This window comes from Microchirus variegatus (assembly GCF_963457635.1).
Source record: "Microchirus variegatus genome assembly, chromosome: 14".
In the NCBI taxonomy this organism is placed as follows: domain Eukaryota; kingdom Metazoa; phylum Chordata; class Actinopteri; order Pleuronectiformes; family Soleidae; genus Microchirus; species Microchirus variegatus.
Window position 1 is genome coordinate 337,214 of NC_139815.1, and position 144,179 is coordinate 481,392.

At 41.2% G+C, this 144,179-nt stretch overlaps 11 protein-coding genes across 12 annotated transcripts in view; 7 read left to right on the plus strand and 4 right to left on the minus strand.

The window, feature by feature from the left end:
* Positions 1-2,100: 2,100 nt before the first annotated feature.
* On the plus strand, positions 2,101-10,811 carry ildr1a (immunoglobulin-like domain containing receptor 1a; the record flags this gene model as incomplete). Its single annotated transcript, XM_083900991.1, has 9 exons — positions 2,101-2,146; positions 2,801-2,971; positions 5,092-5,241; positions 7,174-7,293; positions 7,466-7,612; positions 8,889-9,011; positions 9,099-9,280; positions 10,011-10,628; positions 10,773-10,811. 9 exons carry the CDS (start codon positions 2,101-2,103, stop codon positions 10,809-10,811), a joined length of 1,596 nt encoding a protein of 531 aa, XP_083757117.1.
* Positions 10,812-13,103: 2,292 nt separating this feature from the next.
* Positions 13,104-29,944, plus strand: tmem39a (transmembrane protein 39A). Its single transcript, XM_083900754.1, has 9 exons — positions 13,104-13,350; positions 22,323-22,536; positions 23,879-24,101; positions 24,956-25,039; positions 25,157-25,311; positions 26,585-26,942; positions 27,174-27,361; positions 27,449-27,569; positions 29,476-29,944. Exons 2-9 carry the CDS (start codon positions 22,424-22,426, stop codon positions 29,713-29,715), a joined length of 1,482 nt encoding a protein of 493 aa, XP_083756880.1. The 5' UTR covers positions 13,104-13,350; positions 22,323-22,423; the 3' UTR covers positions 29,716-29,944.
* Positions 29,945-30,072: 128 nt separating this feature from the next.
* Positions 30,073-36,959, minus strand: LOC310936648 (serine protease 23-like). 2 transcript variants are annotated; one of them, XR_014593006.1, is made up of 3 exons: positions 36,783-36,959; positions 34,154-35,411; positions 30,073-32,095 (listed from the first exon to the last, which is right to left on the minus strand). XR_014593006.1 is itself a non-coding variant. In XM_083900755.1 (2 exons), exons 1-2 carry the CDS (start codon positions 36,788-36,790, stop codon positions 34,244-34,246), a joined length of 1,176 nt encoding a protein of 391 aa, XP_083756881.1. In that variant the 5' UTR covers positions 36,791-36,959; the 3' UTR covers positions 32,198-34,243. The 2 variants fall into 2 exon arrangements, 1 of the variants encoding a protein (XP_083756881.1); XM_083900755.1 differs by lacking the exon at positions 30,073-32,095 and having other exon boundaries at positions 32,198-35,411.
* A 29,602-nt stretch (positions 36,960-66,561) lies between these two features.
* Positions 66,562-81,099, minus strand: LOC310936836 (coiled-coil domain-containing protein 81-like; the record flags this gene model as incomplete). Its single annotated transcript, XM_083900992.1, has 16 exons — positions 66,562-66,688; positions 67,638-67,763; positions 67,885-67,994; positions 68,655-68,765; positions 72,442-72,520; positions 72,628-72,797; positions 73,608-73,700; positions 74,006-74,152; positions 75,031-75,124; positions 77,042-77,162; positions 77,425-77,599; positions 78,968-79,042; positions 79,132-79,316; positions 80,661-80,814; positions 80,885-80,946; positions 81,024-81,099. The coding sequence occupies 16 exons, from the start codon at positions 81,097-81,099 to the stop codon at positions 66,562-66,564; spliced, it is 1,905 nt and encodes a 634-aa protein (XP_083757118.1).
* Positions 81,100-98,663: 17,564 nt separating this feature from the next.
* LOC310936837 (interleukin-18 receptor accessory protein-like) lies at positions 98,664-107,181 on the plus strand (the record flags this gene model as incomplete). The annotated part of the gene is made up of 11 exons (XM_083900993.1): positions 98,664-98,748; positions 100,392-100,611; positions 102,085-102,244; positions 102,912-103,083; positions 103,722-103,851; positions 104,325-104,473; positions 104,682-104,816; positions 104,900-105,007; positions 105,088-105,231; positions 106,105-106,220; positions 106,951-107,181. 11 exons carry the CDS (start codon positions 98,664-98,666, stop codon positions 107,179-107,181), a joined length of 1,650 nt encoding a protein of 549 aa, XP_083757119.1.
* A 4,714-nt stretch (positions 107,182-111,895) lies between these two features.
* On the minus strand, positions 111,896-115,142 carry galr1b (galanin receptor 1b; the record flags this gene model as incomplete). The annotated part of the gene is made up of 3 exons (XM_083900994.1): positions 111,896-112,213; positions 113,427-113,492; positions 114,429-115,142. 3 exons carry the CDS (start codon positions 115,140-115,142, stop codon positions 111,896-111,898), a joined length of 1,098 nt encoding a protein of 365 aa, XP_083757120.1.
* Positions 115,143-117,556: 2,414 nt separating this feature from the next.
* Positions 117,557-118,917, plus strand: LOC310936967 (chymotrypsin B-like; the record flags this gene model as incomplete). The annotated part of the gene is made up of 7 exons (XM_083901141.1): positions 117,557-117,608; positions 117,719-117,822; positions 117,942-118,021; positions 118,108-118,189; positions 118,276-118,456; positions 118,542-118,675; positions 118,756-118,917. 7 exons carry the CDS (start codon positions 117,557-117,559, stop codon positions 118,915-118,917), a joined length of 795 nt encoding a protein of 264 aa, XP_083757267.1.
* A 2,122-nt stretch (positions 118,918-121,039) lies between these two features.
* On the plus strand, positions 121,040-122,390 carry LOC310936418 (chymotrypsin B-like; the record flags this gene model as incomplete). The annotated part of the gene is made up of 7 exons (XM_083900479.1): positions 121,040-121,091; positions 121,192-121,295; positions 121,415-121,494; positions 121,581-121,662; positions 121,749-121,929; positions 122,015-122,148; positions 122,229-122,390. The coding sequence occupies 7 exons, from the start codon at positions 121,040-121,042 to the stop codon at positions 122,388-122,390; spliced, it is 795 nt and encodes a 264-aa protein (XP_083756605.1).
* A 2,059-nt stretch (positions 122,391-124,449) lies between these two features.
* LOC310936417 (chymotrypsin A-like) lies at positions 124,450-126,366 on the plus strand (the record flags this gene model as incomplete). Its single annotated transcript, XM_083900478.1, has 7 exons — positions 124,450-124,501; positions 125,101-125,204; positions 125,310-125,389; positions 125,524-125,602; positions 125,694-125,874; positions 125,992-126,128; positions 126,205-126,366. 7 exons carry the CDS (start codon positions 124,450-124,452, stop codon positions 126,364-126,366), a joined length of 795 nt encoding a protein of 264 aa, XP_083756604.1.
* Positions 126,367-126,739: 373 nt separating this feature from the next.
* agrp (agouti related neuropeptide) lies at positions 126,740-127,681 on the minus strand (the record flags this gene model as incomplete). Its single annotated transcript, XM_083900996.1, has 3 exons — positions 126,740-126,928; positions 127,011-127,081; positions 127,549-127,681. 3 exons carry the CDS (start codon positions 127,679-127,681, stop codon positions 126,740-126,742), a joined length of 393 nt encoding a protein of 130 aa, XP_083757122.1.
* A 4,144-nt stretch (positions 127,682-131,825) lies between these two features.
* Positions 131,826-144,179, plus strand: part of vps13c (vacuolar protein sorting 13 homolog C) — a 35,443-nt gene continuing 23,089 nt past the window's right edge. Inside the window, exons 1-29 of the mRNA XM_083901149.1 lie at positions 131,826-131,949; positions 133,234-133,277; positions 133,591-133,633; positions 133,732-133,827; positions 134,856-134,945; positions 137,451-137,560; positions 137,677-137,736; positions 137,820-137,879; positions 138,034-138,114; positions 138,438-138,495; positions 138,626-138,753; positions 139,023-139,129; positions 139,811-139,985; positions 140,070-140,132; positions 140,214-140,361; positions 140,439-140,539; positions 140,622-140,764; positions 140,852-141,044; positions 141,144-141,258; positions 141,585-141,721; positions 141,878-142,010; positions 142,116-142,233; positions 142,339-142,471; positions 142,624-142,696; positions 142,772-142,872; positions 142,964-143,111; positions 143,489-143,568; positions 143,664-143,723; positions 144,042-144,179. The exon at positions 144,042-144,179 is cut by the window's right edge and continues 13 nt beyond it. Coding sequence (XP_083757275.1) covers positions 131,850-131,949; positions 133,234-133,277; positions 133,591-133,633; positions 133,732-133,827; positions 134,856-134,945; positions 137,451-137,560; positions 137,677-137,736; positions 137,820-137,879; positions 138,034-138,114; positions 138,438-138,495; positions 138,626-138,753; positions 139,023-139,129; positions 139,811-139,985; positions 140,070-140,132; positions 140,214-140,361; positions 140,439-140,539; positions 140,622-140,764; positions 140,852-141,044; positions 141,144-141,258; positions 141,585-141,721; positions 141,878-142,010; positions 142,116-142,233; positions 142,339-142,471; positions 142,624-142,696; positions 142,772-142,872; positions 142,964-143,111; positions 143,489-143,568; positions 143,664-143,723; positions 144,042-144,179 — 3,036 coding nt within the window. The 5' untranslated portion in view covers positions 131,826-131,849. The remainder of the gene's footprint in view (positions 131,950-133,233; positions 133,278-133,590; positions 133,634-133,731; positions 133,828-134,855; positions 134,946-137,450; positions 137,561-137,676; positions 137,737-137,819; positions 137,880-138,033; positions 138,115-138,437; positions 138,496-138,625; positions 138,754-139,022; positions 139,130-139,810; positions 139,986-140,069; positions 140,133-140,213; positions 140,362-140,438; positions 140,540-140,621; positions 140,765-140,851; positions 141,045-141,143; positions 141,259-141,584; positions 141,722-141,877; positions 142,011-142,115; positions 142,234-142,338; positions 142,472-142,623; positions 142,697-142,771; positions 142,873-142,963; positions 143,112-143,488; positions 143,569-143,663; positions 143,724-144,041) is intronic.

Here is a 144,179-nt window from a genome sequence, read left to right on the forward strand (position 1 = left end):
TAGGAGTGATTTTCCCTCACACTAATAATAACCGTGAATATGAGTGTGTTTGTGTTTTTATGCCTCAGCAGAAGAACAGGATACAGAGGAGAATAAGTAGGAAACACACACAGAGTGGATCTTGGCAGTAGTTTCCAGGATTAAGAAAATAAAAAATAAAGCCATGATGTGAGTGTCTGTAGGTGCACAGTGTCTCTGAGGGAAAGACAATCATAGAGAATTTGAAGGACTCTTACTCAGAAAACACTTCAGCAGGCTGCACTAATAATCATAGTTCTATTCATATGCAGACATGTGCAGTGGACTGTTTTAAAATAAATGACTTTGAAGAGAACTCATATGATATGAACGAGTTTAGGCTGACCTCTAGTGGATTTAACAGAGTTACACCCTTAACAAGACTTGCATTGTACAATTTTGTCCAATATTTACTTTTGATTTGTCCCTTTCTATGGGACTAGGGTTAGTTTACTTTATAGAGTGCAATTAACCCAGTCAGTGAGGAGGATTTGGGATTGGGCACCAAGCTCAGAGGTTCACCAACCTGTCAGGATATCAGGATATGAACCTGTCTACAAACTCCCTTAGTCCACTGTGACTCATTATGTACAATATTAACATATGAAAATGATTCAATATGTCATTGTTTATATCCATGATCACAAGGCCGTTTGGTGTAGTATTTTATCACCTGATGCAAATGATGGTGTATCTGTATATACGTGTGTGTGTGTGTGTGTGTGTGTGTGTGTGTGTGTGTGTGTGTGTGTGTGTGTGTGTGTGTGTGTGTGTGTGTGTGTGTGTGTACTAGGACCAGTGAGGGTTTTAACCAACAAAGTGAGGTCATTTTTACGAAGTGAGGACATTTTGTCCGGTCCTCACTTTGTTTTCAGTGAAATCACTTCCTGAGGTTGTAAACATGTTATACTTTGTGTTTAACAAATGTCCTCAATTTGGTACAAAAACCTGTTTTCCAGCCCTGGTGTTTCACACACATTTTGCTCTGGGGCTCCACCTGCAGACATTGTATGGTACTGCACCCAGTAGTTCTTTATAGATGTCATTCCTGAAGTAGATATTTTGTAATTGTGTTGATTTATAAAGTGGAAATGCTGGTCCTCACTTTATCAGCACTTTTACCTGTTCCTCAGTATGCAGCAAGTACAAGGATGTGTGTGTGTGTGTGTGTGTGTGTGTGTGTGTGTGTGTGTTCTTGTACGTGCGGCATACTGAGGACCAGTGAGGGTTTTTAACCAACAAAGTGAGGTCATTTTTTCGGAGTGAGGACATTTTGTCCGGTCCTCACTTTGTTTTCACTGAAATCACTTCCTTAGGTTGCTATAACATGCTATACTTAATTTGTCAAAAAAAACAACTCACTTTTTGGACAATATAGTATAGTATGATTTTTTTGTCAAATTTTGGATCAAACATTTTGGGTCAAAATTTTTGTCAAATTTTGGATGACAGTATAGTATGACGTTTTTGTCAAATTTTGGACCAAAAATTTTGGGTCACATTTTTTTTTTCAAATTTTGGACGACATGGTATAGAATGACGTTTTTGTCAAATTTTGGACCAAAAATTTTGGGTCACATTTTTTTTTTCAAATTTTGGACGACATGGTATAGAATGACGTTTTTGTCAAATTTTGGACCAAAAATTACAAATAAATAAATAAATAAAAGTTTTCCTACAAAACTAAATGATAAACGTCACATTGTTGAGTAAATAAACTGAATTCAGAACTCTTTCTGAATTCTTTTTGTGTTTGTTCTTCCCTTCACAAAAGTGAGGAGGAGGAAATGAGTACTCATATTTCCCACGTTCGGGGGGTTTCTCTGAACGTACCTGATGACGTCACAGACTGGGACTGATTTACCTGTTTCGGGGGCGTGGCTACAGACTGAGAAACGAAGAAGAAGACACAACAATGAAGGCTTGTGTTGAGCTACAGCTCTAAGTGCGGGACACACTTTGTTTTAGTTCAGTTAATTTTTATTATTTTATTTCATTTCTTTGACTTTGTGACTTTGTGACTTTGTGACTGTGTGAATCTTCACACTTTGTGCTCGTGTTCGCCGCAGCTGTGTCGTCATCATGCGGAGTGTCGTCGCCGCGCTGCTCCTGTCGTCGATACTCAAAGGTAAAACCACGTCCATTTTACCTTCAACATGTTATAAAACAATTATTTTGACTGTTTTCACTGAAGTCGCTGTTTCATTTTCCAATTTGAGACTTTAAAAAAACCAAACCCTGCAGGTATCGGTCACGTGACTGTGTTTGGATGATTATCTTGTCTCAGTCTCACCTTCATTCATTACTTACATGTTTGTTTAAGGTTAAGTCTGCTAAGAGGAGAGAAATGTTTTTAGTGTATTTCATCATTTAACATTATACTATATTACTTGTTTGTATTTGGATGATTTAGCAACTAATTGTGTATTATTGTGGCTATATAGTGTTTCAATTATGTGCTTTACTGACTTTTAGTCTTACATTTTGTTGTTAAAGTCACTGACCTGGACAGTTCAAGTCAACAGGTTTCATTCCATCTCTGTGAATAGTTGTTGATGGTTTCAGAGTAAAGCATTTCCTGTGTCTGTAGTCTGTGTCTCCTGTTTTTCTGGTTCTTCCACTTTGAAATAATAAACTCCTGCTCAGAGAAACCACCACACACATTGTTTCAGTCTGACGTCACTGCTCTTCTTTCTGCCCGGCAGCTCATGCTACAGGCAAATACACAGAGTAGTAGTTGTAGTTGTAGTAGTAATCCGTCTGCCTGTCTGTCCCTCCACAGTGTCTGTCTGTATTCAGGTGAATGTTCCCCAGCAGGAGCGAACCACAGCCCTGTTCGCCTCAGTGATCCTCCGCTGTGATTACAGCACGTCTGCAAACCCTCAAGATGTCCTGGTCACCTGGAGGTTCAAGTCCTTCTGCAAGGACCCTGTGCTGGAATACTACTCCACATGTAAGACTTGGAGTACACACACACACACACACACACACACACGATACAAGAGAATATACACATATATGGAGGCATGGTTCTCGGTAGAGCTGAAACAATTACAATTATTACTGAATTAATCGTCCACTATTTCGATTATCGATTTGAAGCTTTTTTTCAAGATTTAAAACAAGATTTCTGATCGTTTCAGCTTCTGAAATGGGAATATTTTCTTAGTTTCTTTGCTCCGTAAAACTAAGAAATCATTAGCAAAAACAAGACATTCGAGAACATCATCATCATTTCCAGGTTTGACAAACACCGATCAAAGTTTTTTAACGTTTTCTGACATTTTATGGACCAAACGATTATGCGATTGATCATGAATATAATCTACAGATTAGTTGATTATGAGCTCTAACTCTCACACAACCTAGAAAACATGGAAAATGATTGTCCAGTTTTCCAGTCATGGAGTAAAATGTCCTGGAAAAGCTTAGTTCCTTGAATGTAATTTCTTCTCGCTCTTGTTTTTTTCTGCCTTGTGAGTGAATCTATTTTCTTAGAAACAAAACAATCTGACAACAATTTAAATACAAGCAATAAATTATAGATGCAGCAGAGTAAACAAAGGTAAAGACGAATATGTATAAACCATACATACGTTTAAAATAGTAAGACGCTACATAAAAGCCAGACTGAAAATATAGCCAACAGACACTTATTAACCTCAATAAGTGACCTTATTGTAAATAAAGTTGATTATGCTAGTGAAGTGCTTGCTGCACTGCAATCTGTGGCTGAGTTTGTCTTATCCTATAATACATTTGTTGTATTTTCTGAGCATGTGAGAGATAATTTCAGGGATCATTTATAGCTGTAGCTGTATTCGCTTTGGTCAGATAAACAGGTTTGAACTCACAAAGTCCGTCATCATATACAAAATACACATGCAAGAAAAAAAACAATCATTTCCCCTCCGGGAGCCTTCAAATGGTCACTTTCACCCCCTGATATACTGTGTATTACAAGATATACAAATCATAGAAACCCGAATCGGAAAGAACCAAACCAGGGCCACGAAGGAAACTAAATTAAAAGTTAAGTTGCAAATTGGCTGTACACAAGGGTTGGAGTTTTGAGATTTCTTTCCCTAAATGGATTTTTCTCGATCACATCAGACACGGATTAACCTTCAAAACCATTAAAATCAGTTTACTCTCACAGACGCAGACATGAAGTCGGCGTGTGTGTGAATAAAGAGCAGAGATGTTAGAGCCCATTTCATGTGAGGAGACGCATCCAGGACACATTGTTGATTCCAGGTGTGAACAGTCACACTTGTGATAGGATCACCGAGACTGGATGTCCTGGCCCTGTTCAGACCAGGGATTAGCAACCGTCCTGAGTGATCCAATCTTGCAAAGTGTTTTGCAATATTGAATGTGTCCTGAATGTGTCCTGAATGACACCCAGCTACTCAAACCCCTCTCAGAGGTGCTGTGAGACAAATGTAGCCACGTTCTTTTTTACCTGTGTGAATGCAGACGTGTCCCCATGTCCTGACCCTGTTCAGACCACGGAGTAGCAACCGTCCTGAGTGATCCAATCAAAGCTCGCAAAGTGTTTCGCAAGCGTCCTGAATGTGACCTAAATGTGTCCTGAATGTGTCCTGAATGACACCCACTCTTACTTAGTGCTGTGCAAAAGTTTAACGCGTGTTAACGCATGACACGTTTCCATGACGACTGACCGGAAAAAGACACACGTGCCGCATGTTATGGAAACGTATCGTGCGTTAACGTACGTTACCGTTGACGTGTTAACGTTTGACACCTTTTGGTGCTCATTTGTGCAATGTATGAATGATTATCATGAGTGGAAATTTTAGCAGCTTTGCACCACCGCTGCTAAATGAATTTTGGGAAAACGCATTGTGCATTTACATTCACTGTGTGAAAAATACTGTAGAATTGTGTGCTTGATCCACGCACGATTTTTAGTCAGTATCATTGTCAAAATTTCGACATTGGGGTCAAACATAACCAGTGGTAGTGAAATCTGAGCTTTTTGTCGAAAATGACTGTGATTAATTGTGTGAATAATAAATTCCCGGTGTCTTTGTGTCTTTGTTTTCGCAGCGTATCAGTCCTCTCTACAGTTAGGACAGGACCCGGCCAACGATTGTCCAGATCGACAGCGAACTGTGCGCACTGTGATCCAGAAGAGAGGGAGCAATGAGCCCATTCTGGGAGCAGAATATCGCCAACGCAAAATCACCATCCAAAACAGTGAGTGCATGCAAACACACATGCAGCCAATCTTTATATTCTCTGCTGCACAATTTAGAGAAATGCGATGGTGACGCGTGTCTGCTGCAACGCTCCAAAAACAAAACTAGAGTATTCATTTAAAGCTCACATAGAATGGTCCTGTTGCACATATATGTGAGTTATAGAGGTCTACTTACATACATTAACTTGTTTTTATGCTCAAAAACCTCCTAGTACTAACTCACTGAAGCTCTCGTCAGCCACGCTTTCAGACTGAAATCTCACACCCAGAAGACAGACTGTGTTGTGATTGGTCAGCCAGCGTAGATATTTCCCAACCGTCAGTACCCGGAAGTGACATATTCAGCACACCAGCTCTCAGAAGCACAGCTCCCCCCTCTTGAACGGTGGATGCACTGCTCCTCATTATCAAAACATTGTTTTAACAGTGTTTAAAAATAGCTTCTTCACGACTCCCCGCCTCAGTCCCTTTGACGACCTTTGACCCAGAGTCAGACCCAGAGTCAGAAGACACTGTTGCTCGTGAAACACCTCCACAACGGACGTTATTCTTCTTCTGTGGTTCAATGTATGTAACCGGATGTGCCCGAACTAGTGCCCGGAGCAGGAGGATCTGCTGTTCAGGAGAACCGGTGTTTATGTAACCGGACCGGGTTTTTTCAGAGATCTCACTGAGCCTGAGATTAAGATACAACACAGCGTTCTCAGCAGTGGCTTAACTGTTTGTTTAGAACCTTCAGGGCTTCGTAAACGAAGTAATGTCGCAGATACACACCAAAAAAAGGCGTTAATTGGGAGCTTTAATTCCTATCTCGCACGGCTTGTTCAGCACAGGGATCATTGTTCCACATGGACCGTTTTAGCAGATGCACACAGCACATTGCAGCTGATGGGATAGACGGAGAGTGAAACAGGCTGTATAAGGCAGAAAATGTCCAAAGTGTGGGACCCTTTCACACTTAAACAAGAAGCCAATATGGTGCAGTGTAACCACTGTAAACAACAACTGGCGTATCACAACAGCACGTCCTCAATGATTCAGCATCTGAGCCCAAAGCATCCAGTTGCTAACACTGCCGGCACATGCTAACGTAAACATTATGTTAGCTGAATTAATGTAGCTTACTCGGGCTGCAGCTGTCGAATATTTTTGCAATCAAGTATTCTACCGATTATTCCTCTATGAATCGAGTAATCGGTTTAAAAAAATATATATATATATATATATTATAATAATAATTGTGTGTCCTAGTTTAATCGAAAAATAATTGGTCGAATACACGATTACAAAAATATTCAGTAGCTGCAGCTATACTGCCTTTAAAAGTTAATGTTCCTCCAACAGTATTTTGTGATATTTGTATTTATCTTAAACTGTATTGAGTATGTTTTTGTAGTTGTTGTTGCATTTGACTCCTCAGTAAGTTATTTAACCTTCTTATGTAAGTGCCAATACACTGAGAGCAGTAAGACTCTTACTATCACTATGTTTGTGTTAGCACTGGCAGGAGGACGGATTGCAAAGAAACTAATCCCCAGAATAGCTGTTATTGAGATAATTATTAGTTATAAAGGGAAATTCTCAATGTTTACTTCAAAAATCGACACTGTATGTGTCTAAATGGGTAAAACACTGGTATAGCTACAGCATTTCAGCCGGCAACTGTTACTGTATTAATATTTTAAATTGTAGAGAGCTTAGCACATGTCATTTGTACTCTTTGTAAATCTGCCTTTTTACACCAACTACCATTAGACGAAGCCCTTTTTCAAAAGTCTTTGATCAGAGAAGCCACTTACAAAGAATTCAGTCAACTCGAACGAGGAATTGGCCACAGCTCAAACGTGGGGCCAGGTTTCATACAGTCACAGTTTCTATTCATAATATGACTCATTCTTATTGTTCCTTGTGTGTGTGTGTGTGTACAGATGCTGACCTGGTGATCAATGAGGTGATGTGGTGGGACAACGGCGTCTACTTCTGCGCCGTGGACGCCGCTGGAGACACCAGCGGAGACTCTGACAAAGAAATCAAACTCATCGTCTACCGTAAGGAAATGAAAAGAACGATCAAACCAAAGTAATGCCAAAGTTTCACGGTGTCTTCTGTACTGAATGTCCTCCTCCTCCTCCTCCTCCTCCTCCTCCTCCTCCTCCTCCTCCTCCTCCTCCTCCTCCTCCTCCTCCTCCTCCTCCTCCTCCTCCTCCTCCTCTCTCGCAGACTGGTTGACGGTGTTGTTCATCGTCATTGGCGCCCTGCTCCTCATCCTCCTCTTCTGTATCTGCTGCTGCCAGTGTTGCCCTCAGGCGTGCTGCTGCTATGTGCGCTGTCCCTGCTGCCCACAGCAGTGCTGCTGTCCTGAAAAAGGTAGGAAATATTGACAGTTTAAGGCATTTTAATAATAAGTTGTATTGATTGCGGTGGGGAAAACTGATAATGTATGTACTCAACTTAACGGCAACATGTTGGAGTCTACTGTGTCTGGACAGGTTGAAATCAAACAATCTTTTTCCTTTGCGGTTTTCAAAGAATTTCCTGTAAACACGCCATTGTTTCAGGAAATATCTCCGTCCACAAAGAACCCAAAGAAATAAAAGAGAGTAAGATGAGTTGCACTGTAACGTTACACCAAAAAAACAGAGAAGAAGATGTTGTACACGTTAGATTTAGTTTTGTCCTCTCTTTGTTTTACGATTCAAAGTATGCATATTCACTTAAACCGATTTCCGTTTGGACGGCCCCTTAGTCTGGTCCTCTTTTTTTAACCATTTACAGAGTAAATAGTGTGTGAAGTTTGCATGTTATTTGCATGTGTTTGTCTTTTTTTCCCTTTCCTTCCATAGTCCAAATACTGACAAAGGCAGATTGGGGTTAGGTACAAACAGGGACTCTAAGAACCTGTTTGTACCTGGTACAGTACAATTATCTCATGTTCAGAGCTGTGTTCATCATGTTGTCCTGAATGTATCTCAGATTTGACCACAGATCCCACATTTGAAGGATGTTTGAGGATGTGTCCACATTCCTGAGCTGCATGAATGCTTTTCTCTGGATAGGTTATAGAGACTCTAGAGTTGGTAAATGACGGCTTTTCCAAATGCTAACTGCTGTTAGCTGCCGAAGCCTCAGTGACGCTGACGTAGTTTCCTGTGTCTCGTTTGCATTTAAAGAGATGCGCGCTCAAAAGCGAGCGTTCTGAACAGGGTTGTTTTGGCAGAGGAATGGGCTACGTGCACAATGGAACTTCTGCCTAGCAACCGGTGAGCTGGGCTGCTTCCAGTAGGACAAATTTGTGCAAAGGGGTACACAACAATGTAGGGCTGACGTTCTGACTTTTTGATACGATAACCGTCTCTCTTCCGCCTATTTTTTTACAAACAAAATTGACTCTACGACTCACTAGCGTCTCCGGGAAATCACAACGACAACACGACCTACCGGAAGCAGCCCGGCAGAAGTTCCATTGTGCATGTTGCCTATTGAACTGCTGTGGTGCTTCATCCTTAAGGTATTTTGACCAACGCATGTCACAGACATGTTCATTAGGACACCAGGGAACTCGCTTAACTTGGAGAAATAGGGGATAATATGAGTCCTTAAAGAGATCAGTCTAAATCATACATTTGCTCTGCTAATATTTCAGCTGTGATGCAGCATCGTATGATGAAGGATGCTCAGAGAGCCATGACGCCCTGGTTAGGAGGGCAACCTGTGTACGGACCCATGAGCCACGTTTCCTCCCAGATGAACCCACTTCTCTACCCAGGTACATGTTGTCACTGTGAACACTGTCTGTAGATATTCATCCACACACGCGCTCATTTGTGTCTGTGAATTGTCTTTGCTTGTGTAGGATCAGTTTCAGGGAAGAGCATCCCTCTGAAGCCGATGCCTCTTCCTCCTCCTCAGTCCTCAGCGTACAGCATGCCTCCTCCTCCCAGTATGGGCACCCACACGCCCTCCAACACCAATCACATGCTTGATTACCTGGAGAGCCAGGTGAGGGGGATGGACATGAACAGCCCTTTGTTACAGGTACGCAACTTTATTCCACTATAATTGTATCCATTGTTTCTCAGGGCTGCATTATTAATCTATTTAAATACAGGCTGTAAATGAGACCAGACTTCGTTAGTTACAATTGGTTTTGCTACTGAAACCTTTTTAAAAAGTCTGCAGATTTCCAAATTCATGTTAATGTTTTATTCCAAGAATGTGAATTAGGTTAAAGGGGGAAAAAAGACACTCATCTCAAGTGAGGTGGTATGAATACAGTGTTGAAATAAACAATAGTTATAAACATTAAGAAGAATAAAAGTGTATTTGTAGGTTAGAAGAAAGCTGTGGAGGAAATGACCAGAAGAATAAAAAGAATTGTCTTAAAAATCTAAAAGAACATTAAAAAAAATACGATAGGTAAAAAAAACAAAACAAATGGTTAGAGTTGTTGAATCGTTTGGTTCATAAAATGTTACAAAACGTTGTTGAGTGTTTGGCAAACCTGGAAATTGTTTTTGTTCACAAATGCGAAAAAATATTCGCATTTAAGAAGCTAAAACAATCAGAAATCTTGTTTAAATCATGAAAAAAAGCTTCAAATCGATGAGCAAAATAGTTGACAATTAATTTAGTAACAGATTAATAATCAATGAATTGTTTCAGCTCTATAAATAATGGAATACAATACAGTTAAATGTATATAAAATATGTTTTAAAATGACCTCAAGGAGTAGTATTTATGCATTCTTTCCCCCCCCCCCCCCAGCCTCAGCCACCTGCCCCCCCACACATGCAGCAGATGCCACCTCCCATGCAGCACATGCCTGGCCCAATACCGTTCTCCCCTGGGCCCCCCAGCATGATCTCTGCCCTCGACGACGGCCCGGTCGACCGTCGCATCATCACACTTCAGCCAATCCGTGAGCAAAAGCCCCCCCACAGCAGAATGCCACCCTCCGCACCCAAGACACGCCCGCCGAGCTCGAGCGAGAGCAGCCGCAGCGGCTTCGGTCGCCGTGACGATCGAGGAGTGCCGGGTCGCCGTTACCCATCGCCCCCGAGATCGAGAGGAATGCCCCGCAGCCACAGCCAAGATTCACTGGATGGGCGGAGTTACAACGGCGCGCGAGGAGGCATGGACCGCCCCCGCTCACGCTCCAGGGACGACCTGTTCGACAACAGGTCCAGAGGAAACTACTCCCCTCCTGCGTCGCGGCGCCCGAGACAAGAGTCGTGGAGCTCGGATGACGAGGATAGCAGCAGGAGAGGAGGAGCAGGAGGGAGGAGGAGAGGCGGAGGAGGAGGCTACGGAGACAAACCTCCCAGCTACACCGAGTACGAGCCCGGGCAGAAGCCGGGAGCGCGGAGGAACGAGCGCTACACTGTAAGACAGTCGCTGCTTTAATCACTGCACTTCAAGCACAAACGCACGCACACACACACACACACTGTAAACACACAGTTCTATTTAAGGTGATGCTATATTGTTGCCAGTAAAGTGAATCTAAAGCTAGTGTGTCTCTCTCAGGACAAGAGCTCTCGCAGTGGCACCAGTGTCGTCATCTGAAACCGTCCACCTGTGAAACGCCCTGTGACCTCAGGTTCAGAGAACACGCTCACACCCTTGTCTAGAACTGGGAGAACTTTGTCGTCTGGCCACCGCTTTAGATTTTAAATAAGTGAATGAATGAATCAAATTGTTTTATTACATTTTGATAAGTGGAAAATGTGGTTTGATTCCCACCAAGTGTGAAGGCAGTAAGTAAAAAGTCTAATGTTATGAAGGAACCCTTTAGTTTGTTAATGAGAAAACCAAGTCCTGACTACTGAACATATGTGTTTTTTGGGACAATGTCGCCCTCTGCTGGTTCATCAGAGTAATGAAAGAAAATCTATGGCAAAGCCTCAGATTAAACTTCATAATCCAGGAACTTTGTAACCATAAGAACCCAAAATTGTTCACTGCAGAATAAGTGACTCAGGGACGGTGAACAAATGGAGAGCGCTTGTTACAACAGAGCTGTTAAAACCCCTCATCAATATGAGCAGAATCATGTCAATGCTGATGTTAGTTTTTACCATTTCTGTATATATTTTATAAATTTTTGATGAAAAAACTGTTTGTTTTACTATTATTTTAAATCTGTACATAAGAGTAAAGAATTTAATGTAAAACGCTGTATGTAAATAAGTATGGAGGATGGGGGTTGTGGATTTTTCTTACTCTTTTATTGCAGTTGTTGGAAACTTAAGTGTCCACCTCAGAAGGAAACAAGTTGTTGTTACTCTTGTGTTTTTAAGTTGTTTTTTTTTTGTTTTTTTTTACACTGTACAGTTTATTATTGAAAATAAACAAATGACCTTTTGGGTATGACATAAGTGCATGTGTTTTATTTCTGTTTGAACTTTCACGGTAAAACCACTGTCCACTAAAGCACCAAGTCTTTTTTAAAGCCACTTTTACATCTTTGTTACATTATAAGAATGTGCTTTAAAATAAGATCACTGATCAATGTCATCAATATCAGTGTTTTTTTATTTTATACTTGCATATTTAATTTAATATTTAAACATAACTGATATAATTGTGAAGAAATGTCACTCTATTATCATGAATAAAGGCCAATAAATAGGTAATAAACAAAGTAAAGGACACAACATGGTGGCCACTCTGGGTACTGCAAGAAAACATACTCATGGGGCCCAAAAAGCAATCGTGTTGGTGATTTGCACTTCAGGGCCACCGTAGTTATGTACAGCCGAAAGCATTTTCTTTCTTCTCTGTTGCTTTTCTTGAAAACATCTGTAAGAAATGTCCAATAATTTTATTTCAATATAAATATATTTTATTTTACATTTTAGCTAAACTATTTAGATTTAACATTTAGATTTAGATTTAAAGGTGCCATATGTAAGAATGTGGCCAAAAACGGTTACTACATTGAAATTCAAAATACCGAGGTCTTTTAGGTTTTGTTTTCTGACATAACTGGCAACCCGTGGTTGCTCGGGAGCTGAGACTCTACTGACTGCAATGATTGGTAGACGGCAGTAGGTGGCGCCACATGCCAAAACATAAACATGATTTGCAGTCTGCAAAATATATTTTTTAATGCAAATATTTTGTCTGTACTGTTGTTGTTGGTGAGTTCAGTTTGTTATATGAACATTATTCCTGAGTCTCTGTGACATATTAGGAGGATTTTATGGCCAGTTGCTTTAGATTTATTACATAATGCACCTTTAACATTTATATTTAGATGTAACATTTAGATTTAGATTCAACATTTAGATTTATATTAGCATTTAGATTTAACATTTATATTTAACATTTATATTTAATATTTATATTTTTTATTCAGATTAAACATTGAAATTATATTTTCACAAGAGAAGTAAATATCACAAAATTCACAAATATTGCTGTAAATCTGGTCAAAACTAACATAAAAAAAAAACTCACACCTTTTTTATACATGTTTTTTTTTGCTAAATGTGGCAAAAAGTTGCTGTTTATTTTAGCATGCGCAACTTTACAAACGGCGCCTCATACATATCATATCATATTCATGGTTAATATTCAATGATTTTTTAAACATTATTATTATTATTATTATTATTATTTTCAAAATAGATTTTATTGAATTGAAATTTTTTTTTTGATTGATTTTTTTTTTAACCTAAAAATACTGATCAGCTTCACATCAATGAACAGAGCCAAAGGGGGCGGGGCTAAAGGGGGCGGGGCTCTGCCCAGATTTCAGAATACATCCGTGATGCTGCGCGGTGTCGCGCGCTGATGACGTATGAGGGAGAGGAGGTGCGGGTTTGCCACGTCGGTCTCCGTGTAAGCAGCGTATTGACACTGTTGCTCCTCCAGCCCGGGCGGGGGGGCTAACTTTCGAAGCCGTTTTTACGCCTCTCAGCTCTGGACTCCGCCAGCACCAGCGTCGCCAGGCTCGTCGTAGCTCGTCCCCGCAGCGGTGCCGCCGAGGAAAGCGAAGCTGTGAGGCGGAGAAATGCTCAGCGCCGCGCGGACTCGGACTGCTTACAAGTGACTGATGCATCCTCGTCCAGGTCGCTCCTCCGTCTGTGATCGACGTCGTGTAAGTAGCTTTAATTAACGCCGCTTTAACCCCCCCACACGCCCCCCTCTCTGTGTGTGTTTATGGGGGAACCGCGAGCTCCACACGGACGCAAACCTCCGCCTTTTGTGTTCAAGTGTTTTCAAGTTTCCTCCGTGTTCCAAAATGACAGCGCTGCCTGATGTCATGAGCTTCACTGCGTGTCCTAGCAAGTCTGCGTGAGAGGGAAACACCGCGGAATAAAGGAGGAGAAAACACGCCATAATCACCGCAAAATGAGCGTTTTTCTCCACGGCGTCACGTCAGGATGCTGCTGTGTAGTAAAAGTTAGGATTTTTATTATTTATTTTTTACGCCGGAAGTACTTACTTATACTCTTCCACAAACTTACAAACTACCAGCCTGCGAATCCCCCTCTAGTTAAATTCACATGCTCACACTTCCTGTTTTCACTTTTGAGCCTTCACTCACTCACTCACACACACACTCACTCACTCACTCACTCAAAGTGAGAAAGCTGAAGTGAGCCCTCACTCATTCACTCACTCATTCACTCACTCACTCACATTCACTCACTCACTCACTCACTCACACATTCACACATTCACTCACTCACTCACTCACACACTCATTCACACACTCACTCACACACTCACTCACACACTCACTCACTCACTCACTCACTCATTCACTCACTCACTCAAAGTGAGAAGTCGTTGCTTTTTACACAATATGAATTAAATTAAAAAGTATCCCATTTAAATGTATAGCATATAGCACACAAACACCAACAAAACTCTAACATTCAAAAGAAGATGGTGCTCATCAACAATTCATTGAATGACTAATGAGTTCATTATTATAATTTTGTGTGTTATTTCCAATACTCAAAATAAAATAATAAATAATGTGAATACTTCCCGGTATAACACATGAATTATTGAAACTGCATTTGCGAGTTTGTGGACAAAAGCAAAAACATTCATCGTACGTCATCATTTACAGGTTTGCTGATATTTTACAGAGAAAAACAAGTTCTCGATGAAACCATGAAAGAATTGTCCAATTGATTGGTTAATAATCAAAGCAGCCCTGTAACATATGATGTTGTTTGGAGTAGTAAAATACATTTTCACATGTACTGACATTTAAAAAAAATATATATATATATATATATATATATATCCTGATTATTTCATGTTTCACCGTCGGACCCAAAGGTTTCTTGTGCGTCTGAAAATATTTAGAGTTTCCACTGTTGAGATAGTAATTGACAGCAATGTGACCTTTTTTTAATTATTGATCAAATGTACCCTCAAATGTCAATTGTTAATTATTTATATTTATTCTGGATGGAAATAGTGAATGATGTGGAAACAAAACCCCAAACATGAGTAGTTGAAGGTCTGAGCAGTGTGGTTTATCTGTACTGAGAGAAGATGTGGTCTCAGATTTTGGATTTCGTAATCGTTTTCTGGTTTTAAAGGCTGTTGTGTTGATCACGTATCATGACTACATTTCTGTAACACACCCAATATTGTAAATTTTATATATATATATATATATATATATATATAAAATATGTCGATTCATGGTTTATTTTCTTGATAAATCGAGTACTTGTTTGTCGAAAAATGTTGATCTGTGTTCCCCAAACCTCAACAACATGCTGTTCTCCATTTCCTGTCTTGTCCATAAACCTAAATTATTTACTTTTAATTATATATTTGTTCTATGGAACAAAGAGTTATAATATTTATCTTCATTTGAACCTAATTATTTGTGTTTTTAACAAAATATGACAGTATTTCTAATTAATAACTACATTTTAAGCATGGAATACAGATCTGTCGATCGATCTAAATGGTAGATGTTTTATGTCGTAGTGTATTTACAGCGTATTATCTCTCTCAGTCTTTGAGAAGCGCAAACATCTCTAAAGAAAACTTTTGATGAGCTCAGAGAAACAACCCATGTGCAGCGTTTATATCCCTGTATATCTCAGATGTTATTTATAAGCCATATATACGTACATAATACTGTATATTGATATCAAACTCTACACAAACCTATATTGTGATGAGATGTTTGCCCAGCCCTAGTTGAGTGTTCATCCTCGTTCACTGCGTGTGCTTTCTGACTGACAGTTGTTGCCATTGTTCGGTGGAACACGCTTATTTTTAGACATGTAGGAATTGTTTTGATGATGTGAGTGAGTGAGTGAGTTTTGTGGCTGAGACTAATTGTTTGGAGATAATGCATATTTCTAATGCAGATTGGTTTAAAGACCTTGGAAACAGTGGTTTCAGTACTGCTAATGCTGCCGTACACTGACCGATTTCTGCTTATCTTCTCTCTCCATCGTGTTTGGTCAGAAGCCGTATGAGGATGTGATCTGGCTCTGATGTGTTTGGGTTTTTGTTTTTTTTGTCACTGATCGATAAAGTCTTATTTTTTTTTAACCCAATGAGGAATTGTTTTTACGAAAAATCTACAGTAAATGATATGTTTTAATGATATATCTTCTCGGGCTGTAACTTGCAGTTGTCATTTTCATGATTTGTTAATTGAATCAAATCAAGTGAATTTGTTGACATGATAATCATTATCTGACTCTCTATTAGAAGTCTATTTTTTAACTGATGTTTAACTGATGAGGTTAGCATAAAAACAATCATTTGACATTTCAGTCCACCAGATGGTGCCAAGTGTTCGCTCCCACTCGAGCTGTTGGGAGAGTATATGAAACATATGATTTTGCATAATGCTCTCACAGTATTATCTAGAGCTGCAACTCACCAATATTTTCAACATCTATTAATCCGTCTGTTATTTTCTCAATTAATCGTTTGGGTCAGAAAATGTCAGAAAACGTTAAACTATGTTGTATCAGTGTCTTGTTTTTGTCCACAAACCAAAACCATTCACTTTTAATGATTTCTTTGTTATATTGAGCAAAGTAATGGAGAACATTTTCACATTTAAGAAGCTAAAACAATCAGAAATCTTGTTTAAATAATCTTGTCATTGTTTCAGCTCTACTGTTATCGTTTAATTATATATCATGATAATAATGATCATTGTATTGTGGTGTTTCTTAATCAGCAAAACTTTTGTTAAATAATTGAAATGGTAAAATACGCAAAATATGGAGATTTGCTTTAAAAACTAATATCTTAAGGTTTTCAACTTATTTTTGCACAAAACAAAACATTTTAAATATGTGACCATTTGTGAGCGTTTTTTCCATCAAGGATCAGTCTTTGCTTTGTCATTTAATCAGACAGCGATTGATTGTAAAGTGTAAATAAACTTTAAAAAAATTAAACGGTCACGTCCAATTAGTCAGAACACCAGCAGTTGGACCATCTCTTTCTGTATTAGCATAGTCTGACATGGTGACAGCTAACTGGCCTTTGTTACAACAGTGATTTAGCATGTGTTAGCAGGAAGACCAGAGCCTCGGCGGTGATCAATAACAACATCATTAAAGGCTGCATTCCATTCATTTGTGTCAGAGTATTGTTCCTACACTCTTCCTGGCATTGCTAAAATGGAGAGGTGCCATTCTTATCTTCGCCAAGTAGGTCGTGTTTGTTTGTAAACGGCCTAACTTAAAAAGTATAGATGTAGGTTATGGCTTAAAGAAGAAAATATTCAGTATTTTATAAAAAAAAAAAAGAAAAACTATTTATCTCGTGAGATGTCTGAGTGCTTTTTCTAGTTGTTAGTTACATATGCTTTCCCTGTCGGGCATGTTGACTGTGCGCTTATAAAACACTCAGCATTTATAAGTCATACAGGTACTGTTGTGGGGTTAAGAGGACGCCTCGGTATGTCTCCATGAAAGTGATAAATATGTTCTACAAATTGTCTGCTGATGACACACACATCCATCTAAATGAGTCACTGTCTCTTCTGTAGATGCCTCCAGGAGATTATTACTGCGTATAAATTAGAGCTGCAACTAACGATTATTTTCGTAATCGATTAGTCCGTCAATTATGTTTTCGATCAATCGTTTGGTCCATAAATGTCCCAAAAAAAAAAAAAACCTTGATCAGTGTTTGTCAAACCTGGAAATTACATTGTTCTTGAATTGTCTTGTTTTGTCCACAAACCAAAATGATTCAGTTTTAATGATTTCTTTGTTTATGTGGAGCAAAGAAATTAAGACAATATTCACATTTAAGAAGGTAAAACAATCAGAAATCTTGTTTTAATCATGAAACAGCTTCAAATCTAAATGATTGAAAAGCTTGTTTCGATGCTAGTATTTATGGTTGTGTGTACAGGTGACAACTCTGTTTGCTCTGTGACACAGCTTTGACAATAGCTTGCAGCGCTGCTGAATATTACTGTTGAAACTCTTAGCAGATGCTGTTGATACATTTTTGTGATATTTTAATTTTATATCATGGATGGAAATGTGTCACTATAATGCATAGGTGTAAAGGGGGTCTGAAGAGGATCAGATTAAAGAAAGCCAGCCACTACGCAAGTAATAAATACATTTAAGCCGGCGTAGGCAATTTGTTTGTATGTTTTGTAATGTTTTATATGTTAGTTAACATGGATCTCCACTTTGGTCTAATTGAATTCCATGGCGTCATTGTTATACATGCTAATGAACAAAGAAAACATAAGCAGAAGATTCAAACGGGCAAACAAACAACAAAACAAAATATAATCAACAACAAAAGAGGAAAGCACATGTAAATATGTTAGCGCTGGGCACGCTAATGGCATCACCGTTAACGCATGGCGCGTTTCCATGACGACTGACTGGAAAAAGACGCGCGTGCCGCGGCACCAGAGTCCAAGCACTGTTTACCAGTTAGCTCCGTTAGCTGCGTTAGCTCCCTTAGTGCAGTTAGCCTACGCCTACAGTGGAACTGGATTATTAAAGGAAAAGAGCAGCGCTCCAAATAACCAGCGTACCTGTGTACTGCGTATGTGTGCCTCTGTTTTTAAAGTTTAGCGTTACTTTAGAGTCGCATTTTAACAATCACGTAAAACATGACGTCACAGGCGTCTTTTTCCGATCAGTCGTCATGGAAATGTGTCATGCGCTAACGTTGACACCATTAACGCTGTTGGCGTGCCCAGCACTAAAATATGTACATGCAACAATAGGGCTATGTTGCAACTAACAAATATTTTCATAATCGATTAATCTATCAATTTATATTCTCAATCAATCACATGTCTCCTCCTGCCCTTGTGGGTAAGGACAGAAAGCCACTATCTAGACTTGGTAAACAACTGTTTGGGTGTTGTTTCTATCCTTCCTACTCCAGCTTTAACATTCAAGGAGGAAAATGGAGGGAATATTACTCATCAGATCAAATGTCATATTTATTTATTGCTTGTCTATAGTTGCCATACGTCATGAGTGTGTCACTCCACATGCAAAGTCATTTCCAGAAGGGGAAACCAGAGACGTGGCACTGACACAGTTGTCATGTCATGACAACATGTCATGTCTTTAACCTGGAGCAGGTTAAAAAACATCATCATAGCCAAACAAACACATGGTTTGTGTTGTTTTTATTGAAACTCTGTCAATGACTAAACAAACACATGCATTTGTGTGCATGTGTTGACCAAACCAATCAGATGTGGTCACATTATGTGATGGTACAACATGTTTGTACAAATGTCAAACCTCAAGTCCAGAATGTTGAGGTTGTTGTGCATTGTGGGGATGATATTTTCCTGAAAATGTGTACTATGGCGTTGTATAGAATTGTGTCCTCTTCTATTACACCAACTGTCCTCATGTCCTCCTTCACAACATCCATGATCCTCCTCTGTGGTCCTCCACCCTTTTCCTCCATCTTCAACATCCTTTGTCCAATATAATCACTATCTCCATCAGAATAGTACATTTACTGCCCCTTAAACCAGTGTTTCTCAATCCTGGTTCTTTGGACCCACTACTCTGGGTAGATGTTTGAAGATGTTTCCCTGCTCCTCCACACCCCATTCAAATGGTTAGCTTGTCGTAGATCTCTGGCAACCTGATGAATGGCCCATTCATTTCAATTAGTTGTGTTCCTTTGGTGCTTCCCGACACTCGGTTTGCTCAGAATAACTTCCAGAACCTCAGTTCCACTCGTCGTCTGTCTCAGTATCTGAGATATCTTTTGTCGACTAAAGCTCTGAAATTTCGACTAAAAATCGACTAATCGGGGGATGGTTTGCGGCTGCGGCTCTTTTCATATTAAAAGCGGCTGGAGTTCAACAGAGTCTGATGCTCCGACAGAGTTTTGTATTAAGTGCATCTTCGCAATACTATTATTAGACTAAAACATTGAAATATGCCAATTCTGATATTTCCATTTAGTCAAAACGGACGGAGCAACCTGAGCTTACCCTTTTTAAATGACATGCCATGTTTGTAGTAGAGCTGTTTACTGTCATCATGCTTTTGAAAAATGCTGCCACACTGCAGAAGTCATGACATGGATGCAACAGGTGGACTGACTGTAGGCTAAAATGAAAAGCTCAAAATTCACATCTAATTAATGGCAACGCTAATCTGTCTTTCTCTCATTAGCCACGGAGCACCCCCATTAGCACTTGGTACTTTCCTCCTAATGAAATCCACCATAAAAAAATAATAATAACAAAAAAAATTTAGTTGAGCAATCACAATTTTGGTTGTTAAGAGATAAATAGTGTTAATTTTGGTCTAAAGAGAAGTTTTATAGTAATGTTCATGCTCTTGATATTGCAATGCAACATCGTTTAATAAAATCATCGTTTAATAAAATCCAGACATTTTTTCTGTAAGTTTTCTAAAAGGTTTTTCAGTATGTTTTTAAAAACCGAGGTTTAAATCGAACTGTGAGTCAAAAACCGAAGTTGAACCCCTAATCAGTATGGTACAGTTTGGAATGGTAAAACTCCAGTTGTACAGGGGCAACAACAATAGCTCGCAGCTGTTTGCTGCTTTTTTGACGTTTTTCTATTGCCCTGTTAGTTGACTGTCTGCAGTGGAGCCGCTCTAGGTGTGGTTACTCTGATACCCCAAGGGAAGGGTGCCCAAAATTAGGGGCTGGATATTTTGGTACGATTCCTAATTGAAATGCAAACAAATTCACACCATACTGTGATGGAAACTTACACTTAAAACATGCAAGGCAGTGTGTCCCCAGGACCACGATTAGAAAAACACTGCTTTGGAGTATTTGCTATACCACGGTGGTGGAAATCTGGAAAATAAGGATTATTTAATCAATGACAAGATTGTCTTTTTATATTTTCTTTATTTTCAGTCTGGAATGCTTATGACAAACAAAGTCGCTACAACACGTCTTCTAAGTAGAAAATCTCAATGACCCAGGGTCACATGCAGGTGCTGTTTCCACTTTCTCTGATAAGGAGACGAGCTCTGCTGGTGGGAAAAGCAGCCTCTGGGTCAAACATGAGATAATAACACTCACAAACAAGGAGTTGTAGAAAATGCTGAAAATGGCCTAAAGATCAATGTTCAGCTTACTTAATGGGAGCAGTTGACAGCATGTACATGTGCAGTGATTGGTCAAACTCTGGATTTGCCGTTGGCGTGAGTTAAAACTTTGGACTCTGCAAAAATAAGCAGCCCCATCTCTCTTATTTAAGATTAAAGGGTAAAATAATGAGAACAATCATTAGCTGGCCCTCTGCTTCACTACACTTTAATTACATACAATGTAAACCAAGTGCTTTGGGAGAGGTCTCTTCATTTGTATTGTAAATGTTTATTAGGCTTTAGTTTTTTAGGCTTTTTTAATTGTTTCTCACCTTTTTTTTGTTGTTTTTTTTACTAGGGATGGGGCCGATCCGGTATTGGTATCGGGTTCCGATACAGACGTAATTGATGGATCGGAAATTTCCGATATACAACTGTAGAGATCTCTGATCCGATATGTCTTGTGCTTTAATGTTGTCTGCTGAAATGAAAAGTGATTCCCTGGCTGCAAAAAGTGGAATGGATTTCAAGCATGATTGACCAAGAGTTAACCAGGATGATCAGCTCCACAACCCGCTCTCTGCAGTCGACGTAACCCTAGCAGTCACTGTTAAACGCCTGCTCGCTGAGGAGAATGAAAATCACACTCCTCCAAACCAGGGTTCACGTTAGCCATAATATGCCGTTTTTTGGCCGTTGTCACGTGAATTTAGCCGGCAAAAAATTTTTTAACGGCCAAATAATTAAATCATTGATTCAACGGCCATCCACACGAAGACGGTGTTTTAGGACATGAAACTGTATTTTTTATTTTTTTTTTAAAGATTGAAGATCGAACATTCACAGCTCATTTGTGACTCCGGTTGTGTGTGCGCTGCTCTTCGCTCACAGTGAGTGTGTGTGTGTGTGTGAGAGAGAGAGAGAGAGAGACTCTCCGTCCGCATTAAATCAAATTAGCTGGATCTCAATCTGTGCCGCTGTGCAAAATTGTTTAAGACATTTTTAAAAATCGCCAGGGGTCTGTAAAGTCGATATAAACGTCGTAAAAGTCGTACATATCATACTTGCCTGTATAAAGGAGTTTAGTAAAGCCTTATATAAAATCAACAATGATGATGATAATAATATTAAAGCAAACGGAGCATCCATATTGGAATAGTATTGGTACAGGCAGATATCCAAATTCAGGTATCGCATCGGAAGTGAAAAAAAGTGGATCGGTGCATCCCTAGTTTTTACCACGCAAAGCAAATTTATTGAATGATGAATGCTGACGGGGCAACTTTTCAGGGCAACTTTACTATATCAGCATCTGCTTTTTCTCAGCCATTGCAGTCCTACATGGAACATCGTCTGGCATTGCCGACCCATCATAATCCAGAATAATCTTGTTTATGGTTCCTTTAGCAGGGCTGCGTCTTCAAAAAACCTCTAAAAAACCTCTGAACACCTTCAACATGTCTAAATAGCACTTATTGTGTACTTTCAGTGCACAAGAAACTATTAAATGCGTGTTTAAATGTTCCTTCCACAGTGGCCTGTCTGTACATGGTGGCTCTTTGAGGAGAAGCGGAGGAGTCGCAGCGGCTGTTGGTTGGTGGGCGGTGTCTCTGGTTGCCACGGTAACTGGCGACCATGCCAGGAGGTCGCAGGGGCCCCAGCAGACAGCAGCTAAGTCGCTCTGCCCTGCCTTCCCTGCAGACTCTGGTCGGAGGCAACTTCGGCAATGGTACGGGTATCAGGAACAGGTACGTTCACGCACACATCTGCAATGGTCCGTGTCATGGACGTATTAGTGTTTAGTTATTATGGACTGTACTACTTTATTTATATAGTGTTTATGTCCACATGCCATTATTAATAATACCCCTCCCCTTTGGCAGCTGAGTCTGGCTTCTACTACCATGACAGTGATCCAAACAGACCCCAGAAGCCACCAAGACTTTTAAAGCTTAACTTTGAAAGTCTGCTTGCTTCCCACTATAGTTTTGGAAATACATATTTTACATAAACATCCATCCATCCAACATTCTACCCAACAGTCCCGGCACCGTTTACCCGTTAGCTGCTGTCTCTGCAGCGTCCATGTCAGTGTCTCCAAAAGACCAGAAGAAGTCGCTAAATTTGTCGGTAGTTGCTTTTTTTGAAAAAGAGGGATCTGAATACTCGAGTTGTCAACACTGTTTGCCAGATGGCGAGCGGGACAGGAAGTCGAACGCATTATTTTCGGAATAAAAGCCCTGTTTTGTAATAATGTATTTGTTTTGATGTGTTTTTGTAATTGTAAAAGTTTTACAATTAGTTAGTTATTATTATTATTATTATTATTATTAGTTGCACAGCCCTACAACAGACTGTAGAGGGAGTGGAGACAACCTGCCATTTAACCTTCACCATGACTCCAAAGCTGTTAAATTAGGGTAATAATCCTGCATACTTTTGCTTTAAGACTCACAACCTGACTTGAACATTCCCGACACAGTGTAGGTAGACCTAAAACATGCTGTTTCTGCGAGACAGCCTAAAAATATCAGCTAAAAGTAATGAGCTCCTGAATAGTTTAGGATTAGAAAGACTCTTGACTGCCAGCGAAAAGGATTTTTAAGCTGCAAAATCTGCAAAAGTTACTTTCGTGGTAACTTTTGCGAATTGAAGTAGCAGTAAATTTAGTTAAATGCCTTGTGACTGAAATGATCACTAACCTGGCTCTGCTATCTGGTGTCATTGTTGCATTTCCTGCTTCTATATGCAATAATTGCACAGTCATGCTTCCTGTCTTTTTATGGTCAAAACTGAGGATACAGCCATTTAATATGAACATGCTTCCCTGTCCTTATGTTCAGTTTTAACTCCACAGTGACCGCAGGTGATGTGAACATTGTTGACTTGTTAATAAGTGCTGAGCCCCACAGGTTCTTCTCCAGTGTTACAGAAATTGTGTGTGTGTGTGTGTGTAAAGGAAACCCATTCAAATTTGGCACAAACATTCAATTGGACACAGTAATTAACTTATTATCTTGTAAAAGAACATTTTTGGCCTGATACATTTTCCTATGCTAATTCTAGTTGTGTATGTGTCTTTTCTGGTAGGAGCAGTAACACGGTGGGTCTGTCTGCTCCGCCTCTCTCAGCCCTCATTACCCCAGAGCCGGTCCGACACTCAAAGATCCCAGAGCTGCCTTTGGACAGCAGCCTGCTCTTTGAGTTCCTGCTCTTCCTCTATTTGCTGGTGGCCTTGTTTGTCCAGTACATCAACATCTACAGGACGGTGTGGTGGTATCCATACAGCCACCCTGCTGCCTCTACTTCGCTTGTAAGAACCACGACTTCAGCCACTTTTCCTACGACTGATGAATAGTTATTTTTTGTCATCATTTAATCTGTTGAACTTTTTTTTGATTAATCGATTACTTGTTTGGTCTATAAAGTGTCAGGAAAGGGTCAAAAATATCGATCATAGTCGCATGTTTTACTGTCCTAAAAGAGCAGAGATACAAGAACATATTCACATTAAAGCTAGAGCTGAAACAAGTAATATGTTAAAGCTCACATAGAGTGGTCCTGTTGCACATATATGTTAGTTATGGAGGTCTACTTACATATATTAACTTGTTTTTATGCTCAAAAACCTCCTAGTTGATGTAAACGAGCCGATATAGATCCTCTTTTCTGACGTTGTTTCCCAGCCACGAGATTTGAGACTCAACTCTCTCACCCAGAAGACAGAGTCTTGTCATTGGCCATTTTATGGACCAAGCGATTAATCGAGAAAATTATTGACGGATCAATCAATTAGTTGCAGCTCTAATTAAAGTGTGTTTCAGTTAAAATTGGAAACAGATGAGTGCACACCTGTACTGATTTTCTTTTTACAGTAATGTAACGTTTCCTGTCCAGTTACTTAATATTTTGTTATAATAACAAACTGACATAACTGATTTTTACACTGATGACAATTGTGGTTAATTTTAATAGCCAAACAAATCAAATTTGACTTTGACTTAGAATTTACTTATGAATTATATATATTTCATTTTGTAATCTAAGACTGTGTAAGAGTAGAACAGTCTTTCTTGTTCGTTTATTATGCTGTTGTAGAGGAATCAAAAAAGAAAAGCATTTGCCTCACCGATGGTACATTTCTTCTTTTGTCTGTTGCGCCCACAGAACTTCCATTTGATGGACTACCACCTGGCTATCTTCATCACAGTCATGTTGGCCAGGAGGCTTGTTTGGACTATAGTTTCAGAGGTAAACACAGACGGTATATGGTTATACAGAATAATTCACTGTCCCCATAGGGAGTGAACTGCTGATGTTGTCGCTGCTGCTGGTCTTAGACGTTTTTTGTCCGCTTGTCTCGCGCAGGTGTCTCAGAGCAGCAGCAGATCACTGCTGCGCTACGTGTGTCTTATCGCAGCTCGGCTCTGCCTGTTGACCATGTGTGGTTGGGTGCTCTGTTGGACGCTGGTCAACCTCTGCAAGAATCACTCTGTGCTCAACCTCCTCTTCCTGGGATACCCGTGAGTCTCATCTATACTATACCAGTTTTTGGCACCATTCTGCTGGTGTCACAGTACATTGTCTTAAGGTGCAGTCTATTGATCGGTCAATGTAATGTAATGGTAAAAACGCAGAACATGCTATCATGCTATCATGCTAGTCTGTTCTTTTGGTGGTTTCTTGACAAATAATGTCAGCTTGCAGCACTGTTTACTGTGTCGCATTCATCAATGACTTTATTGCTGATTGCATGGACCATGTCTACATGTTGAAATGCATTGACTTGCTGCCATTAGAGTCGCTGATTTAGATATTATAATAACCATATAAATCATTTGATTTATTATAATTATCCTATTGTGAACTCTACAGGTTATATAGGTTTATAGTAATACCATCAATTTAAATTGGATTATTTTCAGTATGTATTTATATAACCAGAGCTCTTAGTTGCTGAACTATCTTGAAATTAGACCTTTAAAGCAGTGGTGGCAAACTCCAATCGATTACATGCGTCCTGCCTACAAATGTGCTGAGGCACAGCTGCCAGGGAGGTGATGGAATATAGACACACTAAATATATTTGCTAGCAATATTCCTTGTCATTATTGACAAAATGTTCTATTTATTTCTCTGTTTTTGTGCATCATAAATGTGTTTTTATTAGTGCTGGGCACGTAAAACGCGGTAACGGCAGTTAACGGCGTCGATGTTAACGCACACCGCATTTCCATCACACGTGACCTCATGTTTACGTGACTCCCGATTGTTAAAATGAGTTTCGAAAGTAACGCTAAACTTTAAAAACGGAGGCAAACGACACATACGCAGTAACACAGGTACGCTGGTTATTTGTAGCGCTGCTCTTTCAGTTTAATAAACAGACCGCTCCAGATCGACTGTAGGCACGCTAACGGCGCTAAAGGAGCTAACTGGTAAACGGTGTCTGGACTCCGATTTCACGCCACGCGTCTCTTTTTCCGGTTAGTTGTCATGGAAACGCGTCATGTGTTAATGTGCTTTAACGCCGTTAACCGTCACATCATTTCATATCAAAACAAGCACTTTTACTTTGAAATTCTGTCTAATATCATCATGAGTATCTTATATTGCCCACCCGCTGCTGAATAGATGTTTTTGTTTCCACTTTTTCTTTTGCTCATTGGCCCCCAGGTCATTTGAGTTTGACACCCCTGCTTTAGTGTGTGAAAAATGTGTATGATTGGTCCATATAAAACTAAAAGTGTCTGTTTTTATGTCCTCATTCACTCACCGCCCTCCCCTCCATGTCAGATTTGGTGTGTACGTCCCACTCTGCTGTTTCCATCAGGACGGAGGGAAAAGTCAAACGGCGTCGGCAGACTGCGATTACCCGTCTGACCACCCGCAGACCGAGCTAGCAGAGGCTCCGTTCTTCCGCCCGCGTGACTTCCTGTTCCTGCTGCGGGAAAACCTCCGAGAGCAGTTTTCCAGCCCGCCGCACATGCCCACACACACCTGCCCACCACACACACACTCGCACACGCCGGAGCTGATTCGAGCCGAGGTGGAGGAGCTGAAGAGCGACTTCAACCGGCGAATCAAAGAAGTGCTCTTCAACTCGCTGTTCACTGCTTACTATGTAGCTTTCCTCCCTCTCTGCTTTGTCAAGGTTGGTGTCTGTTGTTTTATTGTTGAATTTCACACCACTCCGTCTCCTACGGTGGCCCTGAGGTGCAAAAACGCAAAACAAAAATCACAAATGCAAATCAAAAACACAAAAGCAGAAAACAACTAAGTTTGCGTTTTGGTGACTTGGGTTTGCGTTTGCGTTTTGCACCTCAGGGCCACCGTAGTCTCCTTCTGTAATGACCTCTTGCCTCTTACTGCGTCATCTCCACAGAGCACCCAGTACTACGACATGCGTTGGTCATGTGAGCATCTGATCATGGTGTGGATCAATGCGTTTGTGATGCTCATGAGTCAGCTGTTGCCTCCCAGCTACTGCGACCTGCTGCATCGCTCGGCAGCTCATCTGGGTCGCTGGCAGAAACTGGAGCACGGCTCGTACAGCAACGCTCCGCAGCATGTGTGAGTGCGCACACGCATTTCTGCTTTGACATTTTATATTTAAAGCCTGACACAGTTTGTAATTGTGTGGTTTCTCTTTTTTCACAGGTGGTCAGAAAGCACCATTTGGCCTCAGGGGGTGCTGGTACGACACAATCGATCTCTATATAAGGCCGTCGGACCCTATAATGTCGCTTTGCCATCTGATGTTTCCCACGCAAGGTTTTATGTGAGTATTTAACCTTTAACATTTCCCTGTCTTTTTACATGGAGACACACTTTTGATCACTATCGCCACCCAATTACAGCAAATTTGTATTATGCATGTGTTATCTAATATATCAAAATGAAAAAATATGAACCTCAACCCATTTGTGCATCACAACCCTGATGTAAAATATTAAAATAATGCCACTTTTTTTTACAATATAATACAAATATTGCAGTTGGAAACACAGGGAAGTTGCAGTTAGACTTTTGTGAGACTTGATCTTTAGACAGGAAACACAGAAGGTGAGAGACATGCATCAGAGGTTTGACCAAACACCAAAGGCAGGTGCTGTGGTTTAGGGTTGGCGTCTTAATCCCTGAACCAGCAGCTTTCCCTTTGAAAAGCCTGTTCTATGTAAATCAGCTGGTGAATGTTAACCATTTGGATTTACTTTTCTCATGCTCTAAAAAAAACAAACTGTTTAGTTTCAGTTCATTCAACATACAAATGGTCTGTATTCCAGAATGAAGTTGTGGAAAAACAAAGATGAAGCTGAATTTATCTACAATTCAGTGTAGTTTTGCTTTGTTCATTTTAGTTTTTTTGTTGTTGTTGTTTTTTAAAATTGTCGTTTTTATTTCAGTTATCCAAATAATTTTTTCACTGCTAGTTTTAGTTTTCGTTTTCCTTAGCTATAATAACCCTGGTACGTATATGCATATATGCAAATATCTGCAGGGTTTTGTTATTATTATTATTATTATTATTATTATTATCATTATAATAATACAGGTGTTGTCACAGATTCCTGCAGAATGAGTTGAGCAAGCACAAACTGGGAGGGAGAGAAAACGTTTAGCATCACAGCAAAGGGATCACATTCACCTGACTAAAGGGTTAAAGATGACCTTTAAATACAGAGTGTGCACCTGGTTCCACCGGCTCTTTGTATGTGAGGAGCAGCAGCGTTCTAAACAATAACGTGTCTCTCTTTCTAGTTGCAGTCAGTACTCAGACTTCAGTATTTTAATGTGAACTTCATGCAACTTTTATATAGTATATCTGCTTCTGGTCTCTCTCTACTGTCTCTACTTAGCCTCCATTTCCTCTCCCCCTTCTTTCTTTCCGCACCATTTTTCCTTTCAAACCAACCACACATCTTTGTACCGTTACAGTGTCCCCAAAACCGTGATGCATACCAAACCATGGGAAAACTGTACCATTGCATCCCTAATAAATATATATATGTACACATGTATATGTGTGTGTATATATACATTATCTCTTAATACTTTTGTCCATTTATGCTGTAAACTCAAAATGACCTGGCGGCCAGTGAGCTTTAGTCAATAGAATCTAACCTATCTTTATTTATAAAGCACTTTAAAACAAACAACAGCTGAAACAAGGTATAAAATGTCGAAAAAGAAGAAAATAGACCTAAGAACAAGTGACAAAAGTCCAAAAGTTTGGGAAAAATTTACTTCTAGTTTAGTAAAAATTATTCAAAATAAAAATGGTATCTTCATAAACTAATCACGGTCATATTATGGATGATATTGCAAACCATTTCAAAGTAAAACCATAATTGTGATCAAAGTGAATCTGTAAATAACAAAGACGGACAGAAATGTAATTAAATCAAAATAACATGGAGACGATTGTAATTAAAACGCTAGACAAACTCTTCTATATAATGAAATGTTGTTGAGCCAGATTTCATTGTCATTTTAAAACAAGTGAAGGACGACAGGACATTGACTTTGAGTTTATTTATGAGGTCAAATACTGGACGAGAAGGCCTGGCTCTCAATCTCTGTTCCAGTTCATCCCACAGGTGTTTGATAGAATCCAGAATTCAACAATGAGCAGGTGTTGTTCTCTGTGTTTTGTCTGATTTGTCTCCTTCCTGTTGGTTTTCCAGTTTCTGTTTCACAAGCCCTTGCGGATCTTGAACCTGCTGATCTGGATCGAGTCCAGTGTGGTTTTGTACCAGTTATACTCTCTGCTGCGCTCTGAGCGCTGGAACCACACGCTGTCTCTGGGCCTTATTCTCTTCTGCAACTACTATGTCCTTTTCAAACTGCTGCGAGATCGCATCGTGCTGGGCAAAGCCTACTCCTACCCAGTGTCCTCCACCAGTCTGGGCCTCAAATCACCGTAAACGCCATCCCGTCAGAGCGAGACCTCATCCAAGAACTCTGGATTTGGAGGGTTGAGGTCTGGTAAATGAGCGTGGAAGACTGGAGGATTGTGAATCACTTGCGCTTGGAAGTGAAGGGACAGACTGTGAAGTCGCACCTGTTTTGATACGGTTCTATTTTTAATGCAATGTTTATATATATAAACCTATTTAAAAGAATATTTTTATTTTGTATACTATTTCGAGTTACGCCGGGCATTACCACACTGACGCCATCAGCATGTCTTGTTACGTTGTTGCTGAGTGACCGGGAAGTGGTCGGGGGGGGGAGGGGTTAATGCCAGGTGACTTTCACCAAAGATATTTTAAGTGCAGGCGACCAACGACAGAAACTAGATGTGAGGTTCAGAGCAGTTGGATAAAGTCGTTCCTAAGAATCCAGATTCTCTTTCGTTCTCCTCGAGGCTCCCAAACGTGACGTTTGGAAACATTGTTTGTTTTTGTTTATTTCAGTATTGCTGCAGCTATTGTTGCCGGTCCCTTGTTTTATAAAGCACTCTTATTTGCTTCCAGACAGGGAGAGTAAAAACCAAACGAGCTAAATTGATAAAGAGAGGAAAGGGGCAGCCTGGCTCTGTCAAGCTAATGAACTTTGTTTAACTTGAACAGAAGCCAAATTCAACATGTTACAGGGTTTTGTATCATCTTTGTGTTGGCAACATGAAATCCTTCTCATCCTTACATCTTGGTCTCTGTTGAAATTAAACAAAAATAAAGCTTTGTTCTAAAGGTGTCAGCCAGTTTCCAGTTTGCAGGAATGAAAATTAAGTTCTTAAATCGGAGCCTCTTTTTGGGTTTATATGTCAAATAAAAGTTGTTTTTTTGGTTTTCAACATCTTAGGTGTGTCTGTCCACTGCTAAAGCCACGACTGCTGCCTTCACTTACCATTCTTACCTTCTCATTATCAGCCTCTGTTTGATTGACAGCTCCAGCTCCAGGCTTCTCAAAAGTCTTTTTTGAAAGTCAAAGGTCTCGTGTGGACGTCCGTCTCTGTGCTGCGTCACAGCGTAGACATTCATTTGTGTCCTCAAAGGACAGACACTTTTATTTGACTTAGTTTTTGGTGCCTGAATTCTCTCTCAAACCAGGTTCATCTCAACATCGTCACGTCTTCTATGGACTCAACAGCACAGGGATGTTTAACAGTTTTCGTGATTGTGGCAGGAGCGACTGCCAGTGTCGCCTCAATACCAGTTGATGTATTTCCAGTTACCAGAGTGGTGTTACAAACAGGTGGCATTGCTTTTTGTTGCCTTTTCTCTTTTGTCACTCTCATGATCTTCACCTTTTTTGCTTTCGAGTTGTGATTTCCGCTCTTTCACTGACTCTGTTTAGCTCCAGAGAGTGTGGGACCCATTAGCTGCGTATTATTCAGATAAAAATCAATATTTTTAATGATCAAGTCTTCGGTTGAGTGCAAATGAGGCGAAGAAAGCTTGCGTATATCGTACATCACAACACTACGGAAGAGAGTTAGGGCCACACGGGGAAAAATTACTTTGAACACAGAATTCTGACTTAAATTTAAAAACTCTGAATTCAGACTTTAATTTAAAACTTTAAATTCTGACTTTGAACACATAATTCTGACTTACATTTAAAACTCCGAATTCAGACTTTAATTCAAAACTTTAAATTCTGACTTTGAACACATAATTCTGACTTACATTTAAAACTCAGAATTCAGACTTTAATTCAAAACTTTAAATTCTGACTTTGAACACATAATTCTGACTTTCTTTCTGCTCAGAATTCTGGGCACCCGTAGTTCTTGTTTTAAAGTCAGGACTCCCGTGAGCCCGTATCCTCTTCCGTACGCCACCGATGAAGAAGTGTGCAGAATATTAGCGCTCTAACGTCGTGGTGCTCTAATGTCCCTGTTTCTCTGCTTCTTCTCCACACTCAGCCTCCTGGTGCTAAATGTTCTCTGCAATCAGCTTCCACTGAACTGTCACTCATTCTGTGGCTGAATGGTGCTGTTAACTTGAATTTACATGGTGTTTTTTTTTCTTTTTTTTTTTAGTAATTGGTACCAAGTCTTCAATTGGGCAGCAAAACTCACTTGTGTGTGGGTGTAGTAGCTGCATCATCAAAAATCCTGCTTCCTACTTAAGTTCTAGGTCTCACAGAATTCATTCTTTCTGCTTTTGTCCCGTTTGGTTTGAAGATCACAGAGAGAGTTCTGTGACCGGTGCTCGATCACCGAGGTTTCTTTTTTTGTCTATGTGCCATATATCCCAGGATTCAGACTCCTGGTTGAAGGTGTTAGTGCTGGAGAAGTCACAGGAGCTGGTCCTCATAGTTCGGCTTTTTACAGTGTTCCGTCGCCCCACAGCATTTCTGAAAACATTGGAAATAAAACAAATGGTGTTTAAACCAACAATGTGTGTGTGTTTCTGTTTCTATAACTGAAAAAGAAATGTGTGCGACGCTGTTTCATGTTTGAAAGCATATATTTCATTAAATTTGTTGCCAGTTTTTCAGAAACACAAACTGTCACATAAGTGATGAGGGGTGGAAAGAAGACGGTGCTCCTGTAATGCTTGGTCTTCGCCACCAGGGGGAGCTCAGTGCTCACGTTGAGTGTTGGTCGTTAGCTGGCAGCCTTGGCAGGAGGTGTTTACAGTCATGAAACATCAGTCTGTGACAAATCCAATGTTCTTCACAAAACTCTTCATTTCAGTAACTGAATAATAACTTGTGCGTCCACTGAGACGACAGAGACGTGAGAGTTTGGCGTCTTTGGTTGGTGACTTGTACATTCATCAACATTCATCAACATTCATCAGTAGAACCAAAATCTGAACAGTGCAATCTTTAGTATTAGCTCGAGACAAAAAAGAAAAACAACCTTCTCTCCAAAAACAAACAGAAATCCCAATCTGTTCAGATAAATAAAAATGATACGACCTGACCTTCATGTTTGTCCACTTACACGTCGAGTGTGTAGCGAATATATGCAGTTAGTGGAGCTGCTGTGATCCAGTTCTGATTCATTTGCTGTGTCTTTTCTAGCAGTCAGCATGTTTGTGTTGGTGTATAATTGACATAATATGCGATTTATTTGGTTTTCCTCAATGAATCGTCAACTATTTTGGGATTTTTTTTTGGGGTTTCTGATCGTTTCAGCTTCTTAAGTGTGAATATTTTCTGGTGACAAAGAAACCATTAAAAGTGAATCGTTTTGGTTTGAGAACACTGATCAATATTTTGTAACGTTTTCCTTCATTTTATGGACCAAACGATTAATCGATGATTAATCAAGAAAAATACTTGTACTTGTACTGTTGGCAAGGACCATGCTTTACGTAGGCCGCCATCTTGTGCCACCGTGTGCCACCGTGTTTCTACAGCAGTGGTGAAGACCAGTTCAGTGTCGGACGGAAGTACTGAACCATTCTGTGAACGAATCTTTTTAATCCACTGATTCTAATGATTCAGTTACACCGGAAAACAACTCGTTTGCGTGTTTATCGCGTATTGAGCGATGCAGCTGTGCTTCAAAGACCACGTCCACTAACCCTAACCTTAACCCTAACAAGTTTCTAAAATGATAAAGCCACTGCTGGAGCTGGAGAGTCCTCTGTTTGTTGCAATCTGCAGTCTCACCACTAGATGTCACGCTTACACACTCGATCTTTAAAATACAATCTTGAGCCAGGAGGCTTCTACAGCAGCTGCCTCACCTGCATCACGTCAGTGTATAAACCAATGAAGAAGAAGAACTGTTTACAAGTGAAGTGTTTCTATTCTCTCTGGCGTTTGAAGGCCACCGTAGTTTTTCCGTTAGATGTCGCTAATGCTCTCTAAATCGTACACACTGGACCTTTAACAACAATATAACAACATTTTCGTGCCTTATGCTGCGTTCCATTTAAAGTGGAATTCAGAACTGTGCGTTCACCACATTCCAGTTGAGAAGTCAGAGACACGTGTCTCAGGTTAGCCACTGTTAGCCGATGTTGATAACGACGCTCTACGTGGTATTTTGCGCACACAAATAGAGTGGTTGTGTGGTGGCAGCCATCTTGGAATCCCTTGTCAGGGTTGGTGAGCTGGCAGGCTAAGTTCAAGGAACCGCTGTTAGCCGATGCTAGCTGTACGTGGTATTTTGTGCACACAAACAGTGTAGCAACATGTCTACGGATAAAAATGGAACAGTACTACGTGTACCACTGGTTTACTGCGACGCAAACACGACAGAAGAGATATTAATAATAAAAAGTAGCAGTGGTTGTGTGGTGGCAGCCATCTTGGAATCCCTTATCAGGGTTGGTGAGCTGGAGACGCAAAACAACTGGAATGATGTGAACAATGTCCCGATTAAATAACGCCATGAAGTGTGTGGATTTTGTCTTTCTTTGCAAACAGGGAAACAAACAATAATTAGATATTTACATTATGTCAGTGCTATAAGTGGTGAGGACAGATGAGTCCTCGCTCTGGACCTCCTCATCCTCATCCTCGTCCTCGTCCTCATCCTCGTCCTCATCCTTCTCTGCAGTCCACAAAGTTCCCTTTAATCCAGTAGCAAATCTGCGCGTATTTGAGGGGCGTGATTCTCACGGCGACATTAAATTCCTGCGACGCCCCTTGTCGCTCCACCCACTGGTGCCCGGAGAAGACACCGATCACCTTCCTCTCCCAACGCCGGCGCCTCCTGTCCCACATGCGGGCGTAGACTCCTGATCCGCTGGCTCCAGGTTGAGCGTCGCAGTGCTGGTAGAGCAGGTCTGACGTCTCCTCGCCGGCCTGACAGAAGCGATAGACCAGCTGACCCGGACGGTCGTTATCGAACCCTGAGAAGTGAACCCGGTGACCGGGCAGCCTCTGAGCCGGGGGGCTGACTCCTAACTTCATGTGGCGGCGTTTGTGCCGCTTCTTGAGTTCGAGCAAAGCATAGTCGTAGTCCATTCCGATGTCATTGGCGTTCCCTTTTATCCACCCTTTGGGAACGTGAGTGCGCTTGGCTCTGATCCACTGGAACTTCATTCTGTCGTTGGTCGGCGGCTCGTAAAGAGTGGAGCGACCTTCGAAGTGACCGGTGAAGTTGGACGGTTTGAAGTAAATCGAGGACGACGTTGAGTCTCGCTGCTTCGGTTTTAAAAATCCAACCCGGAGTTTCTGGGCTCCTTTCACGTAGTTTTTGCCGTCGTGAACACAGTGAGCCGCCGTGAGGACGTGTTGGTCACCCACCAGTGTACCGGAACACCCGGTGGACAGTTTCACAGCCACAGAGAAGGGATATTTAAGCAGGTGGTTCTGTCCGGCGATGCTAAAACGCCCGTCGTGCCCAAATATCTGTCGCTTTCTCCGAACGGGTGACCGCACGGGCGACCCCGAGGAGTGCGCCGGACTGGTGTTGGGCTTGTAGCCGTAGATCTCAATGGCGGTCTCGGTCAGCTGACCGTTAGAGTGGAGCGTCTCGTAGGCCAGAAGACTGCGCAGGTCCCAGTAGCTGGGCTGCGGCGCCCTCCGGTGACAGTCCGGGTCACATGGCGAGGTGACGTCCAGGCGGGCCGCAGACAGGAAGTGAGGCGCGGGCCGGGCCTCTGTGCTCTGTGGGAGGACCACAGGGAGGCGCTGGAGTGTCCACTGGGGACGAGAGGAGGAGAAAATGGAGGGAAGGAAGAGGAGGAAGAGGAGGGAGGTGAACCTGTGGATGAACAGGAGCAGACTTCAGGTCAGCAGATGTGTTTAAGAGATATGAAAGTGCAGATTTGTGCAGATCCTGAGTGGACGTCACAAAGAAAACTTCCTCATTCCTTAAAGAACCATTAGAGGTTTTATAATTATAAGTATGGGAGTCGAGAGGAAAGTATTTCAGCTGCTGGGCTTTCTTTCTTTTTTGTATCTGCACAGGAATTTGGCCACTGTTACACATCCACTGTTTTTAATGCTGCTAATACGACAGACAGGGCAAAGATCAGGCTTCCTTTATAGGCTCTGATGGAAAATTCCTAAAGTGTCTCAGGGGATCGGAGTCTGTGAGAGAAACTCACAGAGATAAAGATCGAGACTTGAGAAAATGGAAATGTTATTTTTCTTATTATCTTTCATATCACTGAGCTCACATGCAAACTGACTCATAACAGAATAAACAATATCACGATGTTAATAATAAAAAAGACATCACAGTCAAGTCTGGTCACAACAAACAGTTGTTTGTGACTCATCTTGCAACTGTGATTTGATTTGTTTTTTGATTTGTTTTTGTTTTTGCAAAGTTCAGTGCGATATTGATTGTGTGACTAGAGCTGAAACGATTAATCGATGACTCGATTATTAATCGATTACTAAATTAATCTGCAACTATTTTGATAATTGAAGCTTTTTTCATGATTAAAACAAGATTTCTGATTGTTTTAGCTTCTTAAATGTGAATATTTTCTTGGTTTCTTTGCTCCACTTAACAAAGAAATCATTAAAACTGAATCATTTTGGTTTGTGCACAAAATAAGACGTTCGAGAACATCATCATTTACAGCTTTGACAAACACTGATCAACGTTTTTTAACAGTTTCTGACATTTTCTGACCAACCGATTCATCGATTAATCGAGAAAAAAAATCGACAGATTAATCGATTACGAAAATAATGGTTAGTTGCAGCTCTATGTGTGACAGATTTAAACTATCATTCTGTTCCTTTGAAAGGAAACGAAACACAGTCCTGTTTTTGATCACTACAAAGGACACAACATCCGGTGAAACTGCAATTATTTTGATTTGAAAACGATTACTTTTTTGAGCTCTAATGACAAAACAATTTTTAAAAAAAGAAAAAACATCTCAAACAGAGAAAAAATGTTAAATAAAAACATAAAATCAGTTAATATCAAGGTAGGAATATGTTGGTGTAAAGAAGAAAGAGAAGAAGAAGAAGAAGTGGTTTACTAAACACAGATGAGATCAGGGGCGTTTTTGTTTCTAAGTGAAGAAAACAGAGCGTCTAAAGGGACATTCCACAACTAAAGAAGCAAACACTGAGATCTATGTTCTAATGTCAGAGTGACTGAGTGACTTACCATCGCATGGTGGAGGCTGACGGAGCAGGTGATGTGGAGGCTGAACACTGAGGGGGAAACCCCTCTGACCAACAGTGACAGAGTCTGTGATGATGAGGAGAAGTGAAGTGAAGTGACTGACACCACAGTGACTGACAGAGAGAGAGCAGCCCCCCTCTCTCTCTCTCTCTCTCTCTCTCTCTCTCTCTCTCTCTCTCTCTCTCTCTCTCTCTCTCCTCTCAGGAACTGACGCCTTTATTCAATCCACCACAGACTGAAGTGCTCAGTGATCCAGAGGAGAAGAGTGGGATCATAACTCTGCTGCAGGAGGAGGAGGAGGAGAAGAGGAGGAGGAAGAGGAGAGGAAGAGGAGGAGAGCGGGATCATAACTCTGCTGCAGGAGGAGGAGAAGAGGAGAGGAGGAGGAGGAAGAGGAGAGGAGGAAGAGGAGAGGAGGAGGAGGAGAGCGGGATCATAACTCTGCTGCAGGAGGAGGAGAAGAGGAGAGGAGGAGGAGGAAGAGGAGAGGAGGAAGAGGAGAGGAGGAGGAGGAGAGCGGGATCATAACTCTGCTGCAGGAGGAGAGGAGTGACTGTGTCTCCTCTGACCGTCTGTGAGCGTTATTGCTGCAGCGTGGTCACGTAACCTCACTCACGCCACTGTCACCAGTAACAATCAATCAAACTTTTTTTTTTTTTTTGCATAAAAACACAACAGTGCTGCATTTAAACCCTCACAGTCAGCATGTCCACGTGAGCCACAAAAGGGTTAAACTGTGGCTGATAATGAGTCCCAAGCAAAATAAAAAGTATGAAAAGTCATAATTATCAGATTTGAAAAAAGTCGAAATTATGACTTTTTATCGAATAATTATGACTTTTTAAACCTAACAATTATGACTTTTTAAATGTAATAATTGACTTTTTATCTCATAATTACGACTTTTATCTAATAATTATGACTTTTTATCTAATAATTATGACTTTTTATCTCATAATTACGACTTTTTATCTCATAATTACGACTTTTTATCTAATAATTATGAGTTTTTATCTAATATTTATGAATTTTTATCTAATAATTATGATTTTTATCTCATAATTACGACTTTTTATCTAATAATTAGGACATTTTAAATCTAATAATTATGACTTTAATATCATCATTTCAACTTTTTTTTAAATCTTATAATTATAACTTTTTATAACTGTTTTTGTTTTGTTTTTCTGTCAGAAACGAGCTTCCATAGTTTTCAGATAAAGTACGATCATTGAAATGGTGTCACAGTCCATAATTAAACCATATATTGTAACAAATGTCTGGCTCCGCCTCTTTAGGCGCTGAACATTTGAAACATTAAAAATTTGAGCCTGTTTGACTAGTAAGATCAGTGAGGGGTGCAAAATTCGGGGAATTTTCAAAAGTGGAACATTCTATACACCTAATCATCTAATCATCCAATAGTCTTCTAACGTGATTAGCAAACACAATGTACCATTAGAACACTGTAAATGTGCCTCTATACACCTATGTACATATTCCATTAAAAACCAGACGTTTGCAGCTAGAATAGTCGTTTACCACATTAACAATGTATAGAGTGTATTTATGATTCATTTAATGTTATATTCATTGAAAAAAGTGTTTTTCCTTCAAAAATAAGGACATTTCTATGTGAGCACAAACTACATAGCAGTAAAAGTAGAAATAAATGACACATTGCACTTTACTGTGACACAAACACTGACCCAGAAACACGTTTATATCATCTATATCAGCAACATCACACGCTTCAATTTGCCTTTTCCTGTTCTGCTTTAGACACACAAGCTCACAAACCTTGTGTATTTATAGATCACTCAGCATCTCTGCATCTGTCATCACTCCCTCTGAAATATGACGTCCACATTCACAATCCGCCTCTCTGTGACTGTTGTGTTGTGAGGCTCTGGTGGAGGAGGCAGAGCGTAGAGCTGAGGCCACTGTTGGGAGACTGGATTAACAAAAATGTGCAAACTGCTGCTGAATATTAATCTGTGTAATGGCTTCATTAGGCTCGAGAGAGAAAGGGGGCGATGAGTGAGCAAAACTCTCACACCTACGGTCAATTTAGAGTGACCAGTGAACCTAATCGCCATGTTGTTGGACTGTGGTGCACGAGGAGGGAGAGGGATTTGAACCGACAACTTTCTAACTAACCCTTTATTTGATGCTTCTATAGCAGATTCTGATTCTTTCCCTTTGCCCCCGTCCCCTGAACTGAGCTGATACTAAAGTACGACATCAACAGACTGCCGGCCACCGATTGGTCAGGAAGTGTCGTCACTGGAAGAGTCATGAGCACGACGTCCGACACAAGAATCAAACCAAACGATGCTGCACTGTAGATCAATTAAGACTTAAAGCAGAACTAGACCGGAAGTTCCAATTAACGCTGTTCTTTTAGTGTGTATCTGCGTCATTACCTTGTTTATGAAGCCCTGAAGGTTCTAAACAAACAGTTCAGTCACTGCTGAGAACGCTGTGTTTTATTGTAATCTCAGGCTCAGAGAGATCTCTGAAAAAACCAGGTCCGGTTACGTAAACATCGGTTCTCCTGAACAGCAGATCCTCCTGCTCCGGGCACTAGTCCGGGCACATCCAGTTGCGTACATTGAACCACAGAAGAAGAATAACGTCCGTTGTGGAGGTGTTTCACGAGCGACAGTGTCTTCTGACTCTGGGTCTGACTCTGGGTCAAAGGTCGTCAAAGGGACTGAGGCGGGGAGTCGTGAAGAAGCTATTTTTAAACACTGTTAAAACAATGTTTTGATAATGAGGAGCAGTGCATCCACCGTTCCAGAGGGGGGAGCTGTGCTTCTGAGAGCTGGTGTGCTGAATATACTGGCCAATCACAAGACTCTGTCTTCTGGGTGAGAGAGTTGAGTCTCAAATATCGCGGCTGGGAAACAGCGTCAGAAAAGAGGATTTCTATCGGCTCGTTTACAGCAACTAGGAGGTTTTTGAGCATATAAACAAGTGAATGTATGTAAGTAGACCTCTATAACTAACATATATGTGCAACAGGACCACTCTATGTGACCTTTAAGAAACAGACTTCTCCAGTTCCACTGTAGGCACGCTAACGGTGCTAAAGGAGCTAACGCACCTAACTGGTAAACAGAGCCTGGACTTCAGTGCCGCGACATGAAAAACTCCTCATTTATTGGGTTAACCCACCACGAGAGAGGGTCATATCCAGTCGTTGGACAGTACCAAACGCCTGGATCCACTGTGGCGAACCCTTGGAAGAGGAGAAAGTTAGAAAAAATGATGAAGACATATTTACTGGCACTCTTTATTTACATCATCGAGTGGTGATGAATTTGAGCGAACGCCAGTTGCACAGATTGCGTTTGGTCACCTTTAGTCACGCACACCCAACTGTGACATCATCACAGTTTTACAGACAAACCTCTGGAACACACGTCCACATCATCACAACATGAGTCAACGTTTAAGAGCTCGGGGTTCGGCAGCAGTTATTGTTGACACGATGCTGAGTTTACTGGGTTTGTTTGGAGTGTTCACCACAGAGCGTGAACGTATAAATTGTCCACTTGTTCCTGTGCAATCGCGGATATTAGCGCGGGACTGTGAACACGAGAGGGCGGAGGGAAAGTAAATACTGCAGACAGTGATCTGCACGACATCAGCGCAGAATAATTCAGGGAATGTTCTGAAGAACTCTCTCCACTGAGTGAGACAGCGCTGACCCTTTTTGGATCAAATGAGCCTCGCTTTACACTTTAATTATCTGCCTTTTTGGCTTCGCGTCAAGATTTCGTGGCGAGGAACTTCTCACAAGACCTCTGTGGTTTAGATGGTGCAGCCAAACAGCTGTTATGTGGCCACAAGGGAGGAGTGAGTGAGAGAGGATTTGAACCAGGGCCTGAAAGAGAGAGAGAGAGAGAGAGAGAGAGAGAGAGAGAGAGAGAGAGAGAGAGAGAGAGAGAGAGAAATAACAGAAAAGAAGGAAGAGAGGTTTTTGTCCACACTCGCTCGATTGTGTCTCCGTGCAGCAGCAGAGAGGAGGACAGAGGGAGGAATAAAACAATTAACATGGACAGTTCTCCAGGGAATGTGTGTTTCCATGACAACAGTGGGCATCAGCAAACAAATGGAGTCTTTCATAACAATTCAAGACAAACAGAAACGTCTCCCACAGTAAAAAATAAATAAATAAAAAGAGAGAGAGAAATCTCTCCCCTCTGTCCTTTAAGAACAAATCTGAACATCGACGACACAGTTTGACCACATTCTTCTGTCTCAGAGAGAGTGGGTAATGATATTGGGTCGATGTGAAAATGGAGTCTGCAGAGATGAGAGACAAGTATGTGTGTCAGTTGTGTGATGTGTTAGGGTGTGTGTTCTTCAGAATAGTGTTTGATGAGCCAGCAGGTTCCACCCTGTGTCCTGGCAAAGGTGCTGATCTGTAATCAGTTGCAGCAGATTTTGAATAGTGCAGGAGAATTTTATTTTTGTTTTCCTTTCTGAGAGTTCGATGGATGAGAATCGATGACCACAGTCGAGTCTGAGTGCGGTAAATGTGAAGCAGCCACGCGTGTCGCTTTTTCCCTGATTCTAGCACGACATCGACTCGACTCGGTTTGGTATCAGGCACATCATTTTTCTTCATGTTATGCAAAATCAACGTTTTAATCACTGTAATACTTATATTTGGGACTCACTCATGTTTTTGTGCTCCTCCTCAGTCTAAGTCATGGATGTATAATATGAACTGGATAGAGCTCCGCCCCCTCTGCCTTGAAGACAATTTTTACATTGTGGCCACTGTGGGTACTGCAACAGATAATTCCATAAAAGCCCAAAAGCCCAAAAAGCAATTTTCCCATTGACCACAATAGTAAAAGAGACGCCTGTAAACGTGTCCACAGACACATGGAGACATGGACACAGGCTTTTATAGATCTGTATATGGTAGTGACACTACTGCACATGCTCTATGGGTCCATAACCTGGAAATAAACGCAGAAGTCAAAAAAGTTTTTTGGCATATGCTCTGGGTGAACAGCTTCATAAGAATGAATTTCTGATGCTGTTTCCCAGCCGCGAGATTTGAGACTCAACTCTCTCACCCAGAAGACAGACTGTGTTGTGATTGGCCAGTACCCGGAAGTGACATAATCAGCACACCAGCTCTCAGAAGCACAGCTCCCCCCTCTGGAACAGTGGATGCGCCGCGGGTGTCCTACCAGATTTCCGGGCGGTCATGACAGCGGGAAATTTCGCCTCTGTCGCAAAAAGCGTAATTTAAAGTGGACCTGATAGTATTATCAACTTCTTAAACGAGGTCAGGGCCACACAGTGGAGTAGTGGCTGGCAGTGTTGCCTTGCAGCAAAAAGACCCATGTTTGTGACTTGGTCCAACTGAAGGACTTTCTGTACGTTTGCGTGGGTTTAATCCCACAGTAAATGGTTCATCTCTGTGATAGACATGGCAACCTGAGTTTTCCTGGAGGTCAGTGAAAGCATCTTTTATTAAAAAAAAACAAACCTAAACAAACCCTTGTGATTGGCAGCAAATTAAAAGAGAACAGCTGTGTTTTTCTTCAGAGTTATGTGTGAAACCAGCCTCTGTCAGTGCTGCAGCTCACAGCTATGAACTCGGCCTCGAGCATCAGATTTCATCTTCTTAATCAAGCGTTTGGGGCGAGTCTGAAATATGGACATATGAAGGTTTTTCATATCATGAATAACTTCTGGAGGGAAGACAATCGTGCCAAAAGAAACAGCACCAGTCACGATCCTGCACTTAATGATGGTGGGAATAATGGGGCTTGTTGATGAGCTGATGAAGCCAAAGCAGGTGATGCTTGAAACCTGGGAAAGTAGCAGATGGTGCAGAGATAGAGATTGTTGTGAATGCAGTGTAAGCAGAGCTGTGTGCATGTTTGAGTTCAGCAAACATATGATTTGTCTTCGCTGCCCTGAACATGCACAAGGAAAGTCAACATTTGGGAAAATTCACGTTGCACAACGTTTTTGACCACATTGAGCAGTGTCTGCAGGCGGTAAACATTCTTACTGAGATGATGTGACACTCGACTGAGCTTCATTAACGGAGCGCACACGTTTTATCACTCTACTTAAGTTGCAGCAGCAGTGGCTTAAGAGATGCCCTCTTCCACTGAACCACACCCTTTCCCAAAGCTTGTCAGGGATCTACAGCGGCCTTCACATACCAGAGAGCAGATCAAACACTCTTTCACACTCTTTATACCATTTCCTCATCCTTCATTGTTCATGGATGCATTTGTGTGTTCATGGGCGGAGCTGTTTGTCTTTGTTTGTGGAGTTGGCTTCTACTTCAAAAGGCAAAAATGCATGTGGAGGCACAAGATGGCAGCCTCTGTAAAGACTTAATGACACATTATGAAGGACCAATTCCAATTCCTATCTTAACCCTCAAGCTCAACCCTTAATCTTAACTGGCCTCAAAACCAAGTGTTGAGGGTTATATAGTCACTTAGTAATGGGACACCCCTTAAATGCAGATACGTCTTCAGACTGCGGGGGGCAGAATAACGCCAAAGCTGCGTCCAGTCTGTCAACTCCAAAAAAGAAGAAGAAGAAGAACACATTTACGTCACGTAAACCCTCAATCTCAAAAACTCCCTCTAGTGCAAGTTCTGTCCCGATTCTCAGAAAAATTAAGTTGAGGGTCAAGTTTAAGGGCTGTATCACCCTCAATATTGAGATTTTCAAAGACCATCCTTGGGAGCAAGGGCTACCCAGAATGCATTGCGTGCTTTGCCATAACAAAGATGGTGCCGAAAGCAGCGAAACGAGTGCGATACAAATGAAGTATTTTCTTTGTTAATAGAGATATAAAAATTATGAAAACCATTGTATTATCTTAGTTTAGGCCCATATTTTATGGCTTTATATTTATTACATAATGCACCTTTAAATGAATCAGAAATACACTCTTTACATTGTTAATGTGATAAACGACTATGCTAGCTGCAAACGTCTGGTTAGACTATTGGATGATTAGAAAACCCTTGAAAACTCTTGTGCAATGATGTTAGCACAGCTGAAAACAGTTTTGCTGATTCTCTGATGAAAGGGCAAAATTATTATTTTTTAATAAAAATCATTATTTCTATTCATTTTGCAACTCTTTTGATGAATAAACATGTGACTTTTAATGGGAAAAAAAATGGTATAGGTGACCCCAAACTGTTGAACGGTAGTGCACCTGGTACCAGGTACTATGATAGTGGAACAGACAGTGAAAACACGGCATCAGTAACAGAACAACATCAGGATCCTCCCTAAAGGGTTAGGGTTAGGGCCCCTACACGTTTGCTGAGTCTGTGCCAGATGGAATATCTATGAGGTTCATCCATGTTCCCTGGGGAGGGGGCTTTCAAAGAATGTCCCTCTTTGCCCCAGGTCCCCGGAGACCCTAGTAACAGCTCTGTGTACAGACAAACAAACACAAATCAAAAGCAGGACAGCAGCACTCCTTAATGTTCCTTTTATCATCTCACGCTTCTTTCAAATTTGTTGTGTTTGATTCACAATTTTTCACGCTCAAATTGAAACAGGCCAATGTTTCAAACCCACCTGATGATGCTGAAATGTGCAGATTTGTTCAGTTGTTCAGTTTGAAACACGAGGCGTCTCTGTGATGAAGCTGCTCACAGCTGTTCCCTCGCTCTGTTTCTGATGACTGAGCTTTTCTAAACACTTTTCGCCTACAGGAAAGTGGTTCAGCTCTGTGACTAAGGGTAAACCCCTCATGTTGGCATGTGATCCTCCTGCTCATTGGAAAATGACTCATATCCTTGTGAAAGATATGGCAAAACATTCCCAGCAGGAGTTTGGGTTTTTCTGTTGCTCGGTGATTGTTTTTCTACAAATTGAAGTCAAAACAAATGTGATTTGTTTTGGATCATTTGTTGCCTCCTCTGCTCTGGGGTCATTTTTTCATCTTTCATTGTCCAGACCAACACATGAAATGGGATCATGAAAGAGTGATTTAATCAGAACAATGAGGCTTTTATTTGACTAAATGTCTGTGGTATTTACTCCTCAGTAACAAACGCTGACTGATGGTCATGGGTTCAGTTCATTTAATAGCATGGATTCATTTTCATTTACCTCTCATGGGATTTTCATTTTTCCATTTCTGCTCTTTTTTTTGTACGTTCTTTTGTGTTCAGCTTTGTCTGGGTCGTCAGAGTTTATGAACCTTTGTTGATCTGAGAGCCACGATGACAAGTTTGGTTGTACAAATACAAATAATGTGAATTATGCAACATAACAAAAAAAAGTGGCTTTCATTGTATTTTTCCTTTGGCCCATATTATACGGCATGTTTCAGCTGTGAAATGTTGTTTGTGCAGAGTTTTAAAATAATGCTGACACTGATATTAAATCTCTGATGCAGCTAAAAATAATAACTTAGATGTTCTGAGTCTGGACCAAACACGTCAAAATCTGACACATCATTGGCTGAAGGAGTCCAGCATCTATTCTGAGAAACACATCAAAGCCTCTTCTGCACAGGTTTATGACATTTGACCGAACAATTGGTTTGATATGAACCCTCTGAATGCACAGAATGTGCTAAACAGCCAAGCTAGACAATCTGATGAAAAATGTATAAACACACCTGAGCAGAAAGGATTGATTTGGTGAAATTTTGTTCACTTTGAACTCGTTTTTATGAACAAAAATGGTTGGAAATGTGTGACTTCTGCACAATTATTGCTACTTTATATTGCGACTAAAAATGCGATGAACAATCAAATGAATCATAACTTTGACTCAACAACACATATTTTAAAGCCTGAATATGTGACCTATATAAACACGGCCCAAAGGAACCAGAAATACGTCCCTTGACCGTTCACTCACTGTAAACAAGCGAGGGAGCGTTTTTAAACCACACTTGAAAAGGGGTGGGGAAAAAATTCACATAGGAATCGCAATTCTAATCATCCACCATTCTGAATCGATTCATAAACTTCGACAATCGATTTAAAAAATTAATTAATTAATTAATTAATTAATTAATTAATTAATTAATTAATTAAGTTTCTTTTTCGAAAAAACACCAGTTTGTGTTATTTGTGTACAGTTTATTTTTGTAACCTCTGGGAGAAAAAGGCAGCTAGCCTCAGCTTTTATTTAGCTTTTAGTTATTTTTTGTACAGTAAGTAAGTTTTTATTTGTTTTGAATGAATAAATTAAATACAGAAAATAAATAATAAAAGTTTTCTCCACCAGCCATGTTCCTCCCACGGTTGTCATGGTAACATGAGGGTGCCGGCGTCGACACTCCCCTGGAAGTAGTGTGTGTGTGTGTTTACCTGTGTCTCATTCACATGTAAATGATCAGGCACAAAACCAAGTGTTCTGAAAAAGGCTGTTTTGGCAGATTATTAAACTGCTGTGGTGCTTCATCCTTATTATAGGTATTTTGACTCAAGCATAAATCACAGACATGTTCAACTATTTTAACTTGGGGTAATAGGATATAATATATGGCCACTTTAACTTTTGTCTTAAGTTTGCCTTGTGGGTGTGATCACATTATCACATTATCTTATACAAACTGTATTGATTTGATGCCATAATTTTCCTTAACACACTATGCATTGAATCAATTTTTGAATCGAGAATCGTTTGAATCGAGAATCGTTTGAATCGAGAATCGTATGAATGAATCTTGACCCTAAGAATCGGAATCGAATCTAATCGTGAGCCACCCAAAGATTCACAATTTTCCATGTTTTTATAAATGATTTTTAGTGCTGGACGTCAACGTGAACGTCACGTGTGAAGTCAAATTTACGTGACTCCCGATTGTTGAAATGCTTGTGTAAAGTAACACAGTTTTTCGAGTCCAGGCACCGTTTACCACTTAGCTCTGTTAGCTCCGTTAGCTCCTTTAGCGCTGCTAGCGCGCCTACAGTGGAACTGGAACGGTCTGTTTATTAAACCAAAAGAGCGGCGCAACAAATAATCAGCGTACCTGATACAACCACACTTTAAACTGGTTTGTCTCTTTTGTCTTGGCTGAAACCTTCTAATTATCTCCCAAATCTATGATTTGACACTCATGAAATCATCTTTCCTCACAGCGACAGATGAAACCACAGATAAACACACTCAGACTGTGTCGTCTACAAAGAGACGGGAACAACAGGAACAAAACTTGACACCAGATCATATTCCAGGACTAAAACACAGCAGTAAATCCAGTCAAAACTGCTCGAATGAATTTCCATATGATTTTACGATCCCCGTTCTCTGTCCTGCCAAACGATGCTGTGACTCAGATAAACACCTTATTAGCTCGTCAGCTTCTGGCTCGATTCACGCTGACACTCTGACTGTAGCTGTGAGCAGCAAACCACACACTGCAGCGAGTGGCAGAGTCTCGTCAGGCAGACGCAGACAGAGACCTGAACATCAGCCATCTCTGTGAAGACGATCCATCTTTTCCCGTCTCCCTTGGGTCTTCAACAAAGACCCGTTCAGGGACCTGGTCCAGGGTTTATCTCATTTCTCAGAGCAAAACAAGTTCAGCTCTGAGTGATTGAGGGATTCAGTTCTCAAAGAAGTCAAAGAACATCTTGAGATGATATTTGACAGCCATTCAAGTGTGTGTGTGTGTGTGTGTGTGTGTGTGTGTGTGTGTGTGTGTGACCTCTTATGGACCCTTTTCTGCAATAGACACTTTTTTCTTTTTCCTCATGACCAAAACCTAATGAGGCAGAACTTCATTCATCACTTTTTGTATGATGGACAGTATCATTTTCGCGACTTTGTTCTTTCTTTATTCTTAACCAGGTTCACCTGTTGTACTTCCTGTCTTGATTGTCTGCTCCGCCCTAAAGTCTTTCACCTGTGTCTCATGAGTTTCACCTGTGTGTGATGATCCTCCTCAGTGTCTTTTTATGTTGGTTCATTTTCTTTCCCTCTGGTTTTTTCTCTTGCGTTGCTGAACCCTGTTCCTCATCTTCCTGCTCTCTGAGAGTTTTAAGGTATTTATTTGCTTTGGATTGTTTTTTGCTGTTTCATTCAGTTTGTTTTCTTAAAGCTGGAAAAGTTGTGTGAAAAGTGCATATATCACAATGACTGCATCTTTCCCTCAGTCAATGAACCAACTCAAATGGTCCAATAAGACATTCTACAACTTAAAACCATATAAGAAAACAGATTTGAACATTTCAACACATGTTAAATGTGACATTAGTGTCACTGAAATGCACCCAAACATACAAATATGCCTGTTTGAGTATGACATTCTCCATCTTTGTCTGTTTTCTTATCATTTCTTTGTGATATTGTTCATTCTTCCTGGTTTTATTTTGCCATGTTTTTGCTTGATCTCTTCTTTTTAATATATTGCATCACCTTCATATGTCCTGTATCTAAAAGGGTTTAAAAAGGTTAAGCTTCGGTATTAACTAGTTATGGTTAAAGTTAAGATCTGAATGAGGGTTCAGCTTGTTGCTGATGCACAAGCACATTCCCCCCCATTCTTTTGCATGTTCTCAGTGTTTTTTCTTACTTATTTCAGTTTGCAATGCTTTGGTTATTGTTCTTTTACAGTAAACATACTTTTTTTAACATCTTGGATTGGAGGAGTCCCAACAAGAGTAGTTTAATCTAACAAATCTCTGCTGTGTGAGTGCAACCAGTGGTTTAGTGTGTGGTGCAGTGTTAGAAGACAGACGAGCATCAGCTGTTCTGGAGACGCTGTATTAATCTTTCCTGAGCTGTGGGGGCCCATGTGCATGTCCCCCCCCCCCCCCCCCTCATCTGTGTGACTCAAAACACCATCAGCACAATGACTGTTTTTCAGCTTCAGTTTCCTGTTTTGCTCTCACAGTAACGTATCTATCTATCTATCTATCTATCTATCTATCTATCTATCTATCTATCTATCTATCTATCTATCTATCTATCTATCTATCTATCTATCTATCGTGCCCTTGTGGATTTTAAAACACATCAAAGAGTAACACGATGCTGCTTTATTGAATAAGGATAAATCAAAGCAAGTAAATCAGCTCCTTTCAAAACTGAACTCTGTCTCTGCAAAGACATAAAGAACCAATTCTAAGAATATTATAGAACATAAGAATATTATAGAACATTATAGAACATAAGAATATTATAAGACATACACACATTAAAAAGGACTGTTTATAATACACGCACACGCACGCACACACACTCGCAGACACACATGCGCACACGCTACACAAGCTCGCTCGCACACACGCACGCACACAGACACACACGCTCGCATACGCACGCCCTCACACACACAAAGTGTATTTTACAATCTAAAGGAAGTGACATTTACACATTTTCACTCACAATTTCAACTCATTATCAAAGTACAACTACGTTATCGGAGATGTTAAATAACTTTTTGGATCGTAAATGTGACGGTTTCAGCGGAGGAATTGTGTATTTCCGCACTTCTTACGCATTCAGGCGATCGCTTTTTCTCGTTGGTTTATTATCGTTATTCTTTTTTGATTTGGTCTTTCACTTCCTCCATGAGGATTTCAGCCTCCGAGGACAAAAAGAACGCCGCAGTTGTCATGGTGAATCTGAGAATCTGTGATCGACAGCGAGGTCTATTTGAGGAAGCTGTGTACACGCACTGATCCAGGATAGGTTTCACCTGGCTTGATGAATCCGTGTCCGATCATCCTGGCTCGGTCTTTGTGGAACCAAGTGAGCCTGGACACGCTTGTTTTGGATTCGTTGAACCAGGATCAATCATTCATCCTGGATATCTGAATCCTACTTTTGTGGAACGGGCCTCAGTAGTCCTGATGGAAAGTGTTTGAGTTTAAGTGTTAGAGACAATGCTTTGTTCTTCTGTCCAAATAGTTGTTTAAACCTGTGTGTGGGTGTGGAAGTGCAGCGACTGATGTGGCTTTGGATCATGTGGGACCTGTGAGTCACTTCCAGGTCCTTGAACTCCTCTCAAAGGGATCCATCAGCGCTGCTGTTCTGTTTCCAATCGTCTCGCATATATGGCTTTGTCTCATACATCACCACTTTGTTTTAAATCAATATTTGAACAGATGCTCCTCATAAGAGGGAACATATGCGTCACTGGAGCTCACGGTCACGAGGATGCTCTGTACAATTAGAGTTAGCACCAAAAAAAAAAAAAACAACAAAAGAAACAAACAAAAAATCCCGGTGTAAATGCTGTAAAACACGTGTGGATAAAAGTCACAGCACATACTGTCAATTAGTAATCTATGAAGGGATGATGCAGAGGCAGATTGCTCTGTAGTTCATTCATACACTTGTCTTGAATTAGTAACGTATGATCCAATCAGAAAACAGTATTTCTTGTTGCTGGTAAATACACTGGTTGCAGAATGGACGCGCTGCGCTCTGATTCACAACTGCTTCGCCAATTTACGCTGTTTTTGCGTCTCGCGTCTGCAGCTTCCACACGGCCTGACAAATAAATAACAAAGTAAAGTACAGATACGTGAATTTTGTACTTAAGTATACGACAAACGTATTTATATTTTGTTACCCTTACAACACTGAATATTTCTATAATAGTAAATTCAATTATATTCATCTTTAAAGGACTGCATTCAAACACTTTAACTTCAAAATTCAAACATCAGAGTTTTAGCTATTGCAATATCAAATATTATTAGTGCTGGACAAGTTAACGCATGAAGCGATTACGTGACTCTGTATTGTTAAAATAAGACTCTAATGTAACGCAGTGCAATGGAGTCCAGGCACCGTTTACCAGTTAGCTGCGTTAGCCCACTTAGCGCCTGTTTATTAAAGGTCACATAGAGTGGTCCTGTTGCACATATATGTTAGTTATGGAGGTCTACTTACATACATTAACTTGTTTTTATGCTCAAAAATCCTCCTAGTTGAGGTAAACGAGCCGATATAAATCTCTCCTTACTGACGCTCTCCTCAGCCGCGCTGTTTCAGACATAAATCTCCCCCCAGAAGACAGACTGTGTTGTGATTGGCCAGCGTAGAGCCCTATGCTAAATATTACTGTATATTATCATATCATTTTAAGATCCTCATTCCTCATCCACCACTGACCGCTCTATTTTCTTTCTTGATATAATTAGAATTCTCTTGATTATGTGTGAACTTGTGGCTGTTTTGTGTCACATTAATATTGGTGATAGCGGCTTTAAGCACAGCTAAAGCTGCTGCTGCTGCTGCTGCTCGACTGGAGGAAAAACAACAAAGAGGCTCATTTTGCTGGAAGAGAAAGGAAAGTTCAGGTAAACGTCCCGCTGATGTACTGAGAACACGCACATCCGCTCTACGTGAAACACGTCACGTATGTCGGTTGCGTGAGCAGCAGGCGACGCTACATGTCGGTCACACTGAAACTGACTTTATGACTCAGACCATAAAACCCTACTGGTACAGTTTCCTGTTACTGTACGTACGTATGTTGCTATGAACCAAATCAGTCAAACTGTTTCTGTAATGTTGTCACCTTAACACTTTTAATGCTGAGAAACACACAGTTGTTTCGTAACCCTTTTTGAGGGGGTTAACGTGCATAAAAACTCTTTAAACTTTGCACAGAGCTCAGGTCTTGAGAAAATGCAACATCAGCAATATATGCGTTGCTCAAGAGGCTCTATAGCGCCACCCAAAAGTGAAAACCAAGCCAAAATTAAGTTCCACCAAATTTTCCGAAACTTTGTGGGAAGATTTTATAGCAAAAAAGTTGATCAGTCGACCTCAACTCAGCAGGAAGTCGGTCCATTTTGACCTTTGACGTCTATTTTGGCAATTTTCACACTTCATAAATGAACAAACTAGTGTGTTTATCGTACCAACATAAAAAAAAAAAAAAACGTGACAATTTGTACGTGACACATGACAAAAAGTTGGCGTGGCCACGGCAACCATCTGCGAATTTCGACCATTTGCCATGAAGCAGGAAGTGCAATATAACTTTGGCATACATTCAACAATCGCCTCGGAACTTTATGCATGTCACGTGACCGACCGTGACACAAAATTTGACCCAACAGGAAGTCGGCCATTTTGAATTTAGCCGCCATCTGGCCAAGTGCCCTCTGACCAAGACCAGAGAATCGCTGCACTCCCAGACTTTCGTCCAGGGGTGAAGCGAGGGCCACTTTCATCACTGCGAGTATGTTATTTCTGCCTCTGTCTGTTTTGAGATAAAGCAAATCACTTCCTGTGTGCAGTCAGAGGCGCAGCTTGTGAACAGGCAAGGCAGGCAACTGCTTGGGGCCCCCGAGCCGATAGGGGCCCCCCGACACTCGGAGCCTGAGGGCTGTTTTTACTGAAATGTGCAGTGAGCAGCCGCCTCTCCATCCCCCTTAAAAAACAATGGGCGATTTGCAATGACATCTCAGTAGTAACCTGTATATTGACCTGTGTGAAGTTATCGTTATGCAAATTGGAAAATGAAGAGGATTATTTACAGTGTAATGCATATATTTTTTACTCAGTTTATATATGTTTTTTTCAGTTATTTACAGTATTTTATTGTTCTATATATTGATATTTTTTTATAATGTGGGGTCTTTACAGTGTGATGTATTTTTTTTTTTACCAAGTTTATGTAGTTTTTTTAAAGCTATTTACAGTATTTTATTGTTCTTTACATTTATATTTTCACATACTTTTTAATTACAAGGTTTTATTTGCTATATGTTGTTATTGTTTATATATATTTATTTCATATAAGTTATTTCATTAATTTTGAAAAAAAAAAACATTTTGAACTCATACATTTATCGTTGGTGTCAGATTATTTGTAACATAATAGTGATGAACACTGGTTGGAAGGAAGGGCCCCCTGGGAATTTTTTCTTAGGGCCCCTACAGACTCTAGAATCGCCTCTGTGTGCAATGTGGATCTAAACACACAGTTTAAAAGGAGAAACAAACACTAACCTTTAACATTAGCTTCAACAGCTAACAGAAAGACGTTCCATCTAAATGTTCTCCTGTTGGACGTGCAGCTGAATGACGCTCGTATGTGTTGACAGGCCGAGGCGAGCGCTGGTTTGACCTCTCTATTCTCTGTCTCTATTTACCCACACACTTGATCCCTGAAAACAAACGTTGCCATAGTCACCGGTAAATTGGGGCACAATCGCTACGCAGCAGGAAGTGTGGAGCATTTCAGGTTAATTAGCGCTTCCGTGAGGGGAAGGGTGTGTTCACAGCAGGAGGCGCTGAACTCTGAGTCACTGTGACGGACAGAGGGGTTTTCCGTGTGCTTATGACAGTGGGAATCACTTGATCGCTCCGAGCGGTCGGTTTAATGGTCAGTGTTTTCATTCTCTCTTTTCCTGTCTGGGTCCAGTTATTTCTTCCGTCTATTGTGTTTTATATCTGTGAAGCATTTCCACGTCATAAAGGCTCTTACAACTCATCTGTTTTTCTCACACATGAGGGAAAATACAGAGCGCAGTGGAAGGATTTCGTGCAACAAAATTAGCTTCTGTGTTCTCTCTCTTGTCCTTTTAGCAACTTCCTGTCGACTGTTTGTGACAATCAGAGTTTTGACGTGATCGCCCAAGAATGTTCCCATCAAATGTTGGTACGACTCTACCAGTGGTGGAAAGAGGTCGGAAAATTGTTGTTAGTTGACTGATATTACTCAACTAGAAGTACAAGTACTGGTGACAGAATATACTCAATAATAGTAAAAAGTATTACTTTTCTTTATTTAAATTTAATGCATTCTCAGGAACAATCAAATGGTCAGATTCAGATTCAGACATTGGGTGTCAGACAACAAGGACATGGGAAAGAGGGAGAGAAAAAAGGAAAATTAAATATCAAATTTCTCATTACAGGTCATTGGCTTTGTGATGTCAGGTGATATCTTAGATTACTCGGTGGCGAATATGACTTTAAATGTAGCAAAGTAGACATTTTACTTAAAGTGGAACTCGACCGGAAGTTCCAATTAACGCTGTTTTTTAGTGTGTATCTGCGTCATTACCTTGTTTATGAAGCCCTGAAGGTTCTAAACAAACAGTTCAGTCACTGTTGAGAACGCTGTGTTTTATTGTAATCTCAGGCTCAGTGAGATCTCTGAAAAAACCCGGTCCGGTTACGTAAACAGTGGTTCTCCTGAACAGCAGATCCTCCTGCTCCGGGCACTAGTCCGGGCACATCCGGTTGCGTACATTGAACCACAGAAGAAGAATAACGTCTGTTGTGGAGGTGTTTCACGAGCGACAGTGTCTTCTGACTCTGGGTCTGACTCTGGGTCAAAGGTCGTCAAAGGGACTGAGGCGGGGAGTCGTGAAGAAGCTATTTTTAAACACTGTTAAAACAATGTTTTGATAATGAGGAGCAGTGCATCCACCGTTCCAGAGGGGGGAGCTGTGCTGCTGAGAGCGGATGCTGAATATGTCACTTCCAGTTACTGGCCAATCACAACACTCTCTTTCTTCTGGGTGAGAGTTGAGTCTTAAATCTCGCGGCTGGGAAACAGCTTCAGAAAAGAGGATTTCTATCGGCTCGTTTACAGCAACTAGGAGGTTTTTGAGCATAAAAACAAGTTAATGTATGTAAGTAGACCTCCATAACTAACATATATGTGCAACAGAACCACTCTATGTGACCTTTAATTACAGTAATTTCAGTAGAGAGTAGTAATTTGTTACTTCCACCACTGGAATCTACCCACTGATGACGTCACTAAAATGTATATAATTTTTTAATAAATCCCTCTCTCTGATAATGGACAAAACTGTGTAAAAAAAAAAATGTTTATCTCTGAAAACTAAATTAAATTTGACCAATCATGGTTGTGTTTATCTTGGTGTTGTCTTAATGTAAGATGGTAATAACTATAAGCAGGTGAGGTTCTATACATTTCAGGTGTTGAAGTATTTAAGCCTTGACAGAGGTCTGTGCTCTCTCTGACTACTCTACAGTATCTATATCTATACATCATGCTGAAATAACTCTTCACATCCTGCAGTTTTTGAAGGTTTACACTTTATAAGAAGTTTAAGTTTTCCTTCTGGCAAAATGATTCATTCATTCATTCATCAAAAAAAAAGGCTGGGTTTTTGACGGATAGACATGTAACTGTCTCTGTGGGATACAGACGTCATTTCCTCCGAGGATCTGTGTCTGTTATGTTTCTGAAAGCAGACGACTGATTACGGTTCAATTGGCCTTTTTCACGGTCGTCTGTCAAGTGTTGCAATACAGAAGACATGCAGCCTACAGTGGATCAGGGTCTGTGACAGGAAATGGACTCCAGCTCGTTCTGCTTTGACTTCAGGTCAAGTGATGAATGATGTGCAGTAACATCCTGGTCTTGGACCTGAACTGCAGTCCATAAACACATGTAAAGTGTGCACGGATGGATTCGCTATATGTTTAATGAAAGCAAAATGAAATAACAAAAACTATTCCATGTGGGATGATGTAACAGCTGTGTAAGCCTTCAGACCAAATATCAGTCTTAAAGGGCCAGTGTGTAAGAATTAGTGACATCTAATGGTGAGATTGCAGATTTTTGCAGCTCACGCCTCACTTTGCCTTTTAACTCCTTCTACCTCATTTGTTTATGATAAGAAATTCTTTTTCATTGTCATCGTAAGCTTTCGCTTCACACGCTGTGGTTAATTTGTCCATTGGAGCTGGTGTAGAAACATTAAAGCCTCAACAAAGACTCAAGGCTCTTGCATAAAGTACACATATAAGGCTTATTCTGAAGCATTATAAAGTCTATTATATATATTGTACAAATACAGAGGAGGAGAATTTCCTCAAGTTTGTTTTTTTAAAGTAGAGTAGAGCAGTAAGTGATTGTAAAGCTGCTGAAAAGAATCAAAACAAAAACCATAATGGAGTTGAGGGAAATGTTCAGCTTCAGTTTGTCAACTTGAATTAAAAGTGAAACCTCACAACTTGAAATGACTTGTGTACTCTGCCAAGAGAGGCTGCTTCCAAACACACACACACTGACCTCACATCTTGGTCTGGTAGTTAAATATCTGACATCTAACTGTCACTTAGCCTTGATTCCCAGCTGCTCATCAATGGAGACTCCACTCATTATCATTATGAATTACAATTAAAGGTCTGGACTCAGCCACACCCACTCACACTGGATATATATATATATATATAAATATTCATGCAGAGCAGTATAATCACTCCTGTTCCTGTCCACTGGAACACACTGACCTCTCCAGGGTCTCCTCACGACCTCCTCCCTGTGATGTTTGCCAAACTGTTGCATGAGAAGGTTTCAGGTCAGAGTAAGAGTTTCACTTATTAAAGGAAGCAGAAGAGGGATCGGAGAGAAGGAACTGTGGTTGATTAGGTGATGACGGGGGGACTGGCTCTCTCTCATATATATATCTATATATCTATAGATATATATATAGATATATATCTATAGATCAGATTCAGGCCTCATTCGTATATGGAAAATAAAATAAATCTGATACAAATCAGATTATGTGCAATTGCGTCGCTGTATGGACGACTGATTGTGACACTAACATAAGTGTAAATGATGTTTTCAAATACATACACAGTACTTTAATATTGCAGCTGTAACAGCTTCCTCATGTCTTGGACAACTTTTGTGAATTTGTTCTGTAGAGCAGTGATGAGGTCAGGCACTGATGTTTTAGACCAGATAATCCTAATCTCTGTTCCAGTTTCATCCCGAAGGTGCTCGATGTGGTTGAGGTCAGGACTCGTCAAGTTCTTCCACAACCAACTCGTCAAACCATGTCTGTGTAGTCCTCACACGGGGGAAATAGAAATAAAGTACAGTGTGCACAAAATACTCATTCAATATCCTTGAAAGCTGCGTAAGCAAAAAGACGACTGAAGCTGCAAAGATGGACAGAGATGGTGTTTTATTATTCTCAACTATTCCTGACATCACAAATAAACATTATGACCGCAGTAAAGTAAGTTAGAAAGATATTCACATATTCAAACTTCCGTGATCAATAATGAAACCTTTCTCAAACACATGCAGGACACGTTTTCAATCATAGTGATGTATGCGAAAAATCTTCCATTTACTCCGTGTATTCCTGTGCTCTGGTCTCATAGTTCCTCAAACTCCTTTAAAAAGTCTTGTTGTGCTGAAGCGTTCAGATTGTTCGGGCCGAGCCCAAACACCTGGATTCAATACTCAACAGGTGTGGCCACATACTTTTGTCCACATATTGTGTTTATCTGTTAATGTTAACTCGTGCTTCTAATTTTCACAGTAGCAGCACTTTTGAAAGACTGTGTGAGCAGGTCCTCCAAAATAAAACTCTGTTGTCTCATCCCCACAACAACAACAGAGGAAGTTGGAATTGGATAAAACAGACAAAAAGTGACTGCCTTCAAAGAAACTAAGTAAAAAAAAAAATCAACAAGCCCTCCAACTCATACGACCACATAGGTGGTTTGTGCGTGTCCTCGAATACGACCCATGAGAACGTTTATTACATTAGCACCATCATATAGTCAGTAAATCTGAAGAAGAAGAAGAAGTAAGTACAGTAAACGTGTTTAATTAACATTTGAGAACCATAGAACATGTTGGCAGCGGGTTTTAATGTTGTTGCGCCATCTAGTGTGGTATCTAGAATTAATACGGTGGATAATAGTATAAGTGCTAATATTAACCGAAAACACCGTTAGCTAGCTCGTTTTAATGATGTTGCGCCATCTAGTATAGAATCTAGAATGAATACCCAACCCAGTTACACCTTCAACAAATGGGCTTATACTGAACTTTTATTATGTCTGGGTATTTTGACACTAACTACAGAACTTGCAGCGCACCACACGTCCCCTTATTGCAATTCTGTACAAATTGTAGTTCTTCAAGCTTTCTTCCTGGTTAGGGTTATTTTAGCACACTCGCTCTGTTCCACCGTCTAAAGAGGGTGCGTTCAAAGGCAGAACTGATTCCGCAACGTTTGAAAACAGAACTTCTGGGGATCATATTTGGATCTACTTTTTTTTGTTGTTGAGTGAAAATGTGGCTTAAAGTTTGTTCAGACATAATGTGGCTTCCTACCGAGACGGTGGCCCACATGAGTCAATCCATCAGATCGATTAATAATAAACGTTTATCAGCTAAACGTTGCCGCTTGTGAACATACTGCAAGGATGCAATCGTCGGACTTACCAAAGCTACGACGTTCAATCACGAAATGATGCAACTCCTCCCCTGCTCAGTCTGTCTTATTGCAATATTTGATTGGTAACGAAGGTCAAAGTTTAGACACATAAGTCCTGTGAGACACCGGAGGGTCGATATTTACTCGACCGCAAGAGGGAGGTCGCTTGATTTTAAAACATAACGGGTGGTCGTAATAGTCTGCTTGTACAAACGTCCTATGTGTCTCAAAAAAATAGACATAAAATAAGAATGAATAAAACGGGTCAAATGTGATCTAACGCTATAACAGAAAGTGAATTAAACAAACAGCAGCGTTGTCATTTCAGTGAGTAAGTTTTAAGTTGAAACCGCCCTTTAAAGATGGTAAAGATATGTAACATGTCTTCATTTAAAATATGTACAAACCATGTCAGTAATGTTTTGTTGACACCTTTTTAAATTCCTAGAAATCTGTGTTTCTATTCGAGGTACAGACTGTTTTCATTTCACACATGGAGGCCATAACCTCAGCGGCAAACCCCTATGAAACACCCGAGTGAGGAAAAGGAAACGTTCAGTACTTACTGTTGTGTTAGACAATGTGTTTTTGTTTTTCACTTTTATTGTAACACATAGATCACAACTGCTTATTGCGGTTTGCCCTGTGAAGCGTAAACACACAGGGAAACCAAACCATGTCCACGATCCCACGCTGCTTTTACCGACGTCAAACTGGGTCGTTGTTTTCAGAAATTACATACTGTGTCTTTAACCATCACTTTTTAATGCACTATACGACCAGTACTTTTTCACTTGCATGTTTTCATTTCATAGCGAGTCCCGTTAAGAGCCAGAAACATGATTCTCCTTCGTTATTCTGTGATTATAATTTTCTCATGTGTACATTAGATACTTTTAAAGCGAACCTCGACTCATAAACCACCGTATTGTTCAAGTGTAAACAAGTATATAACCAGTGAAGTTATAATATGTTAATCCATGCAAATCTTCACAGTTAATGTCGGTGTACATTAAAAAAAAAAGTCTTATATACAGTCAAATCTTTGTTTTACCTTATTAATATTATTATTGTTATTATTTATAGCTCTCATTTGAATGTCCAATTTACTTTGATTTCGCTTTTTCTTATTTAATTTATCTATTATTAATTATAGTTTATCTTCCTCCAGAGATGCACTGAAAATAAATATGGTTAAAATGGTATTGAATTACAGAATAAACACCTTGTGAAATTTGAAAATCCGCACAGTTCAAATTTAACTTGAACACACACACACACACACACTTACACACACACGTTTATGTATATATGTACGTATATGTGTATATATGTGTATACATATTTGTGTGTGTGTGTTTATTTTTTATATATTTTTTAAATCTGTCATAATGCTGTTTTATCTTTATCAAATAATTCCAGTGTCTTTCTGTTTGGACATTGTATTAAGTTATACAGTATTTTGATTATTAGGGTTGGAGCACGACTGTGCAAGAAACCTATTGAAACTGAAAGAGTTATTATTATTATTATTATTTTGATTATTACCAACATAAAAGTGTGATCATATTTTCTCTCTTCCTCTCAATCTTTTTCCCCTTTTCTGTTCACCGGCTGCATATTTGAGCATAAGAGAGAGAGAACACAGAGAGAACACAGAAAACACAGAGAGAACACAGAGAGAACACAGAGAGAACACAGAAAACACAGAGAAAACACAGAGAGAACACAGAGAGAACACAGAGAGAACACAGAGAGAACACGCAGACAAACATCAGACCATTATTGAAATAGAAAATCCACCTGCTCCATGATGCCTTTAGTTTTGGCAGCTGTTTGAGGAAATAAGCTCATTTCTCTTCTGTGCGGTTTGGAAATGATTAGGTTTAAGTGTGAAGCCCGAGCGAGTGATGTGCTGTGGAGAAAACAATGACATATTCAAGTGTGATGAACAATTTAACTGCAATATCCAGCAAAACCACATCAAAACCACTCGGCCACGCTGACAAATCCACGTGTTTGCTGCCAAGATCCATGGATTCCTGCAGCTGCGTCGTCGTTATACTTAAAGCCACAGACATGTGTGTCGTATTAAGGTGGACGTGGAAGAAGTAGAAGAACATTCATCTGATGAGGACAGGGGGGAATGAGCGTCTATAGGTTTTGATTAAATCACAATATGTCAGTGTTATTGGTGCAGGATGTCCAGCACTTTATGAAAACTAGAACAGCTTCAGTGAAAGTGTTCACACACTGACACAGTTTTTGTCACAATGCAGATTGTGTAACATGAATTTCCCACTGTGTGTGTGAGTGAGTGCACTGATCCTGAGACAGACAGAGACAGAGACACAGAGAGAGAGAGAGAGAGAGAGAGAAAACATTGCGTGTGTTCTCATATGTTCATGTTTAAGGCTCACTGTTGAGGAGGCTGCTGTGGGAACAGGGCGTGGTCACTGCTCAGGCTCTGGATTGCACTGATTTCACCAGAGGAAACTGGGGGGGGGGGGGGTCTCAGATGTTGTCATCGAGTGTTCGATCAGTTTTTAAAATCATCACATCGACACAAACTTAAATGGAATTCTGCACATTCACATCATGTAGAAGCAACAGCTTCTTCATCTTCATTTTAAAGGGACACTGTGTAGTATTTATGGGTTTATATAACCCAAAATCCACTTTTTTATACATATTATGTGCTCCTGCATTGTCTAGTCGCTGTATAATACTTTTTGTTTTATTTTCGTAGTGTTTCGAAAAGTGATGTAAAATAACATGGTCACAGGCCGCGGTTGCATAGTCACTGTTAGCAGAGAGACGCCATGTTTCTACAGGAGCCTGTAAGGACAAACGCGAGAGAACAAATCAAGCGTCTCTTTACTTGTAGCAGAAGTCCCGCCTCCTCTCTCTCCGCTTCGTCTGCTACGGCCGCGGTAGCTCCGCCCCCCTTGTTGTAAATTTGACCCAGGGCCTTTTTGAAAGAACTGAATAAACTACACAGCCTTAGCGAAGAGCATTTTATATGAACATCAGGTAAAGGTCTTTGTGTGATGGTGTATCTACAGCAGCCGTGACCTCATGTTTGACTCTTGTTCAGCTCGACTGACGGATCATCGTTGTCATATCAGCAGTTTTTCTGACAGAATCTGACCTCAGATGAGAAACGGCCAAATATTTATAATCCTGACAGTCTGACATAGTGAGACACTGCTTCCTATACAAAGTTACTGCAGATACAGGCCAAGACTATCATTTTGAAATGGTCACAGGACAGGAAATGTCTGTGAGGTCACACGTCACAGCTAAAAAAAGTTTTTTTTGTTTTTTTTTTAACTTATAAAATGTCAATATAATGGCTTTAATAATCATCTGCTTCATATATGTCAGTGTGTCCCTCAGTGTCCCGATCCCTGAACGAGAGTGCATTTCATGTTTTGAAGTGGAAGCTAGCTTACTACGCTAACAAACCTTGTATGTGAATAATAATAATATATATAAGTCATTCCTTTGTTACAACTACAGTCTCACCATTATATGTCACACCTATAATACAGGAGTATCATCCTAATGTGCTGATTAACGACGCTTTTGCACAAGCGTACAATGCAGTTACTCTAGTTCCGCTGCAGTTTGTGCGATCATAAAATTTCCGAAAGCTGAGAAGTTGCCAAAAAACACCATGTGTTTATTGTGGTAATTTCACTCGGGCTGTTTCAGGAAGCCGGCGAATCAGCGGCAAATTTTTTAAACAGTTTTTGCACATTGAGAGACTCACATAAGTATGTTTTTTACTGTTCTAATTTCAAATTTAACATGCAAAATCTGTTGTTTGTGTACAACTGCAGTGTTTTTCTAAATAAACCTTTTTGTTTTTCTTCATTTCACAGTATTTTAACATGCAGGAAATTGTAAATAACTGCTCGATAAAGGAAATAATATTATTCTGGGGAAAAAAATGGCCAAAAGCACTTCTGTTTAAAATAAATAAGTGTTGAAGGGTTAACATTCATTTAAGAGGTTTGCAAATATTTTCAACTGATCCTTGTTCAAATAATTCCGAGATACTTTTTGAATTTAAGACTAAAGTCAGCTCACTGTCAAACTGCATCAGGGCAAATGGATCATTTCCTGATTTTCAAAAATTCATGAAAATTATTCCTTAAAGGTTTTGCGAATATTTTCAACTGATCCTTGTTCAGGGTGATGCTGACTATTACTGTGCACAATTTCAAGTCATTCTGAGATGACACACAGAGAGGAGAGCTGAACACAGATATTCAGGCTCTTTACTACATTTCACAAGTCATTCAGCCTCACATAACCCCATCAGTCATCGTGTGCATGACAAAACAGAATAAAACCCACTTACATGTCGTCACTGACCTCCTGTGGTCTGCTTTCTCAAAGGGGGGCATTTATGCCCCAAGAGGCCCTGCCTTACCCTGCCCTGCTGCTGCCTCTCCACCCTGGCACAAACTCCACAATACAGTCCAAAACACAACAATGAGTTACACATTACACAACGTGACATGTGTAAACTTCTGACTAATGTACGGTTAACAAAACCACCCATAAAGAAAATAAGATATTGGAGAAATGGGATTAAGCTGGAGTAGAGTGGAGTTCAGCTCCTTGTCTTTAATCCAGGGATTATCCACTGTCACATGCATTCATACTTGTAAATCACTTGAAAAATTATATCTGGATTACAAGATTACAGATTATGAATAATCGAAACGGCTCCTGGTAAGAATTTTAATTACAATTGTCCACACTATTATTTATGTCATTTAAAATAAATATCTGTTTTTGATGTTAATACATTAATTTTGCATCATAAATAATATTATTAAGTATATGTGTGATATCATGATGCAATATTGTCAACAGTTGGTTTTTTTCCCCACTTTTTGTTCTGAAGGCCGGCCCCCTCTTGACCACAGTAGATGTGCATTGGCCCCCAGGTCATTTGACTTTGAGAGCCCTGCCTTATATGGGCATCCTGGAGGTGTGTGTTTATAGGTCACATATTCAGGATTATTAGCAGTGATGTAAAGTAGCAATAATTGTGCCGAAGTTACACTTGGACCGTTTTCTTATGTTTTTGTTAATAAAAAAAACGAATCAATTGAACTTTGAACTGTGACGAGTTTCACAAATTTCCTAAATTCAATCTGATTTTGAGTTCTCTCTGCTCAAGTGTGTTTACATAGTTTATAAAAATCATTTTTAAAAAGGATATAAGACACTTCTATACTGCACATTCTTATAGCCTCTGTATTTACTGTACGTTTTAACATAGTAATGGAAAAAAGCAGCAGAAAATGCTCTTTGTTCTAAGGGTTAAAGGTCACTCTCTCACAGTGGAAGTCAGCAAATGACTCTGCACGGATAATAAAACAAACCACATGACTCTGCAGGAGTGGGTGGTTCTCTCACACACACACACATTTTTTTCACACTTGTATGTGTTTTTCTCATATTTCAGCTAATTTTTACACTTTAATAAAATGTAAAATATGTAAATTCCCACTGCAGAATGACGGTAAACTGTGTGAAGGATCAGTTTGAGCCGTCTCTACAGGGCGGGGTCCTCTTTTAGATCACATTTCTGTACGAGGGCGACGTGTTTCTGTACGACCGAGCATTTTACTCGACAACACACACGTCTTTGTGTCCCTGCTCACGATCGTGATGTCAGTTATCGTAAATTAATCAAGCAGAATGTGTGGGGAACTTTATTGTGCATCTGTTTCAGCACAAAGACGCTCAAATGCCTCCATGAGTTCATCAAGGGAGTTCAGGCTCCACAGGGGAAATGGGAAATCTGCCAGATTGTTGCATAACACAGCATTTATCACATATAGAAACTCCCCATCGGATGAACTCGTACTCCTAGATATTAAAGCTGCATTCTTTCTTTCATCCTTATCATGTTTTATTTGTGCTTATACTTTTCCTCTGTTTGCTCCAGTCACTTCTCAGCTTAGAGGATTGGTGGAGAAACCCGCGACGATGTGAACATGATTTGTGTTCCTGTTTTTTTCCTCTCAGTTTCTCACAGTCCTCATAAACTCGGGGCCCACGTTGAGGCCCATGTTGCTTTTCATCTCCCTGTCGGTAACGCATTTCTCTGTGTGTCAGGGTCGTACAAGGGACAGCAATTTGATTGTAATTCCGTAGAATTAGATTATCTAATCTTTATCATTCATCCTGTGTGTGTGTGTGTGTGTGTGTGTGTGTGTGTGTGTGTGTGTGTGTGTGTGTGTGTGTGTGTGTGTGTGTGTGTGTGTGTGTGTGTGTGTGTGTGTGTGTGTGTGTGTGTGTGTGTGTGTGTGTGTGTGTGTGTGTGTGTGTGTGTGTGTGTGTGTGTGTGTTCTTTTACTTGAAGCATACTGAGGACCAGTGAGGGTTTTTAACCAACAAAGTGAGGTCATTTTTACAAAGTGAGGACATTCTGGTCGGTCCTCACTTTGTTTTCATTCAAATCACTTCCTCAGGTTGTAAACATGTCATACACTGTTTTTAACAAAGGTCCTTAATTTAGAACAAAACCCCGTTTTCCAGCCCCCGTGTTTCACACACTTTTTGCTCTGGGGCTCCACCTGCACCCAGTAGTTCTTTATATATGTCTTTCAAGAAGTATATATTTGTGTGTCAGTGTTGCCAGATTGGGCAGTTTCTCGCCAAATTTAGCTACTTTTTGTTTACGTCAGGCAGGAAAAAAAATACATTGGGCGGGTGGATAAAATTTGAGCTGCGAGTTTTTGTAGTATTTGTGATCTGAATAATGAAATTTATCAGCCCTATACGGCCTAAAAGTGCACCTTTATACATGCAGCTGACATTATTACTAATCTGAGACAGGTGCTAGGATGTCATATGTTCATTTTGCAATTTGTGTAGCCTATGGTTGATTTACTTACTACGCTCTTGTTGGTTGAAATTTGCAACAACCTATTTATCTATCATTTATGTGTGGTCATTTGATGCAGATATAAAGCTCTGGATGTGTTTGTTTTCTATTGCATGTGTTGATGATGATTTTACAGGTTAACACGGCTGTCTGGCAACTTTGCGGTTTGGGCTGGTTTTTTATTGGTTTGTATTTGGGCGTGTTCTACGATGTGATTGTGGCTGGAAACTGTCAATCTGGTCTGTTTTAATAAGCATTATTTGTTCTGTATTTGAAAGAAAGACAACAGATACGGAAACGCACTCTGTTCCCTCTTTGACGATTTCTTACAATAATCCCTCCTAAATGTCACACACGGCACCTTTAAGTGCATCATATTTGGATTCTTTGATTAGCCACAGTCACCAAAGACTATTTTTGTTGAGGACAAAAAGACACAAATTTTGCCCAGTTGTTCTGCTTTAGTTTGGTTACTTTGTCACAAAGAAGCAAAAGGACTATTCCACCTGATATTACAGCTTAAACACGACTGACTGTGGTGGGAGGATCAAGTCCAGGCTCTTTATTGGATTTTAAGGAGCTTTCATGTGCAGGCAGGGTTTGGTTTAGAGCTGAGAAATGAAACCTCTTTCAACTAATTTCTGAAAAAGCCTCATTGCAACTGTGGTGCTGCTAGAAATGCTGATATTGAAAAAAAAACACATACCATATGGGACTTAATAGTAACCCAGCTACTAAGGATATCAGTGTCATGATGCTCAATCAACAATGTGTAGAACAAAGTGGGAGAAAAATGGAGATGAAAAATGAGCCGTGGTGACCCCGTAATCCAGAGCAGATGAAAGAAGAAGATACGGTTACTTAGTTCACAGCATGACGTTGCCAAATGTATCAGTGTGAGCACACTTGAGATTTGAAAAAATGCAAATCAAGACACATCAACACCAGTCTCGCAATAACACTCTGCAGTCCGTGGAACCAAACTGAATGACCCACGTTTATTTTTTTATTATTATTTTTTACGATAAAAATACCTCACTTTAGAAAGGAACACGATTAAATCGCACATGAAAACTCAGAAAAGTGCATGTACTGCACTAAAGTGAGCAGCTGTCGCACTCTTTGGACCAAACATATTATCACAAAGGAAGGATCTGTGTTCTGCTGTGACCTGTACTTCATTTCATATTCTGTGCTAACTTGTGCCATCGCCGGTGTCATCGTCGTTCACCAGTGCTGAGTCGGCCTGTTAGCTCTCCACTCCACTATCTCTGTGTTTCTCACGATAGCGTAGTGTTTAGATCTGGTGTCGCCTGGTGTGTGGATTTGTTTTATGTCAAGAAAGACAGACGCAACGGTAACATTGTGCTGCTCAAATGAGACAAAGTTTCAGAATTGAATTCTACTGATCATAAAAAACCCCAGTCGGTCAGCAGCTGCCCTGCCCATGACTGTGCTGCTGCTGTATACGCACAAAGGCTCCCTCAGTCAGGTCTGACAGAAGGTACTGAATTTGTTCAACTGAGACGAGAGTCAGAATACACACATGCATCACACTTCTCAGGATTATTAGATCCACGTTGTTGCACAGTGACATTTGTAATCATCTCAACAGATTGAGGAAGATGTGAATTCCTGCAGCAGGCAAACGCTAATCACATCAAACCATAAACTGTGAGCCAGAGTCCTTCCAGAGGTTGGTCTCTCCAGAGTTAGAGGTCGTCCTCTTACACTGGCGGCAGCGCTTGTACTGCACAAGCTGATCTACCAGGAGATGACCAGCAGACCTGAGCACAGGGAGACAGATATATAATGTACTGTTGTCAGAGAATAATGATAAAGGTGAACTGTCTCAGGTTTAACAGCAATTGTGTGCAATTAGTGTTGTGTCGGTCATGAGTGATTCGTTCTAAAGTACGAATCATTTGAGTGAACGAACTGACTGGGATCACTTCATGAACTGATTCGTTCCTTTCTTTCGTTCAGTTGAGCTCGGGAGCGATCGTGGTGGCCGGGAGTGGAACTGCCGCGTTCTGTGAATCACTCGTGAAGTCGTTCGCCGACGCCGTCACTCACTCACTCGTGAATCTTTGGCAAACGACGCCAGCCAACGTGCACCGAGCGGGAAGGGAGTGACTAGTAATCATTTTTATATCTCTATTAACAAAGAAAATACTTCATTTGTATCGCACTCGCTTCGCTGCTTTCGACGCCATCTTTCTCATGTGAAAACACGCAATGCATTCTGGGTAGCCCTTGCTCCCAAGGGTGGTCTTGGAAAATCTCAATATTGAGGGCGATACAGCCCTTAAACTTGACCCTCAACTTAATTTTTCTGAGAATCAGGACAGAACTTGCACTAGAGGGAGTTTTTGAGATTGAGGATTAAGCAAGGAATTGGAATTCACCCAAAAGCTCATTTTAATTTTGCTCTGGCTCGGCATACGAAGGTGATTTGCAAAATCATATTAGCAACAGTAGCACTGTCAGTGTTTGTGTGTTTACATGTGGCATCTGTTTTATTTATATATGGTAAAGTAGCAACTGTAGAACCCGGGCTTTATGCTAGGCTATGTTAAATCCTGGGACAAATATTATGGAACCCCAGAACACTTGTTGCTGTGAGTGTTTGATTAGCATCCGCTAGGCTAACTCAGCCATCTCGATGACGACCGAAAAAACCCCCCCAAAAAAACGATATTCAGCCAAATGTGAAGATATAAACGACACACACACCTCAGGAAGCTTCTCTCCTCTTCCTCACGTTGATGTTTTATCTTGACGCTGCGTCTCCACTCGTCCTCTAATGTCTTATTGACGTCTCGTCTCCTCTCAGAGTGATTCATACGCTCCAGTATTAGTCTGTAGAAAATACATATTTAAATGACACTTCTCTCAAAATGATTTGTACTTGGGCTGCTGGCTTTTTCCCTCCATATCCCTGTGTGTGTGATTGTGTGTTTCCTCGTCTGCCTTAACTCACTCGGTTTTGTTGTATTTCAGCATTTGTCTTTCTTTCTCCAGCTGTGCCTGGCGGCTGTGCAGTTCTTCCCCTTTCCTCCGTGTGGCAGCACTGAAATTTGCATGGAAGAGCTGCGAGATAATAAATGACATTGTAAGAGCTCACTGTAGAAGACAAGTTAGTCAAAGACAAAGGAGAACTTACAGTATAACGTTGAGATACTCTTGATTATCATCACTGAACCTTCACAAGATTTCAGAATATATAGAATGTTGTACTTTTTTAGTTCACATTAATCCGAGCTATATTGTGTGTTAGCTTTATGTGGGTGGAGCTACATGCAGCCTCCACCAATCAAGGCCATCGCCATACGTAAATATACAGTATATGAAAGTCTTATTCTAAGGCTACAAAAATTAAACTATTTTTTATTTAAAAGCAGGGTAACACTTTAGATTAGGGAACACATATTCACCATTAACTAGGTGCTTACTAACATGCATATAAGTAGTATACTAGCACTTTATTAGTGAATATTAAGCACATATTAACACCTCGTTTATGAAAAGTCTTAATTCATGTCGTGATAGAGGTAGAATGAGGTTTTGTAGAATAAGATGTTACTTATAGTAAGCGCCTAGTGTATACATGTGTTCCCTAATCTAAAGTTACCAAACACATTAATGGATAATATGGTCAGTTGCTGCCAATTAATCACCTTAAATGTGACACACAGACTCTTTAAAAGGTCTTGATTTATGGCAGCAATAATAATCAAAGTGAGGTTCTACCTTCTGTGCCAGCTCTCGGCTCTCTGTGTTGCTGACTGCAGTCTGACAGCGTGGGAACTCAGAGTGGTTAGTCTGCCTCTCTGGACGCTCTGTGTACTTCCTTTCCTTCACCTATAAGACACAACACGCGTATCTGTGATTTTAAAGGAATACTTCACTGATTTGCATTTGGCGTTAGGTAGATTTTTTATGAAAAATTGTGCTTCCCAACCTCTGTTTCCCCTGAGATAGTAGACACTGTTTACATTCTGAATTAGCGGAATTAGCGTTGCGGTTTCAAGGCTTGGACCAAGTGCCACGTAACAAAAAAAAGAATGAAGATATTTCTCAACTCCGGGGAAACTGTGCTTAGGAAGCACACTTTTTCAAAAATGCTACCCCTATTCTAGTAATACAAAGCTAAATGCAACATCAGTGAAGTGTGGTCGGCTAGCTGAGTGATGAATTATTTGGTTATCAGTTGTTTGTTATAGTGACTTTTTGGTTGCCTGACTGATGGACTGGTTAGTCAGTTGCTTGGTTGGTTGGTTAGTGTTATCCTCTGAGATACAGTTAGAAAATGACATATATGTACAATGTGCATACAAATGAATGGACATATACTTGCACAAAAAAGAATAACAATTTCAAAAAATACTGAGAAAAATATTTGTTCCTTGTCTGAGTGTCCAGTGACACTTAGTCAGTTGGTTAGCATACATGTTAGCAAAGATGGCGGACACTGTTTGCATTCTGAATTAGCGGAATTAGCGTTGCGGTTTCAAGGGTCGGACCAAGTGACCAAGAATGAAGATATTTCTCAACTGGAGGAGACCTTGGCATGAAACAGCCGTCCTCTGCCAAGATGAGGTTTGGTGACACATACTCTCTGTGTGTCAACACAAGTTCAGACTGAAGACAGATGAATGTTTGTGGTGGTTTTGCGTTGATAATCCAGACAAAATAAGAAATGAAGTGAATTCTGAACATCGGACACAAACATCATTTTAGTACTCCAAAGGAGGAGTGAGTTAAAATGCTACTGATTTACAGTAGTAATGATGTTAACTGTTAGGATATAGTTTCCATGGCTTTCCTATAAAATCAATACATAGAGTATATACGTCTCTCTTGCCAAAACCAGGCCTGTATATTCCGTGGGTTTAGCCAGAGCTGATGTAGCCAAACACCCTCACAATTAGTGATTAGTGATGAGAAAATGCACTTCATTCTCAGTCCACACCCCAGGATTATAACTTCTGCCAAGGCAGTTTTGTGTTTGGCCGTGTATGTGCGCAGCATAACTCAAAAAAAAAGAGGAAAGGATAGAGTTTAATGACATTTTTTTTCTGGGAAGATTTTGGTGGTGATGTGGGAAACTGAGCTGCGCTGGAGGAGTTGTGTTCTCTCTGAGGTCTTTCTCTTGTTTTTCCTTTCTGAATCAAAGCCTTTAAATCCAACTATAATGACTTTTGGCCACAATCACTTGTGACAGTTTGCCAGATTTCAGACAGCTACAGTGCCTTCATGAAGGAGTCCACGTCTTGGACGGACTAATCAGAAGTGACAGATCTGGATTGTCTTTAAATAAAGAAAGAAAAAATATCAATGACTTTGTTTTGAGAAATACTGAGAGAAAAATGATCAGATATTCTTAATATTACAGGGGAGAGTTTTGATGTAAATCAATATCAAGGCTAGTCCTTGTGCTGGTTACATTTCCTTCTTTAAATTCATTTGTTTTAATAAAAAGTTTACAACTCATGAGCTGTAACGCGACTGCTAACACCATGACAGATTCATGACAGACAGTAAACGTTGGCTTTGCATGTTTCTGTCTGCACTCCTGTCCTTGACAGGCAGGATGGGCGTTTGCCTCCCTAACACCTTCCTTTGAACTATGACATTCCTTATCCTGAACAGCGCATTTGGAAATCGCTGATTTAATTTCAGTGTCGAGATTCTGCAGGAATCAGCACTATATCACAAAGAGAAATACAGAGAGAGAGAGAAAATCCTACTGAAAAGTCCATGAATCACCAAAGTCAATAATTGCATTAAAATGACCACACATTCATCATAACCAACATTAATAAAACATTTGGTAACTTTTGTAACCTTTTGTAATATTGTTTGTTAGACCAACAAATGCAGTTGGTTTTGAAACTGGAATTATTCATTACGCTATATTTCATTGCGTGGTAGATAAGTTAGTCGGTTGGTTGTTTTAGTGACTTGTTGGCTGGTGGATCGATTGGTTGGTTGTTGGTTGGATGTTTGACTAACTAGTTGGTTGATTGGCTGGTTGAACTGGTCGGTTGTCGGTTGTTTTAGTGACTTGCAGTGTTGGGCAAGTTAAACTCTTAAAAAAGTAACTAGTTACAGTACTAGTTACTTCTCCAGAAAGTAACTAAAGTTAGTTACTGAGTTACAAATTCTAAAAGTAACTAGTTACTTTGGAAAGTAACTATTACTACTTTCAAGTATTTTTTAAATACTCATGTTTGTCAAATAATTGGACCCTATCTCCACCTCTCTTTGACGGAACTTGTGTGCATGTTGAAATATTTATGATAAATCTGAACACCAGAGCCGTTTCTTCCTATATGTGGACTATGCGGCTGCATAGGGCCCCACAGCCACCAGGGGGCCCCCAAACTGCAAGTTCAGTCTCATATTTTATTATATTTTTGAGAATTAAAAGTACCCGTCTTTAGTTGCATTTATTGGATGCATTCATTATGCATATATTTGCAAACCATGTAAGTGTTTGTGGGGTAATCAGAAAAAGTTTGAAAAAATAGGGGCCCCCCAAATAGTATCTTGCATAGGGCCCCCATACAGCTAGAAACGGCCCTGCTAAATACCATAATGAAATGGACACTCAATACAATACAAGCAGAATCCACAGTGCACAAATCTAAACTATTTTAACGTTGCTGTGGGAAAGTGAGACTAGCATCCAATACAATGTGATGGATTATTGTAGATATTATAATTACTATGCTTTTGAACTTTTGAACTTATTTATTGCACCTCAACAGGCCACAACTAAGCAAAATTAAATTATGCTTGTTGAGCGATGTACCAAAAATAAATAATAAATAGATTTACTGTACGTATGCTTTTACGTAATGTAAGTTGCTCTTCGCATTAGCATCTTCTACGGCACATTATCTCTTACACCTGTCTGTCTCGCTCTTGCGCTTCCTGCTCGAGCGCCACGTGGAAGCGTTAGCCTGCAGAAATCTACAGATTAGCCGCATCGTTATATAAGCCGCAGGGCTCGCCATTCCTGTTTCTACTGCGCAACTTTGCTCCGCACATCGCGAGTAAGCAGACTTGGCGCCTGCCCAACTTCACCTCTGATTGGCTAACCATTGAATTTTATTCAAGCTCAGCCAATCGTCATCACTTTTGCGATTGTCTGGTGCTCCCACCCTCACCAAGGACATTTCTCTGTCGCTCAGCTCAGAGGTCTGATGTTAACAACTGCCTTCAATACAGTAACGAGACACATCTTTTGGCAGTAACGGTAACGGTGTTATAATAATGTAACGAGTAATCCATTAGATTACTCGTTACTGAAAAAAGTAACAGCGTTACTAACGCCATTATTCCCATCACTGGTGACTTGTTAGTTGGATGTTTGATTGAGTTGATTGGCTGAATAATGAATTGGTTGGTTGTTGGTTGGTTGTTTTAGTGAGTAGTTGGTTTGTTAGTGTAAATTAAATATATGTTCATACAATGTGTATACAAATGTAGGGGCATATATTTATACATAAAAGAAAAACAATTTCCTTGCCTGAGTGTCCAGTGCACTCTTGTAATGTTTAGTTCTCTCATATTTCTGCTGGAGCTGCTGCGCCTTCTTCACAGCGATCCTAAAACACACATATTTACAGTTTATAGCCAATACGGCACAATGTGTACAGCAGATGATTATTTTAAATTGCCTGTTCCACTGCGTATGTCATTGTTGGAGACTCACTCCTGGACCAGCTGGACCTGGTCTAGATGCTCCCGCAGAAGACGGCTCTGCTGGTCCAGAGCTTCATGCTTCTGTCGACTCTCCATCTGACCCTGGAGATCTTTCATGTAACGTTGCTGTTGGATCCTCTTGGCAGGAGTGAGAGGCCGAGCCGGGAAGATAAATGTAGTCTAAGCAGCACAGAGAAGACGCAGAGATTGTACATTGTCATTGTACAGTGTGATTTGGAATGATTGCATAAGACTGCTGATATCAAAGTCAGTTGGCGTCATTCGCGTTAATTAGCATTAAAACTGTCCATCATTTTTTAGGTAATGCTCTAGCCAAACCTCACTGTCACCCCAAATATAATGGAATGTCAGGGGCCGGAATGGATCCTGGCAAGAATTTGTGCAAAGGATCCTATTGTTATCCTTCAGATTATAATTATATTCGTGGATTTAAGTTTTGAGGGGGTTAAGGTACATAAAAACTCCTGAAACTTGGCATGAAGGTAAGGTTATCAGCATAGGTCCCAAACCAGTGCATTGCTCAAGGGCTCTATAGCGCCCCCTAAGGTGAAAACTTAGGCAAAAAAAGTTTCACCGAATTTCCCGAAACTTGGTGGGAAGATGTTGTAGACCAAGACAATCAAAAAAGTCAACCGTAACCATGGCCTCAATGCAACAGTAAGTCAGCCATTTTACATAAATGAGCAAACCGAGCACGTTTGTCGTACCGACATAAAAAACATGCCAATTTGTACGAGAAACATCAAAGATGAGATGTTGTTGAAAGGTTTGGTGGACTCTGGCCACAGAAACCCTCGTTGTTATTATTATATATCCCCAGCTTTCCAGTCATTTTTGAGGAGGTTAACAACGCTGTATAAAAACTCTTCAGGTCTGGTTATATATCGACATGAAGAAATCAGCAATGAAAGTGTGATTCATGGCAGATGTTAATACATTAAGCTACGTTGCGCTGCAGGCTCCACTCACAGGGAAAAGACAAGTCTTCTCTTTCTTCTCTGACATCTGTAGGTTGAACATGGCGACCTGTTTGGCATGTTCACGTTGTTCACTCCGCCTCGCCTGCCAAAGAAAACACAAAAATATTATCATCGGTTATTGAAAAGGAGCACGACATAGGCTACAGTACTTTAAATAACTTATAGGCTCAGTGTGTAACATTTGGGAGGATTTATTGTTAGAAATTGAATACACTAACCTTAAGTATGATGTGTAGATTTGTGTCATCAAATAATTTGGTTTCTGTAACCTTTAATTATGTACTTTATGCAAGCGCCTTGCTTTATGGAGTCCCTATATCTCAAAATCTCTCTGAGTTAACAGCAGTTACTTTACCTCAGTGTTCATGTACTTAATGTCACACAAACCTGTTCTTCCACCGCACGTTGCTTGTCTCTCTGTTGTTCTCTGAACAGTAAAAGTTTATCCTGAGCTTTCTCCTCAGCCTGTCGCTGCCCCCTCAGGTACACTGGAACATTTCTCTGGGCTCGCTGCATACACAGGTAGCACAGCTCCTGTAGGGGGCGAGGAGACAGTGGAATTGGTAAAGGTCTCCTGTTTATCTGGGATTAAAACATAAGCATTGGCACTGTCCTTCATTTGGAGCTGTGTTTATCAAAATCCTTTAAAGCGGACCTTGACCGGAAGTTCTAATTATCGCTGTTTTTTAGTGTGTATCTGCATCATTACCTTGTTTATGGAGCCCTGAAGGTTCTAAACAAACAGTTCAGTCACTGCTGAGAACGCTGTGTTTTATTGTAATCTCAGGCTCAGTGAGATCTCTGAAAAAACCCGGTCCAGTTACGTAAGCACCGGTTCTCCAGAACAGCAGATCCTCCTGCTCCGGGCACTAGTCCGGGCACATCCGGTTGCGTACATTGAACCACAGAAGAAGAATAACGTCCGTTGTGGAGGTGTTTCACGAGCGACAGTGTCTTCTGACTCTGGGTCTGACTCTGGGTCAAAGGTCGTCAAAGGGACTGAGGCGGGGAGTCGTGAAGAAGCTATTTTTAAACACTGTTAAAACAATGTTTTGATAATGAGGAGCAGTGCATCCACCGTTCCAGAGGGGGGAGCTGTGCTTCTGAGAGCGGGTGTGCTGAATATGTCACTTCCGGGTACTGGCCAATCACAAGACAGTTGGGAAGCCTCTACACTGGCTGACCAATCACAACACACTCTGTCGTCTGGGTGTGAGATTTATGTCTGAAATAGCGCGACTGATGAGAGCGTCAGAAAAGAGAGATTGCTATCGGCTCGTTTACAGCAACTAGGAGGTTTTTGAGCATAAAAACAAGTTAATATATGTAAGTAGACCTCCATAACTAACATGTGCAACAGGACCACTCTATGTGACCTTTAATGCTTAACGACATACAGTACTGCTCCTCACCTGTCCAGCTCGTTTGTGGTCAGAGCAGGTGACGTCCACCCATGGCTTCTCCTGCTTTGGAGTGACCTCTGGTGATGAGATGAAGGTCGTGTGTCTGGAAGAACAGAAACGCAGTTTTGATGTTAAATTGGTAAATTACACTGTACAGTTTGGATTGTTTTGTAATGGCGGTCAGGGTTTTGCTGGTGTTTGTGTGTGAGCAGCATAATTCAAAGGTAAAGTATGGATTTTGATCCATCTTCTTTTGGTAATGTAGGTCATGTGCCCAAGGAAATATGATTAGATGTGGGCAGTGCGCCAGATATGGAAGCTAAGCAGCCTTTGCACAGCCTTTTTCTAGTTGTTATTGCAGCGTTTATTATTCCAGAGGTGGAAAACTGGCGGCCACGTAAATGAGAAATGTGTACACGACACATCAAATGTGAAAAAGTTGTCACGGCCATGGCAACCCTCTGCATTTTGGGGCCAAATATCGACCATTCGCGTCAAAACAGGAAGTGCCCTATGACTTTGGCATACATTGAGTTCCGCAGAATTTCACGAAACTTGGCGAGAAGATGTTCTAGCCCAAGATAAACAAAAAAGTCAACCGTAACCATGGCCTCAACTCATCAGGAAGGCCTTTTTGAGTTACACCCTACAAATGAGCTCGACGTGTCGAAGTCGAAAAGTTTTTATTATCGACGTAATTTTAAACAAATGTCTCTGTTTTTGATATTAGTAGATTCATTTTGCATCATAATTGTGTTTTTATTGTGAAGTATACGTGTGATGTCATGATGCAATATTGTGTTTTAATTTTAAAGGCGCCATATGTAAGAATGTGGCCAAAAACGGTTACTACATTCAAATTCAAAATACCGAGGTCTTTTAGGTTTTGTTTTCTGACGTAACTGGCAACCCGTGGTTGCTCGGCAGCTGAAACTCTACTGACTGCAATGATTGGTAGACGGCGGTAGGTGGCGCCACATGCCAAAACATGATTTCAAAATATAAACATGATTTGCAGTCTGCAAAATATTTTTTTTAATGCAAATATTTTGTCTGTACTGTTGTTGTTGGTGAGTTCAGTTTGTTATATGAACATTATTCCAGAGTCTCTGTGACATATTAGGAGGATTTTATGACCAGTTGATTTAGATTTATTACATAATGCACCTTTAAGCTTGTGCTACGTAACAGTTGTTGTTTTTTCCCCACACTTTTGTTCTCTAGTCCGGCCCCCTCTTGACCAGACTACACGCTCATTGGCCCTCAGGTCATTTGAGTTTGACACCTCTGATATATACAGATATCAGGGGTCAGGGGGCTCCGACGGTTTCAGAGTACATTATAACAGATGGCTAATGTGACACAGAATATCAGCTTACACCAGCTGGTGAAAAGGATCTTAAAGGACCATGTAGAAGATGACAACTGACATCTTTGCTCCTCTGATCACATTCTGTCCCATTGTCAGTTAAGACCATGTCTATATGAGGAAGTAGGGACATTTTGACGTTAATGCTGACCTTTCTCAGGACCAGTAGTCCTCAGAGTGCTCGCAGTGTCCGAAGACGAAACTGTGTGTGTGTGTGTGTGTGTGTGTGTGTGTGTGTGTGTGTGTGTGTGTGTGTGTGTGTGTGTGTGTGTGTGTGTGTGTGTGTGTGTGTGTGTGTGTGTGTGTGTGTGTGTGTGTGTGTGTGTGTGTGTGTGTGTGTGTGTGTGTGTGTGTGTGTGTGTGCTGAGGTGATGACATATGAGGAATCTGTCCCACAGGTGGTTTTGCATCATTGATGGAGCTGGACTCTGCCTTGGGGCGGTAACAATATGAGACCACCACTGAGTGCAAACTGACCCTCTCCGGAGTGTGTGTATGTATGCATTTATATATTTGTGAGGTCCAAAAAAACATACAAACCTACCTTTGTGCGGACAATTTGTCTGGGCCCCACAACTTTAAAGGGCTTTTTCAGGGTTAAGATACGGTTTTAGCATTAGGTGTGTGTAGTGTGTGTGTAGTGTGTCATACTTGTCTTTTTCTTCTGTGGGGAGTTTTGGAGGCAGTTCTTCCAAAGAATATGTGGCTTTTATTGCAGCAGGTTGCAGTTGCAATGGCTGATGGGATTGAGCTTCTCTCTGTGGAGGAACGTCTGTCGAGACACAAGACGACACTGAGTAGATTCACACAGTTCCTTAACACTACAGGAAATAACATATATGCACAACATCATCAGACATGTACGATAGCATTTAACTGTATCTGAAATTATTACCCTTTGACTTCAAACCTTCAAAGATTGTAAAATGTATTTGTTCAAAAAAACAAAAACAAAAGGACCTTTAACAGGTTCATTTCTGAGCTACACTGAAGCTCCTGCTCAGCCGTACATTTAGTGCAAATGTCTCTTTCACCTCCTGCATTCCTGAGGTCTGAAGCTGGAGAACAGCCTCCGTCTCCATCAGCAGCATCTTTGTCCTGGAGCTGAGAGCAGCAGACAGTTGGCAGGCTGACATCTTGTTGGGCAGTTTGAGGTCTCTGAATCCTGGACTGTCCAGCGGACAGTAGAGACACACTGCTGCCAGGTCTCTGGAGTGGAAAAACATGACATAACAAATACAATTAAAGCTGCAGGCAGCGGTGTGCGGGCCACAGGCAGGGTTAGCCCTGGACTCTGTGTTCTGGCTGGGTCACTTATCTAGCATGTGAAGTTTTGATCAGATTAGTCAATGTTCTTCAAAGTTAAAGGGAACTTCCTATTTCAGTTGATCTACTTCCTGTGTGCAGACAATATCTTGTAGACGTGTTCAGGGCAGGCCCTTGGTCTCACAAATCAACTTTGGAACCGACCAGTCAATGTGACAGGTAACAGACTGAAGACACACATGAACATAAATAATACATAATAGTTAGTTTTATAAACACACAATTCACTTTCAGTTACTTTTCGGTTTGTTTTTGTGTTATTTTTTAACTGTCTTTCACACGGCTGCAAGTGGACATGCCTCCTGCTCCTGCACTGCTCCACAAACTCCCTCCCTCCCTCCTCCATATCTGCATCACCCTGCTCTCATCTCATCTGACATTTAAATCAGGCATTAAGGCAGAGTTAGTCTCAGAAGAGGCGATTTAGGGTGAATTCCAATTCCTTGCTTAACCCTCAATCTCAAAAACTCCCTCTAGTGCAAGTTCTGTCCTGATTCTCAGAAAAATTAAGTTGAGGGTCAAGTTTAAGGGCTGTATCGCCCTCAATATTGAGATTTTCCGACACCACCCTTGGGAGCAAGGGCTACCCAGAATGCATTGCGTGTTTTGACATAACAAAGGTGGCGCCAAATGCAGCGAAATGAGTACGCTACAAATGAAGTATTTTCTTTGTTAATAGAGATATAAAAATGATCTTAGTTTAGGTCCATATTATGGATTACTGACGTCATTGTTGCCTAACATTTATTTTTATTTGACCATCTTTTGTCAATAGTCGGCCGGTGTGGTTTACTTTTCAATAAGTCGTGGTGTGTGGTAACTGTCAGCTGAATATTTGTATGAGTATCATCTTATAACTAACTGACAACCTAATAACTTGACTGACAAACGGATCAGAATAAATAATCCTGACGTAAATGTCTTCTTCTTCTTCTTCTTTTTTGGAGTTGACAGACTGGACGCAGCTTTGGCGTTATTCTGCCCCCTACAGTCTGAAGACGTATCTGCATTTAAGGGGTGTCCCATTTCTAAGTGACAAAATAACCCTCAACACTTGGTTTTGAGGCCAGTTAAGATTAAGGGTTGAGCTTGAGGGTTAAGATAGGAATTGGAATTGGCCCTAAGTAAACCTTTAAGTTGTTGAAGGGGGAATTGCAATAGTCTTTGAATGTTCTCCAGTTTTGCTCATGTGTTTGACATTGGTGTTGTACCCGAGCTTCCAGGATGACGCCCAGCTTCGATGGCACTTACATTGTTAAAGGCTAAAATCAGCCTTCCGCTTCCATCCATGGCATTGATGAATCCTTTGTTGAACTTCATGTGGACCTTTTGACAGAGCATCAAACTTGGTTAAACTGTTAAAGAGAACACGTGCAGCTGTCACAGGTCGTGTGCATCGCGCAGGCCTGAGTCACCTTGTTGTTTGTGAAGAACAGAACTCCGATTCCCCTGAAGGTGACGGACACGTTCTTCTCAGAGGCCAACGCTCTGACCAGCAACACAAGTGTCTCTCTGATGCAGCCCTCCACCACCTCCCTGCTGAAAGGAGTCTCCTGGGACACAGCGGTGAAGTTTAGCTGCACCACGGGTAGATGTGTTGCTGCAGCACACACACACACACACACACACATCCTCATTGTTGTTTTGTTAATGTGTCAAAGAGAACAACATAAAACACAACTCTTGATGATATTTCTTTATAACTGCAGCTAATCGCTTGTATCGATGTACTAATTGGAATTGATTGTTGCTATAAATGAGCAATAGAGAAAAATGTGTTGGTGGTTGGATCATAGCATGAAGCTAAAGGTTAATTCTGTCCATTCCTCTTTCCCCCAGTGTTAGTTCTAATGTGATTGACTTTACAAGATTGTGTTTCCATCTTATTGCCCCATACCAGTGTTGTAATGTAACCAAGTTTCAAGTTTTTTATTTGCCATTTATGCTTAAACAAACAGTCCAGGCACATTGGAAATATTTTGCGGCTTCTACGAGTCAGTTTTTTTTTTCTTTTCTTTTCGTTTTTCCAAAAAGGAACACACTTTAGTAGAAATAGATCTCATTTATTCAAATGACTCCTTTGAATTTGTTCAAAGGAGTCATGAAGAGAATGAAGAGATACAGTATATGAGCTGTATGGACAAACCCTCCTATAAACACATATACACACATGTTGGTGTTAGTTACAGTCGCTGATCTCTTTCTCGCATTTATGTGAATCCCAGAAGAACCACAACCTCTAGATCAGGGGTCACCAACGTGGTGCCCACGGGCACCTGGTAGCCCGCGGGCAGCCAATACGGTGCCCGCAGGCTCACTTCACTTCACCTCACTTGCATGTATCCGTATGATCTGTCAGTAAAATATCTTTGATATTGTTTATAAAAACTGGTAATCGTTAGGAGTAAGCACTGGAATGAATGTGTATGCAGTTGAATGCATAATATTAATCATTGAAATGGTAAACAAACAAAAAAATATTATATGGTAGCCCTCCATATTATTTTTTACCCTTAAGGTAGCTCTTTGTCTCAAAAAGGTTGGTGACCCCTGCTCTAGATGAAGTCATGTACCATATTTGCAGTTACACGTGTTAACCACTGGACAGCTCATGACATTGTTTTGTACTTTTTAAAAGGGTCAGGGTTTTCAAAATGGAGGTCATATATAAGACCACGAGTTTTGGAGAAGATAATGTGGAACTATTTATTAGCCGTGCACTACATTTTTGGGAGTTGCAACTCAGTTGCCTGGTAACTTCAACACTTGCACTTGGCTACAAAACAGCCACAGCACATTTCTCTTGGTGGTAAACTTTAAATCCACATTTCCCATAACTGTCAAAACTATTCATTCAAGTCCAGGTTAAAGCTGTTGAGAGGGATTAATGAGCCTTTAGCAACAACTTTAGCTATTTTCCAGAACACAAAATAATAAACATTACCACATGCCAGTGGCCTGGTCTGCTTCAAACCCAGAGACTGAACCAGTTTCCCCGCCACGAGGAAGATGGGACGCTGGATCATCATGAACCTGTTTCCTAAGTCCAGCTGCTGCTGAGAGAAGGTGAAAGTCCCCAGTCCTGCCACATGGACCCCCTGTTACAAGAGACAGATAGACAAGTAGGTAGGAAAGTAGGAAGCAAGGAAGGAAGCTAGGTAAACTTACCTTCTGTGAGGTCAACTGGCGTTCAATATAGGCAGAGACATCAGCCCAAATAGAATCAATATCTGAAAGGCACATGAAATGTTACACTGCGTTATATGGACACCGTCATTCCTCGTCGTTAAAAAACACAAACACTAACCATTGTCAGAGAGCTGAGAGAGAGTTGGCTGAGTGTGAGTGTGTGCGTCTGACACCAGCTGCAGAATATCACTCATCTGTGTTCAAAAAGTGCTCAAAACTCCTCAGTCTTGAAAGGATCGGGCTTCACAAGTTGTTTCTGCAAATCCCGTCCTCTCCCTGCAACTGGTCACAGATCAGCACCAGCTCCACGGTCGCCATAGCGATGAACCCCTGCAGGGAACGCGTTGAGCCGCTGTTTTCCAACATAGTGATGTGTCCTAAATCCTCTGTCACTGTTGATGACAACAAAAGAGGTTTCAACAGCTCAGGTTTCATCTTGTACTTGTCATCGTGGTAGTGGAGGTTTTCTAAGAGTCAGGAAAACACTGACACGTGTTTTTATTTTTTTTAAGCTGAGACTATACTTATGTTACTTTATTTTTTACTTTTTTTATTTATTGATACTTGAAGTTGAAACCATTGATTCATTTATGATAAGAAAGAAGGTCCACATCCAAACCTTGAATCAAGACTCTGATCAACACATGAAACTAGGTCAATAATTCCCATGTACTGTATATGTTACATAATTACACATACTAAAATTCAGCACAGATTAAAATTTGATACATTCATTATTAGATTAATCTGTCCACTTCACTTTATCTATGAACTTGCATGTGGTTATTACAGCTGGAAAGCATGTCCTATATGAAAGTTTCAGCTTCAAGTGTGTGATTATCAACAAAAATCATTAAATTAAAAATGTACATTGAGTGAAAACACTAAAGTGTAGGCCTGTATGCTGTATACCACTGCAAATATACATGCATACATACATGTGTGTATATATATACACACATGTATGTATATGTGTATATATATATATATATGTTTATGTGTATAGATATAGATATATATATATATCTATATATATATATTACAAAACTGAAAATGAAAAACACATTTAATTATTTCCATTTAATGACCTTTCATTGACCAGCTGCGGTCATTTTTGTGATTTAGTTTTGCATAAGCGGTGAAATACGGTAAACTGCAAAAATTTAAAAAAACAAGTGTGAAATTCACCGCAGAGTTCACAGCACGTCTGAAGAGTGATAACAATGCAGTTTCAGTTTCTTCGTAACCCTTATAAAAGGTGCTTTACTCAGAACATCATCCAACACATGCACCGTGTTTTTATCAGAATGGCAATGAAAATGCTTCTGTCCGTGCAACTCCTCCTGCTTACATTACAGCCAGGTAAGATCGTTTTCCAGGTGATAAATATTAAAATTCAAAGTGTACTTTTCTTTCTTTTCACGTTTATTTTGAGTTTTAACTTCTACTGAAGGATTTAACTAAAGATAAATAGTATTGAACTGTTTTTACATGTCATAACGATAATAATAATAATAATAATGATGTTTTTTGACATTTCCTTCTCTCAAATCATACCAGTTTTGATTGATTGTTTGCTATTTTTCAGGTGTGTTTTCCCTAAAATCCAAAGAGATCAGTGTAAAGGCAGGAGAGATGGTGGCTCTGCATTGTCCTCATTACAGGAAGTTCAAAGGTGGTTCCACCGTGACCTGGACGAGTCACACAGCACAGAGGACGTATGTGACCGACGCTCTGTCGCGGGCTGAGCTGAGGCAGATGTGTGTGCTGGTTCACAGAGGAAGCCTCGTCATTCTCAGTGCGTCTGCAAATCATCGGGGAAATTACTCCTGCTCCGTGGGGTAAGGTCCCAATGTTCTGAATAAACAGTGGCTCATATGATTCATCAAAAGGACCTGATATTGAAAATTGTATTGTGCGTTTGGTAAATTAATTAATAATATTAATAAAAAATAAATTATAATAAAAAAGCACATTTCATTCATGCTATGTAAAACACCTCCAGTATAGTCAAAACTACTCAAAGTGACGTATGTTTTTAAAAAAAGCCTCTGAAGTGTGTTATACTGTGCTGTTGAAACCTGAAAAACCCAGTGATACCAATAGCAGTAAAGAGAAAATGATTCTGGAAGCCTTTTTTTATGCTATTATTCATTAATGTTATTTTAATGACACCACAGCAGTGACAACAGGCTGTTCTGGTTCAGCGTGTCAGTGAACTCAGCACAGTCCAGGTCCGTGTTCTCTCAGACCTGTCACTCACATGAGTTCTGCAGACTGAGATGCCCTGACGTCAACGCCCCAGCTGTGAAAAGCCCAGTTATGACCAGCAACGGCATCACATGGCACAAGGTAATTGTACTTCAATATTGTTCTGTGACCATATACCGTTTGTTTGTTGCTGTTCTTTCTTATTTATTTGGTTTGTCTTTTTCTTTACCATGTTCTTTCCATTGTGAAAGGTCAACTTAACCCTTAGTTCTCACGCGGCATGGATCTGTGCCGCAGGTAGTTTGCAGTGGGAATAACACTGCAAATAACTACTTATATGGACATCCTGCGGGTGTGTGTGTGTTCATAAATCACATACTCAGGCTTTAAAAAAAAAAAAATTCATCATCCTCTTATATGCGCCTGGGCCAAAGTTATGATTCATTATTAGCACATTTTTAACAGTGATATAAAGTAGCGATAAGTTTGCAGAAGTCACAAAATAAACACATGTTTTTCTTTGCTTTTTGTTCTTAAAAACAAGCCAAGTGAACAAAGTTTCATAAATTTAATCCAATTTTAAACATTTTAAGTACTTTTTGCTCAGGTGTGTTTATATAGTTGGTGAAAATTATACTTTTTTTTTATCACTTTGTTCTGGAAAAAAAGGTTATAAGACACTTTATATTTCACATTCTGAGAGCCTGTATATACACTACTGTTTAAATGTTTTGTGTTTTCCATTAAAAGTCACACTTTTATTCATCAAAAGGGTTTCAAAATGAATAGAAAATATAGTCAAGACATTGACAAGATTAGAAATAATGATTTTTATTCAAAATAATAATTTTGCTCTTTGGTCAAAGAACCAGCAAAACTGTTTTCAGCTGTGCTAACATCATTGCACAAGAGTTTTCAAGGGTTTTCTAATATCCAATAGCCTTCTAACGTGATTAGCAAACACAATGTACCATTAGAACAGTGGAAATGTGCCTCTATACACCTATGTACATATTCCATTAAAAACCAGACGTTTGCAGCTAGAATAGTCGTTTACCACATTAACAATGTATAGAGTGTATTTATGATTCATTTAATGTTATATTCATTGAAAAAAGTGCTTTTCCTTCAAAAATAAGGACATTTCTAAGTGAGCCCTAACTTCCGTCTTACAGGAGGGCGAGTTGTTACAGAACCATGGTTACTTACCGAGTGTTGAAGAGAAGGACCATGGTGTTTACACCTGTACGAGATCTTACCTCCATCGTGGCCAAATGTATAACATGACCTTCACAGTGGCTCTGGACGTCCAAGCAAAGAGTGAGGAGGAAAAACATCCTCATGATTTTTGTTCACTTTCAGTTCAGATTTGTGTGAAGAGCGTTATCCCCTCTCTGTCCACAGGAGTGGAGAAAATGGCAGAGATCAGTTCACCGCGCAATCATGACGTCGTCTTTGTCAAGCTAGGTGAGATTCACACACACACACACACACACATGCGGTACATCTATTGCTTTTAAATCTGATACAAACTCTTTTTCTTCCAGGATCACCAGCGGAGATTGATTGTAAAGCTGTGATCTACTCAGACTTTGACAGCGTTTTCTGGATGAGTGGGAAATCGTTTGTGCAAAGAAACCCAGAGTTGTCATTGTTCTGCAACTACAAACGGTGAGCAACACAAACACAGTCACATCACAGATATCACAGATATTATCCCTTATACGTGACGTCTTCTTCATTCCAGGGAAAATCAAGGAGAAGAAATAAACATGACGGCGTCTCTCGTCTTTAAAAATGTGTCTGAGGACGATCTGAGAAGAAATTACACCTGTAAACTGGAATCTGTCTCCCAGCCTTCAAGCTATGTCATCGTGACACTCGCCAAAAAAAGTTTGTAAGACAGTCCCCGACAGTCCATACACATATATATACATAAACTGTATATGTATATATAGTACTAGTATATATAGTACTAGTATAGTATAGTCTTCTTTGTATTTTGAATAACCACATAAGCCATTGTTTTTTCACATATTACTTTTTATTGTAGTCATTTGTGTGCGATGTAAGAATTTGCAGGGCACCATTCTGTTTGTTTTGGGAAAGTTTGTTACCCAAAGTTTTGATATGAGGACCAACTATTAAAGGAATATTTCACCAATTTGCATCTAAAGCTTTGTATTACAAGAATAAGATTTTTTAATTGTGCTCCCAACCTCAGATTCCCCTGAGATGGGAAATATATTTTATATTCTTTAAAAGTAAAATAAAAGTTTGGGATAATTTTGCAAATATTTGTTTGAGGACCCAAAAAGAATCTGCCGTGTGCCATTTGTGGGTCCCGACCCAGTCTTTGGGAATCACTGATCTATCAATGTGTCTGTCTGAACCCGCGTCATAAAGTGTTTTTAAAAAAAATAAAAAGGTGTAGTTACTATTATGTTATGTAAAAGGGTGCCAACAATCACCCTCTAACAGCATAATGATATAATAATACAAAATATTGTTTAAATGTTCTATTTCAACTTTAGACCCTGTAGCTCATGGTTCACTGAGACTTTAACCAACTCAACTGCAGTCTATAATTCAGCACAACGTCATTTTTAATAAAACTCTGTGAAACTTAATTGTAAATTAAAGTAAAACACACTGCTGCTGCATGTTTGAGCATATATGTGATGTTTTTCTGCCCTCTCCTGGCATAAAATCAAAGTGCAGCTGCAGAGACGAAGCACAGAGTAGAATACTTGACGTTTCTTCCTTTTACGTGTGATTTAAAACTGAGAATTCAGTGTTTTCAACTCTCTGTCAACCTGTCGTTCATACACTTGGTCAAAAGAAAGTTTAACATTGTGCAAACTTCCATCCTCAGTTGGTTCATTTGAGCATCCCATGGCAAATACGAAGGGAATAAGGCTTGTGACTGGAGGGTTGCCAGTTCAAATTCTAGTAACGGTCAAGGTAGATGACCTCCATTCCTTCCCAGGCACAGATAACCGCTGCCCACTGGTGTTCACGCACTAAAAAAATAATGTTGTATAATGAAATAATATGAAAGTTGACTAACACCCTCTGAATATTTGTCAGATTAGATATTGTAAAGTGGCCACAGAAATGCTGGCTGAAAATTAAAGGCTTTAATGTAGCTATCTGCAGCTGCTTCATGACCGTTGTTGTTGTCTGTCAGGTGTTTGGTGTTGAGCAGTTAAACATTTGACCTGAAACCACTTCCTGCAGTGACCAAAAATCAGCACTTTAAAGAGACGAGTGAACTCCCTCCCTCTTCAATAACAACCATAAAGCTGTCTAATATGCAGCACAACACATCAAAAACACCCCTTAACACGGTAACAGGAAAGGGTCCTGTGAACACTTCCTGTCTCAGCTGCTGCTGTTGAGAGAATAAGCTTCATGCCTGAGTCTTATAAAGACTGAGCTCCATGAACCAGGAAAGACTCAGGAGGTCAGGAGATCTTTGTACTTACAAGATTTGACGTCACCCTTTACCCCCAAAAAGGCCCAGGCTTCCCAAAGGTCCAGGCCTCCCAAAGGTCCAGGCCTCCCAAAGGTCCAGACCTCCCAAAGGCCCAGGCCTCCCAAAGGCCCAGGCCTCCCAAAGGTCCAGGCCTCCCAAAGGTCCAGGCCTTCTAAAGGTCCAGGCCTCCCAAAGGTCCAGGCCTCCCAAAGGTCCAGGCCTCCCAAAGGTCCAGGCCTCCCAAAGGTCCAGGCCTCGCCTCCCAAAGGCCCAGGCCTTCTAAAGGTCCAGGCCTCCCAAAGGCCCAGGCCTCCCAAAGGTCCAGACCTCCCAAAGGTCCAGGCCTCCCAAAGGTCCAGGCCTCCCAAAGGTCCAGGCCTCCCAAAGGTCCAGGCCTCCCAAAGGTCCAGGCCTCCCAAAGGTCCAGGCCTCGCCTCCCAAAGGTCCAGGCCTCGCCTCCCAAAGGTCCAGGCCTTCTAAAGGTCCAGGCCTCCCAAAGGCCCAGGCCTCCCAAAGGTCCAGACCTCCCAAAGGTCCAGGCCTCCCAAAGGTCCAGGCCTCCCAAAGGTCCAGGCCTCCCAAAGGTCCAGGCCTCCCAAAGGTTCAGGCCTCCCAAAGGTCCAGGCCTCCCAAAGGTCCAGGCCTCCCAAAGGTCCAGGCCTCTTTTATGGGAGCATAGGACAGTTTTTACCCATATACAAATAAACTGTGAGAATAGGAACAAAAACCTACAACTGCTGTTTAAAACAGGTTGGGAACCACTATTCATGTTTAACGAATGATGTTTGATGAGCACTGATTACATTAGTGTGGACGGGTGATGAGGACACAGTTTATCATACTTGTTTTGTCATTAACAGCTTTTGTGTACACGTAAACTGGAAGATCCAAGCCACCTCATGCTCAGAGGGGAATTTCCAGTCGTTAACTAATAAAGGTCACAATATGATGTGTGGAACCACAATTGGTATGTGTTGTTGTGGCCCTGGAGAATCTTAGTCAAGTCTTTAAAAATAGTTATTATTATGTTTTTATTAATAGAATGCTAATCCACACTACAGAAATGACTTAAACTCAGGGTAATCACGGCTGTAAACTGTGTGATTGTGCAAAATCCTGCATCACTGAACTTGAAGGGGTTTGACTGTCGCAGCTCAGGAGGAATCACTGGGTTCTGGTCGTCTAGTTTTGACTTTAACTTCTTCAACCATTTTTCCATGAGATGAGGTGAAGTGATTAAATTTAGAGCAGGAAAATCCACTCTGTTACCTCAGCAACAAAGGTCAAAGTTGAATAAATGGCAAATAAAACTATTATCATTAGTAGTAGAAGCAGTATGATATTTACATGACACACAATGTGCAGTTTTCACCAGAGAAAGTATATACAACTGCTGTGGTAAAGGATTAATGCACAGATTCAAACAGTTGAAAGAATGTGACAGTGGAAAAAGAAGAAGAAGAAGCAGAAGCAGCAGAGGTTAGTGGTTTGACAGTTGTTCCACTGAGTTCAACACTGTGTTATTATAGAAGTTTAAAAAAACAGATTTTAACACTCAACAATAATAAGAATGTGTAGGAGTAACAATTTGACTCAGTTAAACAATAATCTTGGTAACGGTCGATTACTGAGTACATTCTGACACTGGTCATGAGGTTAATCTGTAAAAGGATAAAGATGATAATTATTCATGATGATGATCATTATATTTATTGAAACGTGTCTATAATTGTTTATTAATCATGTATAAATAGTTACAACAATGAAAATGAATAACCTATTTACGATAAGGTCCCAGTTGTTTATACATCCGTCGATCTACTAATCTGTCCGTCTGTCTGGAATAAACAGTGACCTTTTAAGGACCAGTCGTCCTCATGGAGACCAAAACCATTTTAGTAGAGCAGATGAGCAGAAAAAGTAATCGACAACTGTAAAGAAGCACCAAAATTAGCCACGTACATTTCAAAATGTCGCCATTTCTAACTATCTTTTCCATCACAATTTCATTTCCTGGGCCGATTTCAGTGATTTTGATGTCAAATGATAGGTGAAAATTCTAATTTATAAATCAGAAATCCTTTTTATATCTTTCTGCCATTTACTCAGAATATTTTCTAAAACAAAATGTTTATTCTCATTACAGATGTGAATGTGAAAATTGTCCATTGATTGTGATGTTCAGGTTATAATTGCTTCTAACATGTTGTTTGTTGTTTGCCATGCTGTACAAATGATATGTACAGTAGTGAGCAAAGGATTCAGCTCCTCATGAGCAAATACATTGACCATTTTTGTACATTTGTAATCAACGTTTTGCCAGAATAATGTTGTGTTTCTGCCTATTTTAGAAAAATATTCTGAGTAAATGGCAGAAAGAGATATAAACGCATTTCTGATTTAGAAATTTTACATGTCATTTGACACCAAAATCCCTGAAATCGGCCCAGGAAATATATAGGGATTTTTTCTTCATCCATGACTTCCTCTCTTTCTTTGCCAGTCTGTGATGTGGCATCACTTCTTCCCTCCCTGTCAGTCTCATAAATGGGTGGGGATTTACATCGTGGCTCTTCCTCGCCTTTTATCATCTGAATGAAACACAGACGTCTGCTCTGAAGATTTGTCGGTGCTGCTTCTCCGCTGCAGACGGTCATGATGCTCAAAGCATTTCCTCTGCTCACTCTGCTTTTCCTTCTCACACTAACACCAGGTAAGAGACTCAAACTTGCTGTCATTTGGTGGTTAGAACATATGATATGCTATAGTTCCAGAATAGAATAGGATAAGATTCCATGTCATATTGTAGTTTATCATGAGTTATCCTCACCAACTGGTCATATGGTTGTATTTGAAACTGGTAAATAAAGTTACCGCTATACAATAAACTATAAAGTACATTTGCCTCTAAACTGTCATGGAGTACAGGCATGAAAAAGAATTTCTCTCAAAAGTCCTGAAAACGGCTTAACAACGTATTGACTGTCACACTGAGAACATGACAGCTGAGGTAGAGGCACAGAGACATTAGGATGTGGTTAAGAGGCCCCACACTGAGGCCCCACACTCAGCTCTATCTCACACCTTTTTTTTTTGCTGAAAACAGTTGTTGTTCATCCAAAGAAGGTGCAAAAAAAGCAGCATCCAATCACTGGCCTATATGAAGCAATCCTTAGTTTATGATCCCCTTATTATTACCTATTACTGCCTAAAGTGGCCAATACATGTATGATTATTTTTTGATTAAATGTCCCAAAGGTCTGCACTGAATTGGAAAAAATAAATAATTTTTTTTTTTACTATATTTGAATAACTTGGAATCATGTAAATCTGAGTGCCTAAAGTGCCTTGCTTTAAGGTCGAATGCTGTATGTTCTATTCAATAGATCTGACTGTCATTTGTTAATCCTGTTAGATTATTGCTGCTGCTTGTCTTGGTCAAGACCCGCTAGCAAAAGCAGGGTTCCCACGGGTCCTTGAAATCCTTGAAAATTCTTGAAAATCCTACTTGTGTGTCTCTCTTTCACAGGTAGATGTTGCCTGAGGCCTAAGGTTTGTGTCAAAGCAGGTGAGATGGTGGCGCTGCAGTGTCCTCATAAAAGTGACTCTAACAGTGATCTCAAAGTGGTCTGGACCAGTTTCACCCCGCAGGAAGTAGACCTGACCAGCATGACTCGAGCTGAGCAGAGGCACAGGGGCCTGTTGGTTCATGGACAGAGCCTCGTTATTCTCAGTGCATCTGCAGAGCATCATGGGAAATACACGTGCTCGCTGGGGTAAAGTTCTATCAGCCCTACAATCATTTCATATCACGCTTAATCTGTTTTATGAATTTAGAGGTTATGAGGTTAAAACTGTGTCGCACAGGCCCACTGATCCGGCATGTGGTGATGGTGGTTCAGTCCAGGTCTGTCAGCCAGGAGGTCAGGGTTTGATCCCCAGGCAGAGCTCTGGGCATGAGGGAGCACACTATACAGTTTAAGTTATAAATTAATAAATCCAATGTTTTTTGGAGATCTGGAGTTGAAGATGGGTCGCTGGCAGGTGGGGGGGGGGGGGAAGTGTTGTGCAGAGGTGGAAAGTAATGAAATACATTTACTCAAGTTACTGTATTGAATACTTTTTTTGTGTATTTTTTTTACAATTTAAAATCAGGATTTTGTATTTTACTTGAGTACGTATTGACTCAAGTATTGTACTAAGTTACTTTATAAATCCTATCCGTTACTGAGTAAAAATAAAAATTCAGCACAATGAAGACCTACAGGGGGAAAATATACACCAGGACCAGACCAATGATGATGTGATTATCACGTAACATCCTGTGTCGCGCCGGGTGTGTGAGCTCTAAAATAGTTTTGGATTTCTGAGCCCTTGTCATATTTCTACTACCCTCACACCCCACGCAAAGTAACTAAGTAACTTTTACTTAAAGTACATTTCAAATGAACTACTTTTTACTTCTACTTGCGTACATTTTCAGATGACTACTTTTACTTCTGCTTGAGTAATATTTCATCAAAGTATTGGTACTTTTACTTGAGTACTTGAGTTTTTGAGTGTTGTGGGTTAATTAAGGGTAAGTGTGATAATGATATAATAAAAATCTGGGAGAAAGACTGTGGAGTTGATGGTGGATTGCAGCAAAGGTTAGGGTGAGGGTATGTGTTTATGCAGAAGAAACGTGAAACATGAGTGCTCCTCTAAAACTATACATCCCACTGTAGTGCTGTAATTTACCAGGATCTTTGAATGCATCTCATAAGCTGCTGCATTTACCTGGAGTTTAAAAGTATTCGAACGGAAAATACCATCAAATATTCATCTTTGCGAGAAATGCCTGTGAGTTGGGACGCGGGTTATGACACAAGAACAGGGGAAGTACGATCGTGGGGTTGTCACATTATCATGAGGATTTATTTCTCTTATAACTATGACAGAAATGCAAGCAGTCGTTTCCTGGTGACAGTGAACACATCACCGTCCAGACTGCGTGAGGGGAGCTATCCTAAGAACTGTACAATACAAGAGTACTGCCCATTAAACTGTCCTGAAGTAAATATACCAGCCATAAACACCCCCAACATGACCAACAATGGCATCATGTGGCACAAGGTAGGTTCTGTTCTTTTGCTTTTTTCACCTTAAATATACATATTTTCCTTAAATATCTCATTCTACGCTGAACTTATTTTTCCATCTTGTAGGAGAGGGAGTCGTTGTCAAACGTCTTCATTAAAGCTGCTGAAGAAAAGGACAAAGGTGTTTACACCTGCACCAGATCTTACCTGTATCATGGTCAGATATATAACATGACCTTCACAGTGACACTTGATGTCCAACCAAAAAGTGCGGGAAAACACCTCATCGATTCATTCTTCATCCGCAAAATCTTCCTTTATTAAGAGTTTTGTATAAAGAGCTTTCTCCCTTTTTTCCCCCGACAGAGAACGATAGAACAGCAGTGATCGTCTCACCGCGCAAAAACCAAGTATTTTATGTGGATTTAGGTGAACTGACGATACACATACAAACCTTTGCTACCTTTTCAAATGAAAACTTTTAATTGAAAAGCTTACGCCAACTCTTTTCTTCCTTCCAGGCTCAAAGGTGGTGATTGATTGTCAAGCTTTGATCAACTCTTTTGAATTTGGTCTCATGTCGTGGATTAGTGGAAACTCCTTAGTGGAAGAAAACGACAGCTTACCGGTTTACTCCAAACTCACAAAGTAAAAATCAATCATCCATCCATTTTCTACCACTTTATCCTCCCCATGAGGGTTGTGCAGGGTTGCTGGTGCCAATCCCAGCTGTCATAGGGCGAAAGGCGGGGTCACACCCTGGACCAGTCCATCTCAGCATGAGAAGAACAACCAAGCACTCACACATTGTATGTTCAATTAGCCTCTGCGTGTTTTTGATCAATGAGATGAAACTGGAGAACCTTGAAAATCCATGCACCAGCAACCTTCTTCCTCATAGATTGAGGCAAACACTTTTGGGGCTTTTCCATTATACTGTCCTAGCATGGCTCGACTCGACTGTCGGCCACTGATTGGTCAGAGAGTGTCGTGAATGGAATAGTCATGAGTGCGACGTCCGACAGAAGATTCAAACCGCACATTGTCAAACTCTAGATTAGTTCAAAAGACTTAAAAATCCGGAAAAACGTGTGTTAAAGGAGACATATTGTGTAAAATCAACATTTTAATCATTTTAATACTTACATTTTCGACCCTGGAGGCCCTATGAGTAGTGAAAAACATGACTCAATGTTTTTGTGGTCAGTCTCAGTGGAAGTTCACAGTGTTCTATTGTTGGCTGCACAGTGCAGCACAGAGTTCTACACAAACTTCCAGCCTTGAAGGATTTACATTTTATATATGGCATTTTATACGGCAATGTGCTAAATGGTGGCTTTTCCAAATGCTAACTGCTGTTAGCTGCAGGAGCCTCAGTGATGCTGACAGTTTCCTGTGTCTCATTTAAAGACACAGACACTCAAAAGCGAGCGTTCTGAACAGGGCTGTTTTGTCAGAGTGATTGAACTGCTGTGGTGCTTCATCCTTAAGGTATTTTGACCAAAGCATGTGACAGACATGTTCATTAGGACACCAGGGAACTAGGTTCACTTAGAGAAATAGGCTATAATATGTCTACTTTAATCTCCAACATTTAGCAAGCCCAGTGTGTTTAGTGACAGCACTGCTGAAAGCCAGCGATCGTGAGCCGAATCACGAGCACGTTCAGCCATATTTCAGTTCAGTTACTAACTTCTTTTTTTTTTTTTAAATTAACTGATTTCTAACGATTCTGTGACGAGTCAGTTAAGAGCAGGAAGGCGAGGAGACGTGGCACTTTTTTTTATTAGCAAACGATGAACAAGTGCAAGAATGTTCCAACAGGAAGTTTAGTGCAGCTCTATGTTGAGGAGGTGGCCTGAAGTCATGGAAAATGAAGTGCCTGATAAAGAATCAAGCCGAGAGTAGAGCCAAGTAGCATCCTCCACATGAGGACGCTGGTGCCAATCCCAGCTGACACAGCTAAAGGCAGGGTACACCCTGGACAGTCCATCGCAGGCCCACACACAGACAGACAAACAAACACTCACACCTATACGGCCAATTTTAAGTGTCCAATTAACCTCTCCATGGTTTTGGACTATAGGAAGAACCTGGAGAAAACTCACTTCCAAAATCCATGCAGAAATGCCCCTTGTTCCAACCAGGTTCCTCTCATAATCTCCATCCCCAGAAACTTCCATCAGAATCTGTCATTTACAAGCAGACAAACCAAGCCAATATTATAGTGATCGTGGTAATAATGTTGTTCTAAATCCTCGTACATGACGTCCTTTCTGTTCTTTCCTAGAACAAACGAAAGTGAAGACAGTAAGACGTTGTCTCTGGTCTTTAAAAAAGTGTCAGAGAACGATTTGACAAAGAACTACACATGCAAACTGGCGACGGTCTCCCAAATATCAACCTCCGTCACCATTCGTCTCCAAAATGGTTTGCCTTCTTGTTTCCTTTGTTGACTTCATTTTCTCGTCACTTCTTGAATCATGAATGTACCAATTTGACACGGCATTTATCCACATTTGATTCTCCTCTCGCTTCCTCTCCAGCTCACCCCTCATATGTGCCGCTGGCTCTCAGCACTGTGGGTATCGCGGTGGTGATGACAGCGACGGTCATTCTATGTGTGAAATTTAAAATCGTCATCACTCTTTTCTTGCGAGACACTCTCGGCTGTCACAGACGGGTGTCGGGTGAGTCATTTTTGTACCCACTGCACTGACTGAGGGCTGCAGGTAATGTAAGTGTGGTGATGCAGGTGTTGTGGTTTTGTTGTTTGGGTCAGATGGAAAAACATACGATGCCTTCATGATGTGCTACAAGAGCAACACAGACGCAGGGCTGAGCGCCCATGACAGGAGGTGGATGGAGATTGTCTTGGAAGACGAGTTTGGCTATAGACTCTGTCTCTGTGATCGCGACATCCAGCTCGGGAAAGGTAAGTATAGAAGCATGAAAATAAGGAGCTGCAACAAGAGTGTCTGCTCTGAGCAGCAGTGAAGGATTATCCGATGATATCCAAAATCTACTTAATTCTAAAATCTACTCATACTTCCAAAATCTACTTATAGTTCCAAAGTCTACTCATACTTCCAAAATCTACTTATTGTTCCAAAGTCTACTTATAATTCCAAAATCAAGCAAGCTAATGCTATCTACCGCACCTGCAAATGGAGAGGCTCATAAAAGTATGAACACATGAACGTAAAAAGCATAACAACACCCCCTGCTATTAAAATAAATACATTCAATACACTTAAGTCTAGTCTGTTAAAATAATCAGGCTAACATCGTTTAACATCTTTTTCTCATTGTCCTCTGGCTGTGGATTTGTGGGCCAGACAGAGTTGAAAACACTCATATGCTGCTCACTTGCTTGCGCGGTTGAGCATCCGTGCCAATGGAAACAAGCCAAAACAAGCGACATTGACCTAATACGCGAACGTCAGCACGACCACAAGAGGCTTGACAAAAGGACTGAAAGTGATAGTTCGGAATTTTGGACATAAGACCTATTTTCCAACTCAGCCGGTGTGATGGAGACGTCTGGAGATGTTTTCAAGAAATTTTGTTCAGTTCTTCTAGTTGCCGAGTTCGCTGATGCTATGGCTAGCGCAAGTCAATGGTACAAGTTAGCATGGCATTAAAAACACTCATACTGACTACAAAGTGCACCCGAGGCAAATTAATTGTAACGGCAGACTATAGATGTACATATCTGTGTTGATAGAATGTTTGAAATAAAACCAACCTTGCAATTTGAAGGATTTATGTGCTGTTAGCAGCAGCAGCCTAGCTATTAGGCTATGGCAGTGGTGGACTGATATCACCTAGCACTTATAAGTTACCGGTTCTATAATAGTTTGTGTGCCTGCTGTCATTGCTACAGACGCAGAGTAGCCTGCAGTGCTAGCTTCTTCAATCTCACAAAAATGGCCACTTTTGGAGAATATACTGATACTTTTGAAGATTCCCAAAAGTTTTCCCCCACCCAAACTCAACTGTACCTGTACGAGCCTGAATATACAGGAAGAATCGCGCGAGAGGGTTGCTCAAAGGGCAGAACGTGAACGAGAGTCTGTGGAGACCGAGATAGCCCTCCACTGCTGCTGAGAAAGTAGTCCCTCAAAAATGGATGATTCATGCGATGCGAGGTTAGTTTTGTTTCAAATATTATTCTATCAACACAGATATGTACATCAATAGTCTGCCGTTACAATTGATTTGCCTCAGGTGCACTGTGGAGTCAGTATGAGTGTTTTTAATGCCATGCTAACTTGTACCATTGACTTGCGCTAGCCATAGCATCAGCGAACTCAGCAACTAGAAGAACTGAATGAAATTTCTTGAAAACATCTCCAGACGTCTCCATCACACCGGCTGAGTTGGAAAATAGGTCTTATGTTCAAAGTTCCGAACTATCCCTTTAAGTGACTTAAACCAGCAACAAAAACAAATTGCTTGTTTCCAAGTTCTGTCAGATACACATGTTAATATGCATCAAAGAGCATTGTTGTTATCAGTGAAGCCAGTATTACAATTGCACATGTTTCCAAATCATCATCTTTCTAATACATTCATGAAACCGTGTGTCATCTGTATTTTGGTCGCAGCTGTGGCAAGCGCAGTGTTAGAGAGCATAGAGGAAAGCCGGACAGTGGTTCTGGTTCCCACCTCTCTGGATCCTGGTCTGGGCTCTGGTCTGCTGAGTGCCGTCCATGAAGCCCTTGTGGAGCGGCAGACTCGTTTGATTTTCATCAAGAGCGAGACGACAAAAGAGACCACGTCGGGTTCCTTACCCGAGGCCTTACAGCTTCTCAGTGAGGCTGGAGACTGTGTTACCTGGAGAGGCCGCAGTTCCTCCTCATCCTTCTTCAAACAGCTACGTTTTTACCTTCCGGCTTCACCCAAAGAATTAAAGATAAGGCTCATACAGACAATCTAGGACCGAGATACCCAAAACTTCAAAAAAATGTTAAAAAAAAAACAAACAAAAAAACTTCACAGGTTTGAGGCCACTAAATTTTTTCCAAACCATGTCCAGATTTCAAAGAACGTGACATTTTTTGACATTTTAAAGCTTTTCTTTCTTTTCTTTTCAAGTAGATGTATTCCCAGAGTGAAGAATATTTTGTCAAATTAGACTTTTGGTATATATATATATATATGTATGTTTATATATATAAACATAGACATATATTTTACTATAGTCACAATAAAAAAGTGTCAAGATGGAAATCATTGTAAATATGTATTTCATTTTAATTTAAATGCATTTTAATTTAATTCCTGAAACCACTATATCATATTAGAAATTCCATGGATGCTGAAAAAAAATATTTATAAATAAACAAAATTCCGTGGATCTAACTCATGTTTTCTTTCTTTTTGGGTCAATTAAGCAATTTAATATCACAGCAAGTCTCACTGTTTTAATTCTTTTTCACGTTGTCTTTCTCGACTCACTTTAGATATGACTGTAAATGTGTTTTTTTTCTTGATGCTTTTCATTTATTTCATGATGAGCCACACAACTAACACAGAGGATTTTTCTTTTCAACATTTATTGTAATTCCTCTTGTGTGTAATAATAATAAGTGAAATAAAACATGTACATTGATGTTGCTGAACAGCTTAGTGTATGTGTGGGTTTATATTTATTTGTATATGTATATATAGTATATATGTACATATCTGATGTATATGTATGTATATATGTATATATATATATATATACATGTATGTATATATATGTTAGGGGTGGGGGGGGGGGAATCTATTCACATAGGAATCGCGGTTCTAATCATCTACAATTCTGGATCGATTTGTAAACTTCAAAAATCGATTTATTTTTTTTTTATTTAAATTTCTATTTTGAAAAACCACACAAAAACACCAGTTTGTTATTTGTGTACAGTTTATTTTGTAACTTCTGGGAGAAAAAGGCAGCTCGTCTAAGCTTTTATTTACGAAAGTTATTTTTTTTGTACAGTAAGTAAGTTTTTTTGTTTTGAGTTAATAAATGTTAACTTTTGTCATTAGTTTGCCTTTGAGTGATCACATTATCACATTATCTTATACAAACTCTATTGTTTTGATGTCATCATTTGCCTTAACACACAATGCATTGAATCATTTTTTGAATTGAGAATGGTATGAATTGAGAATCGATTGTGAATCGAATCGTGAGCCACCCAACGATTCACAGCCCTAATATATGTACATATATGTATGTGTGTATATATATATATATATATATGTGTATGTGTGTGTATATATATATGTATGTATGTGTATATGTATATGTATATATATATATGTGTATATATATGGGTATATATGTATATGTATATGTATATATATGGGTGTATATGTATATATATGTGTATGTATATATATGTGTGTATATATATATATGTGTATATATATATATATATATATATGCATATATACATGTGTATATATAGATGTATATATATATATATATGTATATATATGTGTATATATATATATATATGTGGTTATTTTATATAGGTTAAATTTGGACTATCCTTTGTGGACATACATTTTTTAATAATATTAAAATGATATCAAATGAAAAAAAAATAGAAAAACAACAAACTAATCTTAGGTCATGTTCATCATAGCCTGAGTAAACTCCTGCCCGACACGATGATGTTACAATGTGTCTCCCTCTTAAAACCGATCGTGCGTTTCACTGAACATCGGATTATAACACAACACTTCTGAGAAAGTTTTATTTTTCCGTTCACGTAGGAAGTGGCTAACAGCTTATATGACTTCTGGTGAAATCACAAAGTCGACCCAACAGGAAACCCACTAAGAGAACACCTACTGCTACTACAACCATCTGTCCTGTGCTCTGCGTAAGAGACGAGGAACAAACACTACACGACAACAACCACCAACAAAGATGACAAAAAAGAAGAGAGAACTGACTCTTAGAATATTAGAGATTCAGGGACACAGAATGCAAACTGGACTCATTCTGTTGTTCTTCACGTTTCCCATGGTCTTGGAGGGGTGCTGTGCAATAAACCAAGATAAACTAAAAGGTAATTAATTCACATGCAAATTATATTATTATCATTATTGTTATTATTATTATTATTATTATCATTAATAATGATAATAATAATGTTTCTGTTGTCCAATCACAAATCTGACATAAGATACACATTCACTGTCAGCTTTCACTGAAATGCCTTGAGATTTTTTTGAATTCATTGTTTAAATATGGTGATTGTGAATCGTCTGTTTGACCTTCACTGTTCAGGACATGGGAGGAGTCAGAGGGGATGGCGTTAGCTATAGCCTTCTGTGTGCCGCCTCTTAAGATTGGCTGACTGGTGATATTTGCACATATTTTTATTTGATTTGGTTTTGGCAGTTTGGTTTTGAGTTTCACCGTCAAGCTGCCGAACCAGACCGTGCAACAACATATGATAACGTCACGCTCTGTGTCACTGTTGTATAAAACAGAGCAGTAATCCTGCTGCTAGCTCCAAACAACCTCAGTCTATTAGCATGTTTCCACCGTCTTGTCTCGACTCGCCTCGGTTAGGTTGCGTTTCCACTAGCGATATATGTCTTAGTACTTGCTCTGGCGAGGTTCCAAGCGAGCTGAGGCGATACTATGACGTGTGACGTCGCCAGACTGCCGGCCACTGATTAGTCAGAGCACCGTCACAGAAATGGACGTCCGACACAAGAATCAACCGTACAATGCCACACTGTAGATCAGTTAAAAACTTGTGCTGGGCACGTTAACAGCGTTACCGGTGTTACCCTTAACCGCGCTAACGCATGACGTATTTCCATGACCACTGGCCAGAATAAGATACGCGCATCGTTTACGTGAATCCTGATTGTTAACATGAGTCTCTTAAGTAACGTTAAACTTTAAAAACACATGTACACGGTACACAGGTACGCTGTTTATTTGTAGCGATGCTCTTCTCGTTAATAATAAACAGACCGCTCCAGTTCCTCTTTAGGCACGCTAAAGGCCACTAGAGGAGCTAGCGCAGCTAACGGAGCTAACGGCGCTAACTGGTAAACGGTGCCTGGACTCCGGTGCCATGGCACAAAAAACTGCGTTACTTAAGAGACTCATTTAAACAATCCGTCAGTCGTCATGGAACTAGCACTTTTAAAAAGACTTAACAAGTCTAAAAAAAACTTGGGTTAATCTCCAACAATTACCAGGGAACTGTCTAAAATCTCAATATGTAACAGAGGAGTCTGGTGTATTTCAGTACTTCAGTGTCAGACGGAGTCTGTGCTCCGGTCATGGAGGACGTACTGAACAAACAGTTTTAATTTACTGATTCAAATGATTCGGTTACACTGAGAAAGAACTGCTTTACAAATCACTAGTCACTCGTTTGTCTGTCATGGCGTTCACGGCAGTTCGCGCCCACGTTGAAGAAGTACTATTTTGTAGTGGAAAACCAACATAAACCGTGCCGTGTTGAGATGAGGCGAGCTGGGACCATAGGTGGAACATGGGAAGTAGACACGCAGCTGAGTTTTCTCTATTCTGTATCTAGTAATTGTAAGAAGACGCGTATTTCATCGTGGAGACGTAATGATGAAAGCTGTATTAATGGAGCTTTTTTGTCACACCATTCAATCAGCCGCTGCATATTCTGTTGGTACAGTCTGAGTTAAAATGACCAATTTTCACCATTCACAGTCGGTGCAGAATTGTCTGGTCTCCATCAGGACGTCACACATCAGCACTACAGAGCTGTGGAGGGGGAGCACTTCATGATGCCGTGCATTCAATCTGCAGGTGGCTGCAGGAACATGCTGTGGTCCAGAGCTGGAAATAACCGAGGAGGAAATGACGGCCCGTCCTTCTCCTTTGGGAGAGTTGAAGCCAAACACACTGGAAAGTACAAGTGTCTCACAAGGTAGACAAAGCTTCTTATCCACATCATGAACTTTTCTATTTTTAGATTATTAAATAGACCTTCAAACTCTTTCCTCCTTCGGGGTAGAGAAGTGAATCATTTGATGGAAATTGTACCACAGTGTGATAATAATAATTTGATAAGTAGATTTTTCCAGGTTTGGGTTCATAGGTCATTCTATTCATATCTGTGAAACACACGGAACAAATTTGCAAGTGAAAGTAGTCAGTGTAGAGCTTTAGATCACTGCCTTTTAATTTGATTATGGCTCATATTTATGGTTGTGAGTACAATTAAAGTAAACAATTTTGTGACCCCTATCTTTTCATCTATGGCAACCTCATTTTAAGAATTAATAAGATCATATACACTAGCGTAAAAAGTTTGGGGTCACCTATACACATTTTTTGTGTTTCCCCTTAAAATCACACTTGTATTCATCAAAAGAGTTGCAAAATGACCAGAAAATATAGTCAAGACATTGACAAGATTACAAATAATGATTTTGAGAACCACCCATAGAGCTGCAGTCTCTCCACTCGCAGGTGACGGGGAGAAGATATCAGTCAACACTCGCTGCAACCAGGATAAAACTGCGGTGTTCAACAGAGTCAATGGCCCGTTAGTGGGAAGTCCGAGGATAAGACTGACTGTGGGACTGCTGTAGTGTGTAAATGTGTAAAACGCCCTATAGTTCCTCCCGTTTCCCCCGGTAACCACCGAAGCGATGTTGTGATGACGTACGCAAAAACTGCGGCCAGCACGCACATGTCTATACTCGCTTAGAGTCTGTCCAATATCAGTTTGGAACACCAATAAAACAATTCCAACAAGATGTGAGGACACGGTGGAACAGCACCTATTAAATGCTGGAAAGTCTCTCTGCACAAAAGTGAAACTTGGCTGCAACATCGCAGATTATGAACTCCCCTCGACAGAACTCTCTTCTTTCTCTCTTTGAGCAGTTAACTAAAAAGATCAGCTCATCTGATGCATCTGTTATTCCCTTAATTACAACGTTAAAGTCTTCTACACAAAGACTGAGACCACAGAATGAAAACAATGAAAAGTGCACTCTTGAGAATCTGTCAACACGTTTTACTAAGATCTACTGATCCCCTGTATTTCATCGTGACTGTACTCGATCCTCGTCATAAAGATCATTATGTGTGTGTGTCATATATGGATGTGTGGATATAATTTCGCATAGAGAAATGATCCAGTCTGTGTTGGACATGGAGAACCCGCTTGGAGCGATGCACAATGCAGGAGAGTGAGAAGAGCAGAGTCAGCAGGGGACGGTGCTGACTTTTTTTTTTAGTACTTACTTGATGCGGCCCAGCCTCACCCCAGACTCTAACTCATGCGGCCCCCAGGCAAACTGAGTTTGAGACCCCTGATTTAGATAGTGGTCTTGTCACTTCCTTCATGATGAACACTGCCAAACATCTCAATCGTATCCACGCTCTCCAGAGGTGGTGAGCTGTTCTTTCATCTACAGGTGGTGCAGAAAAGCAGAGCGAGATGTTTCCAGCCTGAGACGAGCGACATAGAGCTGCGCAGTGGTTCTGTTGGAGAGATCCCTTGTCCCGCACACAACTGTACCGACAACTCAGACGTCACATGGTACAAGGTGAACATAGATGATCCTTTCCTTTTTTAACCATGGAATCATTGAGGCTAAAAGAGACATATAATGCAAAATCATCGTTTTAATAATTTTAATGCTTATCTTTGGGACTCTGGAGGCCCTATGAGTAGGCAAAGTGTGAAAAAAGATGACTCACTCATGTTTTTGTGGTCCTCCTCAGTCTAAGTACAGGAGATAAAACACACCATGTTGACTTCAGCACTCATTGCTACGTCACAATGAGACATTCCTGGAATTGTTGTCTCGTGGAGTTCAACTTTGTCCCTAAAAAACACAAGAGTGCAGGCGAGGGGAATAGTGTCTGGAAGAGTGGAAGTCTGTGAAGTGTTCTATTCTTGGCTGCACAGTGTAGCACAGAGTTCTACACAAACTTCCAGCCTCAGAGAATTTACATTTTATATATGGCATTTTATACGGCAATGTGCTAAATGACGGCTTTTCCAAATGCTAACTGCTGTTAGCTGCCGGAGCCTCAGTGACGCTGACGTAGTTTCCTGTGTCTCGTTTGCATTTAAAGAGACAGACACTCAAAAGCGAGCGTTCTGAACAGGGCTGTTTTGTCAGAGTGATTGAACTGCTGTGGTGCTTCATCCTTAAGGTGTTTTGACAGCAAAAACTCACAACAGTGTGCTTCTTCTTTTCCTTCCAGGAAAACATACCAGTGTCTGAGCTCAGTAGGAAGACCTGCGTGATGAACGGATGCTTACATCTGTGTGGAGTCAGAGAAAAATACGATGAAAAAGTTTATTTCTGTGACCGAAAAGTCATCGAGCGAGGGATCACATGGACCGTCAGGAGGGCCGTCAATGTCAAAGTTGTACGTAAGTGCTGTATATATACACACACACATATATATATATATATATATATATATATATATATATATATATATATATATATATATATATATACACGTATGTATCAATGTTACACTTTGAACAGTGTTAAGCTTTTCCAATCCTGAGCCCATGTGTCGACACAGAGCTCAGCTTTAGCCTTATTTTGTTTGTTTATTAGTTTTTCCACGATACTGGCAGAACACTGAATAACTGAATATGTGACTTCATGTTCCAATCAAACCAGCACACAGGAGACAAGAGCCTCCCTGGATCAGTTATCCTGTTGCCAAAGAGACAGAGAAAGTTGAACTTGGTAAGTTTGTTTGTTTTGCTTTTTTGTGTGCGTTGGTGAAATATTGCAATTTTTCAGGGCCATATCAGACACTTCTAAATACAGTACTATATACTGTGTTCTGTGTAAGTGATGCATATATTAACTCAGTACTGATTTGATCATGTCTTTATAATAATCATTTATTGTAATTTTGCACTCCTAACGCCTTATATTTACACGCATGAGACAGTTTTGATAACGATATCATGCTCTTTGAATCACTGACTCCTTTCCTCTATTAATATAAGGGTCTTAACTTAAATTCCCATGTTTTTACTTGTCCTAGATCGATCCCACAATCTGACCTGTGACGTATTTTTCCCTGACGAGAAACACTCGTCAGCCAAAGTGCAGTGGTACATGAATCACGGTGGCAACACGAATCGTAGGACTCTGCTGGACACGGAGAGACCAACGTGAGTCACTGCAGTCTGTTCCTGCTCGTTATTGTTACCTCATATCATCCAATTTACGCCATGTTGCATCCTGTTACCTCACATTTCATCATCAAGTTACATCATACATCCATTATCTACTGCGACCCTCCACAGGAGGGGCGGATACCTCACATTACATTAAGTTACATCACATTACATTAAGTTACATCACTTTACATTAAGTTACATCACATTACATTAAGTTACATTATGTTATGTCACGTTGCATTATGTTAAATTAGATTACATGATGTTACATTAAGTTACATGATGTTACATTAAGTTATGTTAATGTTACTTTACGTTAAATCACATAAAATGATGTTACATCACGTTACATTAACTTACGTTAAGTTAAAAGTCATTACAGTTTGTTACATCAGTGTTTCTTTTCATCAGAATGATGTAAAATAAAAAAAACAGGCAAATGCCAATTGCTCTCAATGACTCAGGTACCAAGCGCTCATAGATGAGGAGTACCGTGTCAGCCAGACGACCATCATTAAAACAGTGACCTCTCAACACTTGAACCACACATTCACCTGCTTTGCTAGCAACACTTTTGGAAACATCAGTGTCACAATCAAGCTCGAGGAGAGAGGTAACGTTGTTAGCTTCATGTCTTTGTTTTACTCATACAACGTTTTCTCACAGTTCTATGGAAGAGGCTTAGGAAAACATGTTAATATAAATGGTTGTAAACACGTATACTAAATGTTAACTATTAACTGAGTTTGTCAGTTTCACTTATGTTGGGTTTTCACTTTGTTAATGATCTAATCTAAGTTATTTTTGGACTTGGTTTTCAGTAAAATGGCCCTCATGTGTTGGCTATCCTGTTGCATTTTTACTGCTGGCAGTAGGGATAGCCGTCATTTTGCATTTGAAATCGCTGGAACTACAGATTATCTACAAATCTCACTTCCGATGTGGCAACCATGGAGGTCAGAGCACATGCACACACACACACACACATTGAGAAATAGGGTATAATATGTCTTTTTTAACACTTTTTTCCTCACTATAGAGAAACAGTTTGATGTGTTGCTGTCACACGTGTGGAGCTCGACATCAGCAGAGATGGAGACAGGTTGGACTCTTTCCTTTCCGTCGGGACGTGACACTGACGACGAAGGTATATACTATACGTTCAGTGTACAAATATCTGTGTACATGTCACAGAAGCGAAGACATTTTACCCCTTTGCATTGGCAGCATGTCATCAATGTGTGGACCTGATGAAGACTAAGGAGGGGGAGGCCAAGCAGAGACCACGAGCGATGCTGCTACACCAAGTGTTAGAGGATCAGTGGGGATATCGACTCTGTCTGCTGGACAGGGACGTCGTTCCGGGAGGAGGTCAGAGGATGAGGATACATGTTGATCTGAAATGGGTTTCAGTGACAAAAAAGTATTTCTGTTCTGTTCTGTTCTGTTCTGTTCTGCCCACTATCCACTACAATTACACACCTATGTTCCGAACGCCCTACAGAATACAGAATGCTAACCCTAACCCTAACAAACATTGACTGATGCCAGGTCCGTCAGGAACATTACGCTGGGAATAAATCTGCGCTTCCCCCAACGTGTTTGGCTCGTTCCGCCCTGCGAAACATGAACCATTGGCTCGGAGGTCAAACCTCATAGTCTCCCTCCACTACTGTGTGAAATCTGTGTATGGTTTGTTATTTCTGTTTCAAAACCAACAAACTAACAAACTGCATAGTTTTTTTCCACAAAGATGGCGTTTGTTTTGTTTGTTTGCTCCATGACCACGGAAATGTAGCCAAGAAGAAATGTTGTTTTTCAACTGTGAAGAAGAAGACGACGACAACAACAACAACAACAACTTTTTAAATTCTGTGTCGGTATCATGTGTGTGTTTCCACTTTCAAACAATTTGCGGACTAAACTAGCATAAGGCTACCATACTGGATTGTTCTTGTTCTTGTTCTTGTTCTTGTTCTTGTTCTTGTTCTTGTCGTTATTCTTGTCTTCTTCTTCTTCACGGTTGAAAAACACTATTTCTTCTTCGCTGCTTCCCTACATTTCTGCAGTCATGGAGCAAACAAACAAACAAATGCCGTTTTTCTGTTTTCTGTTCTGATTTAAAAACAGAAAACAGAAAAACGATGCAGTTTGTTTGTTTTTCCTCAGCTGTGTGTGTGTGTGTGTGCCCACCACAACATTTCCTGACCTGTGTTTTTCTTTTTCATTTCATTTCATTTTTAGCATATGCAAACGATGTCGTTGGTGCGATACAGAGGAGCCAGATGCTGATCTGTCTCCTGTCGGCCGACTACCTCTGTGACAGTAACGCTGTGTTTGTCCTGGAATCAGGAATCCAGGTGAGTTTGACTTATAGGATTTTACGGGCCCAGCAGCCAGTATATGTGAAAGTGAAGGTGTGGCATATTATGTCCCCTTAAAAAGATGGTTATATCAACAAAAATACTGATAAGTATACTAATAGTACTAATAATAATAATTGTATTGATACAGCACTTTTGAAGCCTCATCCCCTGAATCAAAAATGACGAACATAAGAGCACATAATGCAGCACTGAGCCCTTACAGATTGGTTTATGGGTAGGTTGGTACAAACTGGAGGTTAATGTAAATAAGTAAGTAAGTAATGGAAATGGAAATAGAATGCTTCTCAAGTCAAACTATATCCTGATTCAGCCATCAGCCACATTAAAAGTGGTTACCAGTGGTAATAATAAACTTTATTTGTATAGCACCTTTCATACATGGGATTGCAGCTCAAATTGATTCACAATAAAAGGGAAAATAACATTTTAAAAGCAAATACAACAATAAAACACAACACAGCGCGAAATAAAATTGGAAAACGCTGGAGTCAAAAAGTAAAAACCCTGTTTTAACTTTGAAATAAAACAAAAGATGCAAATAAAAAAGTAAAACACAACACAGGGTGGAATAAAAAGGACCTAGTGAGCTGCTTCCCTGATATCTAAGGTTATCATGTTCCAACGTTCATGGACAAACAGTAAGTAAACCTGATTCAACCTGATATCAAGGATTCTGAGGTGAAAACGTAAAATATATTTTCAGGCTTTGCTGCAAAAATCCACTCCCAAACTCCTGCTGGTGTGGACCTGTAGAGCATCAGCAACACTGATCCAGGAGGCCGCTCTCCCGTCACTGGTCCAGAGGGCCTTGAAGGTTCTACCGAGTCTGACCTGGACGACAGGAGAACCTGAACTCAGCACTTCCTGTGGTTTCTGGAGGTCTTTAAAGAAGAACATGCCTGATCACAGCGTGAAGCTGGAATCAATCATGTAGTAACATAATACCAACACCAAATCATCATTTTTTCATCATTTCCTGTGTGAAAAAAAACATAATCTACAATGAATATATTTATGCATGTAAATAGTAAGTTTAAACACAGTTACTCTTCACAATACAATTATTCTTATCAGTATTATTATTATTATTATTATCTTGTGAGGTCTAACATTCTGTGAGACAAAACTTTTATTTTTTCGTGTCTTTGATTTCCTGTTTGATAATAACAGGTCATAGCAGAGGATGCTGTGATTCATGTGGGGATTTTTGCAGCATGAAAAAGCTTCAAGGGAATTTTCTGAAGAGTTTCAGGCACCAGGGGGCGAGAGAGAATTAAAGAAGCTGAAAACAACCAGGAAGCTGCCTATGATTATTTACAATAATGTTACTGTTAATATTAAAATGATTAAATTAGGTCATACATGTACAGCATGTGAGTTTAGTTTCTGAATATCAAAGGCTTACATTGTTCTTCATTCCAAGCAGAAGTTTTCAAACCCCCAAGTCTGCAGTGAGGAATCACTTGAACCTTCAGAGATTATTTAAAGGAGGTCAAGTGTGTAGCATTAAGGGCGGATTAATGGAATGTACTACACATAATAAAGTTTAAATATGTGTATAATAACTTTAGTCATTCAGACCGGAGGTTATTAGTCCATATAGTACCTTTCTACCTCATTCATCAGACTGTATGATCATTTCTCAAAGGTCAAAGGTCAACAACTACTCACGACTCTTTTACCAAACATCTTAAAGTTTGGCTATTGGAAGAACAGCACTGTTGCCACAACGCTGCCTAAACATGTACATTCAGGTCCATAAATATTGGGACATGGACACAATTATCATCTTTTTGGCTCTATACACCACTACAACACTTTCTATATGTGCCTCCCACTTTTTAGGGGACCGAAAGTATTGCGACAAACTAAACAATCATAAATCAAACTTTCATTGTTTAATACTTGGTTGCAAATACTTTGCAGTCAATGACAGCCTGAAGTCTGAAGGCATAGACATCACCAGACACTGGGTTTCATCCCTGGTGATCGGGGCAGAGGGTGTATAGGGACGATAGTTTCTGGTGGTCTTCAATGGAAGAAGACTTAAAGGAGATCATCGCTGCCTGCCAAGTCTGCTCTCAGCTCAAGACTTCTCGCCACGCTCAGTCCGGTTTGCTGCAACCTCTACCCATTCCTCATCGTTCATGGTCCCAAGTCTCTCTGGACTTCTTCACCAGTTTTCCTCCCTCAGAAGGTAACGTGACCATCCTCACCATGGTGGATAGATTTTCCAAATCAGCCCAGTTTGTCCCATTATCCTAAACTACTGTCAGCTAAAGAAACCGCAGAACTCATCATGTTTTCCGTCTGCACGGCCTCCCCTGTGACATCATCTCAGACAGGGGGCCACACAAGTTTTGTCAGCTGATGGGGGGGCACTGTCAGTTCAGTATCTTCCACAATCCAATGGATGAACGGAGAGAATGAACCAGGAGACGGAAACAACTCTGCATCGTGTCCCAGAATCCGTCCTCCTGGTCCAAGCAACTCCTATGGGTAGAATACGCACACACAACACTCTCTCCTAAGCTCCTTTACGGGGCTTTCACCCATTCAGTGCTCTCGAGGTTATCAACCGCCCCTGTTTCCCGAGCAAGAGAGAGAGGCAAGCGTTCCATCTGTCCAGGCGTTCATCCGGCGTTGTCGTCGCACCTGGCTACGGGCTCTCTCTGCTCTCCTGTGTTCATCCAACCGTTGCCAAAAGTGTGCTAACCAACGCCGGATCCCTGCACCATGCTACACGCCTGCACAGAAGGTGTGGCTATCCACCCGTGACCTTCCTCGCTCCTGAAAGTTGACCCCTAGATTTATGGGGCCATTCCCTATCAGTAAAGTCATCAACCCTGCTGCAGTTCGTCTTCGCCATCCCCATTCCATGAGAATACACCCCACATTCCATGTCTCCAAGATCAAACCAGTAAAAGAAAGCCAATCCCTGTCTGTCTTCTCCTTGTCGGATTTGTTTGACTTCCTGGTTTTGAACTATGCCTTTGAATTAAACACTGCCTGTTACATCTCAGCTGCTCTGTCTTGTGTGTGTCGTGCTTTTGGGTTCTCGCCTGCCATTTTGTGTAAGCCTGACACGAAAGGACTACAGATGCAAATTAGCCCTTTGTATGGTGGCCCTGTGGTACAAAACACAAATGCAAATCAAAAAAACACAAATGCAAAACAAAAAAACACAAATGCACATCAAAAAAACACAAATGCACATCAAAAAACACAAATGCAAAACAAAAAAACACAAATGCACATCAAAAAAACACAAATGCAAATCAAAAAAACACAAATGCACATCAAAAAAACACAAATGCAAAGCAAAAAAACACAAATGCAAATCAAAAAAACACAAATGTACATCAAAAAAACACAAATGCACATCAAAAAACACAAATGCAAATCAAAAAAACACAAATGCAAATCAAAAAAACACAAATGCACATCAAAAAAACACAAATGCAAATCAAAAAAACACAAATGCAAAACAAAAAAACACAAATGCAAATCAAAAAAACACAAATGTACATCAAAAAAACACAAATGCACATCAAAAAAACACAAATGCAAATCAAAAAAACACAAATGCACATCAAAAAAACACAAATGCAAATCAAAAAAACACAAATGCAAATCAAAAAAACACAAATGTACATCAAAAAAACACAAATGCACATCAAAAAACACAAATGCAAATCAAAAAAACACAAATGCAAATCAAAAAAACACAAATGCACATCAAAAAAACACAAATGCAAATCAAAAAAACACAAATGCAAAACAAAAAAACACAAATGCAAATCAAAAAAACACAAATGTACATCAAAAAAACACAAATGCACATCAAAAAACACAAATGCAAAACAAAAAAACACAAATGCACATCAAAAAAACACAAATGCAAATCAAAAAAACACAAATGCACATCAAAAAAACACAAATGCAAATCAAAAAAACACAAATGCAAAACAACACAAAGAATGGCGTTAGGCTCGCTTTGTCGAGCTGCCCTCCCATGTTGAGGCACAGTCCTTGCTTGCAGGTTTGAATAAAGCATCGAGCAGATAATTAAAAAAAACATTAAAGGTGCATTATGTAATAAATCTAAATCAACTGGCCATAAAATCCTCCTAATATGTCACAGAGACTCAGGAATAATGTTCATATAACAAACTGAACTCACCAACAACAACAGTACAGACAAAATATGAATTAAAAATTTTTTTTGCAGACTGCAAATCATCTTTATGTTTTGAAATCATGTTTTGGCATGTGGCGCCACCTACCGCCGTCTACCAATCATTGCAGTCAGTCGAGTCTCAGCTGCCGAGCAACCACGGGTTGCCAGTTACGTCAGATAACGAAAACCTAAAAGACCTTGGTATTTTGAATTTGAATGTAGTAACTGTTTTTGGCCACATTCTTACATATGGCACCTTTAATTTATCGAATGCTTTGGACGTGCAAATATCATCAAAAAGACAAAACACAGGTGTAGCTCTCTCTCTATATATATATATATCTATATATATACAGATATACATATATATATATCTGTATATATATCTCCTTTCTCCTTCGCCTTATTTAAAGACAGTCTTTGTTTGAATTCTTGACAGGAAGTCTGTTCTTCTTCTCCTCTGTCGCACAGTTTATGCCATGGAAATTAATCGTAAGTCTCTTCTTCTTTTCTTTTTTTTTTTTACCATTTTAAATGTCATGCGCAGCAGCAACTGCAGGAAACTGTTTCCTGTGACTCCTTCACAACAAAACGCACATAAATGTGTTTTAATATGAAGATGCAACGCTGAAAGATTCCAACTTTGACAAATGATATGATCACGTTACAAAGTGTATATTGTGTATATCAGTCTGACTTAAAGGAACAGTTCCAGTTTTTTGGTTGTTGTTGGGTTTTTTTTTTACTTTTCCTTATAATTCTATCAAAACAATTCACGATGAATACAAAAAACTTTATTATGACTCCCTCTGCTGGTCACATGAAGAATTACCACTGCCTGTCCCACACCAATCAATCAAACCGGATCATGTGAACGATCAAGTTTGTCATCTAACATCATTAGTAAATAAAATGTTTCTGTTTGTTTGGATAAAAAATATTTTATTTTTTTATTTTATTAAATCAGTTACTGATCACTCTGTTTGAATTCTTAACAGAGTCAAATAAATAAATAAAATCACACTTGATTATTGATAATAAACAAATAATAATCGATCAAAATGACAAGAAAAGATACATTCATTTATTGATTTGTTTTTCATTTTAAAGTTTTAAATCACTTAATTTAAAAATCACAAACTTTATTCAAGTTACTTTTCAGATCAAAGTGTTTTTTCATTTTTATTTTTTTTTACATTAAACTAAGACTTCATAACATTTAATGATAAACAAACAAACAGCGCCCCCTATTGTTCAGTCTTTGTCATGTCGTCCTGGCCTCTGATTGGCTGCAGGACATCACAGTCTTTCTCTCATCGCTCGGTCACGAAAGAACCGCGATGGTGACGGACGCCGTTTTTAATGTCCACAGGAAGTTCGCAGTTGTCACCTTTAACCCGGCTCCTATTGGCTGACAGACTCACCTGTGTGTCCACATGTCACCGCCACAGCGCCCCCTCCTGTCTGCTCAGATGTTGGTGGTGGAGTGTGTGGTGGAGAAGTTCTCCATGCGGAATCGAACGGCCGCGCCCTGAGGCGACGGCGGCTGCAGGAAGTGCCACGGAAACACCTGACGACATGCTTTTCGGAAGTTCTCGGACAGGAAGGCGTAGAGGACGGGATTCACGCACGAGTTTCCGTACGAAAGGCAGTGCGATACGATGCGGAGGGCGAACGAGGCGTCGTTCAGGGGGAACGTGCCAAACTCCACCCACATGGCGATGATGTGGTGAGGCATCCAGCAGAGGGCGAAGGCGGTGACCACCAGCAGAACCGTCTGAGCCGTCTGCAGAAGAAGAAGAAGAGCCTGAAACCTTTTTGTTCGTTGTTTAGTTTTCATTAACTGTAATATAATAACCCTGGGTCTGGGACTAATCCTTTACTTTTGTTATTAAAGCAGTTCAATCATGTGTCTCTTGTGTTTGTAAGAAAAAGAAAAAACTAAGTGGACTGAACCACATCACCCCTGCTGGTGACAGACCTGGTCTGGTCCGTCAGCCAGGGAATCTGGAACCAGCTGTGTCCAGTTAATCCAGATCGAGTTCAAAGCCAGAGTGTTGAGTTTGGACATGAATGTAAGTTTTATATTTTTATACACTTTTATAACTCACTCACTCTAAAGTTAACTTAAAGTAGAGAAACGATAAGACGTCAAGCAGCATTAAACTCACATTAGTTTTCAGTGTATAATGATATTAATTAATGTAAGATAGTCAGAGTCAGCCACTAGAGGGCAGTCAAGCAGTGTAAAAACGTGGCTCGCTGATGTTACAATCTGTGAGTTTACAGTCACAGCGTTACAGCGCCACCTACAGGCCTGTCATGTGTACTGTAGTACCAGCATTGTATGGTGATATTTGATAAAACTAGAAATAAATGTCACTTTTTATAATATTACATATCAGTAAAAGTCTTAAAGTTGATGGCACACGTACTGTATGTAAGTCTTTCAACTGGAAGGTTATGGGTTAAATTCCTGCCTCTGAGCAAAGACACTTGAACCCATGTTGCAGAGTGTGAATGTGAGTGAAAGATGTGTGAATGGGTGAAAACTGTAGTGTAAAGAAAAGCTCTACATAAATACAGACCATAATACCAGCTCTTCTTCTTCTTCTGATTATATTTGGTCGTAATGAGTGACAAGGAGATGTAAATTTAGTGGAGTAAAAGTATATGATATATATAATAATATAAATAAAGTAAAGTACAGATATTAGTACTGTTACATTAGGTTTAGTAGTAACAGTAGTTACTGTCTTCACTGTCTCACAGTTTGTGTAAATGTCCACTGGGAGACAATCTTCTCTATTCTTAGTCGAGCTGTCTAAATATTTACCTGCAGCAGACAACGCTCTGCTACTGTGGGGGCGGAGCCAAACCTGCTGCTGTGTGTGTGTGCGTGCGTGCGTGTGTGTGACTGGTGAGATGAACTACACAGAATGTGTTATGATGATGATGATGATGATGATGATGACGAAGAGCAGAAAGGTATCACCGACCTTTCTCTTGGAGCGCTCAGACCTCTTTGACATGTTCTTCATTTTTTTATGAAGATGAAACAAAACCTGTAAAAGACAACATTTTAAAAAGTCACTATGTTACACACAACTATGTTACACACACACACACACACACACACACACACACACACACACACACACAGTGTCTTTCGCACTGTTAGACAGACTTTTCCAACAGGAAGCTGAAGTTTGTAAACCACTCACTCTCCCACACCAAAGTCCATAGAGAAAATCAGTGATTTTAACATCACAGCACACAGGAGTTGTTGATCCACTGTTGCCTCCATCACTAAGTTCAAATGTCTTATTTTGTCACTTCAGTGTTTGAAATCCTTTGTTTACATTTACCTCAGTGACACAAAGTGACCACACGAGGCAGCAGTGGACCAGCAGCTCCTGTGTCCCCACGAGTTTAAATCACTGATTTCTTTATGTTGACAATGACGACACCATCATCATTATTATTGATATGGTGTAATGATTGTTTGACTGTTGCCATGGAAACTGCAAGAACATGTTAATGAGTAATGATCAGTCATTAGATCAGGTTTAATCATCCTGTTATTATATTGATAATCAATATGTCAGTGAGCGCTTGTCGGTATTTTACTCTGAAAGTCTTCTCTGCTGCTGGTGTTCGCGCGCTTGGCACAGGTTTTTACGCACGGACTTTGGCGATAGCGGCTTTGCGCGCGCCCTTTGCTCCGTCTGTATGTTCACGACAAGTGAGTGGAAACATAAATTAAGTGAGGAAAAACGTATATAAAGTCAGAGGAAACATAAATAAATCATTAGAAAAAGTTGTGATGATTAATGTGTAACTCCTGTGTTTGTGCTGATGAAGCTTTTTACGCACAGGTGTTTATGATGATCAGGACTTTGACACCGCTGCTGCTGCCTGGACACTTTATTACGTTATTAATTAATAACAACAACAACAGCAGCAGCAGTGTCCTACTGGTGGCGCTGTGACGCACTGACCTTGCTGTAGCAGCAGCTGATGAGCAGCAGGGGCAGCAGGTATCCGAGAATCAGGACACTGACCCGGTACGCGCGCCTGGACCCTCCGGACCAGCGCTCCCAGCAGAAGCTGCTGTTGGGGGCGGCGGGGTGACCGGTCAGGTGCTGGTGCTGAGCCACCGGAACCGAGCACAGCACCGACAGAGTCCAGATGACGCACACTCCGGCCAGCGCGTTCCTGCGGCTCCGGACGCACGCGGCTTTGTTGGCGCGCACCACGGCGATGTAGCGGTCCACGGACATGGCGACCAGCGTGAAGATGCTGACCAACATGCTGACGCTGGAGAAGAAGTGCGCGAAGCTGCAGAGGAATGCGCCGAACACCCAGTCCGGCAGTGAGTAGATGGTGGCCTGGAAGGGCACGCAGAAGAGCAGGAAGCAAAGATCCGCAGCGCTCAGGTTCACGATGAAGATGTTGGTGGCGCTGCTGCCGCTGGAGCGCGTGCCACCTCCTCCCCCCGCCCTCACCGACCTCACCCGCCCGATCACCACCAGCACCAGAGAGTTCCCCACCATCCCCACCACGAAGATCAGCCCGAACACCAGCGGCACGATCACCGCCTCCGGACCGGACTCGGACCCGGAACTGGACCCGGACACGCTGCCCTCCACCACTGACCAGCCAGAAGAGGAGGTGGTGGAGGAGGAGGAGGAGTCGTTTCCCAGTGGCAGCATTGTCGGAGCTGCACAGGAGGTCGAGAGGTCAGGAGGTCAGAGAAGACGCAGAGAGTGAAAGTTCAGGTCCATGTTCTGTGGTTCCTCTGGTTCCTCTGGTTCCTCTGGTTCCTCTGTGAGTCTCCCCTCCTCCTGCTGCTCCTCCTGCTCCTGCTCCTGCTGCTGCTGGGAACACGCAAAGTTACCGGGAAGGTGTTTATTTCCTGTCACATGTTACCAAAGTAAGAGCTCGTCCTCAAAAAACGTTGAATAAAGTACAAACTTTTATCGTCACAGACACTTTGATACTTTGACTCTTTTTATTTTTATTATAAAAACTTTGTTTTAGTTAAAACATGAAAATAATTATTTTATTATAAAAACTTGTAGTTCTTTGTAGTACCTGTAGTATTTGTCGTACTTGTAGTACCTGTAGCATTTGTAGTACCTGTATTATTTGTAGTACCTGTAATACTTGTAGTACCAGTAGTATTTGCAGAACTTGTAGTATTTGGAGTACCTGATGTATTTGTCATACTTGTAGTACCTGTAGTATTTGTAGTACGTGTAGTATTTGTCATGCTTGTAGTACTTGTAGTACCTAGAGTATTTGCCGTGCTTGTGGTATTTGTACTACCTGTAGTACTTGTAGAATTTGTAGTGCATGTAGTACCTGTAGTACTTGTGGTATTTGTAGTACCTTTAGTACTTGTAGCATTTGTAGTACCTGTAGTATTTGTTGTACTCGTAATACATGTAGTATTTGTAGTACCTGTAGTACTTGTAGTATTTGTTGTACCTGTAGTACTTGTAGTATTTGTAGTATATGTGTATATGTGAAAGATTAGCAGAAACTTTTTTTTTTGCATTATTTTTTTTTTGTAATGTCAGATTGTCTAAAATAATCACAAAAAGGCACCTAGAGGACCAAATGGTGCTCATAAATTACACAGCTATTTAAAAAAATGAGGTTTTAGACCAACAACTGTTCTTTCCATACATATCGAATATTAATATATTTGTATATTTTTAACCCTTAAATGGCCAGGTTTAGTCATGATGCACCTCATGATCAAAAAAACACAAAAAATCTATCATTTTCAATATAACTCATGCAAACTGGCAAGTTTTTAACAACACGCATGAAAAAAAACATATGCTAAAAAGTAAAAGTCAAAAACACAAAAAGGTGTCGAGGTGTGTTAAAGGGTTAAATGAGTTGTTTGTGTTATTGTTTGTTTGTTTATTATTTGTTGATTGATGTGATCGTCTTTTATTAATCTCACTATTGAAACAATGTTACAGCAGCAAAGACAGTGACGATGATGATGTCATCACAGATGAAGTCTGTTTTCACTCACACCAAACTTCATATAGAAAATCAGAGATACTGCTGCCTCGTGTGGTCACTTTGTGTCACTGAGGTCAATCTGAACAAAGGATTTCAAACACTGAAGTGACAAAATAAGACATTTGAACTTAGTGATGGAGGCAACAGTGGATCAACAACTCCTGTGTGCTGTGATGTTAAAATCACTGATTTTCTCTATGGACTTTGGTGTGGGAGAGTGAGTGGTTTACAAACTTCAGTTCACTGTTGTTTTTATACCTGAAACACACAAACCCACCAATCCTAAAGCTCCACCCACTTCCACCTGACCAATCATTAACTGCAGAGTCAGCAGATCTCACACCTGCTGATTATCTGTGTTTTCTCACTCACTGACCAACTGTTTACATTTGATGGAACTTAAACTTTATCATTTTCACTCATTTTATTCTGACTTATTTTGAAACTTATTTTGAAAAACAGGTAACATAAAAAGAAAAGTGAACGTTGTGTTCATTAAAGGTACAGTCTGTCACATGGAAACATTTTAAATGTATTTATTTTAGTGGCCTTTTTTTCTTATGTAACCAGTTATTAGAATTTAAAAATATGTGTTAAAAAACGTTGTTAAATTCTTGATAAATTCAGGTTATATTTACTCTTATTTTATTTATTTCAGTCATCTTTCACTTCAAATTAGTTTCACTTTGTCTTTTGTTATAAATATATTTTTTTTAAATTATTATTATTAGGATTATTCCACCAGCTGTAGAAGTTTTTTTTCACATTAATCAGATGTGAAAACTAATTAAAACATTAATCCTGAGCCAGGTCCAGATCCAGGTCCAGATCTAGGTCCTGATCCGGGTGTTTGATAAATTTCAAACCTGAGAATAATTCAATGACGCTGACTTCACAGTGTTCATTGGGCCAATCACAGAGCAGCAGCTGAGGGTGTGTGACCCGTGAGAATGACCTCTGATAACCAGCTGACTGCTGAGCTGCACAAACCACTGCCGCGCTCTGATTGGCTGAGGCTGAGCAGCGTCCAGGGATAAAAGAGGAGCCTGAACTCGTTGTCATCATCACTCTCACCTTCATCACCATGGCCTTCCTCTGGATCGTCTCCTGCCTCGCCTTCATCAGCGCCACCTATGGTGAAACATCCACACAACCACATTTTATATACATTTATTCACCTTTTTTAATCTTGTTTTTTGTTAAAAAAAACAAAGTTGATTAAATCACTCACCTGTCGTCCTTTCAGGCTGTGGAGTTCCCGCCGTCTCCCCTCAGGTGACTGGCTACGCCCGCATCGTTAACGGTGAGGAGGCAGTGCCTCACTCCTGGCCCTGGCAGGTGTCTCTGCAGGTGAGTCATGTGACCTCAACATACACAAGGACCTCCCTCCTCCTCTTGCTCCTCCTCTTGCTCCTCCTCTTGCTCCTCCTCTTCAGTCAATTGTTTTATTTTCTTCTTTTTTTGCACAGCAATCCAACGGCTTCCACTTCTGTGGTGGTTCTCTGATCAGTGAGAACTGGGTGGTGACTGCTGCACACTGTAACGTCAGGTCAGTAACACAACAACAACAACAACAACACAACAACAACAACGCAACAACAACAGGTCGATGATTTAACAACTGTTTCCTGTCAGGACGTACCACCGCGTTGTTGCTGGAGAACATAACAAAGGTTACGGTTCCAACGAGAATGTTCAGGTGCTCAAACCCGCCAAGGTAAGAACCGCCCACCCACCACAGCAGCCAATCAGCTGCCAGAACCACTGCCCCGCCCTCCACTAACCCCTCCCCCTCTGTCCCAGATCTTCACTCACCCCGGTTGGAACCCCAGAACCATCAACAACGACATCGCCCTCATCAAGCTGTCCACTCCCGCTCGCCTGGACAACAACGTGTCTCCCGTCTGTCTCGCCGAGGCCTCCGACGTCTTCGCCGCTGGCACTAAATGCGTGACCTCAGGTTGGGGTCTGATGCGCTACAACGGTGAGTCAAACGATGCTACGCACAGCCTTTTACTTTGAAAGGTGCACAGGAAGTCCTGACTGTCTCTACTTCCTGTCTCGCTCAGCTCCCAGCACTCCCAACAACCTCCAGCAGGCAGCTCTGCCTCTTCTGTCCAACGATCAGTGTAAGAGACACTGGGGCAGCAACATCTCTGACTTCATGATCTGTGCCGGAGCAGACGGAGCCACTTCCTGCATGGTCAGGCCCCGCCCACTTACCTGATTCTCACCTGTGTGTGTGTGTGTGTTGTTGATGAGTTTGTTTGTTTGTGTTGTCAGGGCGACTCTGGTGGTCCCCTGGTCTGTGAGAAGGACAACGCCTGGACTCTGGTCGGTATCGTGTCCTGGGGAAGCAGCCGCTGCTCCACCTCCACGCCCGCCGTCTACGCCCGTGTCACCGAGCTCCGTGGCTGGGTCGACCAGACTCTCGCCGCCAACTGAAGATCGACCTCTGACCTTCAGTTGACCTCTGAGTCCTGGCTCTGTGAACCATCAGAGTGTGAACAAAAATAAAATCGTTCAATCGTGACTGACTGTTTGCTGTTGTTTTATTTTTAAAAAATGTTTTTGTTTTTTTGAATAAAGTCATCTCACTGTCCAAATGCATCAGGGCAAATGACTCATTTTTCTCTTTTTCAGAAATTCATTTAAATTATTCCTTAAGATATTTGCAAATATTTTTCAATGGGTCCTTGTTCAGTAGTGATGGGATCGGCAGTTCATTTGAGTGTACTGAATCACTAGAATCCGTTCATTAAAATGATTCGTTCAAAATGTTCGTTCACCGAATCATTCAGTGCTTAGCAGGTGCCCAGTGTCCTGCTAAGTGACTCACGTCCTCCCTGAGTGCAGTACGTTCATGCCGAGGGTCATAGAGTGAGTGACAGCGCGAACGAGATTCATGTCCTCAGCCACAGTTCTCTGTGTGTCAGTTCGTTCCTCAGCCACAGTTCTCTGTGTGTCAGTTCGTTCCTCAGCCACAGTTCTCTGTGTGTCAGTTCATTCCTCAGCCACAGTTCACCAGCTCTCTGTGTGTCAGTTCGTTCGCGAATCATGACTGAGTCAGTGACTGACAGTGCGATTGAATCACAGCAGACACAGTTCTTCTTACTAGTCACTCCCTTCCCGCTCGGCGCACGTTTGCTGGCGTCGTTTGCCGAAGATTCACGAGTGAGTGACGACTTCTTAGTGATTCACAGAACGCTGCAGTTCCACTCCCGGCCACCACGCTCGCTGCTGAGCTCAACTGAACTAAGAAAGGAACGGATCAGTTCATGAAGTGATCCCAGTCAGTTTGTTCACTCAAATGATTCGTACTTTCGAACGAATCACTCATGACAGACACAACACTATTGTTCAGGGTGATTCTAACTATTATTATAGAACATTTCAAGTCATTTCAAGATACTTTTTGTTCTTCTGAATAAAGTCACCTCACTGTCAAAGTGCATCAGGGCAAATGGATCATTTTCTCTATTTCAGAAATTCTTTTAAATTATTCCTTTAGATGTTTGCCTATATTTTCAATGGGTCCTTGTTCAGGGTGATTCTAACTATTATAGAACAGTTCAAGTCATTTCAAGATACTTTTCCTTTTTTTTTTCGTTTCTTTTTAAAGTCACATCACTGTCAAAGTGCATCAGGGCAAATGGATCATTTCCTCAATTTAAAAAATTAATTAAAATTATTCCTTACGAGGTTTGCTAATATTTTCAATGGATCCTTGTTGAGGCCGATGTTGACTATTATGATAGAAAATTTCAAGTCATTTCAAGATACATTTTGTTTTTTTCAAGAAAGTCACCTCACTGTCAAAGTGCATCAGGGCAAATGGATCATTTCCTCAATTTCAGATATTCATTAAAATTATACCTGAAGATATTTGCAAATATTTTCCATGGGTCCTTGTTGAGGGTGTTGCTGACTGTTATAAAGAAAATTTCAAGTAATTTCAAAACACATTTTGTTTTTTTGAAGAAAGTCACCTCACTGTCAAAGTGCATCAGGGCAAATGGATCATTTTCTCTATTTCAGAAAATCATTAAAATTATTCCTTAATATATTTACATATTTTTTCAATGGATCCTTGTTCATGGTGATGTTGACTATTATTATAGAACATTTCTGTTAACTGTATGTTTATTTGACATCATCAAACTTATATGTAATAACAGGTCATCACATTTTAAATATGTCTACATTTTATTGCCAACAAATGTTGTGTTCATAGAATATAAAGCTCACTATTATTCTACTTTTGTATTATTATAATATTAATATAATTATTTTTGCTATTTTCAAATACATGTAACAAAAAGAAAAGTGAATGTTGTGTTCATTAAAGGTACAGTCCGTCAATTACAGTGTGTGGATGTGACCAGTCTCACTAAAGTCACAGAGCAGCAGCTGAGGATGTGTGACCCGTGAGAATGACCTCTGATAACCAGCTGACTGCTGAGCTGCACAAACCACTGCCGCGCTCTGATTGGCTGAGGCTGAGCAGCGTCCAGGGATAAAAGAGGAGCCTGAACTCGTTGTCATCATCACTCTCACCTTCATCACCATGGCCTTCCTCTGGATCGTCTCCTGCCTCGCCTTCATCAGCGCCACCTATGGTGAAACATCCACACAACCACATTTATTTCACCTTTTTTAATCTTGTTTTTTGTTAAAAAAAACAAAGTTGATTAAATCACTCACCTGTCGTCCTTTCAGGCTGTGGAGTTCCCGCCGTCTCCCCTCAGGTGACCGGCTACGCCCGCATCGTTAACGGTGAGGAGGCAGTGCCTCACTCCTGGCCCTGGCAGGTGTCTCTGCAGGTGAGTCATGTGACCTCAACATACACAAGGACCTCCCTCCTCCTCTTGCTCCTCCTCTTGCTCCTCCTCTTGCTCCTCCTCTTCAGTCAATTGTTTTATTTTCTTCTTTTTTTGCACAGCAATCCAACGGCTTCCACTTCTGTGGTGGTTCTCTGATCAGTGAGAACTGGGTGGTGACTGCTGCACACTGTAACGTCAGGTCAGTAACACAACAACAACAACAACAACACAACAACAACAACGCAACAACAACAGGTCGATGATTTAACAACTGTTTCCTGTCAGGACGTACCACCGCGTTGTTGCTGGAGAACATAACAAAGGTTACGGTTCCAACGAGAATGTTCAGGTGCTCAAACCCGCCAAGGTAAGAACCGCCCACCCACCACAGCAGCCAATCAGCTGCCAGAACCACTGCCCCGCCCTCCACTAACCCCTCCCCCTCTGTCCCAGATCTTCACTCACCCCGGTTGGAACCCCAGAACCATCAACAACGACATCGCCCTCATCAAGCTGTCCACTCCCGCTCGCCTGGACAACAACGTGTCTCCCGTCTGTCTCGCCGAGGCCTCCGACGTCTTCGCCGCTGGCACTAAATGCGTGACCTCAGGTTGGGGTCTGATGCGCTACAACGGTGAGTCAAACGATGCTACGCACAGCCTTTTACTTTGAAAGGTGCACAGGAAGTCCTGACTGTCTCTACTTCCTGTCTCGCTCAGCTCCCAGCACTCCCAACAACCTCCAGCAGGCAGCTCTGCCTCTTCTGTCCAACGATCAGTGTAAGAGACACTGGGGCAGCAACATCTCTGACTTCATGATCTGTGCCGGAGCAGACGGAGCCACTTCCTGCATGGTCAGGCCCCGCCCACTTACCTGATTCTCACCTGTGTGTGTGTGTGTGTTGTTGATGAGTTTGTTTGTTTGTGTTGTCAGGGCGACTCTGGTGGTCCCCTGGTCTGTGAGAAGGACAACGCCTGGACTCTGGTCGGTATCGTGTCCTGGGGAAGCAGCCGCTGCTCCACCTCCACGCCCGCCGTCTACGCCCGTGTCACCGAGCTCCGTGGCTGGGTCGACCAGACTCTCGCCGCCAACTGAAGATCGACCTCTGACCTTCAGTTGACCTCTGAGTCCTGGCTCTGTGAACCATCAGAGTGTGAACAAAAATAAAATCGTTCAATCGTGACTGACTGTTTGCTGTTGTTTCATTTTAAAAAAAGATGAATAAATTATTTCTGTTCAACTTTCAAAACTTAACGCAACGTTACATATGTTTTATATCATCCTCACTAAACTGTTTAAACATTCAATCACATGATCCTTATTCACTGAAAATGATGTCACAGGTTATTGTGAGCGTAACCCACAAAGTGTCAAACTCTTACAAATACAGAAACAAATTAACAAAACTTGAAACAAATGTACTTTTCCAGAACAAATTTACAAAATTTCAGGCCACAACAATCTCATCTCTTTTGTTTCCTGTTGGATCTGTGTGTATATGTGTGTGTGTGTGTGTGCACGTGTGTGTGTGTTAACAAATGTTTACAGTTTTTGAACAAAGTTTATCTCTGTGAACTTTATGTTTATGCAACGTTAATCTATGATGTTCTTCTCTGAGTATACATACTGAGAACAGAATCAGTGAAAAGAGCATTCAGTTTAGCTGCTCCCTGTGAATGGAACACTGATTTGTCAAAAACAATGTTTTTAATGTATTACCGAATAAACTGTGACATGATTCTTTTTTTGTTATCTAATCTGATATTTATTCATTTATTTATTGTTTTCGGGGTTTATTATCTGGTTAAAGGTTAAATCAATAAAAATTAAATAAAAGTTAATGTTATTATTCTGGAGTTCCACGGGGATCAGTGTTTGGAGAACGTTATAGAACCACAATGGATTATTATAATTCTGAACAAAACCATTTGGCTCACACAATCCTCCCTGTCGCATGACTCCTCCCCCGTTGACATGACTCCTCCCCCTTTCGACATGACCCCTCCCTTGTTGACATGACTCCTCCCCCTTTGGCATGGCTCCTCCCCTGTTGACATGACTCCTCCCCCCTTTGGCATGACCCCTCCCCTGTTGACATGACTCCTCCCCTGTTGACATGACTCCTCCCCCCAGGCGACATGACTTTTCCCTCTTGTATTTAAAAATGTTCATCAGTGTTTATGACTCCACAGCCATGACCTTTGACCTCATGATTGATTCAACTTTATGTCAAATGTCTGATGACATCATCGGCATCAGCATCCTCACAACCACCATGTCTGTTTCCATGACGACAGAGAGCAAACTATACAAAAAATAATCAGAGAACATATACTCTGTCAATGTGAATATTGAATTATATTGATAATCAGATTAAGATTATTTTTGATCATTGTTATTACGTCAGAACTAAACATAACTGTAAAGATTATAATCTCTTTATAATTTTGATTAAAGGCTTTTTATTGAACCATAAAAAAAATTCAATCTTCTCGTTTCCTTGGCAACACACAAGCACACACACACACTTATTAGCATGGTTTCTATAATGGGAGCTGCTGGGAAACACACACATGTTCTCACCAAGTGGCCTTCAACACACACACACACACACATGTTCCAACCAAGTGGCCTTCAACACACACACACACACACACATGTTCCAACCAAGTGACACACACACATTATAATGTAATAAACATAATTTTGTATTCAGAGACAATTTATAAACTTTTATTTTATTGCTCAGATTTGACTTCTTTAAAAAAAAAAAAAGAGTTCACACACAAAACAACAGTTACAACATTATTACTGTTATCATTATTAATTAATAATTCATTTGTATTATTATTATTATTATTATTATTATTAGAGTTATTCTTGAGTTTAATTTTTAATCACAGAGAATCATTAAAAAAGTGTTTGTTCATATTTGTAGTTTGTCATGTTTACACTAAATAAACAACTGTCTGAAGAAGAAATATGTTTTAGGAAATATCAAAAATGAAATAAGTGTTTGTGAAAAGTTTCCATCAGCTGCTCAAACTCTCACAGCCTCAGATATGCCGGCCCCGCCTCCTCCCGTCTCGTCCAATCACGTGTCAGCGTGTTGTATAAAAGCTGCTCGCCATCTCTCACTGGACATTATTGAACCATGGCTTTTCTCTGGATCGTCTCCTGTCTCGCCTTCGTCAGCGCCGCCTACGGTGAGTCTCACACGTCACAGCTGTTACAGCCAGCAGGGGGCAGTGTCGCGTGGAAACTGTCAAAACAGATTCACATTTATAAATAATTATTTTCTTTGGGTCGTAGATGTGATTGTTCGTAAAGCTTTATATTAAATAATTCATTTAAACACGTATTAGTAATTAAAATGATCAGAACCTTTGATGTCAACCAGTGACCTCTGTGACCTCTGAGGTTTATCTTAACTCCTCCCCTTTGCTTTTTTCTTGTCCACATACGTTGAAAAGAAAGAAACTTTTATCATTGAAATTCCGACAGATCGTACGTTGTTCATGTCGGAGATAGTTAGCATAAATGCTAATCCGCTGTTTGTGTGATGTTGATCGTAATATTATCAATCACATGTAGTGAACACTAGGGGCAGAGCCTGTTACTTACAAACAAGAAACAAAACACTGTGGCCTCAGTCCACCATGTTTCTAGGTGTTTCTACGTCTTCACCACTAGATGTCACTACATCCACTGTCGTATGATTTGATATTTATTTCTGTGTTTGTTTCTAAGTATGAGTTATTAATGTCACGATGATGTCATAATGATGTCATGATGATGTCACCAGGCTGCGGCTCTCCCGCCATCTCTCCGATTGTGACGGGTTATTCTCGCATCGTGAACGGCGAGGAGGCGGTGCCTCATTCCTGGCCCTGGCAGGTGTCCCTCCAGGTAAACACACACACACACACACACACACACACACACACACAAGTTTTCTCTCTGTGTGTTTCTTTGTTTGTTTACTCTCTCTCTCTTTGTGTGTGTATGTTTCAGGACTACACTGGCTTCCACTTCTGTGGTGGTTCTCTGATCAGCGAGAACTGGGTGGTGACCGCTGCTCACTGTGGCGTCAGGTAAACGCTGCACCTGAGTGCTATCTATCACCTATTGGTTATTGGCAGACATTAACAAGCATCATTTTTATCATTGTTGTTATTATTATTGTCTGTGGCCGTGGTTTTTAACGAGTCACTCGCTGCGCGTGCAGGACATCCCACCGCGTCATCCTCGGAGAACATGACCGCTCCTCTAACAGTGAGGACGTCCAGGTCATGAAGGTCGCCAAGGTGAGTCAAACATAGTCCGGCTGTGGAGGGGGAGTCTCTCCCTCTGCCTTTACCAGTCATTTCCGACACATGTCGCGTCACTTCCTGTCAGGTCTTCAAACACCCCCGCTACAACGGCTACACCATCAACAACGACATCACGCTCATTAAGCTGGCTAGCCCCGCCCAGATGAACATGCGCGTGTCCCCCGTGTGTCTTGCCGAGTCTGGAGACAACTTCCCCGGAGGCATGAGGTGTGTGACCAGCGGCTGGGGTCTGACCCGCTACAACGGTCAGTCCACCTCACTATTATTTCACGTTGTCTCCACCAGGGGGTGCTCATCTTAAAATGTTCCACTTCTGTGTGTGACATGTACTAATGTGTGTGTGTGTGTGTTTGTGTGTGTAGCTCCTGACACCCCCGCTCTCCTGCAGCAGGCCTCTCTCCCTCTGCTTGAAAACGCTGAATGTCGTCAGAGGTTCTGGGGAAATAAAATCAGTGACCTGATGATCTGTGCCGGTGCCTCTGGTGCCTCCTCCTGCATGGTTGGTATCGCAGAAGCTGATAACGTTGTTTACGTCGTTTGTATGTTGTTACTGATGGTTGATTTGTTGTTTCCAGGGCGACTCTGGTGGCCCTCTGGTCTGTGAGAAGGCTGGTGCCTGGACTCTGGTTGGAATCGTGTCCTGGGGCAGTGGAACCTGCACTACTAGCATGCCCGGTGTGTACGCCCGTGTCACACAGCTCCGCGCCTGGGCGGACCAGACCATCGCTGCCAACTAAACTAAATGTTCGAGTGGAAACGATGTGTGTGTCATTTTCAAACCTTGATCATCAATAAATCAACAGCTGAAAGAGAAGCTGTTTGTGTTTCTCATCATTTCAGAATCTCAATGTGTTAGCTTAGCTTAGCTCAAACATTGATTGCAGTAAGTTGCCTTGAAATTTTGAGTTTTCTCAACTTTTTCTTTTTTAGTGTAGGCTTAAAGTTAAGTGGCCCTGGGCCCCATGGTTGAAACCTTTATTCATCATTTGCAACTTTGTCATCAGAAACAAAAAAACAGATTTTGTTGTCATTTATTTATTTATTTATTACACAAATAACACATTTTTTTACACATCGTGACGTCCTGGTGTTTCCAGCTTTTCGCGGTCGTCAGGTGCGTTGGGGAGAGCAGGCGTGGCCGACTCTGCGGCAGTAGCAGATGGCGTTGAAGAAGCGGCAGTAGCAGGTGTCGCAGGGGTCGCAGCAGGGCAGCGGGTAACCCAGACACGACTGCTGGTGAGGGATGCAGCGGCGCGGCGAACGCATGGCTCGACCCTGAAGCTGCAGCGAAGCCGAGTCCTGGAAAATCGTCCACGTGTGACACATGTTAAAACTAGAAAATGATTGATTTAAAAAAATAATAATAATAAGTCACACCCACCTCATCGTAGGAGCCTGCGTCCAACAGGAAGTGATCCTCCACTGAGTCCTGGATGGAGGTGTGGCCTCTTTCTGCAGGACAGAAAACAGATTTGTGTCAAACGTCCAACTGAACTAAAAGAACCAGGACATGCATGGACCCGTCAGAGTCCGTGTCTACGCAGATGATATTTGTTTTGATATGCCACAATTGCAACACTATTGCCAATATGTAAAATATCAGCACAGTATGCATGATCGCCCTCTGGTGGTAGCATATCAGACTATTTGATTGAAAGTGGCATGTGGGTAGAGTAGCGCAGCTCTAAATTGACCATAGGTGTGAGTGTGAGGGTGGACAGTTGTTTGCGTCATGTCCAGGAAGTGACACCCGCCTTTCTCCCTATGTGAGCTGAGAGTGGCACAGCGCCCCCTATGGTCCTCATGTGGCGGATGAAGAGGTAGAAAACGGATGGATGTTACAGAATGTCCCAACCTGGACAGAAACCATGACCCTTTATCTTTATATTGATTGAGCCGATTGGACAGACGTTACTGACCAATGTCGGACAGGTAGGCAGAGTCAGGGCGTCGGCCTGTGACCGGGCCGTCGTCCAGCGGAATGTTTCCATGAACCAGACTGGATGAGAGATGGAGGAGGCTGAGGAAGCAGCAGCAGAGCAGCACCGACATCCTGAAGACGAGAACAACAACCTGCACTCAAACTCCCACAATCCTCGGCTATCTCCACTCAGAGCGTCTGGGGGAGGAGGAGACAGAGGTCATGTGATCGTCCTAATCATTACACATTCAACACTCAGACAGGAAGGACATGCTTTTACTTAAAGGAAGTTCAGTTTGTTTTAGCTGCATTACATCATCAAACCTCAAAGAAAAAAAAATATGAATGCAAAAAAAACTCGACTATTGAAAAACTTTATTCAAAAATGTGGCACAAATAATTATGATTAAAAATAAAATAGTAAAAACATGTATTAAATTTAAAAGCATATTTTTAATATTCAATGATATAAAGTCAGATATGACCGAAAAATAATATAAACATCAGATTTAAATTATTTCAACAAAATATTGAAAAAAATATGATAAAATACATATACATACAAATAACTAATACATTCTTAAATGTTTATCAGAGAGCAAACGAGAGAAAGAAGTGGAGGTCACTCACCTGTTGCTGTTTGTCTCTGTGTGACTCAGGGGACGACAGACCCTTTAAAGACCCTCAGAGTGGATGGAGGTCACATGACCAGCTGTCAGGGGGTGTGGCCTCCGATTCTGCGTCAGTCAGTCATTCATTCATAACTTGTGAAACATGACAAACTAATGAGATTTAACATGGAGAGAGAGAGAGGGGGGAGGGAGATGGTTGAACGAGGAGACATCGAGGACAAAAGGTTCAGTTTGTCCTCAAAGGCCGTTATTTTGAAACATGTGTGTGAATCACTCACTCTCCCACACCAAAGTCTCGGGTCGTGTCTCAGGTCGTGTCTCAGGCCGTGTCTCAGGATGTGTCTCAGGTCGTGTCTCAGGTCGTGTCTCAGGTCGTGTCTCAGGATGTGTCTCAGGTCGTGTCTCAGTCCGTGTCTCAGGTCGTGTCTCAGGTCGTGTCTCAGGTCGTGTCTCAGGATGTGTCTCAGGTCGTGTCTCAGTCCGTGTCTCAGGTCGTGTCTCAGGTCGTGTCTCAGGTCGTGTCTCAGGTCGTGTCTCAGGATGTGTCTCAGGTCGTGTCTCAGGTCGTGTCTCAGGTCGTGTCTCAGGTCGTGTCTCAGGTCGTGTCTCAGGATGTGTCTCAGGTCGTGTCTCAGTCCGTGTCTCAGGTCGTGTCTCAGGTCGTGTCTCAGGTCGTGTCTCAGGTCGTGTCTCAGGATGTGTCTCAGGTCGTGTCTCAGGTCGTGTCTCAGGTCGTGTCTCAGGTCGTGTCTCAGGATGTGTCTCAGGTCGTGTCTCAGTCCGTGTCTCAGGTCGTGTCTCAGGTCGTGTCTCAGGTCGTGTCTCAGGATGTGTCTCAGGTCGTGTCTCAGGTCGTGTCTCAGGTCGTGTCTCAGTCCGTGTCTCAGGTCGTGTCTCAGGTCGTGTCTCAGGTCGTGTCTCAGTCCGTGTCTCAGGTCGTGTCTCAGGTCGTGTCTCAGGATGTGTCTCAGGTCGTGTCTCAGGTCGTGTCTCAGGTCGTGTCTCAGGTCGTGTCTCAGGATGTGTCTCAGGTCGTGTCTCAGTCCGTGTCTCAGGTCGTGTCTCAGGTCGTGTCTCAGGTCGTGTCTCAGGATGTGTCTCAGGTCGTGTCTCAGGTCGTGTCTCAGGTCGTGTCTCAGTCCGTGTCTCAGGTCGTGTCTCAGGATGTGTCTCAGGTCGTGTCTCAGGATGTGTCTCAGGTCGTGTCTCAGGTCGTGTCTCAGGTCGTGTCTCAGGTCGTGTCTCAGGTCGTGTCTCAGGATGTGTCTCAGGTCGTGTCTCAGGATGTGTCTCAGGTCGTGTCTCAGTCCGTGTCTCAGGTCGTGTCTCAGGATGTGTCTCAGGTCGTGTCTCAGGTCGTGTCTCAGGTCGTGTCTCAGGTCGTGTCTCAGGTCGTGTCTCAGGTCGTGTCTCAGTCCGTGTCTCAGGTCGTGTCTCAGGTCGTGTCTCAGGTCGTGTCTCAGTCCGTGTCTCAGGTCGTGTCTCAGGTCGTGTCTCAGGTCGTGTCTCAGGATGTGTCTCAGGATGTGTCTCAGGTCGTGTCTCAGGTCGTGTCTCAGGATGTGTCTCAGGTCGTGTCTCAGGTCGTGTCTCAGTAAATTGACAGGAGAGAAAGTGGAAATTGGACCTGATGAGTCTTTGTGTGTTGATTTGTGTTTTCTCTGTGTTTTAATAAAGAGACAGATTTCAGTGAAATGTCTCATTACGTGTGTTAGTCAAAGCTCATCTCTGTCTCTCTGTGGAACATTGAATCACACGCTTCACCTGCTTCACTCATTCATCGGCAAAGTGCTGTTTCATTAAAGTCCTGCTCGTCCTCGTCCTCGTCCTCTAACATGATGCTGGTTCACTCAGAGCTGAAGCTGCTGATTAAAGGAAATTTCATTTACGTGTTTTTGTCCTGATCACAACAACAACAACAACAAACCTCACACACTTCCTTTGTCAGCTCAGGTTTATGTTCATCCTATGGCCGGTTACCGTGGTAACAGTGGAAGGGAGGTGAGCTTTTTTGTGTATGACCGCTGGAGGTTAGTGTGGAGCGTATATCAGATATGTCATATCCACGCATATACGTATATGTACGTATATACTGTATATACATTCAAAGGTGTTTTATGAAGTGACACGAAAGAAACATTGTTTCACACATATTTTACATTTAGCCTTTTTTCCCTTTTATATTTTTATATCTGAAATGGTCTTGTTCCTGTAACTCTGGGACCTTCCTGGCTAAACAAATTAAAATAATAATATATACATATGTATATGTATACGTATATACGTTTATACATATGTATATATGCATACCTATGTATATATACATACCTCAAGTCACCACCCGATATGCATTGGGTGGTGACTTGAGTGTACTTGGGGAAGTCATGTATCATACTCGGTAAAACACTTCTGAACATGTTTCTTGGTTATTTTAGGTAATTATTATCATGATAGTATGTTCAAGTTTATTTCCCCCGCTAGAGTGGTTTTAATAGTGTTGCCATGCAAGGATGAAGACACGGCATTCCTTGATAAGATTGTGTCTGTAATGTTGTCTGACAAACATGAGCCCAAGTGTTATACTGAAATAAATGTGCATTAAATACAGCCATAAGTGTCTGTTGCATGTGAGTTTCCCACTCACAGTTCGTTCTGGTAGGACGGAGATACGGTGTTGTTTGCTTAAATAGTCTGTTTATTGTCTGCAATAACGAAAACAAATGAACACAGCTGTTTCTGCCGCCGTCTGTGTCTCTCGCCACACATCCATACCCACAATCTTATAAATTCTTTCAATACTATAAATAAATAGGTATCTATACAATATATAATATATTTATACCTGTCGCTGGGTTCCCTATTTAACATATCCCAGTAAATTCTACATCCTTTTTGGGATTTTAACATCTTTTTCTTTATTTTCTTTCTCCCAACTATGCTTCTTCTCCTCGCTCACTTGCTGTTTGTTTACATTCGCGAAGCCATCAACATGGCCGTCACGTCCCAGAATGCAACGCGGTGCTCGAGCCCTATTGTCTGCAACAAAGAAAACCAATGAACACAGCTGTTTCTGCCGCCGTCTGCGCTCCGCTTCTCTCTCTCTCTCCACACATTCATACCCACAATCTTATAAATTCTTTCAATACTATAGATAAATAGGTATCTATACAATATATATATATATATATATATATATATGTAGTACTTGTGGGACTGTTACAGTGTTTGGAGATTTGACAGCCATAACTGACAGCTGCGGTGTAGAGGCATGGAAAAAGCTCAGTGAGTGCAGATTTTATCCACATACCGGTCGCTGGCTTCCCTATTTAACGTATCCTGGAAAATTCCACATCCTTTTCGGGATTTTAACATGTTTTTTCTTCATTTTCTTTCTCCCAATTATGCTTCTCCTCGTTCACTTTCTGTTTGTTTACATTCGCGAAGCCATCAACATGGCCGCCACGTCCCAGAATGCAACGCGGTGCCCGAGACGATGAAGAAGAAGAACTACTTCCTGATCGATGCTCTCATACTCAGACATTACTAGTCGATGCCAGAGCGAGTCGATCCTTGTTTTCTGTTATCATCTGACCCGGAAGTCAGGTGAATCGCCGAGGCTGTTCCTGACCGTGATCCTGTTTCAGGGTCCAGTCCGGAGCGTTCAGTCATGGTGTTCGAGTCTCTGGTCAGTGACCTGCTCAACAGGTTCATCGGAGACTACGTGGAGAACCTGGACAAGTCTCAGCTAAAGATCGGGATCTGGGGAGGTGAGCTGTGCTGTTAGCTAGCAGCTGCCGCCGTGCAGCCAGGGCACGCGCCAGACCTCGCCCACAAACACCGCACTTTAATGTCACAACTGTCACAACAGTTACCCACGTGATAAAGAACATGTTCAAATATCACATGTGAATTGTCAGAGTGTGGTGTTAAAATCGGCTTTACTTTAAACTTGGATGCATGTTTTGTTTGGGTGTAAATGTAAAACGTGGCTTTATCGCGCTGTCACATCGCTGATAACGAAACAAGCGCTGCCTTTAAATGCAAAGTTGACTTGGTGAGAGATATTATCGTTTCACTGAAGAGACGAACAGCGATGGCATTAACAACCACGTCATTTGCAAATAACTCCTTCATATGAATTTAGACGCAGTTTATGTATTTACGTGTATACGACCTTGTTATACGTCACGATTTAGGACACGCGACAGGAAGTGAAATGCCAAAACATGTATGATTTTGAAAAAGAAAACAAACATGGCTCATCTGAAAGACAAGGATCAATAATCAATAATCATAGTGTGGTTGTGTTAAAGGTGTGACTTTGAAAATGTTGTCAAACAGGATCAGTTCTTATTTCCTCACAACTGCGTGACCGCGTTCAACCAATCAGCTGTCAGCTCTCACCTGTTCGTCACACGTTCATAAAAATAATAATATATAGATATGACATATGTATATGTATATACGTTTATACATATGTATATATGCATACCTATATTTTTAATTGAAGATTTCTTCAATTGTATGTGTCTTATGTAAAAACAACATCATTGTGTGACAGTAAAACAAGATAATATTATAAGCTCAGACGTTTGGACAAAATAAAGACATTATAAAATACGGAGAATAAATAAATAAATAAAAACATAAATTATTTAAAGTCAATATAAAATCATATCAGATCAAAGGAATCTAATCCAGTTTACGAGGGAAATATGACACAAATATTATTCTTCTATATTTCATCAAGTATTTATGAGTATTAAGTATTTAAGTCTTAAATAATAACAGGGCTCGGGCCCGTGACGTCATTACTTGGCATGGCAGCCATGTTGGAGGCTTACTTTACTTCCTGTACTTCACTACTTCTATTTGGACCACCTGTTCGTCGCACTTTCATCACTTTTAAACAATTCAGATTAACTCCAGAATATATGTCACCCAGAACTGTGTCCCATTACTGACACACACACACACACGCACACACACACACACACACTTGAGTAAAAGGTGAATGTGTTGTTAACACGAGTGTGTTTGTTGTTGTGTAGGTAATGTGGTGCTGGAGAACCTGAAGGTGAAGGAAAACGCTCTGGTGAGTCATGAACACTGACACCTGCAGGTCAATCATAGTAACACATGGACAGTCCGCTCATGTGACTGTCACATGATTAACGTCATGCGTAAAGAATTGGTATAACTGCTTAATACTGGAGGAGAGAAGCTATTTTATAATTCACTTAAGCACTGGATTTTAATCTGATCAGATTATTAAATGGTAGACTGTGTGTGTGTGTGTGTGTGTGTGTGTGTGTGTGTGTGTGTGTGTGTGTGTGTGTGTGTGTGTGTGTGTGTGTGTGTGTGTGTGTGTGTGTGTGTGTGTGTGTGTGTGTGTGTGTGTGTTTCAGAGTGAGTTCGATGTTCCATTCAAAGTCAAGGCTGGACAGATCGGTGAGTCTCCTGACCTCCTGCCCTCTTGATGTCTCTGGATGATTGAGTGAGTGAATGAATGAGTGAATGAATGAAATCTGTTGACTCGTCTATTTCAGGGAAGCTGACGCTGAAGATTCCGTGGAAGAACCTTTATAACGATGCTGTGGTCGCAACGTTGGATGGTCTTTACCTGCTGGTCGTACCTGGAGCCAGTAAGTGTGTGTCTGTGTGTGTGTGTGTGTGTAGACAGATGGACAACTGCGGTCTTTCTCAATACAGTATATTCCAAATTTTAAAATGTGGCTACATAAAGCACTGACTGCTCTGTGAGCGCCCCCTGCAGCGAGAAGTGAGGGGTTCACAAACTTCAGTTTCCTGAGTCTCAGACTGGTTCTCACTGCAGGCGGCGCTCACTGACTATATGTCAATACCTCATACAAAAAACCAGGAAGTTCCCCTTTAATGTTGAAACCATAATTCCTCACTGATTATATTCTGCTGGTGTGTGTGTGTGTGTGTGTGTGTGCGTGTGCGTGCATGTGGTGTGCGTGTGTGTGTGTGCATGTGGTGTGTGTGCATGTGGTGTGTGTGTGTTCCAGCTGGATCTCAGCTGAAGTCACGTCCCTTTAACGGTAAGCCGAGTCTCAGGTGGTGGTTCAGGTTCTGATCTGATCCGGTTTCTTTACTCCCTGATCTCGGCTGCACAGCGTCAGCAAATTAAAACCTTCACAATAAAAGCCTTCTGCTGTCAGAGCTTTTACTCTGAAGTCACTTCAGTCACTTGTTAGCAAAGAGAGCGAGCTCTGTGTCGTCAGCTTCAGCTCACAGCCAATCAGCAGCTGACCTGGGATCACTTGTGGGTGTGGTCTGCAAAACAACAGCCTCCATCCTGAGGATTCCCTCTGACTGTTCACCTGTTTACCAAGTGTGGGGCTGGATGGAGGAGGGGCAGGTGGAGCAGATGGAGGCTGGGCAGGTGGTGGGGCCGGTTCAGGTGGGGCAGTTGGTGGTGGAGGCGGAGCAGTTTGGGTGTGGTGGGTGGAGGTTCGGGGCAGATGGAAGCGGTGATTGAGGCGGGGCAGGTGGAGGAGGTGGTGGAGGCAGAGCAGGTTGGTTGGGTGGATGAATGGAGATTCGGGGCAGGTGGTGGTGGAGGTGGGGCAGGTGGAGGTGGGCCAGGTGAGGCAGGTGTAGTAAAACATCAGTTTGCTCAAATTGCTCAATGTTTGTTTTTTCACAGCAATGAAATACGATGCAGCGAAGGAGGAACGTGACCAGCAGGAGGCAAAGCAGAAAGAACTGCAGCGCATCGAGGAGGCGCTACAGAGAGGTGAGACACTCTGACCTCTGACTGACCTCTGACTGACCTCTGACTGACCTCTGACTGACCTCTGACTCTGGGTTTCATGCATGGATGTATTATAAGAACTGGGTGTGGCTTCACCCCTTCTGATTGAAGACAATTTTCCAGTGGCCACTTGTGGTACTCTAACAAAAAATACTCATACAGAGCCAAAGGGGCGGAGCTACATCCATTTCTTATAATACATCCATGGTTTCATGCTCCTTTTTTTCTTGCTACCCACACACACACACACACACACACACACACACACGAGTGTATTAACCTGTCTGTGCTGTTCATGCTGCATCAGCGTGTCAGTCTGGAGATCTGCTCTTCAGTCTGGAGAGTGTGATTTACAAGGACATACACAACGGTAACACACACGCTCACACAACAGTAACACACACAAAACAATAACACACACCCACACATTGATGTGAAAGCTTCGCTATGATCAGTGTTAAGATATCACATCTTCTCTCTCACTCTCTCAGTGTCACTAACAGCTGTTTTTTTCTTTAACGCTGCCAAAGTCTCACAAGGACTTAAAAAACATAAAAAGCACAAAAAAGGTTTAAAGAAGCTGAAAGGACATAACAGCAAAGCAGGTGAGTTAATCTGTGACCTTAATCTATGGAGGTCATTTAACATTAGTCTGTTGTCAATCTGACATCAGTCTGTTGTTAATCTGACATCAGTCTGTTGTTAATCTGACGTGTCTGTTGTTAATATGACATCAGTCAGTTGTTAATCTGACATCAGCATGTTGTTAATCTGACATCAGTCTGTTGTTAATCTGACATCAGTCTGTTGTTAATCTGACATCAGTCTGTTGTTAATCTGACATCAGTCTGTTGTTAATCTGACATCAGTCTGTTGTTAATCTGACATCAGTCTGATGTTAATCTGACATCAGTCTGTTGTTAATCTGACATCAGTCTGTTGTTAATCTGACATCAGTCTGTTGTTAATCTGACATCAGTCTGATGTTAATCTGACATCAGCATGTTGTTAATCTGACATCAGTCTGTTGTTAATCTGACATCAGTCTGATGTTAATCTGACATCAGTATGTTGTTAATCTGACATCAGTCTGTTGTTAATCTGACATCAGTATGTTGTTAATCTGACATCAGTCTGTTGTTAATCTGACATCAGCCTGTTGTTAATCTGACATCAGTCTGTTGTTAATCTGACATCAGTCTGATGTTAATCTGACATCAGTATGTTGTTAATCTGACATCAGCCTGTTGTTAATCTGACATCAGCCTGTTGTTAATCTGACATCAGTCTGTTGTTAATCTGACATCAGTATGTTGTTAATCTGACATCAGCCTGTTGTTAATCTGACATCAGTCTGATGTTAATCTGACATCAGTATGTTGTTAATCTGACATCAGCCTGTTGTTAATCTGACATCAGCCTGTTGTTAATCTGACATCAGTCAATTGTTAATCTGACATCAGTATGTTGTTAATATGACATCAGCCTGTTGTTAATCTGACATCAGTCTGTTGTTAATCTGACATCAGTCTGATGTTAATCTGACATCAGTATGTTGTTAATCTGACACCAGTCTGTTGTTAATCTGACATCAGTCTGATGTTAATCTGACATCAGTCAGTTGTTAATCTGACATCAGTCTGTTGTTAATCTGACATCAGCATGTTGTTAATCTGACATCAGTCTGATGTTAATCTGACATCAGACTGATGTTAATCTGACATCAGTATGTTGTTAATCTGACATCAGTCTGTTGTTAATCTGACATCAGTATGATGTTAATCTGACATCAGTCTGTTGTTAATCTGACATCAGTATGATGTTAATCTGACATCAGCATGTTGTTAATCTGACATTTGTCTGTTGTTGCTTTGGTTTCTGCTTTTTTATGAACTTTTCTTCAGAGAACAAAAAGACTGACAACATGACTCCTGTGCCCTTGTTCTTTAATTGCTACTGTGACCATAACTCCTGCAACATTTCAGTGTTTGTTCTGTAAATCTAATCTCCCAGTTTTTATGAAGTATGACGTGTGCTGCTGCCTCTCTTAGCCAGGTCACCTTTGTGAAAGAGGTCTTGATCTCAATTGCTCTTTAATCTGGTTAAATAAAGGTTAAATAAATATATATATATAATAAATAAAACATGAAAACTCACAATTCACAGCACCGTATGTGATTTTCAGGTAACCCCCACTTATGAAACCTGTAATTATCATGAGAAGCACGATATAATTATTGATCTTCTCAGTTGAAACATGAGTGTAAATAATAATAAAATGTACTGTAACATATAAACATAATCCGTCCTCCTGTTTACCTCATTGTCCCTCAGAATGTTGATTTTATAACTTATCCCAAACTTTAAGAAGAAAGTGGCTTTATAGCTTTATAAATGAGGTCCCTGGTCTCAGGTCTAAGTCCTGGTTTTAGGTCTGAGTCCTGGTCCCAGTCTCAGGTCTGACACTGATGGTTTTGTTTGTTCCAGAAAAACCTAAGGAGGAGAAGAAGGACACGTTTGGGGAGAAACTGGCCACTCAGGTGATCAAGAACCTGCAGGTGAAGATCAGCAGCATCCACATACGCTATGAGGACGATGTGAGTACTGGTCCACCTCTAGGTTCTGGTTCTGGTCCAGGTCCATGTGATCAGAGTCATGTCTCACCTGTAGTGACCTGCAGAAACAGACTCACCTTTGACTGTTTGTGTTTCAGCTGTCGGACCCACAGCGCCCCCTATCTATGGGAGTAACGCTGTCTGAGCTCAGTCTGCTGGTAACACACAGACACACACACACACACATACACAGAGACTCACACACACAGAGCTGACCTGTGATTGGTTGTTTTCTCCTCAGACCACAGATGAAAACTGGAAACCTTGTATCCTGAATGAAGCAGCAAAGATCATCTATAAGGTGAGTGTGTGCGTGCGTGCGTGCGTGCGTGCGTGCGTGCGTGCGTGCGTGCGTGCGTGCGTGCGTGCGTGCGTGCGTGCGTGCGTGCGTGCGTGCGTGCGTGCATGCGTGTGTGTGTGTGGGTCTCTCTGATCTGATTGTTGTCATGTTTCAGCTCGGTAGCCTGGAGTCACTCTGCGCTTACTGGAACGTCAACAGTCCGGTCTTTTACAAAGGATCGTGGGAGAACATTGTGGTGAGCTCATGTTTTTATCAACAATAAAGGGATTAATTAATATTTAAACCAAACGCGGGATGCCCTGTAGTTTATAACCTGTTGTTTATACCCTGTATATTTTAGACGCTGTAGTTTAGACACTGTAGTTTAGACACTGTAGTTTATACCCTGTAGTTTTATAACCTGTAGTTTGTACCCTGTGTATTTTATATGCCAGAGTTTAGACCTTGTATATTTTAGACGCTGTAGTTTAGACGTTGTAGTATGTATAGTGTGTTTTCTACAGTCTGGTCTAACTAGTCAATGGTGTTGTCCCCCTCTCTATGTCTCTGTGTCCTCAGGATCAGTTAAAGTGTGGCATCATCAGCTCAGAGCAGCAGCTTCCTCACTATCACTACAGTGAGTCTCCATCACTGACATACCACATACCACCAGTAGGTGGCAGTAACATCACATTATTAAGTGATTTGGTCTTTCCGTTTGTTTGTTTGTTTGTTTGTTTGTTTGCTTGCTTGTTTGTTTGTTGTAGTATTCAGGCCGATCTTTGCTTCGGCTAAAATGTGCATCAACCCAAACGCTGAGCTGGAACTGAAAAGTCCAAAAGTCAAGCTTCATTTGGAAGTTCAGGACATTGGCATCGAGATGACCAGGACACAGGTGAGACACACAGGGACAGAGGGACAGACGGGAGAGAGACATTTAAGTCATAGATACTAAGATTTATAATCACATCAGTCATGGGGTTTTAACTTTGCTGTCCTCTGTTTGTCCTCCATCTCTGTCCTCTGTTTGTCCTCTGTTTGTCCTCTGTTTGTTCTCTGTCTCTTTACTCTGTTTGTCCTCTGCCTCTGTTCTTTGTTTGTTCTCTGCCTGTTCTGTGTTTGTCCTCCGTCTCTGTCCTCTGTGTGTCCTCTGATTGTCCACAGTATGTAACCATGGTGGAACTGCTGGAGTCCGTTGACTGCATGGTGAAGAACGCCCCCTACAGGAAGTTCCGCCCTGAGGTCCCTGTGAAAAAGAACGCCAGCCTCTGGTCAGTCAGTGACGTGTGTGTCAGCGCCCCCCACAGGCTGTAGTGTCTATAACAGAGCCTCAGCAGGAACAAACAGTGAGATGTTTGATTCACAGTGAAGACAAATTTAAAAAAAAAAGGTTTAAAGGGTTCATCAGTTCACAATCACTCACTCACAAAACCTGAGTCACTCCTGCCAAGTCAATAAAAAAATTGTAGCTTCAGCTACAACAGAAAATCCTGATTATTAATAATCCTCAAACTGATGATCGTGACATGGTCGTTACCATAGTTACAAAAACACTGATGATGTTATGATGAGGTGAGTTCATGGTCTGACACTGCAGTTCTGTGTGGTGCCTTCAGGGACAGCTGTGTCTACACCCGTCGTCCGCTGTGTCACCGAGTGTTGTGTCGTCATCCACTTTACCATTGCCCGTTGTGTCATCGTCCGCTGTGTTGTGTCGTCGTCTGCTGTTTTGTGTCGTTGTCCACTGTGCCATCGTAGGCTGTGTCGTCAAGCCCAGTGTTGTGTTGTCGTCTGTTGTGTTGTCGCTCGGTTGTGTCGTTGTGCGCTGTACCACCTACCAAGTAAAGGTACTGTTCTCGGTGGAAAGGCGAGCCTGACAAAGGACTTTACCATTCCAAACCAGACCGTACCATGATGGAAACACAGCATGATCTCAACTGTTCCTCTGTCAGGTGGAGGTACAGCATCACCAGCATCCTGGAGGTCCATGTGCGGCGCTACAGTCGCATGTGGTCCTGGTGCAACATCAGACGGCACCGAGAGAACCTGAAGGCCTACAAGAGTGTCTACAAGACCAGACTGCTGAGTCAGAGCAAGACCAGCCAGGATACGGAGCAACACATCCAGGTTCTGCTGAGTCATCAGCCTTTAAACAGTTGGAGACATTTTGTTTTTGTCTGATCTGCTGACTCTGACCTCTCTTCTGTCCAGGATCTGGAGAAAGTTATGGACGTGTTCAACATCACGTTGGCCCGACAGCAGGCCCACATGGAGGTAAAGGTTACGCAGGTGCTCTGACACAGGAACCTCTTTATCTGCTGGACATTTCATCATGTGACTGTGCTCCTCATCCAGGTGGTCCGGTCAGGACAGAAGGTGGTGGGAAAGAAAGCAGCAGGTGCACAGAAGCAGGCAGGAGCAGGAGGAGGGTTCTTCAGCAGCTGGTTTGGGAAGAAGGCCAAGAAGGAGGAGCAGAAGCAGGAGGAGAGCAAGGAGATGCAGAGTAACTATTTGATCTGAAAAGTGTTTTGTTTTGTTTTGTTAATAAGTGACAATAAATCCATGTCCTGTCATCTTCAGGTTCAAGTCTGGATGAACTCATGACCCCTGAGGAGAAGGAGAAACTCTACACTGCCATTGGCTACAGCGGCAGCTCCCATAACCTGGCTCTGCCTAAACAGGTAGACATCATCTAACCACTCCTGAGACATTTTTTTCTGTGGAGCCACCTTCAGGACAGTCCTAACACTGTGTGTGTTTCAGTACGTGGCTGTGGTCGTCACCTTCCAGCTGTTACAGACGTCAGTGACGGTCAGAGAGAAGCCAGACGTCCCAGAGATCCTTAAGATCCAGATGATTGACCTCAGCACCAAAATCTCACAGAGACCCGGAGCTCAGGCCTTCAGGTGAGTGTCTAGTCACACAGAGTTCAGCCTCCAGAGTCTGATGACCATCACATGGTCACTCAACCGAACCTCTCTGTGGTTCTGCAGGGTCGAGGTCGCGCTGGTTCACTGGTTTGTTACGGGTTTGCAGCAGCAGGGGGCGGTACCCTCGCTCATCGCCTCAGTCGGAGACGCGTCGTCTTCTCTGCTCAGCGTCGTGTTTGAGGTCAACCCGGAGGAAAGCCATGCTGACCAGCTGCTCAGAGTCCACTCGCAACCTGTGGAGATCATTTACGATGCGGTAAAACCTGGATCTGACCTCGGAACAGAGCTTTACTGTTTGTACCTCTGCAGTTCTGGTTCTGATCTCATGTGTGAACGTCCTTCTTTGTCCCGTTAGCTGACTGTGAACAGTGTGGTGGACTTCTTTAAGACGGGAAAAGGTGTGGACCTGGAGGTCCTGACCTCTGCCACCCTGTCCAAACTGGAGGAGATCAAAGAGAAGACAGCCACAGGTCAGTTTGATTGACACATCATGTGACCACCACCATCAACACACACACAATACACCAGCTGTTACAATGGTAACAGCATTAAACCTCTTCTTCCCTGACTCTCTTTTTGGAGTCCCTGCTCGAAAATGACATGCCCAAACTAAATAGAGTAAATCTCTGCAGTTACAAGCTCTGTGTGGATTATCTTTCCACCAGAGGTGTAAGTTTCACTGTAGATGCCACTGTGTCAGAGTAAATGTACATGGAACACAGCATTACTGAAGGATTTTTTTTTCTCGCCTAAAATTTTTTTGCATTTTAAAGCAAATATCACCTGGTCTCTACAGGTCTGTCCCACGTCATCGAGACCAGAAAGGTCCTGGACCTGAGGATAGACCTGAAGCCGTCCTACATGCTTCTTCCAAAGTCAGGTTTTTACAGCAGCACGTGTGAACTGATGATCATCGACTTTGGCAGCCTCCAGGTCAGTTTGTGCTCACAGTCTAACTACATTTATATATGATGCCCCGCCCCCTTTTTTCTGCTCACGAAAAAAAATGCAGATGATGAAACCTTTAAAACCACATTTGTCGTCATGGTGACGTGTTCGTGTTTTGTGTCTGTGTGTGTGTGTGTGTAGTTGAACAGTGTGGAGCAGAGCAGTCTCCCGTCTTCTTCCTTGTCCTCGTCCTCTCTGGAGCAGATCATGGATCGAGCCTATGAGAGATACAATGTAGAGCTGAGACGAGTCCAGGTCCTTTTCAGCAAGTCGGGTACACACACACACACACTCGCACACATTTCCTCACAACTGTACCACATCTACACACAACTACACAACTGCAAGTCTTAAACTTCCTCACGTGACTCATCTCCAGGTGAGACATGGAAGTCTGCTCGTCTTCAGGCTTCTTCAGTCCAGCACATTCTCCAGCCCATGGACTTTACTGTCCACCTGGCCAAGTGCATGGTGGACAAGGACACAAGGATGTCCAGGTACGTCTCTCATCTGCCGCTGACTCACCTGCTGACTCACCTGCTGACTCACCTGCTGACTCACCTGTTGATTAACCTTGGCTTCTTGTTTTGTTTTTTTTTCAGGTTCAAAGTGTCTGGTGAGCTTCCTCTGCTGCACATCAAGATTTCTGACCAGAAGATCCAGAACGTCCTGGAGCTGGTCAACAGCATCCCCCTGCCCAACATGGACTCCTCCCCCTCCACCCCCACAGAGAAGGTACACTTAGTGTAGTCCAGCGTCCCTGCAGCAGCTTCCATACTCTCATGAAGACCATCAGGGATTATCTGGGGCCGGGGTTAAAGGGTCACAAGTGATATTTAGGCAGTGATGTTTGAGGAGTGACCTTTGAACTGCGTTCACCTCCACAGGTGCTGTCATTGGCAGAGGCCAGACCGCGAACGCTCGGCCTCACCCCCGCCCTCCTGGAAGCCATGGAAACAGGTCAGTGCTAACGGTCATTCTGATTGTTCTTTTGTTTTTTTATTTAAAGTCAAGATGATATGGTGTTTCTCTCAGACTCTGATGAAGACACGAGCGGGAAGTCGATGGATGAAGATCACCAGCGCTCGGCGCAGGAGGAGCTCACTGACCTTCACTTCAAGTTTGAAGTCAAAGAGGTCAGCGTGTTCACTATGTCACGCTCGTCATGTGGCACTCGTAATCCGTGTGTCACTGAGGAATATTGAGGGAGTGTGGTGTTGCGTTCAGGTGCTGTTGGAGCTGACGCGGCAGGTGGAGCAGGAGAAGACCTTCCTGTCCTTCAGCATCTGTCAGCTTGGCGCTGAAGGGAAGAGGCGGAGCTTTGACCTGAGCGTCACGTCGTACCTGCGTGGAGTCACACTGGACTACTGTGGAGGTCAGAGGTCCAGAGTCTATGGGACACAAGGCGTTTCCATGACGACTGACCGGGGGAAGACGCGTGTGACGTCATGTTTGCGTGACTCCCGATTGCTAAAATGAGACTCTAAAGTAACGCTAAACTTTAAAAACAGGTACGCTGGTTATTTGTAGCGATGCTCAACAGTTCAACTGTAGTCGCGCTAAAGGAGCTAAAGGAGCTAACTGGTAAACTGTGCCTGGACTCCAGTGCCGCGGCACGTAAACGGGACGTCACGCGTGTCTTTTTCCGGTCAGTCTTCATGGAAACGCGCCATACGTTGACGCCGTTAACACATTAACGTGCCCAGCACTAATTATATGAAATCAAATGTCTTGATTCGACGTGTGTTTCAGACGACAGGACTCGTCCACTCCACCTCATCAGCTCGTCACAGCAGCAGAGCTCCAACCTGCTGAAGGTGGAGTTTATCAAGGTGAGCACTGACCACGCCCCCACCTGTTCACCTGTCAGGATCAGTGATGTCACACAGTGATATGTGTGTGTGTGTGTGTGTGTGTTGTCCTGCAGGCTGACCCCAGTGGACCAAGCTTTCACACACTCTTTGACAACACGGAACAAACACTGAAGGTAGGCAATGGTTTCCATGGCAACATTCCCACAGCAAGAGCTGCTCGTGTGCTCTACAGCTGCCTCGTGTGGTCACTTTGTGTCACTGAGGTCAATCTGAACAAAGGATTTCAAACATTGTCATGTTAATATCACTGATTTTGTTATTGATTTAAAATTATTTTTTTCAGCCATGTTTTCACTGAGCTTGAGCTTCTACAGACTGGTTCTCAGCAGAAGGGGGCGCTCACAGCGCTGAACTGAATTTTTTGATGTTTGTTCTCTGTGAATAACTTCAACGTCCGTTGTTAAATGTCGTTGTTGTTTACCTGGTTCCAGGTGGAGTTTTCCTCTCTGGACTTCCTCCTTCACACCAAAGCGCTTCTGTCCACCATCAGCTTCCTGAACAGCGCTCTGCCACCGCAGCTCACCGCCGCCCGAAACCGAGATGTGAAAAAGCAGGTGGAAAAGACGGGA

Bases quoted from the DNA above. Each gene is read 5' to 3' on its own strand.
- tmem39a (XM_083900754.1), top strand. From the start codon at position 22,424: ATGCCAGGAGGTCGCAGGGGCCCCAGCAGACAGCAGCTAAGTCGCTCT. The intron at 26,943-27,173 runs GTTGGTGTCTGT...TCATCTCCACAG, and splicing joins TCCCTCTCTGCTTTGTCAAG to AGCACCCAGTACTACGACAT. The intron at 27,362-27,448 runs GTGAGTGCGCAC...CTTTTTTCACAG, and splicing joins AGCAACGCTCCGCAGCATGT to GTGGTCAGAAAGCACCATTT.